Source organism: Anthonomus grandis, chromosome 4 (genome assembly GCF_022605725.1).
Source record: "Anthonomus grandis grandis chromosome 4, icAntGran1.3, whole genome shotgun sequence".
Lineage (NCBI taxonomy): Eukaryota > Metazoa > Arthropoda > Insecta > Coleoptera > Curculionidae > Anthonomus > Anthonomus grandis.
In genome coordinates this window covers 1-135025 of record NC_065549.1, presented here as the reverse complement: position 1 = coordinate 135025, position 135025 = coordinate 1, and the positions used below count along the sequence as shown (strand labels likewise).

At 34.3% G+C, this 135025-nt stretch overlaps 3 protein-coding genes and 4 long non-coding RNA genes across 14 annotated transcripts; 3 read left to right on the top strand and 4 right to left on the bottom strand.

The window, feature by feature from the left end:
- Positions 1–30701: 30701 nt before the first annotated feature.
- On the bottom strand, positions 30702–78325 carry LOC126735333 (nephrin). Of its 2 annotated transcripts, none has more exons than XM_050439286.1 (15): positions 78046–78325; positions 64173–64305; positions 57464–57678; positions 55568–55684; positions 55294–55500; positions 52880–53031; positions 51982–52126; positions 48415–48542; positions 42716–42875; positions 38410–38703; positions 36306–36476; positions 35468–35662; positions 35251–35412; positions 35037–35195; positions 30702–31052 (listed from the first exon to the last, which is right to left on the bottom strand). In XM_050439286.1, exons 1-15 carry the CDS (start codon positions 78149–78151, stop codon positions 30997–30999), a joined length of 2400 nt encoding a protein of 799 aa, XP_050295243.1. In that variant the 5' UTR covers positions 78152–78325; the 3' UTR covers positions 30702–30996. The 2 variants fall into 2 exon arrangements, with proteins under 2 accessions (XP_050295243.1, XP_050295244.1); XM_050439287.1 differs by having other exon boundaries at positions 57545–57678.
- On the top strand, positions 73924–74493 carry LOC126735334 (uncharacterized). Its single transcript, XR_007660377.1, has 2 exons — positions 73924–74079; positions 74250–74493. It is a non-coding gene; the product is annotated as an uncharacterized LOC126735334 (long non-coding RNA).
- A 22733-nt stretch (positions 78326–101058) lies between the features above and the next one.
- Positions 101059–102832, top strand: LOC126735421 (uncharacterized). The gene is made up of 3 exons (XR_007660397.1): positions 101059–101386; positions 101857–102093; positions 102476–102832. It is a non-coding gene; the product is annotated as an uncharacterized LOC126735421 (long non-coding RNA).
- A 2111-nt stretch (positions 102833–104943) lies between these two features.
- On the top strand, positions 104944–108057 carry LOC126735023 (uncharacterized). Of its 5 annotated transcripts, none has more exons than XR_007660255.1 (3): positions 104944–105137; positions 106600–106671; positions 107976–108057. It is a non-coding gene; the product is annotated as an uncharacterized LOC126735023 (long non-coding RNA). The 5 variants fall into 5 exon arrangements; XR_007660256.1 differs by lacking the exon at positions 107976–108057 and adding an exon at positions 107838–107919; XR_007660257.1 differs by lacking the exon at positions 107976–108057 and adding an exon at positions 107700–107781.
- On the bottom strand, positions 106751–111665 carry LOC126735024 (uncharacterized). 3 transcript variants are annotated; one of them, XR_007660262.1, is made up of 4 exons: positions 111582–111665; positions 108406–108480; positions 107303–107377; positions 106751–106825 (listed from the first exon to the last, which is right to left on the bottom strand). It is a non-coding gene; the product is annotated as an uncharacterized LOC126735024 (long non-coding RNA). The 3 variants fall into 3 exon arrangements; XR_007660261.1 differs by lacking the exon at positions 111582–111665 and adding an exon at positions 109787–109870; XR_007660260.1 differs by lacking the exon at positions 111582–111665 and having other exon boundaries at positions 108406–108489.
- Positions 111666–113795: 2130 nt separating this feature from the next.
- On the bottom strand, positions 113796–116627 carry LOC126735137 (uncharacterized). The gene is made up of 4 exons (XM_050439069.1): positions 116568–116627; positions 114510–114737; positions 114349–114450; positions 113796–114285 (listed from the first exon to the last, which is right to left on the bottom strand). Exons 1-4 carry the CDS (start codon positions 116625–116627, stop codon positions 113956–113958), a joined length of 720 nt encoding a protein of 239 aa, XP_050295026.1. The 3' UTR covers positions 113796–113955.
- A 2846-nt stretch (positions 116628–119473) lies between these two features.
- LOC126735136 (uncharacterized) lies at positions 119474–127022 on the bottom strand. Its single transcript, XM_050439068.1, has 4 exons — positions 126905–127022; positions 120446–120603; positions 120196–120386; positions 119474–120115 (listed from the first exon to the last, which is right to left on the bottom strand). Exons 2-4 carry the CDS (start codon positions 120480–120482, stop codon positions 119474–119476), a joined length of 870 nt encoding a protein of 289 aa, XP_050295025.1. The 5' UTR covers positions 120483–120603; positions 126905–127022.
- Between the last annotated feature and the right edge of the window lie 8003 nt (positions 127023–135025).

Here is a 135025-nt window from a genome sequence, read left to right as displayed (position 1 = left end):
TTTTTGGTGAAAAAATTCGATACGGGGGGGTATACCCGAAAAATGAAAAAACCCAAACTTTGAAGGTCGATATCTCGGCTCCTAAAAGAGCTATCGGGAAAATTCCAACGGTTTTGTCTTAGTTTCGTCATTTTGAATCCAACGAGACCATCCGCAAGATCGTAGCTTTAACGATAGCCGAGATATGGCATTTTTGATGCCCATTTTTGGCCTCAAAAACGGACGTCGAAAACGACTTTTTCCGGATTTTCAAAGTGCTCTCATTCCCTTAGTTCTGCTCGGATTCTGTTATAACCCGGTGTTTTCGTAATCTAGGTGACCCATTTAAGACGCTGGTATACTTAGTTTGATTTCGAAAAAAATCAATTTTTGGTGAAAAAATTAGATACGGGGGGGTATACCCGAAAAATGAAAAAACCCAAACTTTGAAGGTCGATATCTCGGCTCCTATAAGAGCTATCGGGAAAATTCCAACGGTTTTATCTGAGTTTCGTCATTTTGAATCCAACGAGACCATCCGCAAGATCGTAGCTTATACGATAGCCGAGATATGGCATTTTTGATGCCCATTTTTGGCCTTAAAAACGGACGTCGAAAACGACTTTTTCCGAATTTTCAAAGTGCTCTCATTCCCTTAGTTCTGCTCGGATTCGGTTATAACCCGGTGTTTTCGTAATCTAGGTGACCCAAATAAGACGCTGGTATACTTAGTTTGATTTCGAAAAAAATCAATTTTTGGTGAAAAAATTTGATACGGGGGGGTATACCCGAAAAATGAAAAAACTCAAACTTTGAAGGTCGATATCTCGGCTCCTATAAGAGCTATCGGGAAAATTCCAACGGTTTTATCTGAGTTTCGTCATTTTGAATCCAACGAGACCATCCGCAAGATCGTAGCTTTTACGATAGCCGAGATATGGCATTTTTGATGCCCATTTTTGGCCTCAAAAACGGACGTCGAAAACGACTTTTTCCGGATTGTCAAAGTGCTCTCATTCCCTTAGTTCTGCTCGGATTCGGTTATAACCCGGTGTTTTCGTAATCTAGGTGACCCAAATAAGACGCTGGTATACTTAGTTTGATTTCGAAAAAAATCAATTTTTGGTGAAAAAATTTGATACGGGGGGGTATACCCGAAAAATGAAAAAACTCAAACTTTGAAGGTCGATATCTCGGCTCCTATAAGAGCTATCGGGAAAATTCCAACGGTTTTATCTGAGTTTCGTCATTTTGAATCCAACGAGACCATCCGCAAGATCGTAGCTTATACGATAGCCGAGATATGGCATTTTTGATGCCCATTTTTGGCCTTAAAAACGGACGTCGAAAACGACTTTTTCCGAATTTTCAAAGTGCTCTCATTCCCTTAGTTCTGCTCGGATTCGGTTATAACCCGGTGTTTTCGTAATCTAGGTGACCCAAATAAGACGCTGGTATACTTAGTTTGATTTCGAAAAAAATCAATTTTTGGTGAAAAAATTCGATACGGGGGGGTATACCCGAAAAATGAAAAAACTCAAACTTTGAAGGTCGATATCTCGGCTCCTATAAGAGCTATCGGGAAAATTCCAACGGTTTTATCTGAGTTTCGTCATTTTGAATCCAACGAGACCATCCGCAAGATCGTAGCTTTTACGATAGCCGAGATATGGCATTTTTGATGCCCATTTTTGGCCTCAAAAACGGACGTCGAAAACGACTTTTTCCGGATTTTCAAAGTGCTCTCATTCCCTTAGTTCTGCTCGGATTCGGTTATAACCCGGTGTTTTCGTAATCTAGGTGACCCAAATAAGACGCTGGTATACTTAGTTTGATTTCGAAAAAAATCAATTTTTGGTGAAAAAATTTGATACGGGGGGGTATACCCGAAAAATGAAAAAACTCAAACTTTGAAGGTCGATATCTCGGCTCCTATAAGAGCTATCGGGAAAATTCCAACGGTTTTATCTGAGTTTCGTCATTTTGAATCCAACGAGACCATCCGCAAGATCGTAGCTTATACGATAGCCGAGATATGGCATTTTTGATGCCCATTTTTGGCCTTAAAAACGGACGTCGAAAACGACTTTTTCCGAATTTTCAAAGTGCTCTCATTCCCTTAGTTCTGCTCGGATTCGGTTATAACCCGGTGTTTTCGTAATCTAGGTGACCCAAATAAGACGCTGGTATACTTAGTTTGATTTCGAAAAAAATCAATTTTTGGTGAAAAAATTCGATACGGGGGGGTATACCCGAAAAATGAAAAAACTCAAACTTTGAAGGTCGATATCTCGGCTCCTATAAGAGCTATCGGGAAAACTCCAACGGTTTTATCTTAGTTTCGTCATTTTGAATCCAACGAGACCATCCGCAAGATCGTAGCTTTTACGATAGCCGAGATATGGCATTTTTGATGCCCATTTTTGGCCTCAAAAACGGACGTCGAAAACGACTTTTTCCGGATTTTCAAAGTGCTCTCATTCCCTTAGTTCTGCTCGGATTCTGTTATAACCCGGTGTTTTCGTAATCTAGGTGACCCATTTAAGACGCTGGTATACTTAGTTTGATTTCGAAAAAAATCAATTTTTGGTGAAAAAATTCGATACGGGGGGGTATACCCGAAAAATGAAAAAACCCAAATTTTGAAGGTCGATATCTCGGCTCCTATAAGAGCTATCGGGAAAATTCCAACGGTTTTATCTGAGTTTCGTCATTTTGAATCCAACGAGACCATCCGCAAGATCGTAGCTTTTACGATAGCCGAGATATGGCATTTTTGATGCCCATTTTTGGCCTCAAAAACGGACGTCGAAAACGACTTTTTCCGGATTTTCAAAGTGCTCTCATTCCCTTAGTTCTGCTCGGATTCGGTTATAACCCGGTGTTTTCGTAATCTAGGTGACCCAAATAAGACGCTGGTATACTTAGTTTGATTTCGAAAAAAATCAATTTTTGGTGAAAAAATTTGATACGGGGGGGTATACCCGAAAAATGAAAAAACTCAAACTTTGAAGGTCGATATCTCGGCTCCTATAAGAGCTATCGGGAAAATTCCAACGGTTTTATCTGAGTTTCGTCATTTTGAATCCAACGAGACCATCCGCAAGATCGTAGCTTTTACGATAGCCGAGATATGGCATTTTTGATGCCCATTTTTGGCCTCAAAAACGGACGTCGAAAACGACTTTTTCTGGATTTTCAAAGTGCTCTCATTCCCTTAGTTCTGCTCGGATTCTGTTATAACCCGGTGTTTTCGTAATCTAGGTGACCCAATTAAGACGCTGGTATACTTAGTTTGATTTCGAAAAAAATCAATTTTTGGTGAAAAAATTAGATACGGGGGGGTATACCCGAAAAATGAAAAAACCCAAACTTTGAAGGTCGATATCTCGGCTCCTATAAGAGCTATCGGGAAAATTCCAACGGTTTTATCTGAGTTTCGTCATTTTGAATCCAACGAGACCATCCGCAAGATCGTAGCTTATACGATAGCCGAGATATGGCATTTTTGATGCCCATTTTTGGCCTTAAAAACGGACGTCGAAAACGACTTTTTCCGAATTTTCAAAGTGCTCTCATTCCCTTAGTTCTGCTCGGATTCGGTTATAACCCGGTGTTTTCGTAATCTAGGTGACCCAAATAAGACGCTGGTATACTTAGTTTGATTTCGAAAAAAATCAATTTTTGGTGAAAAAATTTGATACGGGGGGGTATACCCGAAAAATGAAAAAACTCAAACTTTGAAGGTCGATATCTCGGCTCCTATAAGAGCTATCGGGAAAATTCCAACGGTTTTATCTGAGTTTCGTCATTTTGAATCCAACGAGACCATCCGCAAGATCGTAGCTTTTACGATAGCCGAGATATGGCATTTTTGATGCCCATTTTTGGCCTCAAAAACGGACGTCGAAAACGACTTTTTCCGGATTGTCAAAGTGCTCTCATTCCCTTAGTTCTGCTCGGATTCGGTTATAACCCGGTGTTTTCGTAATCTAGGTGACCCAAATAAGACGCTGGTATACTTAGTTTGATTTCGAAAAAAATCAATTTTTGGTGAAAAAATTTGATACGGGGGGGTATACCCGAAAAATGAAAAAACTCAAACTTTGAAGGTCGATATCTCGGCTCCTATAAGAGCTATCGGGAAAATTCCAACGGTTTTATCTGAGTTTCGTCATTTTGAATCCAACGAGACCATCCGCAAGATCGTAGCTTATACGATAGCCGAGATATGGCATTTTTGATGCCCATTTTTGGCCTTAAAAACGGACGTCGAAAACGACTTTTTCCGAATTTTCAAAGTGCTCTCATTCCCTTAGTTTTGCTCGGATTCTGTTATAACCCGGTGTTTTCGTAATCTAGGTGACCCAAATAAGACGCTGGTATACTTAGTTTGATTTCGAAAAAAATTAATTTTTGGTGAAAAAATTCGATACGGGGGGGTATACCCGAAAAATGAAAAAACCCAAACTTTGAAGGTCGATATCTCGGCTCCTAAAAGAGCTGTCGGGAAAATTCCAACGGTTTTGTCTTAGTTTCGTCATTTTGAATCCAACGAGACCATCCGCAAGATCGTAGCTTTTACGATAGCCGAGATATGGCATTTTTGATGCCCATTTTTGGCCTCAAAAACGGACGTCGAAAACGACTTTTTCCGGATTTTCAAAGTGCTCTCATTCCCTTAGTTCTGCTCGGATTCTGTTATAACCCGGTGTTTTCGTAATCTAGGTGACCCAAATAAGACGCTGGTATACTTAGTTTGATTTCGAAAAAAATTAATTTTTGGTGAAAAAATTCGATACGGGGGGGGTATACCCGAAAAATGAAAAAACTCAAACTTTGAAGGTCGATATCTCGGCTCCTAAAAGAGCTATCGGGAAAATTCCAACGGTTTTGTCTTAGTTTCGTCATTTTGAATCCAACGAGACCATCCGCAAGATCGTAGCTTTTACGATAGCCGAGATATGGCATTTTTGATGCCCATTTTTGGCCTCAAAAACGGACGTCGAAAACGACTTTTTCCGGATTTTCAAAGTGCTCTCATTCCCTTAGTTCTGCTCGGATTCTGTTATAACCCGGTGTTTTCGTAATCTAGGTGACCCAAATAAGACGCTGGTATACTTAGTTTGATTTCGAAAAAAATTAATTTTTGGTGAAAAAATTCGATACGGGGGGGTATACCCGAAAAATGAAAAAACTCAAACTTTGAAGGTCGATATCTCGGCTCCTAAAAGAGCTATCGGGAAAATTCCAACGGTTTTGTCTTAGTTTCGTCATTTTGAATCCAACGAGACCATCCGCAAGATCGTAGCTTTTACGATAGCCGAGATATGGCATTTTTGATACCCATTTTTGGCCTCAAAAACGGACGTCGAAAACGACTTTTTCCGGATTTTCAAAGTGCTCTCATTCCCTTAGTTTTGCTCGGATTCTGTTATAACCCGGTGTTTTCGTAATCTAGGTGACCCAAATAAGACGCTGGTATACTTAGTTTGATTTCGAAAAAAATCAATTTTTGGTGAAAAAATTCGATACGGGGGGGGTATACCCGAAAAATGAAAAAACTCAAACTTTGAAGGCCGATATCTCGGCTCCTATAAGAGCTATCGGGAAAACTCCAACGGTTTTATCTTAGTTTCGTCATTTTGAATCCAACGAGACCATCCGCAAGATCGTAGCTTTTACGATAGCCGAGATATGGCATTTTTGATGCCCATTTTTGGCCTCAAAAACGGACGTCGAAAACGACTTTTTCCGGATTTTCAAAGTGCTCTCATTCCCTTAGTTCTGCTCGGATTCGGTTATAACCCGGTGTTTTCGTAATCTAGGTGACCCAAATAAGACGCTGGTATACTTAGTTTGATTTCGAAAAAAATCAATTTTTGGTGAAAAAATTCGATACGGGGGGGTATACCCGAAAAATGAAAAAACTCAAACTTTGAAGGTCGATATCTCGGCTCCTATAAGAGCTATCGGGAAAATTCCAACGGTTTTATCTGAGTTTCGTCATTTTGAATCCAACGAGACCATCCGCAAGATCGTAGCTTTTACGATAGCCGAGATATGGCATTTTTGATGCCCATTTTTGGCCTCAAAAACGGACGTCGAAAACGACTTTTTCCGGATTTTCAAAGTGCTCTCATTCCCTTAGTTCTGCTCGGATTCGGTTATAACCCGGTGTTTTCGTAATCTAGGTGACCCAAATAAGACGCTGGTATACTTAGTTTGATTTCGAAAAAAATCAATTTTTGGTGAAAAAATTCGATACGGGGGGGTATACCCGAAAAATGAAAAAACCCAAATTTTGAAGGTCGATATCTCGGCTCCTATAAGAGCTATCGGGAAAATTCCAAAGGTTTTGTCTTAGTTTCGTCATTTTGAATCCAACGAGACCATCCGCAAGATCGTAGCTTTTACGATAGCCGAGATATGGCATTTTTGATACCCATTTTTGGCCTCAAAAACGGACGTCGAAAACGACTTTTTCCGGATTTTCAAAGTGCTCTCATTCCCTTAGTTTTGCTCGGATTCTGTTATAACCCGGTGTTTTCGTAATCTAGGTGACCCAAATAAGACGCTGGTATACTTAGTTTGATTTCGAAAAAAATCAATTTTTGGTGAAAAAATTCGATACGGGGGGGTATACCCGAAAAATGAAAAAACTCAAACTTTGAAGGTCGATATCTCGGCTCCTATAAGAGCTATCGGGAAAATTCCAACGGTTTTATCTGAGTTTCGTCATTTTGAATCCAACGAGACCATCCGCAAGATCGTAGCTTATACGATAGCCGAGATATGGCATTTTTGATGCCCATTTTTGGCCTCAAAAACGGACGTCGAAAACGACTTTTTCCGGATTTTCAAAGTGCTCTCATTCCCTTAGTTCTGCTCGGATTCGGTTATAACCCGGTGTTTTCGTAATCTAGGTGACCCAAATAAGACGCTGGTATACTTAGTTTGATTTCGAAAAAAATCAATTTTTGGTGAAAAAATTCGATACGGGGGGGTATACCCGAAAAATGAAAAAACTCAAACTTTGAAGGCCGATATCTCGGCTCCTATAAGAGCTATCGGGAAAACTCCAACGGTTTTATCTTAGTTTCGTCATTTTGAATCCAACGAGACCATCCGCAAGATCGTAGCTTTTACGATAGCCGAGATATGGCATTTTTGATGCCCATTTTTGGCCTCAAAAACGGACGTCGAAAACGACTTTTTCCGGATTTTCAAAGTGCTCTCATTCCCTTAGTTCTGCTCGGATTCTGTTATAACCCGGTGTTTTCGTAATCTAGGTGACCCATTTAAGACGCTGGTATACTTAGTTTGATTTCGAAAAAAATCAATTTTTGGTGAAAAAATTCGATACGGGGGGGTATACCCGAAAAATGAATAAACTCAAACTTTGAAGGTCGATATCTCGGCTCCTATAAGAGCTATCGGGAAAATTCCAACGGTTTTATCTTAGTTTCGTCATTTTGAATCCAACGAGGCCATCCGCAAGATCGTAGCTTTTACGATAGCCGAGATATGACATTTTTGATGCCCATTTTTGGCCTCAAAAACGGACGTCGAAAACGACTTTTTCCGGATTTTCAAAGTGCTCTCATTCCCTTAGTTCTGCTCGGATTTGGTTATAACCCGGTGTTTTCGTAATCTAGGTGACCCAAATAAGACGCTGGTATACTTAGTTTGATTTCGAAAAAAATCAATTTTTGGTGAAAAAATTCGATACGGGGGGGTATACCCGAAAAATGAATAAACTCAAACTTTGAAGGTCGATATCTCGGCTCCTATAAGAGCTATCGGGAAAATTCCAACGGTTTTATCTTAGTTTCGTCATTTTGAATCCAACGAGGCCATCCGCAAGATTGTAGCTTTTACGATAGCCGAGATATGGCATTTTTGATGCCCATTTTTGGCCTCAAAAACGGACGTCGAAAACGACTTTTTCCGGATTTTCAAAGTGCTCTCATTCCCTTAGTTCTGCTCGGATTCGGTTATAACCCGGTGTTTTCGTAATCTAGGTGACCCAAATAAGACGCTGGTATACTTAGTTTGATTTCGAAAAAAATCAATTTTTGGTGAAAAAATTCGATACGGGGGGGTATACCCGAAAAATAAAAAAACTCAAACTTTGAAGGTCGATATCTCGGCTCCTAAAAGAGCTATCGGGAAAATTCCAACGGTTTTGTCTTAGTTTCGTCATTTTGAATCCAACAAGACCATCCGCAAGATCGTAGCTTTTACGATAGCCGAGATATGGCATTTTTGATGCCCATTTTTGGCCTCAAAAACGGACGTCGAAAACGACTTTTTCCGGATTTTCAAAGTGCTCTCATTCCCTTAGTTCTGCTCGGATTCTATTATAACCCGGTGTTTTCGTAATCTAGGTGACCCAAATAAGACGCTGGTATACTTAGTTTGATTTCGAAAAAAATTAATTTTTGGTGAAAAAATTCGATACGGGGGGGTATACCCGAAAAATAAAAAAACTCAAACTTTGAAGGTCGATATCTCGGCTCCTAAAAGAGCTATCGGGAAAATTCCAACGGTTTTGTCTTAGTTTCGTCATTTTGAATCCAACGAGACCATCCGCAAGATCGTAGCTTTTACGATAGCCGAGATATGGCATTTTTGATGCCCATTTTTGGCCTCAAAAACGGACGTCGAAAACGACTTTTTCCGGATTTTCAAAGTGCTCTCATTCCCTTAGTTCTGCTCGGATTCGGTTATAACCCGGTGTTTTCGTAATCTAGGTGACCCAAATAAGACGCTGGTATACTTAGTTTGATTTCGAAAAAAATCAATTTTTGGTGAAAAAATTCGATACGGGGGGGTATACCCGAAAAATGAAAAAACTCAAACTTTGAAGGTCGATATCTCGGCTCCTATAAGAGCTATCGGGAAAATTCCAACGGTTTTATCTGAGTTTCGTCATTTTGAATCCAACGAGACCATCCGCAAGATCGTAGCTTTTACGATAGCCGAGATATGGCATTTTTGATGCCCATTTTTGGCCTCAAAAACGGACGTCGAAAACGACTTTTTCCGGATTTTCAAAGTGCTCTCATTCCCTTAGTTCTGCTCGGATTCTGTTATAACCCGGTGTTTTCGTAATCTAGGTGACCCAAATAAGACGCTGGTATACTTAGTTTGATTTCGAAAAAAATTAATTTTTGGTGAAAAAATTCGATACGGGGGGGTATACCCGAAAAATAAAAAAACTCAAACTTTGAAGGTCGATATCTCGGCTCCTAAAAGAGCTATCGGGAAAATTCCAACGGTTTTGTCTTAGTTTCGTCATTTTGAATCCAACGAGACCATCCGCAAGATCGTAGCTTTTACGATAGCCGAGATATGGCATTTTTGATGCCCATTTTTGGCCTCAAAAACGGACGTCGAAAACGACTTTTTCCGGATTTTCAAAGTGCTCTCATTCCCTTAGTTCTGCTCGGATTCGGTTATAACCCGGTGTTTTCGTAATCTAGGTGACCCAAATAAGACGCTGGTATACTTAGTTTGATTTCGAAAAAAATCAATTTTTGGTGAAAAAATTCGTTACGGGGGGGTATACCCGAAAAATGAAAAAACTCAAACTTTGAAGGTCGATATCTCGGCTCCTATAAGAGCTATCGGGAAAATTCCAACGGTTTTATCTGAGTTTCGTCATTTTGAATCCAACGAGACCATCCGCAAGATCGTAGCTTTTACGATAGCCGAGATATGGCATTTTTGATGCCCATTTTTGGCCTCAAAAACGGACGTCGAAAACGACTTTTTCCGGATTTTCAAAGTGCTCTCATTCCCTTAGTTCTGCTCGGATTCTGTTATAACCCGGTGTTTTCGTAATCTAGGTGACCCAATTAAGACGCTGGTATACTTAGTTTGATTTCGAAAAAAATCAATTTTTGGTGAAAAAATTCGATACGGGGGGGTATACCCGAAAAATGAAAAAACCCAAACTTTGAAGGCCGATATCTCGGCTCCTATAAGAGCTATCGGGAAAACTCCAACGGTTTTATCTTAGTTTCGTCATTTTGAATCCAACGAGACCATCCGCAAGATCGTAGCTTTTACGATAGCCGAGATATGGGATTTTTGATGCCCATTTTTGGCCTCAAAAACGGACGTCGAAAACGACTTTTTCCGGATTTTCAAAGTGCTCTCATTCCCTTAGTTCTGCTCGGATTCTGTTATAACCCGGTGTTTTCGTAATCTAGGTGACCCAATTAAGACGCTGGTATACTTAGTTTGATTTCGAAAAAAATCAATTTTTGGTGAAAAAATTCGATACGTGGGGGTATACCCGAAAAATGAAAAAACCCAAACTTTGAAGGTCGATATCTCGGCTCCTAAAAGAGCTATCGGGAAAATTCCAACGGTCTTGTCTTAGTTTCGTCATTTTGAATCCAACGAGACCATCCGCAAGATCGTAGCTTTTACGATAGCCGAGATATGGCATTTTTGATGCCCATTTTTGGCCTCAAAAACGGACGTCGAAAACGACTTTTTCCGGATTTTCAAAGTGCTCTCATTCCCTTAGTTCTGCTCGGATTCTGTTATAACCCGGTGTTTTCGTAATCTAGGTGACCCAATTAAGACGCTGGTATACTTAGTTTGATTTCGAAAAAAATCAATTTTTGGTGAAAAAATTCGATACGGGGGGGTATACCCGAAAAATGAAAAAACCCAAACTTTGAAGGTCGATATCTCGGCTCCTAAAAGAGCTATCGGGAAAATTCCAACGGTTTTGTCTTAGTTTCGTCATTTTGAATCCAACAAAACCATCCGCAAGATCATAGCTTTAACGATAGCCGAAATATGGCATTTTTGATGCCCATTTTTGGCCTCAAAAACGGACGTCGAAAACGACTTTTTCCGGATTTTCAAAGTGCTCTCATTCACTTAGTTCTGCTCGGATTCTGTTATAACCCGGTGTTTTCGTAATCTAGGTGACCCAAATAAGACGCTGGTATACTTAGTTTGATTTCGAAAAAAATCAATTTTTGGTGAAAAAATTCGATACGGGGGGGTATACCCGAAAAATAAAAAAACCCAAACTTTGAAGGTTGATATCTCAGCTCCTATAAGAGCTATCGGGAAAATTCCAACGGTTTTGTCTTAGTTTCGTCATTTTGAATCCAACGAGACCATCCGCAAGATCGTAGCTTTTGCGATAGCCGAGATATGGCATTTTTGATGCCCATTTTTGGCCTCAAAAACGGACGTCGAAAACGACTTTTTCCGGATTTTCAAAGTGCTCTCATTCCCTTAGTTCTGCTCGGATTCGGTTATAACCCGGTGTTTTCGTAATCTAGGTGACCCAAATAAGACGCTGGTATACTTAGTTTGATTTCGAAAAAAATCAATTTTTGGTGAAAAAATTCGATACGGGGGGGTATACCCGAAAAATAAAAAAACCCAAACTTTGAAGGTTGATATCTCAGCTCCTATAAGAGCTATCGGGAAAATTCCAACGGTTTTGTCTTAGTTTCGTTTTTTTGAATCCAACGAGACCATCCGCAAGATCGTAGCTTTTACGATAGCCGAGATATGGCATTTTTGATGCCCATTTTTGGCCTCAAAAACGGACGTCGAAAACGACTTTTTCCGGATTTTCAAAGTGCTCTCATTCCCTTAGTTCTGCTCGGATTCTGTTATAACCCGGTGTTTTCGTAATCTAGGTGAACCAAATAAGACGCTGGTATACTTAGTTTGATTTCGAAAAAAATCAATTTTTGGTGAAAAAATTCGATACGGGGGGGTATACCCGAAAAATAAAAAAACCCAAACTTTGAAGGTTGATATCTCAGCTCCTATAAGAGCTATCGGGAAAATTCCAACGGTTTTGTCTTAGTTTCGTTTTTTTGAATCCAACGAGACCATCCGCAAGATCGTAGCTTTTACGATAGCCGAGATATGGCATTTTTGATGCCCATTTTTGGCCTCAAAAACGGACGTCGAAAACGACTTTTTCCGGATTTTCAAAGTGCTCTCATTCCCTTAGTTCTGCTCGGATTCTGTTATAACCCGGTGTTTTCGTAATCTAGGTGAACCAAATAAGACGCTGGTATACTTAGTTTGATTTCGAAAAAAATCAATTTTTGGTGAAAAAATTCGATACGGGGGGGTATACCCGAAAAATGAAAAAACCCAAACTTTGAAGGTCGATATCTCGGCTCCTAAAAGAGCTATCGGGAAAATTCCAACGGTTTTGTCTTAGTTTCGTTATTTTGAATCCAACGAGACCACCCGCAAGATCGTAGCTTTTGCGATAGCCGAGATATGACATTTTTGATGCCCATTTTTGGCCTCAAAAACGGACGTCGAAAACGACTTTTTCCGGATTTTCAAAGTGCTCTCATTCCCTTAGTTCTGCTCGGATTCTGTTATAACCCGGTGTTTTCGTAATCTAGGTGAACCAAATAAGACGCTGGTATACTTAGTTTGATTTCGAAAAAAATTAATTTTTGGTGAAAAAATTCGATACGGGGGGGTATACCAGAAAAATGAAAAAACTCAAACTTTGAAGGTCGATATCTCGGCTCCTATAAGAGCTATCGGGAAAATTCCACCGGTTTTGTCTTAGTTTCGTTATTTTGAATCCAACGAGACCATCCGCAAGATCGTAGCTTTTACGATAGCCGAGATATGGCATTTTTGATGCCCATTTTTGGCCTCAAAAACGGACGTCGAAAACGACTTTTTCCGGATTTTTAAAGTGCTCTCATTCCCTTAGTTCTGCTCGGATTCTGTTATAACCCGGTGTTTTCGTAATCTAGGTGAACCAAATAAGACGCTGGTATACTTAGTTTGATTTCGAAAAAAATTAATTTTTGGTGAAAAAATTCGATACGGGGGGGTATACCAGAAAAATGAAAAAACTCAAACTTTGAAGGTCGATATCTCGGCTCCTATAAGAGCTATCGGGAAAATTCCAACGGTTTTGTCTTAGTTTTGTCATTTTGAATCCAACGAGACTATCCGCAAGATCGTAGCTTTTACGATAGCCGAGATATGGCATTTTTGATGCCCATTTTTGGCCTCAGAAACGGACGTCGAAAACGACTTTTTTCGGATTTTCAAAGTGCTCTCATTCCCTTAGTTTTGCTCGCATTCTGTTATAACCCGGTGTCTTCGTAATCTAGGTGACCCAAATAAGACGCTGGTATACTTAGTTTGATTTCGAAAAAAATCAATTTTTGTTGAAAAATTTCGATACGGGGGGGCTATTCGTTATTTTCTAAGGTTGCTTTTAACATGTCAAAATATTGTTCAATCACAAATGGATAATTGGCTTTTTTTCTGGCAAACTCTAGTTCTTGTGGTTTTTTTAAAGGTAGCCTGTGCCTTTTTTAAAGGATAAGAACCATTCCTCGCCTGGTATTCTATCTTTATATTGCGTTTTTATATTATTTTTCGTGACATACTTTCTCACCAATTCTAAGATTTCCTTTCTGCTGAGCCCCTAACCCCACTTCTCCATGATTTTTTAGCCATTCACTAAATTTTCTTCATCAGCCGCAGGTATTGCAGTGGGTCTCCCTTTGGACGTGCTTTTTGATCCTCGGGTTCCTCGTAGGTGTTTTTAAAGAAAGAGAATGGAATTTAATACCTCTGGGCAGCACCACAAATACTGATACGATTTTCTTGGATGTTTCTGATCGCATCTTTTAAAAGTTCAGCACTGTAAGAAGGGTTTTGTTTCTTTTTTTTATGCACTCTCACCATTTTGAAGGAACTCACTAGGAACTGTATAAACTAGTCTTAGATTGGTCCTATTTTAAAGATTTCCACACTGTCTTTCCAATTAATTAAAGTCTTTGGTAAGTATTTACACTATTTCTTCGATATTAGTTTTAGCCTGTAACAATAGAGAAAATGATAGGGTATAGCCTAAAAACTCAAGAAGGAGGAGGCTGGTGTAAATGTATTCAGTGATTACACTTACCCCATATGCGTATTTCGGTGGGGTAAATGTAATCGCTGGCATACATTTTTTGTTAAGTATCAATCAAAAATCAAATCTGATAGCAAAATCAACATTCTTGTCAAAAATTATCTAAGGGAGCAAAATATTACAACTAAATACTAATATTAGCAGTATTAATAGGGAATTAAAATTCCTAAAAGGCACTCACAAAATTATTATAAATGTCAAAGTACAAAAAAGAAAAAGGGAAATCTTTGAAACTGGAACTAAGAGGTTAATAAAAAGTAATATGGGTATAAAAAGGCTCATATTTTCGAATTTCGAAAAAAATATGTTTCAAAATTCATAAAAATTTGAAATTAAGGCCACTTTACAAGGAAATTATAAAGCTTATGAAAAAAATTGTTAAAAGTCACCTAAATAAAGCCGCAAGTTAATTGCTCTCTTAATTAATTAAAAAAAAAAAACATTGTTTTAAACAGACTAAAAATTGCACCAAAAGCATAACTTAATTGGACGAGATCATATTTTTTCTTATTTATGCAACTTGGACGAACAGATTTTTTAAAAATTTATAAAAATAAAAATCACGTCCAATTTACATGAAAATTACGTGAATTATAACCGCATCCTTTATAAATAAAATGTTAAAAAAGCTGCAAGTCAATTGGTTCAAATCATTTTGAACTTTCTTGAAGAATTTTCGCACAAATGTGCGTGTGCAAAATATTTTATAAAAAACTTAAATCAAGTCTAGTTTACAAGGATAAATATAGCTTGTAAAAAATATGTTTAAAATCAATTAAAGAAAGCCAAAAGTTAATTGGTCTAATTTATTTTAAAAAATATTTGTTTTTAAGCATATTAAGAAATACGCCAATAGCATAACTTAATTGGACACGATGATATTTTTTTAATAAATGTATTATTAACCAAAAAAAAACTTTAAAAATTCCAAACTAATCATAATTCCAATTAATATAAAAATTGTCTGAATTTATGTAAATAAAATGAAAAAAAAACTATTTATGGTTGTTTCTAATATTTTCTCTATGAGTGTTTGTCTTGGCACAAATTTTTTAGTATTCGAGATGTTATTGGTATTGACAATCTAATGCGCAAAATTTGGGAGATGCACGCTTCTCCAGTTTTAAGATTAGATTCAACAATTATGTGAGTAGAATAGTCATATTTTCTGATTTCACACATTAGGCATGGGTTCTGTACCCTTTGTATTTTTATACTCCTATTTCTAAGTAGAATACTATTTTCTAAGTAGAATATTTGGAAATATATTTTAGAAATTCCATGGGCGTAGTGCTTCGCTGTTGGACGACATCCGACGTGCTCGTACACTTCCCTCTTTACGACAGAAGTCCGACGTCGAAATTATCATAAACTGGCTGCTTTACCTGCTATATGCCGGTTAAACAAACAAATATGCAAATTGAAGCTCTAGCTCGCGTAACGTCTTTGAGTTTCCTTCAAGTCGTCCCTGGATACGCCAGAAATTGTTATTATACTGTATTTAATGATTTTAGTATGTATGTCAAAAATAAACACATTATTTAATTTGTACATAATAAAAAAAAAACGTGTCCAAAGCATTAAAAAAAATATACTAAGTTTTGTGCTTACTCGGGCAACTTTTTTTGTTTCAATAGAAATTCTCGTAAATATTCGAACGATAGCAAAAGTGTGTGCTTACCAGAGAAAGAAGGCCCCAAGGATTGTGAAAAAGTCTAATTTTTATTCGCCGAGAAAAGTGGCTGTTCAATTGAATACAGAAAAGCTTTTTAGTTACGGCAGCCCCTTTTGTCGGCTATAAAAAATTGGTTCAATTTGTTTGGTGAATGCCGGCACTTTCTTCCAACAAAAGCACCACGGATAATACGGTAGTATTTATTTAAGCATTTAATTAAGCGAATTCCTAGACCAAGCCGATCATTTTTCAATGTCGTAAGTTGATTATGGTAGAAACGTTTATATAAAACAGCGAAATTTAATTATTATTTTGTTCGTTTGTTTGTCGTTTTTATTACTATATTAGATTAGTATTCGATTCTAATACGCAAGGTTGACAAACTTTTTATTGAAATTGAATAAATGTTACTTATTGATTAAAAAGTTACATCTCTTTAAAAAAGTCGCCTTCCATCCCTCCTTTATTTTAAAATTTAGTAAATTTAATAAATAACAATATTTTATAAAACATAATATTCCCATTTACCTATTAATGAGAAACGTATCAATGGATTATCGTCGACCGCTTAATTAGGGGACTTTAGAGATCGCGATCTTCTTTACCCGCTCGACATTATCATTGTCGGTGTTGCGGTGATTGATCACATTTTGTCACTTTATCGTGGATTATTACGCGGTAATTTGCGGGAATATTAATGGATGCCTCGTACACCCTCAAATTCGGCAACTTGCCGAAGTATTTGGTCATAAACTGACATCCGGATGTAATTAATATGGTTGTACCAGGAAAATTGTCATCAGAGAATAATGGCGCGGGCCCGTCTCAGCTATCTATCACTGTATATTTTAATTAAATAACCGTAAATAATACGATAAGGGGGTTGTATATTAATCGCATTATATTATTATTATAGATATCCAATTAACTTGAAAACCACGTGAGTTATAACCCAATCTCTTGTAAATCAAATAAAACAAGCTCCTACTAAATTGGTTTAGTAGTTTGTAAAAAAAATGTGGGTATTAGTATAATCAGTGCCAAAATTAAATATTTTATTAAAAACTGAAATCAAGTCCAGTTTACAAGGAATTTATATGGCCTGTAAAAAAATCTGTCTAAAGTTAACTAAATAATGCCACAAGTTAAGTGGTCTAATAAGTTTTAAAATATAAAACATTATATTAACATTGAACAGACTAAAAATTATACCTAAAGCATAACTTAATTAGATACGACGATCATTTTTTAATAAATGCATTATTAACCAAAAAAAACATAAAAAAAATTCATAAAAAATCCAAAACAAGTCCAATTTACATGAAAATTGCGTAAGTTATTAGCCGAATATTTCATCAATCAAATAAAAAAATGCATGTCAATTAGTTCAGTAGTTGGTAAGAAATACATTTTTTTTACATGAGTACCTGGGCAAAAATTAAATATTTTAATAAAAACTGATGTCAAGTCCAATTTACAAGAAAATTATAAGACTTGTAAAAAAAAATGAGCTCTGGAGCTCATCAATTACGCAAGGCTATGTAACATTATGTAAGGCATTAGTAAATAGACGATGATTTTTTGATGACTCTTTTTATATAAGTATAGTAATGGTAAACTCTACTTTTGGGTTGAACATGCTCCAGTAGAATCTTAATTCCTACCGTCAGTGATTCAGGCATTAAAAGGTCTCCAAAAAGCCATTATGGCTCATATCTCTCTTAGTCTTGATTAGTGAATCAGTTTTGCAGAATCACTCTTTATTTATCAATAAATGCATGTCAAGTGTATTATAAGATTTAAAAGAAATTTTAATGTTCAGTATATAGGAAAGGAAATAGGACATATAAAAGAGAGAGAAACGTATGCGTTATTTATTAAATTATTGATTAAAGAGTTATTATTTACTTTAAGATATGTAAGTAGAACCTTAGTTCAAAACTTATGTTTTGAGATTATATTGTCAACAACGTTTGAGTTATAACCATTATTAATTGCTAATTGTAATCTTGGTTTCTTCGTTATACTTTGCAAAATATTAGCTTATAATTTTCAAGTTAAGGTATGTGTCTTTTAATAATAAACGATATTGCAGGTCGCCAGATTTAGTGGTATCAATGGCCTTAGACTCTTAAAAATTATATCATGCCTGCAAAACATAAAAAAAATTATTGCCAAAAATCTAGAAATCTCGAACAAGAATTCCTAGAAGATAATAAATGACTGGACACCTAAAAGATGCTTTTAAAACCATGGATTAAAAATGTTTTTAACTGCCATTTTTAATTTCGAAGATAATAAATGGCAGCATGGTAAATAGCAATCAAATTTAACCTAAATTAAACACAATTAAAATCGCAGTCAATGACTTTATTAACATTGAAAGAAACATACTAAACAAAATAGCCTACAATATTAGAAATATTGCAGTAATAACCCCATTTTCCCATAAATATATCCGAAATATTTCTGGCATAGACAATGTTAGAATTTACAATATGTAAATAGGTAGTAAAAAAGTGTGTATATATGTACAAAATTTATAAAAGTGTTTCTAAAATATCTTGTAGTAGTGCCTTAATAAAAGAGCATTTGCTACATATAATTTATTAATAAGCTTATCCTATTTATTCTCTTGATATGAATTTTTATTATATTACTTCAGAAATTTGCCTATATTTAGTTATAAGATTACGAAATATTTAAGACTTTCACAATTTTCAATTCAAATGGAGGTCTAAGTTAGAGTAAAACTTTGTTATTCAGGCCACCAATGCAGGGCTTTGATTTTTAAAATAAGACATCTTGTATGCGTTATTAAGAAGAATATTTGCATACTTTTTGACATTGAATATTTTGAAAAAAATATCTAGGACGTTTTAATTTAACAATAGAATTGAACCAAAAAATGTAGTTCGATAAGAACATCCCGAGATGTTCTACTAATAAATTTCATAATATTGTTTTCTATGAGAGCACTAGTAGGCACTTACATATATCCTTTTAGAAATGTATTAATACAGTTGTAACTTATTTGTTTTGATTTTGACTCAGTTAAATATTTATTAGGATTAAATGAAATGAAATATACTAACTTCCAAAATTAAACTCTTCAACAGTGTAAATTATTTCGCAAATTTGCAAAACAAACGATGCAAAAACTTGATTAAAAAGTGTAATTTCACCGTTATGCGTTAATATAATATAAAAATTAATTAGAGGGTAATGAACGATTTTTTTTAAATTGAAAAACTAGCATAGCGAACGGAATTATCGGAAACAAACAGCGTGGGGGGCATCAACAAGTATAGTCGCTTCGCTCCTATACTTTTGGTCCGTGGGGACCAGTTTGGAACCTTTAGGTCTTGTTTGTGAAGAGCCATATAGAATTTCTTAAAAAAATCAAAAAATATCAGGTGTACTTAAGTCTGGTCAGTCAGGGGGCCAAAGTTTATATGCCAAGGAAAAAGAGGACCAGTTGTTGGGGTATCATGCTTCAAAGAACCATAATGTGTTATATAGTCGCGTTGTATGTCAATATAATGTGTTATATGTGAAATATCTGTCAACGTATATTTATTGCATCCTAAATAAATTCTAAATACCAAATTTCAACCAAATCGGATCAATAGCAAAAGAGTTACGATGTCTCGTGACCTAGACCTCAAATGTCAATTATCTGTCCAAATTTATTAATTGCATCCTAAATAAACCCCAAATACCAAATTTCATCCCAATCGGATCAATAGCAAAAAAGTTGTTAATTACATACAAAAATTTCATGCGAATCCTTTGAACATGCCAAGTCCCTGCTCTGTTCCCGGATGTAAATCTAATTACAAAAGTAGTTTAAAAGCAGAGGAGGCAAGTCGTTCTGTTTTTGGCTTCCCCAAAGATGAACAACTTAAAATTAAATGGCTAAAAGCCATACGTAGAGATAATTGGGCTCCTACTCAATATTATGTGGTTTGTGCTAAGCATTTTGACCGGAATTATATTATCCGTGAAGATGATTAACTTTTACTTGATGGCACACTCACTAAGATTAGGGTTAAAGCAAGATTAGTTTGCTCAGCAGTGCCTCAAATTTTTCCAAATTTACCTGCATATTTAACACAAAAAGTGCCACTTCCTAGAGAAAGTCCAAACGAAAGAAATAGTGAACAACAAAAAAGTAATGAACTTTCCAATGAAGCCTTTGGGCAACTTGATTTCATAACAAATTTTCAAGATCTTATGAGTAAGTATTCCCAAAAAATTCTAATAACTGACTTGTGAAATTTAAGAACTTTTAGGGATACAAAACTATATTTCTATACTTTAAACTTGAACGATGCTTGTATAAATATCATTGATCAAATATCAATAGATAGCGACCTACATGTTAAAGTCTTTTTAAAAAACAATGAGTTGTCCCAAAATGACCTAAAACGGATTTTACTTTTCGAATTGAAATTAAGTAGATGGTCTCTAAAAACTTTACTTATTTTAGTCTCAAATAACGTTACTTATTTTAAAGTAAAAACGTTATTGCCCATCAACTATAGTAATGTCTTTTATGTTATATATTATATCCACTTGCGCATATGAATTGCTTCGAGTTTATTTTAATCTACCCACCAAGAGGTACCTACAGAATCTTTCTTTTAGCTTTGAAGTGTCACCAAATTCTGACTTAAATAAAACTAACGACACTACTACTTATTTAAACATTGTATCCACTTCTTTAGCATCGACTGAGAAAGTTGTTAATTTATTAATTGATTAAATTTATATAACTCAAAGACTAGACTATAGGGGAAAAAGTATAATAATGCATTTATATAATTATTAACGCCGTCTATACATATTTGAAACAATAAATCAACGACATAAATAAAATATTCTCATTTGTAAAATAAGCGTAAACGGAACCGAATCTCCCACTTGGTGCGACGTTGGCACTGTTATTACGCCGCTTGAGTTTTGGCGTGTGAAACGGGCATTATATTGATTGAATAACAGGGAGCACGGACTATATATTGTGGTTGCTGTCAACCGACATATGCTGCGTTCTCGACTTGGTTGTTCATTTTCATTTTTCAGTTTTATGTAAATAAATATGTATACTCAGCTTTTATTGTGGAAATATATATGAAAAAAAGATTGACTTTGCTAAATAAGACTGATAAAAATCTCATAATTTCATTCAAGTTTACATATATCTTGCCTGTGTGAACTTTTGTGTACCTAGAATGATTACACAGTGTGATTTGTTTTCATCCTGGTCAACAATTCAAGGGCTGTGGGACCCATTAGTTGTAAACTAGGAGGAATTGCATGTTTTAACTGCTGATTAGTATACCACACAACCAGGAATAAATAAGCTAATTGAAGTATGTTAGGATTCCGCAGAGTTCATGAAATGTGTTTGATGGGGCTCAGACCATGTACTTAAGGACATCCATCAAGAAATCATTGAGATTCTACGATATTGATGAAATTGGGAAACCAGGAAGAACTGCCTGTCTTTACTGTTGATTAGACTACACAGCCAGAAATAAATAAACTACATAAAGTATGTTAGGATTCCCCAGAGATCATGAAATGTGTTTGATGGAGTAGGTGCAGTCATATGAGGAAGGAAATAAAAATTAGAAGTAAACAGGAATATAACAACTGAACTGTGACACAAACTGTAGACAATCAACTTTTTTGTTGTGGAACGGAGCAATATTTCAATGAAGTTTCACTTAATACTGGATTTTTTCACCAGAAGTTGGATGCATTTATAATTTATATACTTAATGTTATTTGAATGAAATATACATATGTAATTATATATACTTTATTTGTTTCAAATCTTGAATAGGCAAAAAGGCACGAGAATCTTTCAATTGGAGCTAAAAACCCTATTGTTGGGTAGAAAATAAAACTTATTTCATGTTTATATTCCATAACCTGTTTATTGTTTTATCAACTTTTGTCATACAGTTATTTACTTTTAATAATTAAAGAGAAAAATGATCTATAATAAAGGTTGAGTTTTATTCAAGATTCCATTCCTTATGGCGTAAACCAAATTTGCTCTATATTACTTGGCAGTCATTAGCATACAGTTATTATCCATTTTATACTTATCTTTAATTTTCATCAAAATGTCTATAATAAATAGTTTACATTTTAAAACATACAATTAAAATTTACACTTTTTAGGCAAACAATGTTTACTCTCATATAAAGCAGATATTATTGAGACAGTTTTCTAAGAGCTACTGTTTATAAGTGGCGATCAGTTTAAATTTGTACACTTAATCCAAAATATTTCATAGATAGTATTTATAATACATCTTTTATAATTAAGCAAAAGAATAAGGCAGTTCTTAAGTGTGTAAGAATATTCAGGTATAAATACTGTCTATGAAATATTTTGCATTAAGTGTACAAATTTAAACTGATCGCCACTTATAAACAGTAGCTCTTAGAAAACTGTCTCAATAATATCTGTTAAATCAATGTTTTTAATTTATTTAGAAAGTCTTTTAAGATATGTACTTAGGCCATTAAAAAGTTACAATGTCTTGAAGAACAGAATCTGGCTGTCAAATTGGTATGCTAGCTGAAAAAGAGGACCACAAAAATCCGAGGACTAACCCTTGAAGCACACTTACAATTATCTTTTAGTTTCTCATAATGCTCTCGGTCAAATAAATATGTTAAATCATTTATAATATTTTTGTTACATTAGCTATTTTACAATTTATACTTACCCTTAGAATACTTACCCAATTCTCTTAAATATTCCAAGTTTATGTGTTTCGATGAGTTCACTCATCATTATCAGACTCTAACCCCACATAGCTGTAATGTTTACATGAAAACCCAGTAAGTTTATAGGTTTTTCTGCCCTTCTAACCCAACCCAACCCGCTATATTATTTCAATCTTTAAGGTAGGAAAAATAAATGGTGAACACAGTTAAATAATTAAGTAAAATCATCTTTATTTCATGAACTTATGTAAGTACATATCACTTTATGTGAGAGAAAAGAGACATTTTACAAAAACAGCTGTTCTTACACCTAATTTAAACATAAACATAATTTGTTAATGCCATATACACAAAGGTGCTCACATATGTCGCAGAGAAAAATCTGTACACTTCTTAATATTATTATTAATCAAAGGATTTAAAGCCTAAAACTTTTAGATTATAATTACATATATGAGAAATCATCATTTAGAAATTCTTGTATTGAGAAAAAACATTTTTTCAATAGATATTGTTTTATAGTAAATTTATATTGCAGTAAAAAACTTGGTAGGTAACAGTTTAATGGTAGCAGGGAGAGCATTATAGAGTTTGGGAGCAAAGAAGGAAACCCAACACTTAACCTTGTGTATCCTATAAAAATTTGTATATATATGTTCTCTATTTCTCGTAAAATGAAAATTGTACAATTTTGTGCGTGGAGTAATCACTAATATGATGTTTAATATGTACTAAACTATATGATATATAAATACTTCTCTGTAAGGAAACTATCTTTGGTATCTAAATAATATAGAATATAGAACAACAACAATAAGATAAAAAAAAGTCTCTCCAGTTTTGGACTGGCTTTTTCTGCTTCTTTTCACCACCATCTTCCACCTTATCATCAACTCAACACTTGAAACATCTAGCTGCCAGAATCTGCATTCCTCCCCTTCGATAGTGCCACAACTGGATGCTATCTACTGCTTCGATTATGCTCTTAGATGTTTTAAAGCCTGCCATCTCGCTGACCTGAGCATTCAGACTAAGTGGCCTGCTGCCAGTCATGAGCAAAACCATTAAGATAACCTTGCATGGACGCTAATTGTTAGACCATACAGATATCTATTTGTTATTCATATTTGACTAGGGACACATAATTGTAGTTGAATTTCCTTATTGTTTTAAGGTTACACACCTCTTGTGTGAAAACTGATTATATGCTTATATGCAAGGTGTAATATAACATTTACAGCGTTTAGTTAAGCGGAAATTTGCCAATCATTCACATTTTGGGCCTTATTCTAACTAATAAGTTCAATATTTTCTGCTTTTTGGTCTTGTTATTTATTTACATAATACATGTAGAGGTTAGGTTGTCATTGCATTAAAGGTTACATTACATTAAGGCCTACCTTTAACGCTTGCGTTTTCTTCACAATTCAAATAATAACAATGATCCACAGTCCACAGTTAGATTTTGTGTTAAAATAAATAAATAGTAATTAAACTTCCACTCCCGCACCCAAAATGCCATGTATGAGTCCTTCCGTCGCATGAAAACACGGTAAATTCTAAAACTTTACAACTTTGTCGAATGATCACAGCTAAAGGAAGGCGATTTGGTAAAAGATATGCACATAATCGGATTCTCCAGAGTCTCTAGAATTATTCCATACCGATTTCGGGAAATTCTGAGCTAATTTAAGTATTTTATAAATGAAAATAAGAAGCAAGACCGAGCCGATTCAATCACGTTGACGTCATGTCACTGATGTCATCAAAACTGCGGTAAAAGTCGGCATTAAAATCGCCCGTAGACGTCAAAATCGACCATTTTCAGACGATGTTTTAGGGTATAAAAAAAGGTTTTTACCTTATGATTTGTACATGGAAAAATAGTATAAAGCCTTAGGAACAGTTTAACATCAATTCTGGACCGATTCCAGGTGGTTTTAGTAGTCAAATTTCGATTATAAAAAGGGTCTTATTTTCGAACGGAAACGGTCGAAAAGCGCAGGTTTCATTGCCTGGGTGACGTGCTTGTTGGGTGCTAGACCACTTACTTATTGTACCCTGATAGCCCCGCACCGGGGGTGTTCAGCATTCCACTGACTGATTTTTGGCACTTTTTGTAGAAAATTGAATTTTCTTGGAAAATTGTTTTATTTGAAACAAAACGGTATTTAGTGGATTATAGCCAGATAAATTCCGCGTGTCTGAAGGCAAAAATAGTCTTCGTACGTTGCATAGGTATTCCAGTATTAAGCGTCAAAGTTAAAAAAAGGTGTAGAGCAAAAACTACTCTACGTAGATGACTGTAGAGTATATCAGAAAAAAGATCTTAAAAAGTATTATAAATGTTGAAAGTTTGAAATTTCCAAGTGCCACCCTTAAAAAGTTATTAAATAAAATGTAATTTTTTTTTTTCAATTTTTTGGACCTTCATGGGAAAATTTTTTTATTGCTCGCCCTGTATGGTTCACAAGAATTTCGGTTATATGGCATTTGAAAGATAAAAGATGAAGCTTTTTTTTGAAAATTTTTTTTTTCCCGAAATAAGTTTGGTTTGGCGGCAAATTCAAAAAAACTGAAAATGCCAGAACTCGTTAAAAAAATTTTTTTGAAAAAAAAGCTCTAAGTATGTTATTTCTCTTATAAAACTAAGTCTTTTCGCCGAAAAACTTTTTTTATAAAAGTTATGTTTTAGCCTCTGGACCAATTTGAATTTTTTTTTTACTCAATTTTGATCGCTTATAATAAATCACCCTGTATACGGATCTGGCTCAAAAAGTATACAGACATGAACCACCCAAGACCCCTTATGTCTTGAAAATTTCAGGTCGATTAAAGGCTTTAAATTTGAGTTATCGCGTCTGACTCGATTTTGACCGGCTTTTTTACCATTTTTTGACTTCAACTCGCAACCGCTCCCGTCGCGGGTGTCGGAAAAAAAAATTGTTTACATATCCATCATTCCCAATGTATTGAGAGGCCACATGCCAAATTTCATCGTTTCACTAGCCATACAGCCAAAGTTATGAATTTTTATATCCCAAAAAACACGGTCGCGCGAGCTCTAGGTGGCGTGCATAATATAGTCGCTGACGCTCCTATATAACAATGAGTACGTACGTACAGGCACATAATTCCAGCATTTAAATTTCTGGCCCGATTTGTGATGATGATTTACGAATGAGCGGGGCATAATTCGTCCGGATACGTCAAAATCAATGCGTATAATATGTTGGGCCACTCTTCACGTCCATTCTACCTTTTGTATTTGACAATAAACAGTTGCACGGAATTGTTAATTGGGCGCTAAAGCAATCAATCAGGTGGATCGACCAACGGTGATAATACAACGAATGCTCGCTCTACCATAAATGGGTTTTAGGGCCAAAAAAAAACCTTTTATTCGGTTGTAGTAATTTGGTTTTGTTCCAGAATAATTCTAGTTTGACGTTTACTAGAGATTTGAATATGTCTATCAACTTTTATATATATTATATTAATCAGAATAAAAATAATTAATATTTTGCAGGCGAACCAGCCGTTTCACAGTATAATACTGTAGTTTAAATTAAAATGGTGGAAACAAGGTGGTAAGGTTCACTAAATTATTGTTTTAATTTCTGTTTTATAAAAGTCGGCAACCGAATTTAACTTGTCGAACGGGAATGACAGAGTAAAAATTAAATTTATGCTTTTCCAGGTTCTAGAACTGACAGTAACATTCGAAAATGGAAATTCTTTACAAGTGCAACCATGGAAATACATTACATATGGAAACAATTGGCAGTGTTTATTACATGATTTTTATCCTCGATTTTACCTTAATTTGTAAATAGACGTACTTATTTATTTTCTTGTCATTTAAATGTAAATATTTCGGAAACAGTTGAGTTTTGAGGTAAGCTGTGTTATACGAAACTTGCTTGGAATTTCGCCTATATTTTATAAATGCAATAAAAATATAGCATTCTATTTAAAAAAATTGACGTCATATCTTTTTTTTTGTTTCACCCTGTATACAAAAATTTATGTGAAATAATGCGCAATGGATCCGAGCGTTTTCTCAAAAAATCATGTCTCGATTTTTTCTCGAATTTATGTGGAACTTTAGGCGGTAACTGTATAAAAACATCGTTATTTTTATTAAAAGTAGAATGATTAAGTACATAAAGTATCGAAACCTGCTATGCTATATTTATCAAGATTATGAATAGAAAATGTTTCAGAAAGAATCATAAAAGTTAAGTTAATTTATGTATATTGCTAGTTCCTCAAGTTTTTATGCATACATCACAGCGTTTAATATTAAGTTTGCTATCACCCTTAAATATATCGCCAACATGTCCTACTTCATTCAACACATCATTACTACATTTTAGAAAATTTGAAATTGTAATTGTAATTTAATAAAAAACAATACAAAAAATGAAATTAGTAATGCATAAGGTTACTCAACATGTTTTTAAATTGTATTTACAAATGTCCACCATGGAAAACGTAAAGTGGAGTTTAACAGAAAACGAACTTATAATTATTCCCCTTGTTTTTGTGTAATTTGCCTGGCAACAACTTTAAACAGAAGCGAAAAAGCATCAGACATCTCGTCCAGTTTTTGTGGTCTGAAGCAAGTAATTAAAAATATATTAAAACTGAACCTGCTTGGTGTGAACACATGAAATAAAAACAAAACGATTATTATCATTTTAAAATTCATACCGTAAAACTTTGTTAACGTTCCTCTGTATTCAAAATGTAATCAGACAAAACGAATAAACAATGTACTGTATTATTTGGTGATTTGAGATTGAACGAGTTCGAATTTAGGATTTTTCAACTACCCAAGAAATGACTCGGCTTTTTAGTAAAACTGTGATAAAAGAGTCATAAAATATGCGTCCAATTTTCGATTGTATAGGGCGATTTATGACCACATAAATAAAAAGTATGAATATTACGTAAATAACTTGATGCTACGTACCCTGGTAGATAAATAGGACGGGGTGGTACCTTTCCATGGCCGGCTAGATCACCAGACCTAACGTGCCTGGATTTTTATTTATGGGGTGAGTTAAAGAAATTATTTTTGCAACAAGACCTACGATGCGACAAAATATGATTGGCCGGATTAGGGATTGCATGCAGACTCTCTCATTTGCTGAGGTAGAGACTGCAGTTTTGTCTACCAAAGTGTCAAAATATTTTATTGTTGTATCTTTAATTTACTTTTCTATGGTATGGTATGGTGCCAAATTTTCAAAACTTTCCTATAGAATAACTATAAACTGTATGCAGTTTTCCCAAAATAGGCTAATTTGGTCAACTTTATTTAGTTAACACCCTGTATAAATAAACGTATAACGATCAATTCTATTTCTCGGATTTTCTAAAACGCTACTGAGTTTGTTTCTTTTTAAAAATACTTAGTTAATACGAGTTTATTCAGCTTGTCTAAGCAAATAGTAATTTATGGTTATTTTTATTACTTTTATTTTCGAATGGACACTATTTTGTTAATAAGTTTAGTTTAACAAGTGATATCGAAGTGCCGTTTTCACCAGTTTCTTTGGTTTTCTTCCCCGCTTTTAATGACGTAAAAAATATATATAATTGTATTTGAGTTTTTTGAAATAATCCGTCAGAAAGGGTTAGTCACAAGTCAACGCCCTTTAGCGGATTTTAGAAAAAGTAATTTTAATTTTTTTTTTATCTGTGTTACCTTCTACTGTGAATATATGGGCGAAAAATTACTGCCGAATTCAACATATTAGGTGAGTTGAATGTTCATTAGATAATCCTCACAATAAAAAAATGTATTAATGTGCAGGGGTTTTTGATTATTATTTTAGGCATCTCTCCCTAGCATTCGGGAGTGATGCCCTAACAGTAGGGATAGATGACCATATGTCTTAACGTGTTTTTTTTTGCAGTTTGACCTCGTTTCCAGTGTTTGCTGCGGAAAACTGCCAACGAACTATAAAAGGAAAAACTCAAATCGTGGAAATTATACTGAAGAAAATCTCAGACGGGCAATTAAAGATGTCAGAAATGGTTGTTCTGTCAATGGCGCTTCAAAAAAACTATGGAATTCCTAGAAAAACCCTTGAAAGGAAAATAAAAAATAATGTGTCCACAACGGGTAAAATGGGACCGGATAGCATGTTGGGTGAGGCAAATGAAAACAAATTGCTTCAACATATTAAAAAAGCGTAAAAATATGGTTTTCCAATGACGGTACCCGATGTACGAAAACTTGCGTACGATTTCGCGGAGAGTCTACAGATCAATCATAAGTTCAATAAAGAAAAGGAAACTGCCGGTTCTGATTGGTTTAGGTCTTTTTTAAGAAGACACCCTGATTTGTCCATTCGCAAGGCAGAAGGTGTATCCCTAGGTCGAGGTGAGGGCATGAACCGTTTAGATGTAGGAAATTATTTCAAACTTCTGCAAGAAATACTGGAAGAAAATAATCTTTTCGAGAAACCTCGGTGTATCTATAACGTTGATGAAATAGGCCTGCAATTTAATAATCGACCTGGCCATATTTTAGCCGAAAAAGGAGCAAAGGATGTTGTTACAGTAACATCGGGGGAAAAGGGTGAGACAATCTCGTGCATCGCATGCTGTAAAGCAGAGGGTGTTTTTCTGCCACCAATCTGCATACTTAAAGGCAAGAATTTGAAGAGTGAGTGGACCGATTCAATGCCGCCTGGCTTACATATTGTCATGTCTCAAAAATCAGCCTATGTTACTGCTAACATTTTTTTGGATTGGTTCAAAAACCACTTCTTACCTCGTAAAGGTGAAGAGGAGAAGACATTACTAATTAATATCAATATAAAGGATGATGCAGTGCCATCCTGTTGCCGTGCTGACACATCAGAAGCTCCTCGATGTACAACTCCAGTGAAAGGAGGAAGGAACAACTCTTCCAGATTTGACACCTGGAAAACTTCTTGATCAGATTAATCCCACACCCAAACTAGTTGTTTCTGCAAAAAAACGAGCAAAGAAGGTTGCTACCCTTTTAACCTCTCCTGAACATATTGCAACTGTAAGAGAGCGGTCCGCAAAAAAAAATAAAAAACTCAACGACCCCACAAAAAAGAAAATTCGAGGAAAGACGAATGTTCAAAAGAGAAAACGCTTGCACGCACCTTTACCTAGCTCTGATGATGAGAAGGACATAGAAATTCAGTACGAAGAGGAAAGCGATACCCTTTCCGAAGTGGATGATACGGAATGTGCGGGATGCGGAGAAAGCTACAACACCCGAAAAAAGGAAGATTGGTTGCAGTGCATAATATGCCAAAAGTAATTTCATGAAAATTGCTCTCATTATATAAATACTTGCCAAAATTGTGGTCAATCTGCGTTTCAAAAGAAGCAAAAACTTACTAATGACTATCTTTTTTATTAATCCTATGAATAATGTGTTAATTTCAGATTTTTTTTCCATTTTATTTTCTTTTTTAGACGGTGGCCATTTCTGTCTCACTGCATTGGCCAACTGTCCCCATCAAACAGGGAGAGATGGCCACATGTAGCTTTTTTTTATACTAATAATAATAAAAAAAATAAACATAAGACATATCCCTCACCAAAAATTCACAGGCGCCTACCATTGAAAATGATGGCCATCTCACCCGACTTTACCCTATGTGAATGTATGTAGTATTATTTGTTTTGTTTATAACTTATTCCTTTTTTTTTTCTATGATTATCTTTTTACATTTTCCTAAGTGAAGGATACAATTTTAATGTATTAATTTCGCAAAAAAATAGTTCATTGATTTCTAGTTAGTTGCAACTTTAATTTTTTTTTATCACAATGAAATAAAATAGAAATCTTTACCCGACCGAGTACTTAAAACGAATGCGTTATGTTAAATTTATTATTGTCGGTATAAAAGGGTTTGCCAGAAGTAGCTTAAAGTCTTCTCGACGTAAACAATATTTCCCGGTTAAAATGACCGTATACGACGTACATAGAGACGACACAATTAAAATAATATATCTAAACAAAGCCTGCACCAAATTACACTCTAATTTGCATACGGTTTTAATTTTGTTTCGTTTCATACAAACAAATTAAAACCGGAGCCGTTTAGCGAACCCCCGTACGCCATGAAGAGTGTGTTTGTTTTCATTTAAATTTCGTTTCGATATTATATTATTAGCAAACGTATGGTATTATTATAATTATTATTTGTTTTTACTTTACTAGGGGTGTAATTAACTTTTTTAGTTATTTCATTAAAAATGCCTTTTTAATCTGAATACAATTTTATTTATGAAAATTTCCTGAGCTGAGGGTCATACAAAAAAATGAAAACTACATTAAAAAAATACTTATACTATTGTCAGCGTTATCAATAATTTGTACTGTGGGTCTTTTTTTATTATTTTACTAGAAGGAAAAAACGTTTTTAATTTGAATAAATAATCGCTAATAATACCTATATACAACACGTAGTTAAATAAAGAAAGTAGAGTAATTACGATACTGCTGTAGTTAAAAATAAAGGTTTACAAAGTCGTAACTTTAAAAGTATTTACAAATATAATACATATTCAAATAAGTACAGATCCATTTAAAGCCCTTATATAAAAATCCGTCTCCTCCCCATTTTCTTCAGTAGTCGGAATTATGGGGCGAAAAAATGGTCGGAGACAAAATCAAATCGGGACCTGAAACAGACGAAAGCACATAATAATAATCCACTTTGCCTCAAGGGTTTTTTATTTGCCATAAAAAAATTATATCTAATAATGCGGGATTTGGGTTTTTTCCCCTGAGTAAGGACTGGTTTTATTTGGTGATTTTGGATGCCATAATTTCAAATGTACTGAGGATCTTTAAACAATAATAATTACAAACACATTCGTCAAAATATTGATCATGTTTGTACATTCACAAAATTAACTATATTTTAACCAATTGTATACAAATCGATGAAGGATGTGAGTTCTTTAAAAAAAATCTTGCGATAATAAAATTTTAGTTGAAAAATTACATTTTCTAGGCTTAGATTAAGTCCATAAATAATTATTTTCATTTATTAGTTATTCATAATTACTGGTAATTAAAAAAAACAGTTATTGCTCTGCAAGACCAAAGAAATTTCAACAACATTTTGTGGTGTGTGTATGTGTAAATAAGATTCCTAAAAAATAATGTTGTCACATAATTGGGTTTTTTAGAAATCGCAATCAAAAAAAATCTTAAATTATAAACTACATTAGAAAATAGAATCCAGTAAAACAACTGTTAAAAGAGATTCTGTAAGAAAAAAAAAATTTTAAATAATATTTTTTTTACAAAAAAATTTTACCAAAAGCCCATAACTTTTATTTCATTGAAAAGTCTATGTGGTTAGACCTACACATGTGGTTCCAAATGGATTGGGGAAATTGGCTTATCCAATTGGGAAAGTTCTGTTGCATGGCCACCAAGATCACCCGATCACTATCCTTTTGATTTTTATTTATGGCGGTACATGAAAGAATCTTTCATGTACCGCCATCAAGAGAAGATTCATTAGAGCGTAGTAATTCATAGTATTTTATATAATTTAACTCTTTTATCATAACTGTCTTAAAAATTAGCTCCAAATTAGGTATGTAGTAGATTATTCCTTTCATATTTTAATAAAGTTTTTTTTTATTAAACTGGTTCCATGGTGTGATCACATAATTAGTACGTATATTCACCAGACCAGTATGTTTTAAGCAATAGTATACAGACCGACAAAGAACATAAGTTCTAGAACAAATCTTACGATAATTATTATTAAAAAGCTGTTTATAATTTTTTACTATTTTTTTAATAAAAACCATAACACGATGTTTTCCTTACATAATTTTCTTATAATATTCGTAGGCAAAATGGCGCATACTGTAGGCCTTAGGTAAAATTGTAACCGAAATCCATTATCCAGAACAATGTAATTCTGGCATGCACACGAAACAGAACACACGCTTTTATAAGTCTATCTCCAGTATTCGGTGCCGCTTATGGCTTTAAATCCCTCGAATTTAACTTAAACAACTTCCAGTCTGATACAATAGAGCACGTTTATCTCTTAGTGTTGCTTGTCTGGTTATTATTGCACGCCTTGATTGTTGTAAATATTATTTAGCTTAGACAAATATAAATATAAAAAGAGGAGTAGTATTTAGGAGTAGAATAGTCTTGACTCTTCTCTATGCTCTGTCAAAATTTTTTGCAACAATCAAAGGCGCTTACAAACACCATTTACAAATGCAAACACGGGAATCCCTAAGCGCTCATTGACTTGCATTTCCGCTTATTAAACATGCAAAATACACGTCGCTAATTTCTCTGTCCTCCCCTCTTTATATTTTATGTATGGTAACCTGGTAGCTGTTTAGTGTAGCTGCGACACGCTGTCGTCAGCAACCGAATATTCTAATTGTAACGGATCGTTTCTAATTTGTATGCCAGTCTTCGCTCGCGTTTAGCTGAGCAAATAAGCAGCGGTAACAAGGGGTGAAGGGGAACGGCATATAAAGGGAAAATAATGTTGCTCTTCTTGTTGCTCTTATAATCTAAAAGAGGCGCGTGCAGTATTTTTATACTAGTTTTTTTAGTCCTAGGATGAGCGAATTTATACGTAAAAATGATAAAAAATTTTGTAGTTGAAATTTGACCGTTTAGCATCCAGCCCTGCTTGATCAAAAAATAAAATTTAACTAATTTTTATTTTTTTTTTAAATCAAGCATGACTTGATGGGAGCATTTTTTAAATTTTATGAGTAGATAAAGTAGTATTTTTAGGCAAGATATAAAAAATGTTTTTTCAAAATTATGCCCGAATACCGAATTTCGTAATCAGAGGCCTACTTTGATTTTTCCTGTCCTTTTAGGCATTTAATCTTCTTGCACAAAAAGAAGAAGAAAAAGAAAAAATAAAAAGAATAAGAAGGATAAAAATAATTAAAAAAAATAAGAATAATAAGAAGAAGACGAGAAGAACCGTTGACTCAACTATCTGTAAAAAATCAATAATTACTTTCACGCATTTGATTCTTGCAGATAAAGAAGAAGAAGAAGAAAAAAAAAAGTTGACTCAATTGCCTTTAAGAAATGAATAATTTCTTCCCAACATTTGACGCCCTTGAAAAATCATTGAACTCAACTGCATGCAAGTAATCAATAATATCTTCCGGGCTTTTGATCATCTTGGAGAAGAAAAAGAAGATGGAGAATGGAGAAATGGTCTTCTAACTCTCAAGCTCTAAAAATAATATGGTACTTTTCTGTTTAGCTACAAGTTTAGTTAAATCAAATTCAATGAATAAAGCCTCCAAAATATATGGATTTTTATCCCAAAAAATCCTTTACAAAAATGAATCTTTTGTCTTAGAATCTTCAGTTATGTCACATATAGTTTGCTCCAAAATGCTAACTTCATTACTGCAACCGCTTTATTTATTAGCAGATTGTCCAACATAGCAGGTCAAAAAAATTACGATCTCTTATCAATTAAAATCTGTTACGATTACTCACTGATGAATAGGAAAACCTCACATAAAGTTGAAATGTGGTAGTGCAGGTCCAAATAAAGTATTTTATTTGATGTTGGCTCGAAAGTTTAAAATGTAATTTTCTTAATGTATGCATAATGCAACTGTCCTTTTTTTCGTATTTGTAAGGGATACATTGAGTTTTACATTAGGGTCTCCCTGTTGTTTTTTATTTTAAAAAATATTGTGTTCAAACATAACGCTTTATAAACGTTAATATAAATCAAATTAAATCAATACTTTCATCAATTTTCTCTTATCCAATTATATTTGACACATAATCATCCCTTATGCAGTAAAATATCCGAGTGTTCTGATGTGAGAGACTGAAACAACCCCCGATACGTCTTAGTCACCCCCCGGCGTGGCCCAGAAATAAATTTGCACTGCCTTGCCGCGTCACTCCCATTCTTCTTCTTGTCGTATATCTTAAGAATATAATAAAGATATGACGGACCGGAACGCACAGTGGGATTAGATAAGAAATTGAGAAAAAAAATCAAAATAAAAAGGAAATAGCGTCGTAATAATACGTCAATTTATTTATAGTGTAAAATCTGCAAATTTAGTAGGAGTAGTTTCTTCAGTTCAGTAAAGTTCAGTTTGAAGCCAAACCAGACGAAGTAGAAATTCTTGATGTAGTATTTAAGCTGCATGTTTGATCTTCTAAAATCTAAAAAGATTCAAACAACACACAAGTAAACAATTAAAAATGTAGGATTCTCTGGATGTTGTTCGATATTTCAATTCTTCCAGACGATCATTTCGCCCCACTGTGTCGATTCTCATGTACTTTTCAACCAACGTATGTGTGTGTGTGTGTTTGTGAAAACTGTTCTTTTGCTGTTTACACTTAAATCTAAATTTTGGCGATGATGCATTATTTGTCACGCTGGGGGAGAGAGGGAGTAAAGGGAAAATACGAATAATGGCTTGTTTCTCCGTCGTATAAATCTACATTTTTTTTTCTTTCGTGCCTTGAGGGCGACAATAGAGTTGATTTTGCGGAATTAGTTTTCCAAGAAAAAAATTCGAGAGGGTATTTTGTATCTTGATGAATGAGGGTGCATGTTTTTGTGTTTGTTATGTTGTGGTTTATCGTGTAAATGTGATATGGTTCTTTACCCTCAATCAGCCTAGATATTCTTTCTTCACATTCGCCGTACATACTGGCTCTGTAGAGAGCGCTTCTCCTATGAAATCCATCTCCAAAGCCGGCTTCCGAGAGCTCTAGTTCACTTGGAGGTTTGCTACTCCTCTCTCGCCTTCTTACTAAAGGAGCACCTGAAATGTCGGTGTTAACCTAATAATTACATGAAATTACATTTTATAGACCCACGAGATTTTTTTTTGCAGGCTATAATAGTTGCAGCAATGACTATGGAAAAAATTAGTAAGACAGCTAAAGCTAAGGCCCCAGCAATTATTAATGTCATCTGTGGATTTTCCGTTGTTGATTTATTGGTGTTTGGAATGTCTTGAAATTTATAAGTTTGGGTACCTAGAAAAGGAATTGCTCAGTATTGTTTTCCAGGATAAATTCTAATTCATCTCACCATCATCTAAAATATTGTCGTTCAGATACGATCCAGATTTCACCTGAATAATAGGTAAAACTATGGGAGGATCACTGCGTCCCCTAGCGTTCTCGGCATAAACTACCACTTGATATTCTCTGTTTGGCTTCAAATTTAACAACTTAAAAACTGGCCTCTCGCCTAAAACACGAAAGGTCGGAGGTTCTACAGCACCTGCAATATAAAAACCACCATTCTGTTGAAATAAGCAATAATATATATTTAAGATTTAATATTAACGATGAGTTAAGTATCGATTTCTGCACTTATTCCTACTTATGACACATATTTTGGTTTTGCTAGGTTAAATTTGACGAGAATCTCAAGACGTTCAACAGGCACTCGGAGGGAAAGCTAAGAGCTGTCCCCACAACTTGGTACACTTGACAGTTTAGCAATGGGTGCCTGGTGCTAAATTATCCTAATGTCTATTATATTTCAATTTCAAAAAAATTATGTCAAGACAAATGTTGGATGGCAACAGCCAACTGTATGTATTATAACAATATTCTCTATTTAAACTTATGTGCAGTGCCCATTGTAGGTACATAAGTACTAAACGGAATTTTATATCTCATTAGGGAACTGTTTGATGACTGTTGATCGTGTTGATAGTTAATAGTTAATGTCTATGCTATGCACTATCTATACAAGTTTGTCTGTGGGAGCCTTAAGCGTTGAACGTCCTGAGAATCTAGGGTTCATGATTTTGTAAACCCTTAGTTTTTAGAGAATTCTGTCTTCTCGGTTCGGCGTCTAATAAAACCGTATATTCAATTCAATAGCCGAGTTGTTTTATTCAACAATTTCTCCTTACCTTGATCGTTTAAAGTTGATTGGATGCCCGAAGGTAAAGGACTTGAAATGTCATTGACTTCTAGAATAAAATTTTGGTGAAGCCCACCGTCGTTGCCGGCAATACAAGAAACTTCTATAATGCTCTGACTCGAATTTCTTATTAGACAACCTCTTGGAGGTTCTGGAGGTTCTAAAATAAAATAGAAATAACGGAATTAATATCGAAAGGAGCTCCTCCACGTCACATAAGTGGCCGCTTGCTTAAATTCGTCAAGTTTGTTTCTTATTAAACGATTCTACGTAATCACGAGTTGCGACGACCGAACTTCAGAGAGAAAACTTAAGACAAACTATCACAGCAATTTCGTGGAGAATCTAATAACTCCCCGGCGAACTTTACGAGGTAAATTAGGTTGTAATATAGTTTTGTTCTCTCGCATTTTTCGCAGATGTAGGGCCAGTTCTTTTGACTTTAAAGAGAACACGCTCGAAAGCAACTTGGCGAATACAGGTCGTAATAAGTTTTTTAGTAAATCTAAGATAATTATTGGCTATGTATATTAAAGCCTCGTCATTCTACAAAAAAATGTATTTGCGGTCCCTCCGATTCATATACATACATACGCTTTCGAAAGTAAAATAGCCGAAAACCGCACAACGAGAATAGCTACATTTTAAATTATATAGAGACTCTCTCTTTGATAATAAAGCAAACTTTATATATGCCTTTAAAATTTGATAATATTACTGGCTGAAATTTCATTTCCATATTTGCATCTCGGCGCTCATCGCTTGCCTTATGAATATTTAAACTCTTTAACTAGTTAGTTGTAAACTTTGTGTGTCAGGTTTTAAAAATTTAATTAAAGATTGTCGATTGCTTTAAAATAAGAAGAGAAGTTTATTTTTCAAAGAAATAAATAACAGTTTCTTGAATGCACCAATATGTATGTAATATACTAAAGAGAAAATATAATGTTTCTCTCAATTTTAAATTGTATTACACAAAACTCATCATGCATAAAACAAGAACGTGAATTCTCTCCGTTTCGAGTACCATATTATTACGACGATCTTATTAAATTTACGAAACTCGCAATTTTAATAATGTAATTAAACAAAGCCAAGCTCTGTCTGAAAGTTTAACTAAGAGTTAATACACGCCATAATATGCAAGAAACTGCATTATATTTGTACTAGCGGCAAGTCGGGAACTTTATTAATCGAAAATGCATCAGTGACGTAAATGGTAAACGCGTTAATAAAGTTGCTCTTTTATTTTGTATAAGAGAGAGACACAAAAATTACTGTTTAATAAAATTAATTGCAATAGGAGAAAAAAGCTAAAAAGGCAAAAAGAAGAACAATAGACAGTTCGGGTAAATAATGGCGAGATCTAACGGTCAGCAAGCGAGATGGTCTAAGTGAAAATTCCTGTAAGGAGAGAGCGTTGGTAAAAGCGTTCCAGTTTAAGTGCCAATAATACGCCTAAATCTCTGCAAATTTATTTTTAAGGACTAGATCGAGGTTCCACTGTATCGGACAATAAATTGAAAGCTATTGGTAAGATCATAAAGTAAAATCTACATTATTTTGAATAATTGCGTATCTACATCTTTTGAGGTAAGAAAACAGTAACGTAACGGAAAAGACATAAATAACCATTTATTCTTCTTTTCTGCCGTTATGAACCACTTTTCCATTGTTTACTTCCATCGGGATAGTAGTGTTTTGGCTTTCACAATTTTCTTTACTCTTTTAATAATATGGACCTTAATAAAAATTAATCTTCGAATTTTGAAATGCGAAACCTGATGGTATTTCCCCCAGTTTTTTTGAAGAATATTGCAAGTTTAATTGCTGCACCTTTAAGTTAGATCTGCAATTGTTATTTAAATTGTGGAGAGTTTCCCACATAGTCGACAAATGCCCTGATTCTCGATACCCAAAGAGTCAAGATGTCACTGATCATCAAACAATTATTAGCAAACTTTTTATAGTAGGAAAAGTTTTGGAAAAGTTGAGTTATGAATATTTTTTTAATTTGTCAAAAATAAAACAAGTTTGTAACATCAAGATTTTTATCTTTTTTTATTATTAAAAATATTTATTTTTTACTTTACCTGCCGGTACTATATGAAAATAACAAGGCTCCTCCTGTTTCCCCACATCATTTTCAGCAAAACACTGCAACGATTTAATATCTTCGTTCTCCAAAAAGAATTGCAAAATCGACACGTTGCCTTTATTTTGCATCTTAGACGTTGTCACAGGAAATACTCCTTTAGAGGTATTATAGGTCCAAAAGAATCGGTTTACAGGTGGCACGGAATCCACTATGCATTGAGCCATAATAGTTTCGGAAGGAATGTGCCCTATACGGACATTCTCGTAACCTTTTTTACAATGCGGCGAATCTGAAATAATAACAAAGGCAAAGTAAACAAGTTTGTTATTTTAGCAGCAAGCAAGTTAAATCGACGATATGCTTGCACCAGTGACAGTTCTAATCGAGATACAGATGTATACCATGCTTCTCCTTCATTAAGGAATTTCAATAGAAATAACTTCCTACGTTGACATGTTGTCGTATGAAAGGGTATTGTCTAAGATTATTGCTTATGCGAGGTGCCTGATTTACAAGAAAATAGTATATTTATTTTAATTTGAAAGGAATGTTTGTTCCTATGTATCATCCCCCTAATCCTCCCCTCGCACTCTCCCCCATTATCACACACTTAAACAAACAGTGCTCGTTTACCTAAAAGCCGCAAAAATCGATGGTAGGGCGCCGCAGGGCCTTAAATCGTCCGTACCGTAGGTTAGAATAACGGCCAATTAATATCAGTAAATTGCCTCTGTGAAATTAATAGGGCCCCTAATTGGGCCCTCGCGTGTCTCCTCTACTACGCCGCTGCTTATAACGAGTGGACACGGCACCAAAAGATTTTCGATTGATCGGTCACTTTGCCGTTTTATCATCATCAAGTTCTTGTTTCATGATTTATATAGTATTCAAGTGAAAATCCTACTCATCAAAATAAAATATAAATTACTTGAGTAATTAAACATACTTCACATTCGAGATATTCTTGCATGTGTGCGCTACTGCTATCATTTACGCAGAGGTCGAATAACAATCAAAGAAAAATCAAATACTATTCGCATTAATTTAAACTTCTAAACTTTCCGTCTAACGAAGGGTTCAACTCCTTAGGGTTGATTTTAATTAGATGTGAGATATCTTTGTTACAATTACTGCGTAAGGGGGAGGTCGAAACTAAACTCCCTCGAAACGGTAATATAATTTAGTTCTTGAGAGAGGAGCAACGAATTACTACTATACATACATTAGGGGTAGAACATTCAAAGAATAACATGGAGATAATGGATGAAAACTTACGTTTTAGATATATGCATACAGTGCATCCCAAAAGTTATGTCTAAATTCATTAAAAATTCAGGAGTGTGTTCGAAAAAAAAACGCTCGGACCCGTCGATTTTTATTTCAAATTGCGCATTTTTGTACGTGAAGTTTGTATATACAGGGTTGCTCAAAAGTACAACACGACCATCAACTTAATTTTTTTAAACGAAAGCACCTTTTTTTTAATTCATTATTTTTGAATTTCGCGTGGAATTCTTGCATAATATCCTATACCTAAAGTTAACAGTTATCGAACAAAAAACGATTCATGTAACAAATAAAAAAAGAACAAAAACTAAGTTAAATGCTCAAAATGGTTGCCATTCACGGCTTGACAATATCCAAGGCGATCAATAAAGTCTCGTTGAACATTTTCAATCATTTCCGGAGTTATGGCGCGCACTTCTTTGTGAATTCTCTCTTTCAAGCCGTCTAGATTATTTGGCCTATTAACATATACCTTCGACTTGAGGTATCACAAAAAAAAGTCCATTGGTGTTAGGTCAGGCGACCTAGCAGGCCATTCGATGGGTCCTATCCACCGATTGGGAGAGATTTCATCCAAAAATGTACGCACAGTGAGTACGCCATCTTGCTGGAAAATTAGTTCTTCGTCAGGATAGTCTGGGTCCAATGGATTTGGTAATAATGCTAGTAATGCTAGAACTGATTCAAATGGGTGTTTTCAAAATCGAGATACACTTGTCCCGTTAAAGTCTGTTTAAAGAAAAAGGGACCTACGCACTATTTCACACCACACATTTAGTTTTTGAGGGTACTGGGTGTTTACCTCCATCATCCAATGCGAATTTTCTGTAGCCCAATATCGATAATTTTGCCTGTTCACAGTACCATTCAAACAGAATGTGGCTTCATCGGAAAAAATAATATTTGTTACTGAATTATTATTTCGATTGCACATGTTTTGTAAGCGTTCACAAAACTCAATTCGCCTATCGAAATCGTCATCAAATAACTCTTGCACAGGAATAACTTTGTAGGGGTGATATATTTGTGCTTTTTAACTATTCGGTGAACTATAGATTTCGCCATGTGTAAATTTGCCCCAATCTGCGACAGAGGAGTGCAAGGATTTTCTTCCAACTAGCAGACTTATCTAAAGGAATAACAAAGAGGGTTTATTATGAAATAATTAAATTGCAAAGATCCCTCTTATAATTTAATTTAATTATTTTATTCGGCGTTTTATTTTTTAACGAATTCATAGTTCTTTTAAGATCACTAGCCAAAAAGGAATTCAAACAGAAATAATGTTTGGTATTTGTATTAAGAAGACAGTTGCCCGATGAATTTTTAAATTTCCAGCTAATTTAGAACCCATAAAGCTCCAAAAAACGATCAAATTCCTCAGAAATTAAAATGTCGATATCTATTGGAGATCGATATTTCGACTTATATGGAAAAACGGTTTAATCTTAATTTCTTTCTTGTGAATCCAGCGAGACCATTCGCAAAGTCGTAATTTGATAGTAGCCGATATCTCGCATATTTGGGCTCAAAACCGATGTCAAAAACTTACTAATTTTCTTAGTTCTATCTGCATCTCGTTATAACCCGGTATTTTCGTAATGTAGCTGCTGGGAACAAGCCGTTGGTATAGTTAGTTCAATTTCGAAAAAAAAATCAATTTTCGGTTAAAAAAATCGATACAAAACACTTTTCTTTAATTATCTGAAAGTTTGTTATCTTTTTAGTTTGTCTGCTTCCAAACATTTTTAGTGAAGTATAACGTTGTGTTTTTAAATAGATTTTCCTTTTTTATCACCTTACACGAGTTGGCAAATCTCTCCGTAAGAAATCAAGACCAAAAAAAAAAAAAAAAAAGAACAAGCGCAGATTTTCCTCTCACATAAATAAGTAAAATTTATATCAGAGTTTGGTGCGTGACGTGCCCAAACGTGCAGATGACACCGCCTCTTCAACGTGCCCGTCTCGTAAAAATTATTTATTATTTTTTATACGAGATACGTTTCTGCCCCTTCCCCGGGGGTAATAATTTCATCTTGCAAATTTTTGAGTCTAAAAAGAACATGCGAGGAAAAATATGGAGCACAGGAAAATGTATCAATTCGGGTTTTGTTGATTAAAAAACCGTTGCTTCAATTCGAACTGTATATAAATACCCATTTTCTGCTCTATATTTTTTTCAATTAAGCATCAGTAGTTTTATCGATATTTATACATTTAGCAGCGAGTCCAAAAAGGGAAGCTTTAAATTAATTAAACGGTGCCCGTAGCGCGAATATCTTTTGAAGTCGGTTGAATATCAAACTGAAAACTGAAGCCGACGCTGCGGACGCTTTAACGTTCTGTTTTTCCTCACTTTTCTTTGAAGTGCATAGAAATTAAACCGAGGGTGTAGCTATACACAGTAGTTACCCGTTTGCAACAGGAACATTTTCTTTACGTTTGGAGGCGTCCAAATTGAAACTATCGATGTTTCAATTTGGACGATGTTTGGATATTCGATGTTTTTTGCAACAGTTTCATTCGTTTTTGTTTTGAAGTAATTTAAAAATTAATTGAAACTGACCAAGTATTGACTTATTTATGTTAATATTTATTGCGCAGCATTTAAAACCTAAATTATAATACGTGCGTTAGATAAAACACATTGCATAGTTGCAGTCAACAAACGGATCCGCTATTTCCATTTCCAATTATATTAGACTGTGTTTCAAGGAAATTGAACAATCGGGACGCGCAACTATGCAGAACATCGAGAGCCATTTTGTTAAACCGCACGTTGTAATTTACTTCAGTCAGATTGTACAGATTGTTCTGCCTGTTTTATTATTATTATTATTATTATTATTATTAAGAGAGTTTCTTGGTATAGGTAATGCATATGAAGAATCTCCTTAATTGCATATAAATAAAAAATATCAATTTTAATACGAAATTAATAATAAACACGTCTATAAGAATCCTTATTAAAGTAAATCATAGTCAGTATACGAAGAAAAAAATAAATCACTTACATTGAATAATCAAATCGAAGGGAGCACTATAAGTCTCCCCTTCTGAGTTTCTCGCTGAACAAGCATATTGGCCAGCAGATTTTTGTTTTATGTTTTTTATGACGAGGCTCTCTTGGTTTGGCAATATTCCACCGGACTCGTTGTATGCGACCAGATGATTCTGCAAATAATAAAAGAATTCGATAAGAGCGCTATAAGCAGAAATATAGGGTGCAAAATTTACACCGATAATATAAAAAATGAACATTCATTGATTTATTTACAAAATAAAAAGTAAACAATAACGGAAATTTGTTTTTAATAAAGTGTTTCGTTTTAAGCATTATTAAATTTAAAATACATGGAAAAAATGTACGTTTCGATGATCACCGTTTTTTTTTCGCGAATGTTTTATTACCGACAGTAACTGAAACAGTTATGAATATTTATCCGGTTGTACTTTTTTATGCTGCGAGTGCCGGATATTTAAAAAAAAAAAACGCTGCCCTTTGCAGAATTTTCCAATTGTTACAACACAATTTTCCTACCATAAATTTTCTTTATTGAGGGGGATAAAAAAATATAAAAAGGCGCCCGTAAATGTTTTTTATATTTTCATTGTTTTATTATTTTCATTCTAAGTTAATCCTGAGAATGCCAATAAAGTTTGTCAAAACGTCGATAAAAAATACGCACATCATATATTATTCTCGTTAAATACATTTTTATTGATTGAAAGGTACATTTATCAGCCGTATATGGTCAAGGTATATTTATTAAGCTGTAGATTATCCGTATTTCATATACGAGTCTATTTACAATAGGGAGAAAATTTCGGCATTCAAAAAATTGACACGGGATTTACATATCTACTTTTTTAAACTTGATTACTACAACTCAAATGTTTGATGAAATGCATCTGAAAAATCACTGTTTTTCGTCCATATTATTCAATCTAATAGCACTGCTTTTATACTAAATATTTATATACCAAATTATATGAAATTAAAATAAAGAGTTTTATTAAATTAAATATTGAATATATATTTTCTGCAAAAACATTGATTTTCCTTATTTTTTTTCTAATTTTATATAGAAACAATAACCTGTGGCAGCATTTTTATTAATAATAATTAACAATCGTGTTTATTTAAATTATGCACTTGAAAACCGTCAAAAAGGCATCCGTGTAGAAATATAGTTTTCCATAATTCGAGACCGTTAAAATCCCATTCGTAAAAATTTAAGTAATGAGTAAAGCCTGAAACTTTCGTTTGCCATAAAATATAATAAAACTAACTAGAGAAGTAGCGGCAGCACCCGAGGCCAGAAGATTAAAACTTCGGGTAAGGCCGGCCGCTTTTCTAAGCTCATTGCGGGCTTTTTAAAATTAAAATTTCTTTGTCTCGGGGTAAAAAAGGGAATTCCTATATGTGTACCCTTTTGTTCATTGTATTGTACGTTGTAAATTTTACAGAAATAATACGGCACCACCGTGGTCGCATAAAATTTAATATAGAGCTCCGGTAATAACGATAATGGTCCGCCTACGAGCGCCCGCCTTTAGAACTTTAAAGAATAATAAATGCATTTTTTTTTAATAGTAAAAGCGACTAATGTTCTATTTTGTTACTCGGTTTAAATGCACCCACCCATTTTATAGTTGCATAAAATAGTATAACTATATAGTTTAAAGTTTTCAGATTTAATGAATTTAATCTAATAATTTGGTTGTGCTGAATCAGAAAATAATATCAATTTTGCAATATCAAGTCAAGCCTTCAAAATATTGCGAAAAAATCATTTTTCATTTCAGCATGTTTTTTCGGCAATATTTTAGAAAATTTTGCATTTAACAACGCATTGAATTGAGTCTTTACCTACTCAGCAAACCATAAAAAAAGGGTTTTAGAGTATTTTGATTTAACCTGCAATGAATGCTGTTAAAAGTTATCAAGAATTTGTTTCAATAGTTTTGACTACAAAAACCTAAGATATTCATTTGAAAATAAAAAACAAAGTCTTTTGTTACTTACTCTTGGAAAAAAATTCCATTATTTATTATTCAATTTATTAGTACATTTTAAGTAATATTCGGAACTTTGTGCAAACATTAATTTTTGTATACCAATCTTTTATATATTAACATAAAAAAATATATTTATTAATAAACCGAAAACTGATAAATGGTGGATCAATAAAGTCGAGGACAACTACATATTGCTATTGCTATCTCTTGTACATTCCTCGTCTTCGAAGTGTATATAAACAAAAGACAAAATAAATTAACCTGAAGCGAATGATAAAAGTAGAAGAACAAAGTTAATTAAGCGTCGGCAACTCTCGATATTCTCGAGCTCATTACTTTCGTGTTTGAACTGGGAAATTGCTTTTTTAAAACAAATGCGCGTCGGGCGCCACGATATCGCGAACTTTAAATATGGAACTAAAATAATGAAATTTTTGAGACCCTAAAGTGACAACGAAATATCATATTTATTCATTATCTTTCTCTTCACTTAATTTTTTGCATGTCAATATAAGCTCAAGGCATATAAAGAAAGAATGAAAAAACGAGTGTGTATCTGTAATAATAGTGCATTTCGATTATAAGAGAACCATTCCATATTAACCATTCCAAATTAATTTTGAGAAAAAAGAAAATAGCTGTTTTAAATTTAGACCGATGAATTCGCAAGTATTAAAATGCATATCAAAATTAACTGACTCGCGTTGAATATGGGAGTTAATGTTAAATTAATTTATACATATTCTTTCTAAAAAAATATATATCTTTCAATTCTGAAATCACTATCGTACATTAAGTTGATGTAATTATCTAGTTTTAATGATCCTATATTAAGATGCATAAAAAAAATTATATCAATATACAATTAAGTTTAATTTTAATAAAAAGAAAATTAAAGAATATTAAATATAAATTCGGAAATAAAAACTTAAAGAAACAAAAAAAAAAGATAACAATATAATATTTAACAGAGGTTCAAAGAGATCAAGCCAAAACATTATTTAATCATACTGAAATGATGAAGATTTTTATGAAATTTGAAGAAAAAATCAAAAGACCAGAGAAAGCATGGATTAATTGATCAATCATTTTTGAGTTTTTATTACTTAACGAATACCTTCCTATATTGAGACCATTAGAAATTATTAAAGACTGTACGGGCTTTTTTAAAAAGATTTAATTTTCTCACCATGAATACAACATGATTTTAAATTTAAAAAAAATTATTTATCTGTTGAAAGCATAATAATAATATTATTTAAGCGTGGTCAGTAGCTCGGATATTTCATTTTCCGGCGGCGGGGCATAAAAGACGCATCACTCTCCCCGAAAAGCTAAACAGGCCGAGAGAAGGAAGATAACGGCGGTCGGTTAGCCCCATTTTCATGGTTTTCTTATGGGAAATTTCGTAATTTTTCTATTTTCACCGGCTACGAGATAAGGCGCGCATAATATCTTCTTGGAAAATATTACGACCGACGCGGCCGGCAGGTTATGTATGATTTGCAACCGTTTTCCTTCTTGTTTGTTTTATTTTTGCCACGTCTCTATTTATTGTGAAGTTTTATCTTTTATTATAACTTTCATTTCTCGAAGTCTATACGTATATTTTCAAATCGTGTTATGTATAAAATTATATGAAATAAATTTGAAAATTCTTGTTCTACGTGTGTTTGTTTATATAATAGTAACATATTAAGTAAGCTGCTCTTCCCTATGCTTTTTTATATACATTGGGTGCTAGACCTCTGGTCGACCAGAGATTGAATATAATCGGCTAATTTTCATTTTTTTTCGTAGCAAATATCGTGAAATATTTTAAATGATATAATAATATTTAGAAAACGGTAATATTTAAAAAAAAATCAACTCTTAGTGGATTATACTCAGATAAATTCTGAGTGTCTGAGTGAAAAAATTATTTTCGTAGGTGGCTCAGGTATGCTAGCAGAAAACATCAATTTAAAAAAAAATAATTTTTATTCGAAAAATTTCACACAAAGACTATTATAACTCAGAAAATAGACTAAATACAAATTTAAAAATGTGCATACATATTACTTGAATAATTTTATTAGACACTTATTTAAGCGTTTTCTGAAAAATATAGAGGATGTTGAAAAAAACATGTTTAATTATTAAATTTTTTACAAAAAATTACACGAAAAACCCATAACTTAAAAACCAGACCAAATTGTAGAAATTTAAAAATGTACACAGATATTCTCTAAATAATTTAATTAGAGACCCATTTCAGCGTTGTATAAAAAATATACAGAGTGTTGAGAAAAAAAATAATTTTTAAAATAAATATTTTTTTAATATAAGTAGACCTATGACGTGATTCTGATGAGGTACTCTAAAGCCCTGGAAAAGATTTTTTTATTATATTTTAATTGTTTCAAATCTATGGAAAAATAAGTATTTAGTTTCAGTTCCGGGAAGACATTTAAAATGGCTCGTAATGACTGAAAGCATTAAAATTGTTTAAGCATAGCTACATGGTCTCATAAAAAGCGTAACCCAACAAATAGATGCCGTATTTATAAGTTCTTGACTTTGAGCTTAATTTTCTCCTTGTTATATCTATCTAAGTCTCTTTGAAAATCATGGATGAATATTTTGAAATAGTAGAACATTGTAATAAAATACGTAGTTACGGAATAATCTTAGAATATCACTCGAATATAAAGATAAACATTTTTTTCAACATTTGTTATCACGCCCTAAAGTGGTAGAAAGTCTTACGATATTGTCGAAGAGAGTGTACTGAGAAAAATTAACAAAATCACCTCACACAAATAGCATAAATAAAATACAAGAAGAATGTTGATTCATTGGCATTCGAAGCGGTTTTATTTCTATTCGCTCAATAAGTTCCGGTCGCTTTTTATTCGAGGCAACATTTATTCGGTTCCTCTCTCGATTTATCAAACAGACGGAAAAGGGGAAGGAGGAGGAGGAGGACGATTTGTGTTTCTTCTCCCGGCACTCAGGTTCACTATTTATCTTTGTCCTTTTGTTTTGTTACTCCTCCAATCAAATCAATTGAGTTAAATTTTTGAGTATTAAATAGAAAATGCGTTAAAAAATATTTATTAATATTTCTAGTTTATACGTAGTGAAAATGTTTCAGATCCAGAAACATTTTCACGATGATAAGACATGAACCACCTTTTTTTTTAAATCATTCATATATTTTACATTTGCCTCTTAAAATAAAAGTGATAATATGATCAATATTTAACAAAAGTGAATTTTCAAAATATGTTTGAAAAAGAAATATCTATGTATTCTCGTCGAAAATAACAACCGGGTAACGCGTTGATATTTATTTTGCTTTAGTCAAATTAATATGCATATGTTCACAAAATAAATTTAAATTGTGAACATTTCAGTTAACGTTATAGTATCCACGTCAGTTAGAGCGTGGAAATTGTATTTTCGCCCATAAAATAAATATTTTAAATATCTGTGCGAATTTCTAAATTAAAATAAAATCGAAAAAAAAACAAGGTAAGAAAAAAAGGATCGGTTCGTCATTTAAATTAAATGGCGAGGTGCTCCCAAAATAATTTTTTTTTTTCGATCAGTTTTATTAGCGATTGTGTTTTTTAGTCCTTAATTAAGTTGCAAGTCGAATGTTTTTTTTTTAATTATTGTTAAAAAAAATATTTAAATGAGCACTTACGTTATGGTACCAATAATAAATTTGCGCTGCTGGACTGGCTGACGTGTTACATATTAGCGTAACATCGCTACCCTCTGAAATTGGTAGTTTTAGTCCTCTATCAACAGTTACTGATGCCTTTGGTGGATCTGCAAAGAACATAAAATTAAGATAGTAATCGTTCAAAACATTAAGAAATTCAAAAATGTTACAAAGTATATATCAAAATTATTCCACAACTTCGAAATATTTATGTATACAACGTTACATAAAAAATAAGACTGCTTGTTTTTATCATGTTTCTTATTTCTATTGCTTAATGGTCTATACAGTGCATTTTGACTTAAGCTTTGCAAATTTCTGATGCCGATTTAACTATTGAAATCACATAATAAAATGATTTTGGTAAAAACGCTCTAAAACGTTCTGATTTTCTGCAACATTAGCAATTTCGAAGGCGTCAAATGACTCTACCGATGTAACGTAATCCTCGGTAAATAATGAAAGAACTTTGCTGATCCATCCCTGGCGGTTTAAAATCGGATATACATGTATAAGTGATTTGTAGCAGGACCGTACGGTAAACCCTAATCTGTTTCGTAGAAGGGGGCCAGCGGATAACAACCCCCGGAGGGCTTTTAAGGGACACAACATCGACGACGACCTTTTGTTTTGAGCCGGTAAAGAGGTAAAAGGGTCCCCACGAAAGGTCACTAATTTGTCGACTCACGTGTCTTTTATACGATTACAGATTTTCTATTAGGCTTAGTCCCTGTAAGGTCCAGTGAAAAAAAAATACTACAAAATTTTTTTACGTTGTACCTTTTAAGATCATTAATATCAACTTACTTTTTCGAGTAGCTTTTTAAAATTTAACTTAGTTTTGATTGGCCCATAAATAGAATCGGCTCCACCTCGTAAGGATGAGGGTTACGCGTCCACCATTTTGTAGTTAAAGGAGAACAAACAAGCGACTGCGGCTGAATACTAAGCGAACGTCCAATTTGTGATTTTCGGTTTATAGAAAGAAAAAGCGACCACCGTAAATTATTCCAGACACGCGGTCCTACTTGTTTTGCTACCGTTGGATCGGATCAAGGTCGGGGTATATACTGTTCATACGTAATAATGTATAATTATAATGTTCATGATTATCTAAAAATCATTATTGCAAAAACTCAGTACGCAAAAACTATATTTGAGGGGTATAATAAATTAACCACATTTCAAAAATAAACACAATATAATTTAAATTTCTCCCAACGTTGCATATTATTGTATTGGAGTTTAATTTCGAGTTTGTTGTTTTTTTTGTTCAAAAGCTGCTGGAATTACGTATAAATCTCGCTAAACTTTACGCAATATTAATGTTATGAAAATATTAATTAATTAATTTAATATAGTGAACAAAGAAAATTAATGTTTTGCATTTATTATTGTTTGTATTGCCTCTAATATGAAAAACAGTGGTGCTGGCTATTTAATTTCGAAATTGTTTATACACGAAATACTTTTTTCATTTCTATAAATATATTCAAAATAATTTAGCGTACAAAAAAGTAAAAAATTGTTCTGACTGATAGTGGACTATTTATATATTCTGGCTTAAAATTAAATATTATTCTTTTTTTTTTGTCTTTCAGGCTTTAGAGGTATTTTATGTTTGTTTATTAGGCGATTGCAATAATTTTTTATGGCTTCCAGATATTTGAATAAAAGTTATTCCATGCATTTGAAATCTTATTTCTATGCCCAAATACCTGGAATTATGAAGATAGTTCAAGAGTCTGGAAACATAAAAAATTGAATGTACATTTTTTAAAAGTGCATTTTCCAGATCCTTTCAACTTTCCTTGGAAAACCACAATTTCTTGCCTGAAAAAAGTTAATTAAATTAAACTGGCAACTATTTGGATGAAAAAATGAATTAACGCAATTTGGAGTCATTTTTCATTTTATTCCAGGACCTTGGGATATATATGAACCATTTTAATTATTATTTTAGGCTTATCTTTTAGGATTTTGAGGTTTCTTCTAAATTTATTCAGAGGATTTGGGGCACTTGTTAAATATTTTCTAAGCCAATAAGCTTATACGTAATTTTTCCAAAAAGTAATCAGAAACGAGTTATTATTATTTTTCATATACGTTAATGCATTTCTTATTTTTTTTTACATTTTTTTGTTTATGCTATTTTATTATTACCCTATATAATATATAGATATACTTTTCATATACGTATATATGTTACATACGTATATGAAAAGTATATCGTATACTACACAAGTGATATCTGAGTTATTTTATCACATATGAAGGTGTAGTAATTGAGTTCAAAAACTAGGTATGTAAATCCCGTGTAATGCCGAAATTTCTTCCTTTTGTAAACAGAATCGTATATGATATGCGTATATTCTACAGTGTTCTTTCTGTATCTTGTATTTTTGAATTTAGATTTCTAAAAGTTGCTTAGAACAAAAAAAATAAAATTTCTTCAACCCTTATTGATTTATCTGAGCAAAATGAAATTTTCACTAATTTGCGATAAAAAATGACACAACTACTGCAATTATCATAGCGATACGCCTTGCTTGAGTTTTCATTCGAAAACCTTAAGGTTATGTGAGAAAAGTATAGATACTAAAACTATAGATTTTTTATCACTTATAATTTTCTTAAACAGCATTTTTTCCGTTTTTCATTAACCTGTTGCAATGTTTCAATGTTTTTGCAGACAATATATATGCAAAATTTATTTTACTAACACTATTAATTTAAATTTGATATAATTTTATATATAAATATTTAGTATAAAAACAGAGTTATTAGATTGAACGATATGGGCGAAAAACGATGATTTTTCAGAAGAATTTCATAAAATATTTGAGGTGTAGTAATCGAGTGTGAGTTTAAAAACTAGATAATATGTAAAGCTTGTGTCAATTTTGTTAAGTTGAATAAATATATGATTAAGGATAATATATGATGAGTTGCTTAGAGCATTACAGAAATTAGGAGTGAACCCATGAATTTTTTAAATATATTACCTCTAATTTTTTTACGGGAAAAAATCTCGAAAAACCTTCAATTCAAAAAGGGCAGTTTTTTCGAAAAGCTTAAAAAATTATATTATTTTTATTATTGTAATCGATACCTCTCTTAAATTATAATTAAAAGTATATTATATATTTGTTCCAAAAAGTAACAAGAAAGAAGTTATTGGCACTGTTTGATTTTTAGCCAAAACTGGCAGGAAAATTAAAATAAAAAATCAATTTTTTGTTTACTAATGATGGAGGAGTGATATCTACAAACCATAATAATAATTTCAATGACATGAAATAAATTCAGGTAACATTATGCCAGTGTCAAAACTATTTCAATAATTAATTTTACGATTTTAATACAAAAATATGGTGTATAACTTTTAGTAAATAACAAAAGTTTTTTTGTTTGTTCGTCAGTTTGTATTTTTATTTAATTCGCGATTTCAGTAGTTAAGTAGGCATCAGAAATGAGCAAAGCACTGTAGAGAACATTAAGCAATAGCATTAGTTTTCCCATGATATTTATTATTTCAAAACTTACATGCGACGCTTAACCTTCGGCGATCCAAAGCAGTTCCCCCAGGAAATCGGGGATTATCTGCTCGACAGTCGAGCGTTTTTCCGTTGTCTTCGGGCGACAGGGTCAGGGTCAAAATACTCCCCGTAAAAGCCGAAGTCTCTTCTTCCTTAATATTAATTTAGTTTAAAATTTCGATCTAATTTTAAGTTAAATTTTATTGTACTTATATTTTATCACGTCATTATATTTAATTTCCTCCTAATATCTGTAATGTAATAACTAGAAATGTATATTACATAATATAAACCACATTAATTTTAAACTCCTGTGGAAAATTTCAAACTAAATTATATACATCGCTTTTCATTGCTATATTTAATCTGGAGAGTCAGAGAAAAACTTTAAATGAGATTAAAGCAAAAAAAAAAAGCTTAATAAAAGTTGGATACAAAATTTTTAATCAGATTTTAAATAAAGTTCATTGGAATATAAAATTCCATGCGATAGAATTTTGTTTTTATTTAAAAATATTGTAATCATTATAAACACACTCTCTTTATTATACACAACTCCATTAAAGTTGATACAATTAGCCAAAAATCTTAGAATCCATCGGACGGAATAATTTTATTAGTTACAGGAGCAACTGGAACTAGAAGAGTAAAGTAAAAGTTGCCCGTCAGCCAATTTGGCCTTAAGAGAATTTACTGTTACTTTGTTCGGAGTGAAAAATTAGCAACGCAGGGCCGGACCAAACATTAATGCACTCATTATTAACTTTTTGCCAAACTTTACCCGTGTTTCTTAACTTTTAAGAGGTTTCTGTCTTTTTTTTCTATCAATTCAATTATTGTTGTTACATTAAAAGTTATTTCTTTTATAAACATAACTTTCTATACAATGTTTCTTGGTTACTTACCGTTACAACGGCATTTCTAAATGGTTTGTCATTTAACAACCAAGTCAGTTTGGCCGGAGGATATGATCCGGAAGTTTCACAACGGATGCTTTGAGGTTTTCCACTGGACAGTAGAGTATTCGGAGTCACTATTTTAACTTTATTTGGTTTTACTGAAATTGAAAAAAGTTTAAAAGACACATTTGAAAGTTGTTCATAATTGATGCAAGAAATAATAAAATGTTGTCACATGACACACATAAAATAAAAACACAAAATCAAAGTCACAAACAAAGCGGTATAGTAAATTAATTACACGTGTTTCGTCTTACATCAGGACATCATTAGTTCTAAAAGTATTATAGAAAGTCGCAAACGTAAGCCTAATCAAATATAAGTAAATAAGTCTTCTTTTATATTTGTTTTTTAAATATACTATTTTTTTTTTAACAGTATTTTTAATAATTTGAGTTTTTGGGCAGATTTAACCTTAAAGTAGTGTATTTTTATTGGGATCATAAAAATTATAGGGACATGTTTTAGAAATAAGTAAGTAAAAATTGTTCCTACTATTATTAGAGTGTAAGTTGTATTTATTATAAAGCTTAAAAAATTAAATATTAAGGCCAAGTATGTTGTTAGTTTATGCTAAATTTTTTTCATTGCGTAGAGGGTTCTTTTTTAGTCTTTTAAAATGTTTGCTGTTGTTTTGCTTCTCGGTCTTTGTTTTTGTACTTCATGCTCGTCTACTTCTTCTCTTTTTTCACACTTGTTTGTTCTTATTAAATTATTTTGTTCTGTGTCCGTATCGATCTAATCTAAATGGGCAAACATATGTGGAAAAGAACATTAAACAGGCGAACATATAAAGATTGATGCCAGTACAAAAACAAAGATCGTCAAAATAGGAATTATTGATTTATGAACTACTTAAACGATTCTTTTAGTCTTTTAAGTAATTTATAAACAAAATCCATGCAATAAAAGTCACGATATTAGAATCATCATTCCAGGAGTGCCTGTTAGAGACAAACGACTTTGTCCCTTCTAGACAAGAATATATTGGGTTCTAGTTGTTAACATTTAGAAATTATTGATTGATGAACCATTCGAACGACTTTTTTAGTGTTTTTTTAAAGAAATGACTAAAATGCATGCACTAAAAGTCACGATATTAGAGATTACGATACTATATGTATACGAAATTACTCATTAACGATGTTTGATCTTCAAGAAGACCACCCAGTTTAAAGTAAAACATTTCAAAAATTAGTAAAAATATTCTCATGCAAAAGAAAGCATAATATTTAGAAAAATGTTCTTTACAAATAATCTTTAGACATAAGACATCTAAGAAATAGTTTAGGAATTATCGGCACTTTTAAGTGGTAGTGGTCAAGAACGATGTTTGCTTTTTAAAGGGAACCAATCACTTTAAATTATAATATCTTAAAACCTAATAAGATTATTTTCATAAAACAAAAAGCATATTATTCAGAAGATTGTTATTTACAAATATTTTTTATGGTGTAATCTGGTCCAAGAAATATTTTTGAAATTATCAGCACTTTTATCTCAATGTGACCAAGATCGATATTTGCCGTTCAAAGTAACCATTTACAAATTCAATATCTCCAAGACTATTGAGAATATTTTTATAAAACAAAAAGCATGATGTTTAGTAGAATTTTTTTAATATTTTTATCTAGTCCAAGAAATAGCTTAAGATTTATTGGCACTTTTACATGTTTTGCATGTTTTCTTATTTTTCTAATTAATTCAAGCTAAATCACTGCTAGTGGAATTAATATTCATTATTTTTAGCCTATAGCCATACATTAATTATGTAGGCAGACAATTTCCACCATCAGATGGTACATTTCCTACAAGACAAAATATTCAATTTCATAGATTTCGTTGAAGCAGTTTAAACTGCAAAGAAATTGCAGCAGCCGATTTTTATAATTGAAATTCTATATTTCCCTTATTAACTCATAACTTATTACTCTCGAAATTATATTAACTGAAGCTGTATTCAAATTTGGGTATGTTCTTTATATTCAATATATCCACAGTCCACAAAGGTATTAAAAAATCCAAATAAGTAAATGTTGGTAATGTTTCAAATGCAGGCAAAAACAAAAACAAGACATATATTAGACAAATAATTCTAGTTTGCCTAAATAAATCACCGGCGGCGATATTCGTTGGTGCAGAAGGGAAACTTAACTTGCCATAATGCAGCAGGCTTTGTAGTGCCTCAATTAACGACTTTCCAAGTTTCATTCTCGACCCTCGAAAAGTTCTTTGCCGCTTTGCGGTTCTACACAATAATTAAATTTTGGCTTTCGTGGTCCACTTGTACCCCCAAGCATGCCCTCTCTTTATTTCCTTGATTTATTCGATTTTAACGAGAGTTATTTAAAAATACTTACGAAATATATTGAGTGGCACCCGTCTGATGATTTCGCCGGCAGTTTGGGAGGCAGACGCCCTACACTCCAACTTGCCGCCCTTAAATTGCCTCGGCAGTGACGTAATCAAGAGCTGATTAACCGTCGTTTGAGAGCCACGATTCGAGTCCACCACGCTGTCCAGAATTGTGTCGTTAAACCACCAAGTTAACGTTGGCTTTGGGTAACCTACAAATTATTTATTATTCACAAAAACCGAACAGGCATGAATGGATGAGGAGTGCTCGATGCTCACCTCCGTTGACCTGACACGAAAGAAAGAGCTCGTGCCCTTCGAGAAAAGGGCCGGCGGTCGCGTTTGCTTTTATTTCACGTCCTTCGGTGTCAAAAATGCGGGGCTCGCTCGGCTGCTCTGCAAAGATACCAAAAAAGGTCCAGAGTAAATATTTTTTTTTCTTTCTCGGGGTGTAGCCGCTCTTATAAAAATTGCTCATTAGAAAGTATAATGGAGGTCCATGCGGTCGCTTCTTTACGCTCATACGCGTATTTCGTTCACCCCGGCACCTTTAATGTGCTTGTCGTTTCTGAGAAAGTAAATAAGCAGATCTTCTGTGCATCATTAATGCAAGTTCTTTATTATGTCACAGCATCGAAATTTTGACTTTCTTTCAATTTTCTTAATAGCGATTTTAAAAAAGAGTTTACCCAGAGATAGGAAAAGTTAGAAAAGACCTTTTTACTTTAAATCCAGTAAATTGATTTCTCACACAAAGTCAAACCACTAGTAACAGTGTGTGTAATACAGGGTATCCCCGGTCAGCGAGTTTAAAATGCTAGAGTATAATATACAGGAACCACAAAGAAGTAGTTTGAGATAGGATACCGATGGTCGAAATTGGGTCGTTTCCAACATACAAATTGTTGGCATTTTTCAAGAAAATCGACTTTTAGCGACTTTTTAAGTATTTAATGATAAGTTTTGCAGCTGCTTTTTAAGTATTTGCATGTGATTTAACTTCTCCAAGGATGGACTTGCAGCACATGTGTGTTAAATTTTATGTGTGGTGTTGAATCAGGTGATCTTGCTGGCCAAGGGACTGGACCATATCTACCAATCCATCTGTTGTTGTTGGTCTGATCTAGGAAAGCTGTTAAAGGCCGAAGAGTGAAATGCGCTGGACAGCTGTCGTGCTAGAACCAAACTTCTCTCCGCAACTGAAGGGCCACTTAAAATCTTTTTTTTTATGTAAAGGAAAACGTAAAATGCTCTATAATCTCACAGCTACGTTACGCGCTTAACAGTTACGTTATTTGTAAAGAACAGATTTAAGTTCAGTATCGATAGGTACTGTGGAGCATTAAATAACATTTTAAGAATAGCTAGTCTATCATTAAATATAGTTGATTTTATTAAGGTAGTATTACTATTTTTCTACAAAAATTAATTTATTTTATAATTTTTTTAATCAATATAAAAATTCTCCAACTAAAATAGCTCTAACTCCCAAACTTATCGGCAGATAAGCGATTAATTAAGCGATCGGCCTTAAGTTTATCCTCAGAAGGCACACTATTTTGTTGAAAAAAAATTATTAAACTATTATTAGTCGTTCCGAAATTATGATCAAAAATTTCCGTCAACAAAACAAATAAAAATCATAAAATTACAATTTGGTTTTAAAACCTACAACTTTGGTGGCTCTTGGATCTCATCGTATATGAAATTAATAAAAAATAAATTCTTTTTTTTGTGTTTTTTCTTTAAAAAAATATTCCAATTAGTTTATAGAAATGTTTACAAGAAAAGACAATACTTGGTAAAAAAAAAATTAGTTAAAAAAAAAGTCACAACCAAAAATAATAAAAATATTGCCAGTTGTTTTCAAGTTATGACCGAAAATGTCAAAATTCAAGTATCTTTCTTATGTTGAAAATTCATAGAATAATTCGAAAAAAAAAATTTTTTTCAAGAAAGTGGGTAAGTAGGTTCAAGTACCTCAATTTTTTTGAAAAATTTTTTATACCTTGCATTTTTAAAACGACGCATTTCCGACCATCGGTGCTCTATCTCATACTACTTCTCTATAGCTCTTGTATACAGTCTAGAATTTTTGACTAGTTGAACGGGTTTCACATTCTCTATACATATAATGATTTTCAAAGTCAACAAGAACCAAAATATTATTCTTACCCACTAAACTTAAGTTGACCTGAAAATTCCTAGTGGGCGAATTGACAAAATCCACTCTACATCTATAGGCTCCCTGATCACCTTTTTTTACTCGTTGAATTCGAAGCTTCGCTTTAGAAGGTTCGTCTTTCGCCACGAAATAGGATCTTCTGCCTAAGTCATCACTCATGGCCAAATGGGAGCCTTTAGATAAAGGGACATCTCTGGCATCTAAGCTGAAACAAAAAGATAAGATTAAATATTTTTTTGATAGATTTATTTAAAACCTCCAATTCCTAATGGCTATTGGATCTATAATATTATATTTTCTACCAATCTTTACGATCTAGTTCAGTTTTATTTTTTTTCCCAATTAGTTAATTCTAAAAGACATCACCGAAATAAACAGTTTCTTAAGAAGGGAGATCTTTTAGTTAGTTCAGCTAATTTATCATGTTTTTACTAAACAAATTCGGTGGCTACAATATCGGACATTTCCACTAGGAATTTCCGCTCCCATCAGCGTGGAACATTAACCTTCTTTTTGTCCGACGATGTCCGGGACATTTTCGGGGCGTGTGACGTTGCCCTCTCCACAATTTCTCCTTTTCTGACCGTTTTGAATTCCCGTCGCTGCTTTTTGCCTACTAATCGATTTTGAAACATCCTATGAAAAAAGTCATCCTTGTTTAGTATTATTGGTATCATAAAACTTGAAACCGATTATTATATTTAAATTGGGAGGCGATTCCGGTTTAAAAATATAGTTCACAAAGAAGCGGAATATAATCGGAAAGTTCGCCATCCAGAACGATTTACGGCAGCCAACAAACCCTTGTATGGATTTTTATTTTTACCCGAAAGAAGAAAATCGATCGGACCACTACTTCCACCACCACCGGAAGTAAGTTGTAGGGAATAGTTAGCGAGCATAAATCAAAAACGGATTCGCTGAGAGCGGTACTTTTATTTTCCGAACAAATTTGCAGGATATGCTGCTCCCTTCTCTGCTCTCTTCTCTCTCCGAAGGCTATTTTCCCAGCTCTGATAAACTGCCTTCCTCCTTAATGCATTATAATTTACTACGTGTTTGTGTATGTCTATGTATGCAAAAAAGTTGCCTTTGGTCCGGATAAACTGATGCTGATTAAGCGAAACGAAGGAAACAATAAATTTTCTTTAAGGTAATTTATTGCCCCTTCTATTAAATCGAGACTTTTTATTATGTTAAGTGAAAGTTCGGTATTTATTTAATAATAAAACCAGAAAAAAATCTTATTCAGAAAAATGTTAAATATAAAATTATATAATAGAATAGTTGGTAGTAATTAAATTCATTAATTTATATAAAATAAACTTTATAAACAACGATACATTTATTGCAGCCTATATATAGAAAAACGACGAGAATATTATATGGTAGTTGAAAATTTTATAAATTGTTTAATGTCTCTATTTTGTTATTTAAATATTTTCGTATCTGCGGGCCGTTGAATTTATTTAAATATTCTTTTGTTTATCGATGCATGGTCAGGTTAAATAAATATATATACGTTTTATAAATTATAATTCACTCTGTTTTGTGATTATTTTATTAATTTCGATTGTTTTGTTTTGTTTTATAATTGAAATACTTTCCTAAAAAAAGAAGTTTTTTCAGTCAAAAGTGAAAAGAATTAAAATTAAAAAAAGATTATTTTTAAAAATTTGGAAGCGAATACCTTAAATAGATGCTGTAACAATTGCTTCGATAATTACGAACACGTCCATTTCGCAGGATCGTTTCTAATAAAACGATTGATTTTTCTGTCAAAATGCACGTTTATGGGAAATTTTATAGCTTGTTGCGAAAAATTACTTTATAAGACAGACGTATTCAGGAGTTTTCATTTTTCTGGCTACTTTTGAGATTCCAGTTTCACAATCTAATGAAAAAAAACAGGCAAAAAATAATACTATATTCAAATTAAAGAACCCTAAAAATAACGCACAACATCTGTTTCTCAACCGGTAAAATAACCTATTAACATTTGAACCAGGACCATAAAACAACAACAAATTATAATTAGCAAAAATGGCAATTTCGAAACAATTGTGGGGTAATTGTTCCAGGTGCTGTTTTATTCAAAATACCACACCAGCAAGTAATATAACCTTTTCTAAATCAGTCGGCTACGGGTCAGTTTTTTACTCTTCGTTATTTTTACAGAATGTACGCCCCATAAAGGGCACCAGTGCACTTTTAATATCATCCCGGGTTAAAGCAGTAAATTTTTGTCGGACCGCAGGCCTGTCTGAGGCCACATCCGCCATTTCCTATATGGGGATTATATACAGTTTTTTTTCAGGCTTATTATTGCGATAATCGAGGGTTTTTGTGGTTAAGTTAAAACAGTGGATACCTATATAACAGATATTTTTGCTAGGAATCGACCATCGATTATAGATATGTTTTATAATTTAATTCTTCCTGAAATTAGAAATATAAAATGACCTAAAATATTCAGTAATAAAATTAGGGTTATTTAATACAGGGTGATTTTCAACCTATGCGCATAAACTTAGGAAATGATAGCTGATGAGTAATAATGAAAAAAAAAATAGCAAAATATTTTTAGTTTTGGAGATATCCATATTTTTTTAAATAAAAAACGTGTATCTTTAACGTGCCTAATTTAAACTAATTTAAAGCAACTGTTCGAAGTTGTTTCCATTATTTTCGATACAGACTTGAGCTCGTCGAATCCATGAAGACGTACATGTACGGGCCAAACCAGGCTGTAGGTGAATTGCGTCACTGGCATCGTTTATGCGATGTCGTAGCTCTTGCTCAGTATCAATTTCGTTTACATACACCATTATTTTCATATGACCCCACAAATAAAAGTCTAATGGATTAAGGTCAGGCGAGCGAGGGAGCCACCCAACTGGACCATCACGGCCTATCCATCGTCCGGGAAACACACGATCTAAATGTTGTCTGGTCGTGAAAAATGTGGTGGAGCACCATCATGAAGAAACCACATGTTCTGCCTAACGTTGAGATTCAAATTTTCAAGGAGCACTGGTAAATTATTGCGCAAAAATTCTAAATACCGAGCACCGGTCAAACGATTTTCCAGAATAAAAGGTCCGATGAGCATCCCGTTCAGAATTCCAGCCCATACATTTACAGAAAAACGTTGTTGAAAGTATTTTCTCCGTGTAATATGCGGATTTTTCAAAGTCCAGTAATGAGTGTTATGAAAGTTCAAAATTCCATTGCGCGTAAAATTTGCCTCATCCGTAACTAAAATGTTCATGGTACGGATTGGGCTTAACTGCTGGTGATGTAACAACCACTCATAAAGTGTACTCGAAGCGGCAAATCTCTTGGAAGTAGGGCTTGTACCCTCTGCACATGAAACGAGTACAGCAACTCGTGCCTTAAAATTTGCCAACTTGTAGATTGCGATCTTCCAAATCGCGCTGCAATTGTCCTAGTGCTAATTCCAGGTTGTTCTTCGATAACTTGTAAAATATCCTCCTCTAAATTTAGAATGTGCCTAGGTCTAATAGCTCCTCCATCTTGTCCAGGCCGCGGGCGCAAATTGCCAGTTTCTCTACCCCGCTGAATAAAACGTAAGGAAGCCCCACGTCTCGGGTGATATGTTCGGGGAAATCTTTGGGCATACAGATCAGCTGCTGCCACTGCATTTTGCTGCGTTTCTCCGTAAACCAAAATCATGTCGACAAGTTCTTCGTTTGTAAAAATGTGCGCCATTACATTTGACGCTTTTATTTTGTTCGTGTGAAAATAACGATCGAAAACGATCACAGCCACCAACAAACTAAGTTACAGTAGAGTCTCGATAACGTGAACGTCCCATAACGTGATTTAACTAACTTAACAACCAAAACGCCTTTTTAAAAAATATTATTTTATTTGAAAATTAATTAATACAAAATTACATGCTAATTGTCTTAGCGACTTCAATTGACTAACTCGATAATAAACAATGAAACAGTTTTGTTGTAATCAAATGCAGGGTCAGCAGCTAGTAGCTTCCATGGTGGTATAAGGTGGCTCGTCACATAACTCGTGAACATCCCTAAACGTGAACAGCCTAATTGGTATTCAGCTTATTCTGAAACGTGAACGCCAAAAATATTTATATCGTTTTACCGTTTTACTCGTAGGCATTAAGCGGCATTTCCCTTTGTCGGCAACTTTAGTACTAACTTAGTGCTTTTGCATATCGCCGCCAAATTGTATATCTTATTTATACATGTTTGGAAGAGATATGAAATTTGCGTCTTACTCAGTATTTGTTCGCCAATCAATCCGAAACAAGCATGATGTCTACAAAGAAAGTAAATTATTTAACTCTGGAAAAAAAGCCCAACTCTTGTCGGATGTTAGTAGAGGTTGCGGAGTTACCTTTTTAGCAAAAAAGTATGGAATAGCCAAATCCACGGTGTGTGTAATTAAGAAGAAAAAACATCAAATTACTAACAGTTGACTTGACTTTTTTTGGACCAGGTAAACGAAAATCTCTTAGACCTTCTGAATATCCATTAATGGGAAGAGCTTTGTATAAGTGGTTTTTGCGACAACGAGAGAGGAATGCACCAATAAGTGGTTTAATTTTAAAAGAGAAAGCCAAATATTTTCAAAAATTCAAGTTTTTCAAGCAAAAATACGAGCTCGGAGTGGTTGCAAAAGTTCAAGAAATATTTGGCATACGCTTCCTAACTATAACCAAGTGTACAACGCCGATGAAACCGGCTTGTACTGAAAGCTTTTACCCGGAAAGACTTACGTATCTAATTACGTATATAATTGACTCCTTTGGTAATAGGGAAAGCTAAAAAACCACGAAGTTTTAAGAACTCTTACATTCCTGTACACTACAAAAACTCACAATCTGCATGGATGACAGCCGGAATTTTTAAGGAATGGTTCAAAGAAATTTTTGTTCCTGAGGTAAATTTACTGCCATAGCTATACATTTCAAAATTAAAAGTTTCTTTTAATTTTAGGTGAGAAAGTTTTTTAAGAAACAAGGTCTTCCAGAGAAAGCACTTCTTTTATTGGATAATGCCCCCAGTCATCCCCCAGTAGAGGAACTTTTATCTGATGATGGACTAATTCAAGTTATGTATATGCCTCCCAATGTGACACTCTTAATTCAACCTATGGACCAAAACGTTATTAGGTTGACTAAACTGCATTGTCGCTCCATGTTTTTGGCAATGGTTGTAGCTAATAAATCTAAGGGCATGAATGTCATTATCAAACAATACAACCTCAGGGATGTTATTTTAAACTTATCACGAGCATGGAATAAATTAGAACCAGCAACCATTAAAAAGTGTTGGAAAAATATTTTCGAAAGCCAAAGCAATGATGATCGTGAAGACACAATGCCTGAAATAAGAAAACAAAAGCCTGAATAGCATTATAGAGACTAACCTCAATTTATTAGAAGAAATTGATTCAGGGCAAGACTTCGAACGTGGAGATATCGAAGAATGGAATAAAGATGACTTCGTTGAACATGATGAGAATTGTACTGCAGTGTCTAATGATTCAGGAATCGAACAGGATCAATATCCAGAGGTTTCTCAGGCTATGGATAGAGTCACTTACGTTGAGGCAGTTCGTATATTTAATGGGCGGAGCAAAACAATGCCGACTTCGAGGATATTCAGCCTTTACACAAATTACGTTAATGTGCAACTATTCTTTCAAACAAAGTTAGATAACTTTTTTCTAAAAACAACTGATTAAATACAAATAATGTACATTGTACTTACTTACATATACATACCTGTATAATAAATATTTTTTTTTTTATACCATGTAAAAAACATATTCATATACATTTTCAACTATGTATTACTAACTGTATAACATGTTTTTATTTAATTTTTCAATAAAATATATATTCAAAGTACATATGTATATGTGTTAGTTTATCATGCGATTAACTTTATCCAGTAACATGAACTCCTCGAAAACATGAACACAGTCATCCCTAATTAGTTCACGTTATCGAGACTCTATTGTACTGCTAAAGATTCCAAACAACAAATTCCAAACATTATGACTTGTTTACTATCAGTTATTAATAAACAAATTAAGTTCGTCTGATACACGTTCTGTTGGCATTTGTTTAACTTTATTTCGGAAACCAAAAATATTTTACCACATTTTTTTCTCATTATTACTCATTATTGATCTTCATCTGCCATTTCCCAAGTTTATGCGCATAGGTTGAAAATCACCCTGTATAGGGACTATGTATTTAATAATTGTCATAAATTTAGTATCCTAAGGTAACATAAGCGGACTGTTCATATGGGAATACCTTATTATCCAATTTTATTCGTAATCATTATTTCATGCTGTTCTGGATGAGTTTCTGTCACGAGTAAGTCCAGGATCATCTTGAAATTTAATTTTAGTAATTTTGTAGGGAATAATTAATTTTCTATTTGTCCATGATGAGCCCTATAAATATTATGACTTATTGACGTTTTAACATTAAGAAAAAAATCAATTATTAAATTTATAATTTTTTTAATTATGTATTTTATGTTAGGAAAAACTTTTGACGAGCTTGTTTATTTATCTTCTTTATCTCACAAGTGTTTAATTCTACATAATTTAAGTAATGGTAATATAAATTTTATTTTTATAAGCGCACAAGTATTTAGTTACTGTGTGTGGAAATATCTTTCTTACCTGTACAAAGGCATCCCAATGGTATCCTTAAACCAGAAAATCATGGTTACGTTATCGTCCGGCAGAGCAGGAGTGGCATCACAAGGCAGTTCAGCATCTCTACCTTCTACGGCCCATACGATTTTAGCAGGTACTAAAACAGAAATTTTCAAAATGTATTTCTTTCGATCATTAAGCTATGAGAGTACGGGAAACAAAATTAGTAAAGCGCAGTTGGCTTCAGCCGGTGCCAAAATTAAATTCGTTTATTGTTACGCCTAATTCTCTAAAGAGCTTTCGTTTATATCCGCCTCATTTGGGTATATTAATTATGCATAAAACGAACAAAATGAGTCAGGTTTATTTGGAAATGATTCAGAAGTAAAATTGTTATAAATTCTTATTAAAGTGGCTTAATTCCTTAATTGCTTGTATTTGCAAAAGTTTAAATTTATACATTGCTGTAAACTGATAAATAGATGCAAACGATAATTTTCGTTTTTTCTAGACATAGAAAATTAAAACAATACAACGATTTTTTATGAGTAGCCATGATCATTTTCCGAAAAAAATAAAAAAGGAAAACAACGAACGCAAGCAAATCGGCAATGTGGCAGAAGCGAGGGACAATTTAAAAATAATTAGTTAAAGTGTCGCGTCTCCTCTTTGTTTTGTGAGGACGAGAGCTTTTAATCATATCACAAGTTTTTGTCATCCCCATCTGACGAAAAAACAAATCGCTTTAAAATTATTGTTTAGAGTTTCCGCTGCTTAACCGTCAACGTATTTTCAGAGATTAAGTGACAGTTTCAAACAGTTTTTTTTTTAATTCCACCACAGAGAGACAGCTTGGCTATTGTTTATTTATATATTTCCAAGCGGAAATTGATCATTTAAATGGCTTTATTAAAAGATTTTTATGTATGCAATATTTTCTTAAATAATTAAATACATAATGACTTTTATTTAAAACAAAAATCTACATATTCAATAAATGTTACCATACAAAAACTCATTACTGTTTTAATGCAGTTTAAGAAATTGATAAATGAATTATCGAAGAAAGAAAAATATTTTTTTAAAGAAATTCATAGGGAAAAAAAATATAAATAAAATAATAAAATTTTTAAAAAATCAAAAAAAAATCGCTGCAAATTGAGGATCTTTACAAAAAAACTAATTTTTGACATCAATTTTTTTTATTGAAAAAAGTCCTATAAGGAAATGTTTTAAATGAAAGTTCTGTGGATTGAAAGAGGGTATATTTATATGAAAGAAAATTAACTTGATCTATAATAGAAGTCTAATATAACTTTAATATATTTTTTTATAAAATTTAATCCCAGTTTTAATATTTTGTAGGACCTCCTTTTCTTTTTATAATATGAGTGAGCCTCCTTTTCATCGAGTGGACCGTCAGCTTTTACGTATAGGAAGGCTCAAAACTATTCCATTCTTGCAGCAAAACACGTTTAAGCTCTTCCTTACTGGAAATATGGTGTTTCCTTATTCGTTTTCGTAGCTCACTCCAAAGATTTTCGATCCGGTTGACATCTGGAGATTGAGAAGGTGTATTTAAAGTATGAGGGACATTAAACGCAATCCACTGCTTGATTATATAGGCCCACACTAGTACACTACCACCACCATGTATCACAGTCTTATGCAGATTTTATGCATCTAGTTCACAATTGGGCTTCCTCCACACAGTCACTTTCCCATCTGAATGAAAAATGTTGAATTTACTTTCATCAGAGAATATTACTTTGTCCCAAAATATATTATCTTGATGAAAGTGTGCATTCGCAAATTCAAGACGCTTTTTTTGGTTAACCTTATTAATAAATGGTTTATTCCGAGCTACTCTGGCACTATATCCAGCCCTATCAAGAACTCTTCGTACTGTTTTTGACCTCACGTTAATGCTATCTTCTTCTGTCAATATAGCCGCAATTTCAGAAGCGCTAGTTCGAGGATTTTGCTTAATTTTATTCACAATTTTTCTTTCTTGCCTCTCCGTCAACTTTGGCGGACGTCCAGTTCTAGGCTTATTTTTAAAATTTTCTGCAGTTTCAAACCTTTTTAAGACACTACGCACAGTAAATCGACTTTTCTTCACAATTTGGACAATCCCTGAATACGATTTGCCCTCTTTTCGCTAATGTACAATTATTTTTCGCTCGGAAAAATTGACGAGTAAAAGCTTACTTCATACATGCATCTATAATTAATCAACGACCTCTAAATAACATATTAGGCATATTTTGTTTTAAAAAGTTTCATTATCTTCTGACCAGTACTTTAGTAATTTGTTGACGGTCCCTTGTTTCTTAGCTCGATGTTGTCTTTAGAACATGTACATACAAGCGAGCGGATGACATCAGTGTCGTGTGCCATTTTGGCAGCGTGCCAAATGTTAGGGAGATTTTAGCCTTTAATAATAATACACGACAATACAAAAATAGCGGCGTGGGCGATACGCGACTCTCCGCGTATGAGAACGTAACAAAGATTTTCGAAAGGTGATTCCGATGAGCAACAACTCAAACATTCCGCTACCGTTTTTCAGCTTTTCAAGTCCGCTCTATATGTAGGATTTCCTGTCAGAACGGATGACAATATTTAGTTTCTTTCTTATTATAGCTTTCCTAGAATTTAAATAACTCCTTACTTATCAATAATCGGCACTCTTATACAGGATGTTACTTAAAGGTATGTCATAATTTAAAAGGGACAATTCTGGACCGATTTTAAGTCAAAAAGTTCATATAAACATGGGTCCTAAAATGTTTAGTTTTTAAGATACAGGGTGTTAAAGTTTAATTTTTTTTTCGTTTTTAATAAATTTTTCAAATACGGTTTAAAATATTGAACTGAATTTTGGCACAGGATATTATGGCATAAAAAACATTTTTTAGATGTTCACCTACTTTTTTTTATTTTTTAGCAACCAGTGGCGTAGCTATGATGAATTTTTAATACAATTTTACACAAAAAAATACTACGCCATTGACTTACGAAAAAAATTATGATTTTATCTTAATTATCAGTCATTTATAAACAAAAAATTCCTCCATGACTTTTGCCGTAAATCTTACCGATGCAATCGTTAATTAAAAAAACATTTTTTATGCAATCAATCAATCAATCAATCAATGCTTTATTGTCAAGAAATTGTTACAATTTGTAGACAAAGCTGTAAAACAAAAAAGACACAAAAATACAAACCAATACTTGGTTTTGGGTGACTCCAAAGAAAAAAATCGAGAGGGGTGAGATCTGGTGATCTTGGCGGCCACTCAATAGGCCCTTTTCTACCAATCCACTTCAACTACTCTTTCAATTTATATTTTTTAAAAGGGGTGTCTTTGGAGGCTAGAGAGATGGTAATACACTCTTCAAAAAATATTAATAACTTTGGCTCCTTCTTATTAACGGCTTTAAGTATTTTGTAATACCTTTTACGGTTTGCGTAATTGCAAATTTTGTCATTTTTTAATTTTTCTTTCTGAAAACATGCTCAGATCCATGTTTAATGATTTTATGAGAAGAATCTAGTTTGATTTTCAAGCATCTATTTTTCTTAGCTGTAGAGATATGAGTATTTTCTTTTTAAGATATCGAATTTTTGAGAAAAAAAAAATGCTCAACTTCCAAGGCAAATTTCTTCATTATCAAAGTATTTTCTAGAAAATATTTGAAATACGTATCCAATGATTTTATGAAAAGAATCCATAGTCCAATTTTCAAATCTATATCCCTCTTAATTGCAGAAATATGAGTATTCTGATACTAAGATATCGAATTTTCCAGAAAATAAAATGCTCAGCTTCCAAGCTAAATTTACTCATTTTCAAAGTTTCCTCTAGAAAAAAGTTGAAATACGTCTCCAATGATTTTATAAAAAGAATCTACAGTCCAATTTTCAAGCCTCTACCTATTTTGGTTGCAGAGATATGAGTATTTTGTTCCTAAAGTATCGAATTTTTTAGAAAAAAAAATATTCAGCTTTTAAGGCAAATTTAGAAATTTAATATTTTTTATTTAGCAACAAAAGGGAAATGTGATAGCCTTTAATAAAATATTAAAATTGATCAACAAAAAAACAAAAATTAATAACTTTGGATCCACCGTATTACTAAAGAAATGGTATTAAGTATTGTTTTTATCCTTTTGAAATTGTCCACCTGTATAATCATTCATAATATTATCTTTCTTTTAACTTTAATCTGCATGCGGCAAAATATGAATTATAACTAATACAACACTTGGTAAAAATAGGTTCCATTGCTCTTGTATTCATACGAAATAACATTCAAATCGAAACGACAAATTTTACCGGCATTTTTGCACTTTTGATTACACATTTTTTAATAAATAATGCAAATCCCCATTCGGCGGTCTGGTTTCTGCGTAATTTTAATTTTGCTTTTGTCTGAAAAAATGCTTTTATCAACGTAATGAATCTATTTGTTGCTTTAGAGTTTAGACTATAATTTATAAATTCTTTTGTTTTTCATAAGGAATCGAAAGATTTATTAACCTATAACATGAGACAATTAAAATGTTATTAAAGACCAAAGTAAAGTTCTCGATTAAAGGTTTCTTATTTTGCATCATCACGTTTCTCTTGATTAATTTAACAGCTCTAGGTTTTGAATACCAACCATGAATCTTATCTGAAGCCGCAAAGTTGATCCTTGAAGTTGGTACTTTCATGGTTTACGTGGCAACTTTACAATTAAGGATCCAATTAATTATAACCGACCGAGTTTCCACTTTGGGTCGGCGCTGTGTCCTGAATAATATTTGCTGTTATAATAATATAAAAAATTAGTGCACTAAGTGAAGTAAAACTACTTTTGTTCCATTCATATGTCTATTTACGCACAATTTCCGTACGTAATTTCTTCATAATAATTGATGATCCTAAAGCACCACTTTCATATTCAGAGTCTGTATCACTTTCTGACATAATTTCTTATTACTCACTCGAAAATTCACAAATTATGAACTTTAAAATGAATTTTACACTCATGGGACCTTCAAAAAGTGTCCACTCAACGGAGGTGTCCGTCCAAAGGAAAAAGGCCACACAGAAGCAAAATTAAACAGCATGTTATTTTTTTAAACAAGTTTAATATTAATTATTTAATGACAATAAGTATATAATTAGGTTTACAAAATAATTATAATTATGCAAAAAAAAATAAACTTAAAAAACAAACCGAAAATAAACTAAACTAGTACATGCATACATATAAAGATTTTTGTAAGAAATAATATGTAAATATTTTGGAACACATATACAAATTAAGATCATTGTTAATTTTTAAAATATTCTAATAAAGACGTTTGTCAATTTTTTTTGTTGAGCAAAGTATCTTGGAAATGAAGATCAAACTTAGATAGTAAATCTAGAGCAGATAGGTCACCCTTAGCCTGAGTGAAGCGTTTTAATTGTTGCGTCATATTAAAAGCCTGTTGATAGGTAGTCAATTCCTCTTCTTCCTCAACGTGTTCCTCTTCTGACTCATCGGATGATACCACTACTTCCTCTTGATTCGAAACCTCCAGAGGAAGGTCATCAATTTGCTCCAATGTTAAATCATTGTCTACATTAAAAAATTCGTTGATATCATCAGAAGAAATTTCTTCTTCTTTTCAATTGTTGAGCGTGTGAGATAAAAATTTCTAAATTGATTTTTGCTATAAGTGACGTAATACCCAATATAATAAATAACTAATTATGAATTCGTCACAACAATACAGATTTTACTTTTATTCCTAGACTGTTAATTTCATATTTAATCTAGCATTTATATGTCCAGAACAAAAATACGTTGTCTCCTTTATATCTATCTATATGCTAAGCTAATGGTGCTTTACAATATAAATTATCTGATTTAGTTTCAGCAATTTCCCGATAATAAACACAAAGGTTCGGCCGCAACTGGATATAGTTGAAATTAAATCTATAGACGCTACACAAGGGCAATTATAGTGTAGGGAAAACGGACCCTTCAAACTGTTTATTAATTTCAGTGTTGTGCGGTTAGTTGATAAGCAAGTTGTGGGAAAGGTACCTACGGTCTAAAGATTGAAATTTAGTAAGAGTTTCCCACATATTAATACATACAATTTAGTACTCTTAATTGAGGGGGTCAGAAGCCAAGGGATCCAAGTAACAAATTAAGAGTTTTGAGAATGTTTGAAGTTTAAAGTTTTAGGTCATTAAAAAATATTTGGTGATATTTTTTATTTCTGTTTTTATTAAATATTGTAATTTGAATGTTTCAAAATGCATTTCATAAATTCTAGATATCATTTTTTGGTTTGTTACTTTTTTGCAAGTAAAAACTTATAGGCCAGTCACTTATACTTCTATGCCTTAAAAATAAAATACATAACAATTTACCAAAATAAAGAAATGTTTATTCTAATGGAGAAATTAACATGAACTCAATATAAAGAAAAACATATTAATCATCATCGGATCCAAAATTTCTGTAAGTGTCTGTATCCCCTTCTTGGGTGACATTAATTTGTTGTTGTTGAAGCCTTGAGGTTTTTCCTTTATATAACAGATCCTTGTAAACTTTATGATGGACAGGCGGAACAAAAGGTAGTAGCTGCAAGTGATTCTGATACTTGGCCAGTTTGATTTTTGGTGGGGTAACATGCAAATTTGGCAATGCTACAGTGGTTGGCTGATTCCTTGGGCGTCCAGTAGTATTTTTTTGTTTTAGGTCCATTATATTAAATGCGATTTCTTGGTTGTATGTAGACTTCTTTATAAAACATCTTGTAAGGTTCGGCTTTTTCAAAATGCAACCATTGCATCTTACTAAGGCCTACTATGTTTGGTTTCATGTAGCTATCCATTGGAGATATTGACTTAAAGTCCTAAGGCTGCATTTTAACCACAATAAATTTGCGACTAACGCCTCCCACAAAATGGATCCAATGATCAGGAGTAAATATGTTTGTAAGCTTCCTTTTTGATTTTTCTATAAGGGCAAAATCCTGGTCGCACTCCATGAACGAATAGCCCGAGACAAAAATTTGATGACCTACGCTTTTGATGTGGGTATGTTGCACAATATAGGTCCAGAATTTCACTATATTTTTATTTTTATTTGGTCCGCCGCAGTTGTCACTGAAAGCGTCTATATGGGTAATAGTTGGTGCCAGACATTCAATATATTTGATTAGACATGATAGAACCTCCTTTCGCTGCCATTCCCTCATGCCACATATACATGTTGCCAATACTAGTAGCTAGATCATGTATTCCAAGGTTGTATGTCTAAAGTTGACGTTAATAGTACACTTTACTACATGTAACAAATGGAGTAGGTAGAGTTTTTTGCAGGTCAAAACATATGGCACGACGAGTTTGGGGGGATTCTTTAGCTAAGGTAATGGCCTGATTCTTCAAGGATTTAACAGAAGACACTTTTCTTAAATGAATCTCGTGATCGCGGAGTAAGGCTCTCTATTCTTCAGAACCTGGATCTAAGGAATCCATTTTGATTTTTAAAATATCGCAGGTTGAGCAAGTGTCGGTGTAAGGCTGGTGAAAACTAAGGTTGAACTGAGTGTTAAAAATATTATGATATTTGCTAATTTTTACAGGATCTGTTCGTCGTTGTGAACAAAAGTCTTTATGCAAACTGTACATTTTTGAAATATTTAATTCTGGAGATAGATATTTACGGTTTGGGTTATCCTTTCTTGTATAATGGCTAATAAACTTAGGAAAGGAATTTATATGCTCTCTCACTAAATTGATAGTGTCCTCGCTTAGTTTATTTCCGGAGTATGACGACCTCTTTGATTTGTATGGGCGATTCCTGTTTCTTTATGTTTACTGACACCGTTATAGAACCTTTTCTGAGAAATATCTAACGTACACAAAAAAAACTGCTTACAAACGCGATAATTTTTCAACGTTATGATTGTGCTGACGTTTTTTTGAGAAACTGCGAAGTCGATTGGGTCGTTTAGGAATATGCTTAGAAAACCATAAAACAATGATTGACGTTTGCAAGTCCCAACCATTTTGTTTCTTTCCGAGATCCCAGAAATCTGAAAATATAGACATGCGCACTTCTTCGGTAAAATGTTCATTACATTTGTATCTATAAATGTGATCTGTGAACTACTTTGATTTGGGACGTAGTCCATGTCAACATCGGAATTATCACTAAACGGATCTAAAATTTTAAAAAAATAACGTCAAGGAAAACATCTTTCAACAAATTATATAGCACTTTGAGAACTTACCATTTTGGTCTTCATCAGAAGTAACCATTTTGATTTTAAAAAAACTTCCAAACAACTTAAAAACTGTAAAAACTTGCAAAACTTAACCTCTTCCACTTCGCGCGTAATCTACTAAATGACTGATGCTTGAGTGGCAAAGGGGTTCAAGCGCATTTAGTTTTCTATGCCAATTAACAATACGGACAACTGAATCTGCTGATTTTCTCAACAGTTCATAGAGCAGCACTAGTATTAAAACGCACTTAGTTCTCTTTGCCATGATATAAAATAATGTTTCACCATTCAGTTTTTATACTTAGATCAATTTCTGAAAAAATGTCACTTGAACCCCTTGGCTTCTGACTCCCTCAATTACATAACATTATAGTATATTAATAAATAAATTTCTTTCAAATGCGTAGTGGCCCTGCTTTGAAGTATTACGAATTTCGAGAACCTAATTATATATTTTCCAAATAACTGGGTGTAAGTAAGTACCTGATTTAATTTAAATTTCCTAATTCCTTAGTCTAAAATAATAAACTAATCTAAAATATGTCAATGTATTCTATTTTAAGGTTCCAGATTCAAAGCCAACATCCGTTAATGTGCCAAAAAAAAACTTTTCAACTTTTAGTTCATGTTTTTTCATTCCTTTAAAATGTTGGTTCAATTTCTGATTGAAATTAAGACGTACACTTCACTTTACACCGTAAAATTTTGTGTTTTTATTTAATTTATTTTTATATGTCTTTCAGCTGTTTCCAGTATGAAGGATTCAACTTAAAAAGTTAAAAATACAAAAAATTAAATCAAAAAAACAAAACTGACGTATAACCGAAGTGTATCGCTTAATAAAATATTCGAGGCGGATATTCTCGCTAAAGATCTGGCGCCATGGTAATTGCAGCTGTTAACTTGACGGTATTTTTAAACGGTCAGAAAGATGCCAAACATTTTTTCCATAACTGAGATATTTCGCAACCAGGTAATATATCTATTTTAATTTAATTCTAAACTAATTAGATAATAACTACGTTTCAGTGAAGTAATAAGTAAATTTGAAACACCTAACCTCATATTTCTAATTTCGAATTTTGAGGTTAAAGGGTAATTTTTTTAGCAAGCGAACAAAAATTACTCGTAGTATTTTTAGTATGACTATAAATTCGCAAAATAACAAGCGAGAATAAACGGCTATTTACAGAACTACATGCGTACTTTTATTTTATTTATAGAATCAAAGAATACAGCACATAAATGACCAGCGTATATTACTGGTGCAGTTTTTCAACTGCTAATAATTCTGGGCCATTTTACCAATGAGCCTTTACCACTTCTAAATTATAAAATTTATCATAAAAGCTAATTGACCAATAGAATGTTAATTAATTTGAATTTCTTCATGACTGTATATATTTATATATCACTTAAAAAGTTACAAAATTAATAGCAGTACTTATATTACCATTAAAAACGATAATAGGTATAAGGTTATGATAATAATAAATACTCAACCTCGCTCGGTAAAAAATAGTAAAGTATCGCATGGAATATAATAGCAAGTTTATAGTTAGTTTAAAACTAAACATGAATGATAAAGTTGTTATTTTTATGGCAACATTATTAACATTTTGTACCTGTGGGGCAAACACCATTGGTAAGAAATTGATGCAGTCAATCATAATATCGTAAGATGCTTTAAAGAAATTTTAAATTTTCATTTTGCATAGACTTATCAGATAATATTTCATGAGTTTTTAGCAATATCCTAAGTAAAATCACGGTATTAGGTGTCTGGATTTCATTTGATTTTTTTATATATATCAGAAAGAGCAAAAGGTACTGGGACCAGTGAACCTGAATCCACGTACACCTTGGAACCCATGACATCAGAAGGAACTACTTTAATGAATTATGCTAAGACTCCGTGCCAGGAATTGGTTCTAATTGAAGAACCAGTTATTGTAGAAGAATGGCCTGAACCTGAAATCGAATATCCTTTATCTGAAGACAGTGTTGTAATGGATGAACCAGTATATTATTCTTAATTAATATAATTCCTTTAATTGTTGATCGAGGACTTTTTTTGTTAAAATTTTATTAAATAATAGCGATACTTTAACATAAGATAAGGGTAAAAGCCGGATAGTCGCGTCGAGCGGATACAATCCCTGATTTTTAATACACTATATTAGGAGTACAAGTTGTGTTTGCACTTTACTACTTATAACTAATGAGTCAATCAATAAGTGATAAAAAAAAATTAATTATACAGGGTGTCCGGAAAAAGGAGGCCAATCCGCCGGCCACATAATATGGGGTGGACCAAAATAATGCGATTTTCGTTATGCCAGTTTTTAATTGGGCGCTCGGTATTCAATATACAAGGCGTCAAAATGAGAAATATAAAATTGTTTTTTTTTTAATAAGTCGAGTGTTTCATAAGATATTAAATTAAAATTTGGTGTGAGGCGGTTTTTTGGAACGGGAAATTGAAATCCGTTCACGGATTAGCTATACCTTGTAGAGGGCCCTCCACACATCTTTAATAAAATTACTATTATAATAAAAATCATAGAATAATCACCCTAAATTATTTGTCTACGTGACCTGCATTTGTTTGTATACACATACGAGCTCTCCTTATATATAAAAATCTAAGGCTTTGAAAAATATTTGGTTTCAATCTGAAATACTATCCAGCTGCAATGATTCTTTCCCTTCAATTATCATCAAGTCTTTCATACATCTCCAGACTGAAAAATCCAAAGGTATAAGGTCGGGCGAACAGAGTGGAACAGGAGCATCTCGACCCCTACCAATCCAGTGATTAGGAAATACTTGATGTAAATGGTTCCTAACATTTATAGCAAAATGAGCCGGAGCGCCATCGAGTTGAAACCAAAGATTTTGTCTTAAATTTAGAGGCAAATCATCAAGCAAATCGAGCAGTTTTTCTTGTAGAAACAACAGAAATAAATCACCAGTCAAATTACCTGGTAAAATGACAGGTCCTATAAGAAAGTTATCCAGAACACCTGCCCATTTGATGATGTGTCTCAACTATCAGCGAAGAACAAAAAAAACTACATCTTACATAAGATGTCGAATTTTTCAGAAAAAAAATGCTTAAATCCCAATGCAAATTTCTTCATTTTTAATTTTTTTTTTTATGAAAAAATGCTTAAATATGTCTAATTTTTAAGTTTCCCCGTGACATGAGACACATATTGAATAAGTTTCAGCCAGTTCTTAATTTAAAAAAAAAGGCTTTTTCGAAAAATTGAGCAAATATTCAGCTTTTATTCTATATTCGAAAATTTACATATAGCAATAAAGAAAGTAAGATAAAAATCGTATTCGACATATATGTGACGTAAATATTAGAACCGCGGCTATTGTATAATGACTTAAATATGCAAGACCTGCGTTGTTTTATTTTTAGTCCCGCTAGAGGTTATTGTTTTCTATTCGTGTGTTTATTTTTGAACGTACATTTTTAAACATTTTTAAACTGAAATAGACGTTTTTTCAAAAGATTAAAATTATTTCGTATAAATAAGCTTAACTGATTTTAAGAGAATAGGTTTCTCGGGATTCATTTTTCTTTCTAATCGAAATTTTCACTAGATCATTCTCTCCTTGGGCATCTTAGCTAATATTTGAAGCCATTGTTCACATATTAAATTCGCGGAAGTAGGAGCTGCAGGAAATTTATGACAACCAGAAATTTGACAAGGACGCGTGTCAAACAAACAAACAAACACGTAACTAGAATTACCATCAGGTCGGTAATCTTTAACGGCTCGTTGGCCCCCGGAGGATTTTCCACCCTGTCACACCTCGATGCTTGACGAAGGAATTGCCGCTTAATTTACATTTTAGGGAATTAGGAAGGCTCCCCGGAATCGCTTGATTACCGTTTGTGGTCTATGTACAATTTAAAATACTAAATTTAATTGAATTTATGTTAATGCTAAAGTCATAAAATTTCTTTAGAAATTAAATTTATCCAGTCATGAACTGCGTTTTTATAGAATCCTATACAGCACACTGGATATGGTTAAGTTGTACCTCTAATATAAACTTCATGATATACAGGGTGTCCATTTAATATCGCGGTGCTCGATTGCGGAATACAAAATAAAATGGACTCCCTGTATATATTATAAATCTAATATCTATAAAAAAAAAGTTATTATTAAACTTGCAAATTGTAACATTCTTTTTATACAAGATTCTCATATATTTCAACACCTTTTCCAAATATAAACGAACATCGCTTATTTACTCATCGATGAAAAAAGGCGCCGAAACCAACATTCAAACAAACAGTCCTCTCTTTACGTTTACGAGCGGAGAGAAAGCGTGGAGCAATAAATCAATTATTTCTGCGTAATGTTTAATTTTCCAGAGTAATCAACCAAATGATTCCAGAACAATAAACTGGATCGGTCGCTCTTACAGTGTATGGAATAGCGGGAAAAGAGCGAAAAGGGGTTTTCTTTTCATGTTTATACTGATGTTAAAAATCCTTTACCTTTGATCATCTAGGTGAATCAGTAAATGTAATCGATAAATCAACCATGAGCTACAGATATTGCTATGGATTACTTAAGTATAATAAATATGCATTTAATTTACATGCTCCGAAAAGAAGACTTAAAGATTGTGATTATAAAACATACATACTCGAAGGCATTATACTACATTTTGTACTTTTAATTAAGTAAGTTGTAAGAAAACACTATTTTAATGCATTAAAAATAATTAATTTTAATGGAATTGATAATACACAATAGCCTCACTTTGACACATCGTTTATGACGATAAGATAAATAATCTTGCTATGTCTGGCAACATTAAACTTGTTTAAAATTGGGTCGTGTTAAGAAATAATTAAATATTTATGTTAAAATATTTTAAAAATTGTTTCCCATACTGCGAGAATCAGCTGGTTGTTAATAGTGTTAATTTTTCTGGTAAATTTTGCAATTTATACATATAATACATACAGTGGAAGTTTGTAATTTGGATTAAATTTAGTAGTTCATATACTTGTTTTTTCTCAAAAAAATTCTCGGACCCTTCGATTTGCATTTTTAGTTATGCTCATGCTATTTTTTTTAAGTAACGTTATACAGTGTGTTCCAAAAATAAGGTATGACGTGATCGACAATTTTTTTAAATAGTAAATTTTTATTGCGTATTTTTAAAGAATGTATCAAATTACACATAGTTGCAAAATTTCAAGTATATCTGATTAACCTGAAACTCAATGACAAAAAATGTTTACATTGCAAATAGAACAATAAATAAGAAGCCGTAGCTTCCTTTTAATTAAATGAAGCCCCTTAAAAATCACTTTGAAGTATTCAGTATTATTTTGGCCAAAAACAAACTGTAAGTAGGTTTGAAAAAACTACAATAACATTGCATAATAGGTATAAATATAAATAAAAATATCTTTGCTGAACACTGGACCTACAAAAATATCAACAAACTACGTTTCAAAAACACCAAAACGTAATATATCGTCGCGTCGGTTCGTTGGTATTTAAAATAATTTTATTTGAATTTTTACTTAATATAGTTGTAATATTAGATTAAATATAAATCTTACAGCTTTTTTGAAACTCTTTACTATCCAGACCAGTGACAACTACCCCAAATTTCACCATTATTACTAAAAACAGTATCACTACACACCAAACACATTTCATGCCCATTTTAAATCAATGAATTTTGACTTTTCTATAAAAATATTTTAATGCCATGACAATGTCAACTTGGTCCGTTTTAATCATATTTTTTCTCCGATTTAGCGCTGCTGCGCGAAAACTATAATAATTATTTTTATTTCAATCGTCGCGGTTGCTGTATCGCGCACTCGCTACTAAAACATTCGATGATCGCTTTCTCTCGTTCCTCCGTATCGCCTCCTACTCTTTCGTTTGTTTCTTGGATATTTTCGGAATGATTTTTTTTTCGTTTACTTTTCTGGGAAACGGTTCCAGAGATGCTCTTGGTCGCGGCCGTAATAAAACCGAGTCCAGATGTCGCCCAAAAGGAGCAAGATTTTAACTTCAATTTTTTAATTAATATTGCCTTGGAGAATATTTACATTTAAGAAAAAGTTATTTCACAATAAGTTCAAGTAGGAAGAATGTTACAACGAGGACTAAGGCATAAGGCCGTTTCAATGATTTCATGAGAATCTATAAGCTCAAATAGTTAATAGAGCATGTAAAAAGATAAAGTAAAGCAACCTTAACAATAGAGCAAGCAATTATACACAGGATTATTCACGATATATGACACGGAATATTTTCGCAAAAATTATAGGATTAAAAAAAAACTGTCAATATCAGAGTCGTTCTAGAAGCATCTTTTAACATTTCTCTCATGACATACAATTTTTCCAAATTCAAACAAGATTTTGAGAAACAACATATTTTTTTGAAAATCTTTATCTTTTTTCTGATTATACAATACAATGTCCATAACTCAAAATACAGTTTTGAAAATGTATAGACATATATCCTGGACAATTTGGATGGATATCTATTTCAACGTTTTTTCATATTCGTACAAGATATTCAGAAAAAAATAATTTTTTTGAATAATATTAATAATAATAATTTATTTTTTCAACGATATGTAATTTTTTCTAACCCTGTGTAAAACTCCAAAGAAGAGATCCGGCCAAACCGAGTTAAGGTGACATCAAACTTTATTGACAACTGACTGTTTGGTATGTCAAAAATAGAAACCATTCGTGCATGCTTAAATCCAAACCAAATTTTCATGATAAAGTTCGAAATCAAATTCCATTCGATCTCCTCTCTCGTTAATCCTAAAATTTAAGAGCATCAAAACTATTTAAGCATTTTCTTATATTCAAATTGATTTCAATGATCATGAAAACATAGTAATAATTATGAAGAGAGGATGGGGTAATATGGTCAGGTCATATCGGCGAGTTGCGGCTTTATTTAACGCAGAATATTGTTTACCGTTGCAACCAGGAATTTCACAAAAAACAGTAGGAAAAACTATTTCTCGTTTTGAGCAAACTGGTAGTATTAAAGATCGCCCCAAAAGTGGAAGGTCTAAGATAGCGACTGATGAACAAACCTTTTTAAATGTGGCATTATCATTCATTGAAACTCCTGGAACCTCCATCAGACAAGTATCTCGAGAAACTAATGTTTCTAGGACTTCTGTTCTAGAATGCAATAAATGTGCGTAATTATTTAGACGAAACATTTCCAGGACGAGTGATTGGACGCAGAGGAACTATTGAATGGCCTCCTCGTTCCCCTGACATGTCGCCACTAGATTATTTTTTATGGGGCTACGTCAAAAACAAAGTGTATGCTACAAAACCTGCAAACTTGGAGGATTTACGACAACGTTTTATTGACACGATGCAAAGGGCAGTTTCAGCATTTTATGATCGCATGGGGCATTGTCAACTAAAAAGAACAAAGAACCTTCACCGGCTGCACAGCAGACTGTCTTGCTAAACTGGGATTTTTCTGCGACCTAACTACTGTATATCTGAACGTAAAATTTCCCGCTCTATCGATTGCCGGTGTCAAAAATAGGGGTTCCTATTTAAAAAAAAAAGTTGACCATCAAATAATCTTCAAGGTCAAGTTCAAGGCCAAATTGAAGGTCACAATTACATCCCTTGTTCAACACACCTTATACATACGTGAAATTTCTCGCTTCTTTCAAATCTGGTAACAAAAATAAGGATTTCCATTTGAAGAAATAAAGTCGACCTTAAAATGACCTTTAAAATGAGGTTCAACGTCAAATCCAAGGTCACCGTTGGGTTCCTCGTTAAGACTTACCTAGGGTATGAGCTTTATTTGTTTTCTTTTACTACTGAACTCGCGAGATTTTTAAGATGTCATTATTTGACCTCTATTTGACCTCTCGGGATTACTTCAACCTCATACCTCAATACACACCCGGACGTAAAATTTTCCGCTCTTTCAGAATCCGATGTCAAAAATAAGGGTTCCCATTTAAAAAAATCGCGTTGACCTTCAAATAAGCTTGAAGGTCAAGTTTAAGGTCCCAATCAGATGCACCGATTGATTCCCCAAAACTTTTGTATTTAAAGATTTTCTCTAGCGCCCATATTTCCCAAGATTTTTAGGTGTGTCCATACTTTTGGGACACCCTGTATATGATAAGAGGCCGTTGAGTAGTTTCCTTCTTGTCTAACCTGCATACAAATAAATATTTATAAATAATTTCAAATAAATTCAAAAATTTTTTCGCACACATATTATTCAGCAGCTCAACGAAAGTTAACGAAATTCATTTATTATTCATTCCTCTTTAGAAAAGAAAAGTTAGACAACCTTTGTACATTATGGCTTATATAATTTACGAGCATATATTTTAACGGTCCAAATATAAAAGGAGGACGCTCTCGAAGTTTTTCCGTTTTCTGTTAATTTTATTCCGGGAGAATTCCGAATTTCTAAAATATGAGTCGAGCGAAAAGTTCTAGACAATGAACCGAAATTTGTCAAGGATGAATCGACCCGGAAGATATTTTAAAAATTAATTTAGCTTGTCATGGCATATTTAGTCATATCAACTAACAAGAGACAATTCGTAGGAGAATAATTTCTGGATAATTTTATTTTAATAAAAAACTCCTAGATTGCAGGTAATTTGATACTAAGTTAAAAGTTTTCAAGTCGATAGCGCTTTGATTTTTTTTCTTCCTGTCCAGGTTAGTAATGGCTTATAAGAATATTTAATATTAGCCGTAAAATCTAGAAGTGAAGTAAAAATAAAAGAATTATTTTTCCAGCTTTGTTATATACAGCCAATGAAACATTTTGCGGAAGTTTGGACCGGTAAAGGCGGCGTTTACACTTTATTGAAAAAGAGCGGAATCGTTTCAGATTTACAGTTTCCTTTTCACCTAAATCGCCGCGAACTTGACAGCCGAAATCGGAAAACTTTTTAAAGGATCACTCATTTGTCATTAATATCTATCTCGGTATATCCATGTTTGTGTATGTGTGTGTGTGTGGGTACGTTTAGCGGACTTTAAAATAAATTCGTGGATTTAGTATAGCAATTTCCCAAATGGCTTCGAATGGATAAAGGTGTATTTTCAGATAAAATTACTATTTGTTTTATTGATGCGGTATAAAGAGGTAAAAGCGTATTGAAGAATCGATGACAAATAGACTTAAAAAATTTTTTTCTTAATTTAAGAGTCTATGCTTTCTCACTTTAAAGGTATTTTCTTCTAATGAAAACATTTCTTTACATCAGAATATGTATTTGAAACTTTGAACATGGCTCAAGTACTCCTTTTTTTATAGAAAGATAATTAAACTATTATTTGACAATTAGATTCCAGATTATCATTTTGAGAGATAATTTTACTTTGTTTTCCTCAAAATAAGATTTTTGCATATTTGACTTGAAATTTCGTCAATTTGATCCCTGGCATTTTTGTCCAAAGAATTAGGCTAGACATCCTGAAAAATCAAATATATAAAAGAACCTTTTCCTTGTTTTAAGGAATTATTTATAGGTGTGTATTAAAGACATTTTAAAACGCATAAATTAATTTAGGTTTTATGTACAAGAGAGCCATCAACAACCTAGTATCCTTGATTACAAATATATTTAAATAATTATCTATCTTAATATACAAACAAAATGTATAATCTAAATGTATATGTATAGTACACAACCCGCTATTTCTGGAAGAGATTCTCTCGTTCTAACTTTATATTCGCTCGGTTGGAACGCTCGTGTCACTTAAAATACTTCAGAACCAAAATAGATAAAACAGCTGACGATCTGAAAACAACATAAAAACGCGCTGATTTGTTTTCTTTTCTTTTTCCAAACTGGTCACATTATTTTTTGTGTTTCTTCTTGAAAACGGTGATGGCTAAGTGGTCTACGCTTATTTCAGTGGGTCAAATCTATTGCCACTGTAGTTAATTCTCTATAGCTCTAATTTAAAAAGAATTAAATAATACATTTTCTGTAACTTACCAACAATTTAAATGTTTCTTAGAAAAACAATAATGATTGACGCAATCTAAAATTAAAATTTTCAAAACGAGAATTAATCATTTAAAATTACGGCTATACACCATAGATTTTCCTTTTACATTTATTACAAGTCATATTATATACAAGGATTTTCTTAAGTATTGTATGTATAAAGTTTTATGATTTATCAATTATTAAAAAAAATAAAGTCATGGCAGTTACATTGCATTCTTTTATTTATTTCAGTTAATATAATGCTACAGCTATCACCCCTTCATATTTTGAGCAAAACTAATTGATTATTGCGTGTAGGAAGCCTAGAAATACAACCTTCATTCACTTTCAAGTCAAGTGGATACGAAAAACTGTGTTCGTGACGGTCATCAATTTACAAAGAAAGTTAACTTAGTTTACTACTGTAATAGTCATTAGAAAACAGGAACTTTAAAACGATTAGAATTACGGTTATTCTTATCTGGCCCTTTTTGATAACCTACATGAGCAAAATGTTAAATTTTCTAACTGTGTACGATAAATAAAAAAAATCTTAATGTGACGGATGTCAAAATATTTAAAGGCTTCTCTTAATCTCATATGATGTAGATTAAAATCTGTTGGTTTTTTTATGGTTATGGGAATCGTAACTTGATACACCAACTTCTTAATAATATAAAGAAGCGCCTCCCATGTTGCTGTTTTTCATCAGTGTCGAAATATGCATGTGGTTGTGATTAATTATTTAAGGCTAAAAAATTAATTGCTTTTTGACAAAATCAAAGATTATAATATATTTATACACAGAATAAAGTCTAAATTTTATATTGATATTAGATGTTAAGTAATATATAACATACGGGTGGTCTTTTGATTATATGCAATAAAAAATAATCCTATTTTAGAAATACAAAAATTTTATGTCCATAAAAGTACCGATCCATGAGCCCATCGTATTATTATACGTTTATAAAAATAATATATGTTTATAATAAAATAATATATGCATATTATTATATGTACGTATCATTAAAATACATACGTACATATAACTATGGATTAAAAATAATTTTAATAAATCACTTTTAAATTTCCAAGTGACTTTTTTTAACAATCTGATCCGACCTGAAACTTCCCCTTGAAAACTCCCGGGTTCGCAATATCGTGGTGCCGTGCCGTATCTCCTTAAAGAATCAAATCTCAACGCTAACCTTTGGCACTTCAATTATTTTATAATAAATAAGTTCATCGGCATGTGCCTAAAGATGGCGCTTCCTATTAATTTATTGCCCTCATAAACATTAATAAATCAAATAATGCGATATTGGGTCTTAAATATATTATACTCGTGTATACAGGTCTAGCTGGCTATGTACCGGTCATAGGCAATTTAATATTAATACCATAATTTAACATTTTACTTATAAATGAAAGTATCAGTGGTGGGAGGTCGTACAGATATAATCAGAAGTCGTAAGTTCTCCTCCACAAACCTGAAGGCAGAACCGAAACACTGTGTCATGTGTGTGCGTTAGTGCTTTGCTTTGGTTTAGTCACACGCTACCAAAGAAGAAGTGCAATTCGATGCCAATTGCCATCTTAACCCGAGAAAAATTCTATGTCGAAAAGGCCTATGTCACATACACTATTTATTTTCCCATTTTTTTGCCGCAAAGCGATATTTATTTTTAGACATATTTGGCAATTTATCAAAGTACTGCCATTCCCCAATTTCTGCTCGTAGACCCCCATAACCCGGTATTTTCGAGATTATTAGGATGCCAACAAGACTGAGGTTGGGTTGGTTGGGTACCCGTAAAATGAAAAAACCCAAACTTTGAAGACCAATATCTCGCCTTCTATGGGAACTATCTTGAAAATTCCAACGGTTTTGTCTTAGTTTCGTCCTCCTGAATCCAAGGAGACCATCCTCAAGAGCGTAGCTTCTATGATAGCCCAGACATGGCATTTTTGATGCCCATTTTTGGCCTCAAAAACGGACGACGAAAACGACTTTTTCAGGATTTTCAAAGTGCTCTCATTCTCTTAGTTCTGCTCGGATCCTGTTATAATCCGGTGTTTTCGTAATCTAGGCGACCCAAATAAGACGCTGGTACACTTAGTTTGATTTCGAAAAAAATCAATTTTTGGTGAAAAAATTCGATAGGGGGGGTATACCCGAAAAATGAAAAATTCCAAACTTTGAAGGTCGATATCTCGGCTTCTATGGGAGCTATCGGGAAAATTCCAACGGTTTTGTCTTAGTTTCGTCATTCTGAATCCAACGAGACCATCCGCAAGGTCGTAGCTTTTACGATAGCCGAGATATGGCATCAAGTTCTCGTTGATCAGAACGAGATGGGTTGGGTTGGGTTGGGTTGGGTTGGGTTGGGTTGGGTTGGGTTGGGTTGGGTTGGGTTGGGTTGGGTTGGGTTGGGTTGGGTTGGGTTGGGTTGGGTTGGGTTGGGTTGGGTTGGGTTGGGTTGGGTTGGGTTGGGTTGGGTTGGGTTGGGTTGGGTTGGGTTGGGTTGGGTTGGGTTGGGTTGGGTTGGGTTGGGTTGGGTTGGGTTGGGTTGGGTTGGGTTGGGTTGGGTTGGGTTGGGTTGGGTTGGGTTGGGTTGGGTTGGGTTGGGTTGGGTTGGGTTGGGTTGGGTTGGGTTGGGTTGGGTTGGGTTGGGTTGGGTTGGGTTGGGTTGGGTTGGGTTGGGTTGGGTTGGGTTGGGTTGGGTTGGGTTGGGTTGGGTTGGGTTGGGTTGGGTTGGGTTGGGTTGGGTTGGGTTGGGTTGGGTTGGGTTGGGTTGGGTTGGGTTGGGTTGGGTTGGGTTGGGTTGGGTTGGGTTGGGTTGGGTTGGGTTGGGTTGGGTTGGGTTGGGTTGGGTTGGGTTGGGTTGGGTTGGGTTGGGTTGGGTTGGGTTGGGTTGGGTTGGGTTGGGTTGGGTTGGGTTGGGTTGGGTTGGGTTGGGTTGGGTTGGGTTGGGTTGGGTTGGGTTGGGTTGGGTTGGGTTGGGTTGGGTTGGGTTGGGTTGGGTTGGGTTGGGTTGGGTTGGGTTGGGTTGGGTTGGGTTGGGTTGGGTTGGGTTGGGTTGGGTTGGGTTGGGTTGGGTTGGGTTGGGTTGGGTTGGGTTGGGTTGGGTTGGGTTGGGTTGGGTTGGGTTGGGTTGGGTTGGGTTGGGTTGGGTTGGGTTGGGTTGGGTTGGGTTGGGTTGGGTTGGGTTGGGTTGGGTTGGGTTGGGTTGGGTTGGGTTGGGTTGGGTTGGGTTGGGTTGGGTTGGGTTGGGTTGGGTTGGGTTGGGTTGGGTTGGGTTGGGTTGGGTTGGGTTGGGTTGGGTTGGGTTGGGTTGGGTTGGGTTGGGTTGGGTTGGGTTGGGTTGGGTTGGGTTGGGTTGGGTTGGGTTGGGTTGGGTTGGGTTGGGTTGGGTTGGGTTGGGTTGGGTTGGGTTGGGTTGGGTTGGGTTGGGTTGGGTTGGGTTGGGTTGGGTTGGGTTGGGTTGGGTTGGGTTGGGTTGGGTTGGGTTGGGTTGGGTTGGGTTGGGTTGGGTTGGGTTGGGTTGGGTTGGGTTGGGTTGGGTTGGGTTGGGTTGGGTTGGGTTGGGTTGGGTTGGGTTGGGTTGGGTTGGGTTGGGTTGGGTTGGGTTGGGTTGGGTTGGGTTGGGTTGGGTTGGGTTGGGTTGGGTTGGGTTGGGTTGGGTTGGGTTGGGTTGGGTTGGGTTGGGTTGGGTTGGGTTGGGTTGGGTTGGGTTGGGTTGGGTTGGGTTGGGTTGGGTTGGGTTGGGTTGGGTTGGGTTGGGTTGGGTTGGGTTGGGTTGGGTTGGGTTGGGTTGGGTTGGGTTGGGTTGGGTTGGGTTGGGTTGGGTTGGGTTGGGTTGGGTTGGGTTGGGTTGGGTTGGGTTGGGTTGGGTTGGGTTGGGTTGGGTTGGGTTGGGTTGGGTTGGGTTGGGTTGGGTTGGGTTGGGTTGGGTTGGGTTGGGTTGGGTTGGGTTGGGTTGGGTTGGGTTGGGTTGGGTTGGGTTGGGTTGGGTTGGGTTGGGTTGGGTTGGGTTGGGTTGGGTTGGGTTGGGTTGGGTTGGGTTGGGTTGGGTTGGGTTGGGTTGGGTTGGGTTGGGTTGGGTTGGGTTGGGTTGGGTTGGGTTGGGTTGGGTTGGGTTGGGTTGGGTTGGGTTGGGTTGGGTTGGGTTGGGTTGGGTTGGGTTGGGTTGGGTTGGGTTGGGTTGGGTTGGGTTGGGTTGGGTTGGGTTGGGTTGGGTTGGGTTGGGTTGGGTTGGGTTGGGTTGGGTTGGGTTGGGTTGGGTTGGGTTGGGTTGGGTTGGGTTGGGTTGGGTTGGGTTGGGTTGGGTTGGGTTGGGTTGGGTTGGGTTGGGTTGGGTTGGGTTGGGTTGGGTTGGGTTGGGTTGGGTTGGGTTGGGTTGGGTTGGGTTGGGTTGGGTTGGGTTGGGTTGGGTTGGGTTGGGTTGGGTTGGGTTGGGTTGGGTTGGGTTCCCCCTCGTGGAGCCGCTGGACCTTGTCGTTGGTGGAGGGGGCCCAGACAGCTGTCTAGCTTCGAGCAGAAGATGCGTGGAGCTGGACGTCTGTTTGCTAAGGACGGCTCAGGCGCTACGAAGCGCCTCCTAAAAAATGTTATCCTTAATTCTTGCCTACTTACCCCTTTAAACGCTATCCTTATCCCACGGTTTCGCTGCCTGGCAACAACCACTTCTCCCCTCCGACGCTATTAGGTAACGAGGGCTAGGAGGCTCCTTTTCTTCCCACTTCCTCACCTAAAAAAAAAAAAAAAAAAAAAAAAAAAAAAAAAAAAAAAAAAAAAAAAGTGATGATGGTATGGAAATTGACCCGGAGCGACTACGGACACATAAATGAGACGGATACTCATTAAAACCAAATTTCATGAAATGTCGGAATCTAGAAACTTGATACCCCAGGAGGGTACGGCGAAAGGCCGAGAATCCCTCCCTACTACGGTAGGCTGCCCCACGGATTCTGGGGGGGGCAAAATTCCGCGAAGTAGTGAGACAGCTATAAACCAAATGCCTCTAGTGGCACAAACTTCAAACACGGGACGTTCTGGAGCCTCATGGGAGGACCAAGACATCTCCATTAGAAGAAACTCCCTTCCACGAAGTCCTCCATTGAGGATGCTACATGGTGGAATAAAAGAACAATCTCGAGGTCGAACAGTTTCAGAATCAGGTAACGATCAGAAGAAAAGAAAGTCCCAGGACACATCGCTTAGTGAAGATAGTAACCCGAACACCAAGAAAGCAAACAAAGATGTATCTGAAAAAATAAACCATAATGTGGAAGCTGTATTTCTTCATGAAGCAAAAATTACCTTAAATATGAAAGAGCTAAGCAAAAAACTTAAAGATTTAGTCCTATTCTGTAATGCAAATCAAAATACCCACAGAAAAATCAAGGAAATGGTAAAAATAGTAGACGCAGCAGTTGAACAAGTCCTTATCGAATACAGAGGCGAAGAAATTGCGAATCAAAAAATAAGGGAAGAAGAAAGACAGCGTATTTCAGAACTTGAAGACAAAGTAAGAAGTCTGGAATCAGAAAAAAACGAGGTAACGACTAAACAAGTTAAAGAAAAATCCGACACGAAGAATGAAAATCTATGCGTTAAATGCAAAAAAGAAATGGATTCTACAATACATTCTCTGAAAGATATATGCTATGAACAATTTGAAGATGTTAAAAAATTAATACATAAGCCCTGGAGTGGAAATGCCTACGGAAAAACTAAACTAGAAGAGAGTAATAAGATTATTGGGCGTCCCGATCATACAGTCATCTTTGCTACTGATGAAGTGACTCCTGATGGTAAAATCACCCAAAAAAGGAAAGGGCAACTAGAGGAAAGCTTTATTGACCGTTTTCCTGAAATTATGGAAGATGAAAAGACAGAACACGATTTTGGGTATGCCATAAGTATAGAAGAAACATATCGCCTACGATCCAGACGAAACGAAAAAGAGACAGAAAAAGTCAGAAGCGTAACCATATTGATAAGAAGAGCAAATACAACTGAAATAGAAAAAAACGTCTTTATGATGCTAAAAGAAATGAGATCATTATCCAAGGAGTTGAGTATAAAACAAATAACAGTAATTGCACCAACATATCTGGATGTAAATGTTTTCAGAAAAATTACGGAGTGCGTACTAAGTAATACAGACATAAATGTCAAGATAATGTGTGAACGGGGTATGATGCAACAGCTACAAAGAACAAAGGAGGTGCAATAATAATAGAGAGCAATGAAAGCAGAACCTACGAAGCAATGTTACGCACTCTGAAGGAAAATGTAGATTACAATATAGCAGCTCAAATTAAACAAGTCAAAAAGACAACTAACGGAAACCTTCTTCTCCAAACCAAAGAAATAGGCGTGCCAGAAAATCTAAAAAATCAAATCAAATCTGTGTTCTCACGTAAATACACTGATATGGAAAATAAAATAAGAACTTCCGGAGAAACCAATAAAAAAACGGTATTTATTCGAGGTATCGATGAAACAACAACTAGAGAAGAGGTAGAAAATGAACTTATAGGACAAGGACTTTTACAAAAAAACGACAATTCTAAGATAGTTTTGCATGAAAACCGCTACGGTGGTCAATCTGCAGTACTTACAATAGACGAGGATACGGCTGAACAACTAATCGAACGATACAAAATTAGGATAGGTTTTAATGAGTGTCGAATCCAAGAAAGAGTAAACATAAATAGATGCTTTAAATGTTGGCAATTTGGACACGCATCTCGTACATGTACAAACACGGAAATTAATATGCAGGATAAATGTTTTAGATGTGGAAAAGCAGGACACCGTAAATCAGAGTGTCAGAGTCAGACTACGTTCTGCCCTAGCTGCCAAACTGAAGGACACCAATCGGGCACAGCTAACTGCAAACTGTTTAGAGAAGCAATCATAAAAGAAAGGCGTGTCAGAAGAATGAGCTCGGTAGTGTCATAAGAACCACCTGAAACAAATGGATACCTTACATAACTCTATAATGTTACAAATTCTCCAAATCAATGTCCAGCGGAAAGCAGAAGCTCAGAACTTAGCGCAGTACACTGCTGCCAAAAACAAGTGCGATATATTGTGCATTCAGGAACCTAACTTTAAGATCAGTAGTCTACCCAGCACAAAAATGTACGTGTCGGCAGAACCCCAAAGAAACGCGGCCATTTACTGCCACAAGCCTAGCCAAAACTCGCTAAAAATATTCGCCTATGAAATGTCTAGCAATTATGTATACATCGAAACAAAAAACCTTGCCATCTACTCATTTTACGTATCACCAAACTGTTCTGTAACTGAATTCGAAGAAAGCATAAATGAGCTCTTTGTCCATGTTAAGCATGTTATCGACTCACGAAAATTACCGGTCATCATCACCGGAGATTTCAATGCGAAAAACGAGGTGTGGGGAGGAAGTGCCAACGACCGACGGGGAGAAATTGTATACACAGCGGCAACGTCATTGGGACTTGTATTTCTAAATGACGGACTTCACCCAACGCTTGTCCGATATAACGGGACCTCATATATAGATCTCTCTATTGTCTCTGAAGCTATTTTAAACCTGGATGTCAAATGGACTGTTTTAAATGACGTAGAGAGCCTCAGCGACCATAAGTACATACAAATCCAAGTACTATCAAAACATATCAAACCCTGTAGATACATAAATAGACTGGATCTTAAACTTTTTCAAGAAAATCTTACGAGACTGGCAGTCCTAAATTCGGGCATAAACGACATAGAGAAGGGTGTGAACGATATAATTAAAGCACATAAAGAATCATGTCGCAAAATAAGGGCAGACAGTAATTATAACTTACCTTATTGGTGGAACGACGAGATACAAAACCAAATTAAAACCACGAAAACTCAACGCAGAATCCTACTGAGAGAGATAAGAAATGATGCACGTCGACAAGAATTACAAAATCTATATAAAGAAGCCAGGAAAAAAGCTTGCAAAATGATAAGATCTTCCAAACGGAAAAAATGGCGAGAGCTATGCAACTCCCTGGATCAGGACATCTACGGCGACGCGTGGAAAATAATAAAATCCCAATTAAAGAACACGGGACCCACAGTGGCCTTAAGACCAATCGAGAAAGAGCAAGTGTTCAAAAAACTCTTCATTACTACACCGCATGCTCCAATCCTAAAAGTGCAAGTCTCACAACCTGCACTGGACATAACAGAAGATGAACTAATTGATGCAGTTGGTAAAATAAAATCAAGAAAATCTCCAGGCCCAGATGGTATGCTACCGGAACATGCCAAACAGGTGGTACTACAAAATATAGACTTTTTCCGAAAACTGTTCTCAGACTGTCTAAAAAAAGGCATCTTCCCAACCCAATGGAAAAAGGCAAAATTAATCTTGATAGAAAAACCAAAAAAGCCAGAAAACAATGAAAAAAGTTATAGACCCATCTGTCTGCTGGACGTTCTTGGAAAGCTACTAGAGAGAATTATAAATGCAAAACTAATAGAAGATATCAAAAGAACTAAGGAATTAAACAAAAACCAATACGGCTTTCGCCAAGGCAGGTCTACAGTAGATGCAGCCAAAAAAATTATAGATACCATAAAAGCTCATAAGGAAGATATCATTGCCGTCATATGTGTCGATGTAGCAAATGCTTTTAACACCGCCAGCTGGCCGAAAATCGTATCCAAGCTTATACATAGAGGAATAAAACCAAACCTAATCAAAATCATTAGCTCATATCTTGAGAACAGAACAGTACAACTGGACAGGAGAATTAGCTCATATCTTGAGAACAGAACAGTACAACTGGACAGGAGAACATCATACACGGTCACAGCGGGGGTGCCCCAGGGCTCTGTCCTTGGGCCCACGCTGTGGAATCTGCTGTATGACGATATTATGGACCTGTGTGTAGACTCTAGTGGCATCGAACTGATCTGTTATGCAGACGATCTAGTAATTCTAGTCCGGGTCAAATCCGCGCTGGAAGTGATGCTGCAGGGGAACACGGCTCTTCATGCGGTTCAAACATGGATGAAGATAAATGAACTCCAACTTGCCCCGGAAAAAACATCCGCCGTTGTCTTTAAGAGAAGCTACGTATTACGCCGAGAAATATTTTTCAATATAGGATCGTACATAGTCACGCCAACGAAAACTCTGAAATACCTAGGTATTACGCTCGACTATAACCTGTTTTTCTCTGACCATGTCAAAAACGTAATAGCAAAAGCAAACAAAGTCTTCGGTGTTTTGCAAGCAGTTTTCCCAAATATAGGAGGCCCTCGAAGTGCCAAAAGAAAAGTCCTTGCAATGTCGCTGCAATCCATCATACTCTATGCCGCACCTATTTGGAACGAAGCTTTAAAGCTCAAAATAAACAAAAAACGTTTGCTAAGTTGCCAGCGAAAAATTGCAGTACGGTGCATCTGTGCTTATCACACTGTGTCAACCGAAGCCGCCTTGGTCATTGCAGGTCTTATCCCGATAACTCTGATGGTAGAAGAGCGAGCAAGGATATACGAACGCATTAAAAAACAGGATGAAAACCTAACAGTGCAACAAATCACGGACGACGAGAGAAAAAGAACTATCGAACAGTGGCAACATGTTTGGCTTTCGGATGAAGAACGAGATACTGCACAGTGGACAAGGAAACTCATAGGTGATATTAGACCATGGCTTTCCAGAAATTTCGGGGAAATTACTTACGAAATAGCGCAATGCCTGTCAGGTCACGGATGTTTTAGATCCTACTTGTACAGATTTAAACGTAATCTAAGCCCAAGATGTGTGTATGGAGATACGGAAGAGGATACGGCTGGTCACACCCTTTTCGAATGCGTCAGATTCTCAGCCATGAGGGAGGAAACAAATCTCGCGATAGGGGAAATTATAAATGAAAATAATCTAGTTACCCTAATGCTTCGGGACAAAAGAACTTGGAACTCAGTAACACAAATGATGACAAAGATAATAAAACTGAAAGAGGAAGAAGAACGACTACACGATCCATAATTGGATGGCTCCACATTTTTTGAAGTTTATTCCTATCGGAACCGTGCCAAAAAATGTGGGAGGAGACCAAAAAGGGGTGATGTTTAGTGGGTATTAGGGATCTCAGAACACCGGAGACCCTCGAGCCCCACAGTACCTGGGCCACTTTGCCCCAGCGTCTACGTAAATGGGTTGGGTTGGGTTGGGTTGGGTTGGGTTGGGTTGGGTTGGGTTGGGTTGGGTTGGGTTGGGTTGGGTTGGGTTGGGTTGGGTTGGGTTGGGTTGGGTTGGGTTGGGTTGGGTTGGGTTGGGTTGGGTTGGGTTGGGTTGGGTTGGGTTGGGTTGGGTTGGGTTGGGTTGGGTTGGGTTGGGTTGGGTTGGGTTGGGTTGGGTTGGGTTGGGTTGGGTTGGGTTGGGTTGGGTTGGGTTGGGTTGGGTTGGGTTGGGTTGGGTTGGGTTGGGTTGGGTTGGGTTGGGTTGGGTTGGGTTGGGTTGGGTTGGGTTGGGTTGGGTTGGGTTGGGTTGGGTTGGGTTGGGTTGGGTTGGGTTGGGTTGGGTTGGGTTGGGTTGGGTTGGGTTGGGTTGGGTTGGGTTGGGTTGGGTTGGGTTGGGTTGGGTTGGGTTGGGTTGGGTTGGGTTGGGTTGGGTTGGGTTGGGTTGGGTTGGGTTGGGTTGGGTTGGGTTGGGTTGGGTTGGGTTGGGTTGGGTTGGGTTGGGTTGGGTTGGGTTGGGTTGGGTTGGGTTGGGTTGGGTTGGGTTGGGTTGGGTTGGGTTGGGTTGGGTTGGGTTGGGTTGGGTTGGGTTGGGTTGGGTTGGGTTGGGTTGGGTTGGGTTGGGTTGGGTTGGGTTGGGTTGGGTTGGGTTGGGTTGGGTTGGGTTGGGTTGGGTTGGGTTGGGTTGGGTTGGGTTGGGTTGGGTTGGGTTGGGTTGGGTTGGGTTGGGTTGGGTTGGGTTGGGTTGGGTTGGGTTGGGTTGGGTTGGGTTGGGTTGGGTTGGGTTGGGTTGGGTTGGGTTGGGTTGGGTTGGGTTGGGTTGGGTTGGGTTGGGTTGGGTTGGGTTGGGTTGGGTTGGGTTGGGTTGGGTTGGGTTGGGTTGGGTTGGGTTGGGTTGGGTTGGGTTGGGTTGGGTTGGGTTGGGTTGGGTTGGGTTGGGTTGGGTTGGGTTGGGTTGGGTTGGGTTGGGTTGGGTTGGGTTGGGTTGGGTTGGGTTGGGTTGGGTTGGGTTGGGTTGGGTTGGGTTGGGTTGGGTTGGGTTGGGTTGGGTTGGGTTGGGTTGGGTTGGGTTGGGTTGGGTTGGGTTGGGTTGGGTTGGGTTGGGTTGGGTTGGGTTGGGTTGGGTTGGGTTGGGTTGGGTTGGGTTGGGTTGGGTTGGGTTGGGTTGGGTTGGGTTGGGTTGGGTTGGGTTGGGTTGGGTTGGGTTGGGTTGGGTTGGGTTGGGTTGGGTTGGGTTGGGTTGGGTTGGGTTGGGTTGGGTTGGGTTGGGTTGGGTTGGGTTGGGTTGGGTTGGGTTGGGTTGGGTTGGGTTGGGTTGGGTTGGGTTGGGTTGGGTTGGGTTGGGTTGGGTTGGGTTGGGTTGGGTTGGGTTGGGTTGGGTTGGGTTGGGTTGGGTTGGGTTGGGTTGGGTTGGGTTGGGTTGGGTTGGGTTGGGTTGGGTTGGGTTGGGTTGGGTTGGGTTGGGTTGGGTTGGGTTGGGTTGGGTTGGGTTGGGTTGGGTTGGGTTGGGTTGGGTTGGGTTGGGTTGGGTTGGGTTGGGTTGGGTTGGGTTGGGTTGGGTTGGGTTGGGTTGGGTTGGGTTGGGTTGGGTTGGGTTGGGTTGGGTTGGGTTGGGTTGGGTTGGGTTGGGTTGGGTTGGGTTGGGTTGGGTTGGGTTGGGTTGGGTTGGGTTGGGTTGGGTTGGGTTGGGTTGGGTTGGGTTGGGTTGGGTTGGGTTGGGTTGGGTTGGGTTGGGTTGGGTTGGGTTGGGTTGGGTTGGGTTGGGTTGGGTTGGGTTGGGTTGGGTTGGGTTGGGTTGGGTTGGGTTGGGTTATTCAGTACTCCCATCCAACGATTTTGATTTAAAGAAAAACACCTATTTCTATTGACCCCCTGAGTACATTAGAGAAATTAACCCGAAATGAATCGAGCCGTTTTCGAGATAAACTTGGGGTGGGTTGGTTTTTAAATTTTTCATATAAATGTTATTTTATGGACTAAACTATTGATCTGGGAAAAAAGTTGTATTAGACTTTTTTGTTTGCTTTTATGAGCCCTTATATTATCCATAAAAAAAAAATTAAAAATTTTTAAATTTTACAAGTTGTATGGTATTAATTGTTTTTTCTTCATAAGTTTAGAAGAGGTCCATGATATTCATTGATTTTGATTTAAAGAAAAACACCTTTTTTTTTTGATCCCCCGAATAATTTAAAAGTTATTTCGTGAAAATCGGTTGAGCCGTTCTCGAGATAAACTTGGGGTGGGTTGTGTTTTTTCAAAAAATTTTCTAAGTCCGCACTTTTCTGATGTAAATAATTTTTTTTAGGCTAAACTATTCATCTGGGAAAAAAGTGTTATAAGACTTTTTTGATTGTTTTTATGGGTTTTTATTATATCTGTAAAAAAAATTTGGAAAATTAATAGGATTTGCAAACTGTATGTTATTGTGTTGGCTTTTTTCTTTTTTTCTTAATAAGTACTAAAGAAGCCCATGATATTCATCGATTTTGATTTAAAGAAAAACACCTTTTTTTTTTGATCCCTCGAATAATTTAAAACTTATTTCGTGAAAATCGGTTGAGCCGTTCTCGAGATAAACTTGGGGTGGGTTGTGTTTTTTCAAAAAATTTTCTAAGTCCGCACTTTTCTGATATAAATATTTTTTTTCACGCTAAACTATTCATCTGGGAAAAAAGTGTTATAAGACTTTTTTGTTTGTTTTTATGAGTTTTTATAATATCTATCAAAAAAAAATTAAAATTAATAGTTTTGAAATTTTTTTAAAAATTTGCTAAGTCCGCACTTTTCTGATGTAAATAATTTTTTTTAGGCTAAACTATTCATCTGGGAAAAATGTGTTATAAGACTTTTTTGATTGTTTTTATGGGTTTTTATAATATCTGTAAAAAAAATTTGGAAAATTAATAGGATTTGCAAACTGTATGTTATTGTGTTGGCTTTTTTCTTTTTTTCTTAATAAGTACTAAAGAAGCCCATGATATTCATCGATTTTGATTTAAAGAAAAACACCTTTTTTTTTTGATCCCTCGAATAATTTAAAACTTATTTCGTGAAAATCGGTTGAGCCGTTCTCGAGATAAACTTGGGGTGGGTTGTGTTTTTTCAAAAAATTTTCTAAGTCCGCACTTTTCTGAAATAAATATTTTTTTTCACGCTAAACTATTCATCTGGGAAAAAAGTGTTATAAGACTTTTTTGTTTGTTTTTATGAGTTTTTATAATATCTATCAAAAAAAAATTAAAATTAATAGTTTTGAAAATTTTTTAAAAATTTGCTAAGTTCGCATTTTTCTGATATAAATAATTTTTTTTAGGTTGAACTATTCCTCTGGGAAAAATGTGTTATAAGACTTTTTTGTTTGTTTTAATGAGTTTTTATAATATCTGTAAAAAAAATTTGGAAAATTAATAGAATTTGCAAACTGTATGTTTTGTGTTGGCTTTTTTCTTTTTTCCTTAATAAGTACTAAAGAAGCCCATGATATTCATCGATTTTGATTTAAAGAAAAACACCTTTTTTTTTTGATCCCTCGAATAATTTAAAACTTATTTCGTGAAAATCGGTCGAGCCATTCTCGAGATAAACTTGGGGTGGGTTGTGTTTTTTCAAAAAATTTTCTAAGTCCGCGCTTTTCTGATATAAATTTTTTTTTTCACGCTAAACTATTCATCTGGGAAAAAAGTGTGATGAGACTTTTTTGTTTGTTTTTATTAGTTTTTATAATATCTATTTTAAGAAAATTTTCCAAGGCCGCACTTTTTTGATGTAAATAATTTTTTTTAGGCTAAACTATTCATCTGGGAAAAAAGTGTTATAAGACTTTTTTGTTTGTTTTTATGAGTTTTTATAATATCTTTAAGTAAAATTTGGAAAGTTAATTAAATTTGCAAACTGTATGTTATTGTGTTGGCTTTTTTCTTTTTTTTCTTAATAAGTACTAAAGAAGCCCATGATATTCATTGATTTTGATTTTAAGAAAAACACCTTTTTTTTTTGATCCCCCGAGTAATTTAAAAGTTATTTCGTGAAAATCGGTCAAGCCGTTCTCGAGATAAACTTGGGGTGGGTTGGTGTTTTTTCAAAAAATTTTAAAAAAGTCCGCGCTTTTCTGTTATAAATATTTTTTTTTACGCTATACTATTTATCTGGGAAAAATGTGTTATAAGACTTTTTTGTTTGTTTTTATAATATCTATCAAAAAAAAAATTAAAATTAATAGTTTTGAAAATTTTTAAGAAAATTAGCTAAGTTCGCACTTTTCTGACATAAATAATTTTTTTTAGGCTAAATTCTTCATGTGTTAAAAAAATGGTATGTCTTTTTTGTATATTTTATAATATCTTTAAAAACATTTTGGCAATTTGATAGATTTGAAAAGTTGGTTGGTATAGGAATGGCTTCATTTTTTTTTCGTCACAAGTACAAAAACGCCTATAAGCTAAATGATTTTTATAAAATATAGAAAAACACCTATTGATCTTCTATTGATCCCTCGAGTATTTTGAAAAATTATTTTGTCAAATTCTGTTGAGTCGTTGTCGGGATAAAGTTGGGGTGATTTTACCTGTTAAAGAAGTGGTATGTGACTTTTTTTTGTTTCTAAGTGATTTTACTATATCCGTAAAGAATATAAAATAAAAATTAATTTTTATAAAGCAGTTAATTTATTTTTTATTTTGCTAGACGTGTATAATATTTTTGTTTCTTAAGATGCTTCAGTTTCTTTTTTGTCGGTGGTTTCCTTAAACTTTTGTTATATCACCGTAGGTGTCTCTCCAAGAACTGTTGAATTTATTTGATATGTTGGGTTCAATAATTAGTAATACGTTTTCTATTAGGCAATTATTATTAATTTTATGCCTGTTGTTTAAAAATTATAAGCCGAGCTTATGAATAATTATTTCGAGTAGAATGTGAACAGAAACTTTTTTTCCTTATTTGCTTTTGTAAATCATAGGATGGATATAGTGACTGTCAAATTCATTACAATTTACTTTTTGTGGTTTTTTTAATTTAGCTTTTTGAGGTATTTTGAGCTCTAATAATAACAGCCAGAAATATACATCGGTTAAATATTTCGACCAGAAATCTTTGAATTTTTTTAAACAGCTAGTTTTACGCGCTTTAAAAATCTTGGAACATTGAAAGGCCCTTTCTAATGTTCTAAGTTTAAAACAGTAGCCGATAATTTTGCCAGGCCAAAAATTAAATATGATCAAAATGAAGTCACGAAAGTTATTAAATGTCCACCAAAACTTTTGTCATAAACAGATATAATATTACTTTAATTAGTGTTTGAAAGTAACTAGTATATCTACTTTTTGAAAAGAACACATGTATTAAAAATAAATAAAATATATTAACTCTAAATAAGAGAAAAAAATGTTTATTTGAAAATCAAAGACGTTCACCTTATCACCAGAAAAAATAAAAAAGTCGCAAGATCTTGTGATATTTTATCAGACCTGGCAACACTGCAGTGCGATTTTTAGAAACCGTAAATATAGACATGTTTTATATAATAATGATTAAATAAACTTGATATTTGATTTCGTTTACGTCTGTCCTATACGCCGCCGGTAAAGAACTAATTAAATTTTTAATTTGCAGATAGTAGGGCTATGTTGCAATTTTTTAAAGCTTTTGCTCCAGATATGGCTGCCGACTACGCCGCCTATACATATACTTATAAACTCTTAACCGGGGACGTAGACCTGCTCATTTGCCGCTTTTCCGACGTCTAATCCGCTCTCGTGATTGGTCACTTTAGCATCTTAGAAAAATACTTAAAAAAAAAACCTCACATCAGAATGAGTTGAAAATTGGTCAGTGTTTCTTATTTGATTCCGCTCAGATTCACAATTTTGTTTGGCGATCCGTTATAATTTACCTTTTTATGATTTGCTATTATTGATTTCCCTCGTCAGCTGTTCAGTAGATCTTAGGGTAACTTCGTAGGGTCAAATAATAATCCCCATGAATAGGTGTGTAATTTATTGTGTGTTTAATTATTTTGTTCTACGGCTTTAAATAATATCAAAAAAAAGCGAATGAAAAAAGGATATAAAAAAGAGAAACTTTTTTAGTTCAATTGTGTTAAATAAAAATAGTAAAAAATATATTACTTTTATTAAATAAAATTGTTATTGCTTTTGTACTGACTTCTGTCACCAAAAATAAGCTTAACATAAGATGAGCAAAGACAAATAAATGTGCTCCTTTTACGAATGGAAAACACCAAAATATTCCTAATTTTAGAAAGCAATCGCAATTTAATCATATCTGTCCTGATTCCACCCTGTATAGAACATATAAACCTTTATTCCAATATTCAAATATTTTTCTTATTGATTACTAATCCTGTGTTCACTGAGGTGAGACATAGGTATAGAAACTAAGAGACCTGAGTACCCGGAATGGATCAGAATTAATGTTTTTCTTACAACTTGTGTTTTTTTAAGAGTTTTTTTTTAATTTTATCTGTCCTTAAATTAAGTTTTTATTAATATTATAGTTCCAAGATATGTTGTTAGTATTATAAGAGACCAACAAATATATACTATGTACTCGTAAGTGATATATGTTTATACTAAAAAGTTGTTTTAATTTTCAAAGAGTTTATTTTATTTTGTAGATGGATGGATGTTTCTTTTGATAATACTCTGCTATAGAATTTTAAATAATTTTAAAATCTGTTTAATTTTTCTTTAGGAAACAGAACAAGTATATATTAAATAAGGATAATTCATCCTCTATTGAATTTATGTGTTAATAAAATGAGGATATTATTAACCTAATAAAAATGCATTTATATATTTTATGACGAGAAAATAGCACAAAAATTTTGACAACCTTTTCTAATCTGTTTAAAATTAGGGTACTTTAATGCTAACAAAATAGTTTTAAACATTTTTAAATTAATTCTAATTTATAAAATGTTTGTTATAATAAATTATTGTATATCATTTGAAGTAATTTTTTTCAGAAAAAATAAATATTAAATATATTGAAGAAAAACGTTGTTTTATTTCCATTTGTTTAATTGGTGATATGCCGTACACTATTGTTAGTACATGTCGTAGATTATTGCAGTAAATCAACTCATTTAGATATGTGAAATAAAGCCGAAAGGTTTAATTTTTGTTCAAATCAATATCTGATGCTAACACCCAATCAAAAAGGCCCTTTTCTCTAAGAGTAACCTTTTTGAATAGGCGTTTGCTTTAAATATTACGATTAAATGATAAGATTGTCAGATTAAATGGAATTTGATTTCCCGCTTTAATTTGGCCACGCCTTTCACCATTTTGATTCGTCCAATTAGGCATGTCAAACTATCAAGTTGGTTGCAACAGTCTCTGTTGCGCAAGCAAGAGGACGCTAGCTGATTTGTCAGAAGAATTTCTATCAGTCACAGAAAATCCCCTTTAGAAATAAAAGTGAATGGTTGTTTTAAGTTGTCCGTTCGATCGAAAGATGGCGCGGCACGTCATCGATTTGCCGTACATTACAGGAGCTGTTTTATTTCAATTATTCTCCGATAGGTAGAGGCACTGTATTTTTTATTATAGGTTTTCCCGATTTGCTTTCGGTTAGTTTTGTTAATGTAAAAAAAAATGTGAGTAATTTTTTTTATTGGATTATTAAAACTTCCTAAGGTATCGTAGGTGTGGTCATTCAAAAGCATTTTTATTCAATATTATATTTAGAAAAAACAACAAGATTGATTTTAGACATAAAATAAAATACGTTCAGTACTACAAAACAATGATAATTAAAGAATACGACTACATCCATGTATATTTATGTTACATATTATACAGATTCTGAAAGATGCTACCCCGTCACACCTCATAACACAACACAAGAAAAAAAGTACACCACTGGAGCACCCAAGATTCTTGGATTTATAAATAGGTAGCTAATTTCTATTTTGTGAAGAGCACTAAGTCTCCTTTGACAGGCACTTGACATTAAATATTAATGTGAATAACAAGAACAAGATTCTACAGCGAAAATATTGAAATCGAATGACGTAAACATGGCGGTATCAATGGCACCCAAAACCCACAGTACACAGAGGAAAATAGTAGGGACACGCAAATCTAACTGTCAAAAAACAATTGTTCCAATTCACAGCCGCAGGATGGCGCTGTTATGACTAAAATATTACAAAATTCTGTATTGCATTAGTTACGTAATGGCGCCACAAGATGCCGTAACATGCAGCTAAATCTTATTTTAGGGATTCCTAGTCGCGATTTTAATATTTTGATATTCCGATTTTCTGATAGTTTTATGTTTTATTGCGGTTGTTTTAATCAGTTTGTTTTGTATATTATAGTGTATTATAGTGCTACTTCTATAATAGGTAGTGCTAGCTGTGCTAGTGACCCTATAGTGCCCTGTACTATTTATAATTTGACTATTATTATTGGCAAGAGATGGGATGGAGGAGGAGGACCACTGTTTTCAGAATAACCCTCCCAAAAGGATAAAACAAAGACCATGTTGTGTTCAGGAATGTACAGATTTCTCTAGTAAGCGGCATCGGTTTCCGAAAAACAATCGCAGGCTCCTAAGGGCTTGGATAAAAGCTGTAAGACCAAAACATTCTCCAGAGAAGATTGTGTGCCAGGCACAGTTGGAGGTCTTAGAATTAATGCAGTCCCTACTATTAATCTACCAGGTAAAGTATTATAGTAAATTTGTATACTTTTAGTAATAATATTATCCGGAGTATTGTCCCATTCTGGGTTCCATTATATCATAAAATATACATAATAATTTCCTACATAAGATTGTTTTTATTCTTTCTGCTTTCTTCTGCCTTATGATAGTTACATCACCCTTGACAAATAGGCTCTCAAATAGGATGCCCTGTAATCCCTGTATATTTTATTATTGGGATTCACAGTACCACAGAATGGTTGAAAAAAGTGTGAATCATTTATAGTAAATAAATTTTATCATTTTAAGAGCATTTACTATAAAATATTTCTTAAACAAAATTGACAGGCACCTACCGTGCAAATAAATGCATGTATAGTTATGGCATGTATGTTATAGGTATAGAATTTTTTATGTTTTCCCCCACTGATGATGGGATAATGCGGGATGCACCTACCAACTGCAATATATTTTTTTTTAACATTTTAGTGGATCAGGACATCGAAGTAAGGGATGATTTGTTTGAAAATACAGTAATGTCAATTGATTGTGACAGTTCATCTATGGGAATAGATCTTATAACACTACCAGATCCCATACTTAGCCAAAATTTCCCTTTAACAAATATCAGTCAACAAGAGAATAGGCCCATGTCTGCTTCCTTTAATTATTTAGGAAATACTTCTGCCTGCATGCCTGTTCAGAGTTCAAATCCAGTTATAGCAGGTAAGTGGTGTCCTCTTATTTTGTTCAAATTTTCTATGAAAAAATTTCTATGTAAATGTGTATGTTATTTTGAAATCTGTTTATAAATAACTCCAGGAAAAATTATAATTATTATTTCAAAGAAAATATTGTTATTTTTTTGCATATTTCTGAATCTTGCAGGATATTTTTTTTACTGGCATATATTTGATCATGTAATGTGCAACTTTGCCCTAATTTAACTGATTTTCTTTGTTTTATAATAACCAAGATTGCAATGGTCACTCTGTCCGTGTATACATACATGCATAATATTTTTTTTGTAGATCCTTTAAGGATTCTTAAATTTCTCGAGGAAATATTTAATTTTTAATTTTATCCACCAATTTTAATTTATTTATAGAGGTCCCTCTCAAGGTCCCCCTGGAAGGTTGTATGGGCAATAAGATGGATCTAAGTGACTTATCATTGGGTCACAAATATTTCAAAATAATAGAAAATCATCCCAACAGAAAATTATCCAGTACTCGTGGTAAAATGAAAATTTCAGGAGAGCACTTTTGGTGCTTACACTATGAGACTTAACGAATGTAGACTAAATGTAGAAAATACATGGACATCCCACCTTTTTTCTTTGTACTTTTCATATTTCATTACATTACAATTACATTTTATCTTGAATATCCCATAATTTTAAGTACGACTAATTATAATTTCATGATAATAAACAGTTTGTAAATAAAATATGGGTATAACTTTAGATTTTTATATATTCTTGTATAAAAAATATTAAATAGTTACAATTAAAAAAGCTAAATATTTAGCTTTTTCACTTTTCAGTATAGTAATCTTAAAAAATATTTTTACAAAGAATAGAACTGTTAAAGTGCCTTAAAGATTAAACCAAGAATTTTGACCCATAAATTGGTGCATTTCTTCAGAGAGTAAATTTTGTTTCGTTTCAAACTATTTAAGAAAATCACAATACACCTATAATACATATGGTATGCCAAGTAGGATTTGTGATGTCGCAAATGTTTAAATTGTCATTGAAATACAAGGAGAGATTATTATTTTTATTATTATTATAATTACAATCATTTTGTTCACCAAATATTATATTAATTAGAGATAAATTGATGAAATAATGGCAAATTTAAAAATATGACATCACGAATCGTACCTAGCATACGGTGTGTAGGTGTATCGTCAAAAAATAAAAGTAATAAAAAATTGTAAGTAATGGTGGAGGCGCCGGTAAAAGATATACATTAGTTTAATTAACGGCCGTTCGATGGCGCTCGGAAAAGTTTTAATGATTCAATACGTGCGTGTCCCTACTATTTTCCTCTGTGTACTGTGCCAAAACCACAGAAGACTTACTAAACTTCTTTGTTTCCTGTAACCAGAACAGCAAGCCAATCTTCAGAATACCTATTTAAAAAAAAATTCAAAGTGTCTCTATCTATCGGAACATAAATGAAACAAAACAGCTTTTGCAACATATCGCAAAATTTAGTTCCGCGCCATCTTTCGATCGAGCGGACAACCTCAAAACAACCCGACACGCTCTTTTTATTTAACTTTCTTTTTTAAAGAGGGATTTTCTGTGCGACTCCGACAGAGACAAATCAGATCAGCTGATCAGCAAGGTCACAAAAGAAAGAAGACGTTCTGTGCACCGGTAAGTGGTGTGTGTTGTATACCACCCGACGCGGCTATTTTGCCCTATTTGTTTTTAAAAGCATTAACTCGAGGCTGGGGTTATTTGTAACCAATATATTTTTTTAAATAATTTACTTATTAGCAAATGGTTGTGATAATATATATAAGTGTTTCACATAAGAATGTTCATATTGTTTAGGTTTAATTTTCAATAGTAATATTTATTACTGTAAAACTAATCATATCTGACTGATAAGAATTCTCGTTTAGTTTTTATTTTTAGCTTAGTACATAATTTGTGGTACATAATGTTTATTTGTTCCTCTATATTATTTAATGTATATTACGTTATTATATAGAATAATGAAAATAAAAGAAAAGTCGAAGAATTTCTTTGTAAACAACATCTTTTGTTTTGCCTTCTTGTGCCAGAATTATTAAGTTTTTTAGTGAACTTGTTCTAGCAGGCTACATAGAATTGTTCATGCGTAAAGCAATTCTGTGAGTCTGGCCCTGCGACTTGTAATAAACAAACCAAAAAATTCTTTAAAGAAAGATGAGAAGCTTCCTTTCCTTCTGTGTGCCGCCTTGTCGTGAACGCGGCCTCAGGATGAAATGTGTACCTTGCCGTCATAAAAAATACTATAATCAAAATATTTTTTTTTAAATATTTTTTAATATATTAAAAAAAAGTAGGCCAAGGAAAACGAACTGGAAAGAAAATTTATTAATATATATTTTAATTTATTTTATAACTGAAGATAGGTACAGAAAATTAAATTAGTTTTATCTTTTTTTTTGTAAGTATATTGTCGCGTGAATTTTGAGTAACCATTAGTTAGGTTTATTAATATAATAAATTTTAAATGATTAACATTTATTAATCCTTTGTATAAAATAAATAACAAAAGCGATTATAGCATATAACTAATAATACAAAAGCAGTTTTCTTCTGTGACTTGTACGTTTTGGAAATAGGTTCCCGCTTTTGTCACGAGATGACTTTGTAACCACTTTAGCAACAGTCTCAGACAGGAAACGATCATGCTATTTCCTTTTCTTTTGCTTTACATATGTTTTGTCTCAATTTATAATACCCATTCAACTTTGTTGCCGTTATTTTTCCTAATGCGTACTTTTTACCTAAATATAAAATCCTTGGGTAATGTCTTATTTTGATTATGTTTGGCATCATTGTTTATGATGAGTGGGGATTTTATCCTGATATTTGTAACCTAACCTAAAAGCGTTGATTAAATATTTGTGCCATATATACCAAAATATCTTGGAGTATCTATATTTTGAAGGAACATGTAGTTTTTCTTACGATGTTCTTTAAAAACCTGTGTCCTACTATGTGTACATTAACTAAAATACTTAGAACCTCCGAAGATCATGAGGTAAAGATTTTTTATTGTCGATTTTCTGTGGAAACTTTACTTCATAGAAAATTGTTGCCAGTTATAAATTTCTGATCAACCTTGAATACACTCAAGTGGATGGTGTCCACAGAATAAGAATCTCATAACAAATTCATGCTAGATTTATATGTATTCATATAGATAAGCATATGTACAGGGTCTCTCCCCATATTAGTATATTGACTCTCCTTCTACAGGGATTAGGTGAAAAATAAAAAAATTAATTTTTATAATCTTTTGGGTTTTGAATCTGGTGTAAAATTTTTTTTAAAAATCTTTAAAAAATATCAATTTTTGACACATTGCTAGTTTTTTGTTATGGGAATTCATCTATACAATGGTATGAATGTACCTAAATGATTTTGCAAGGTTAATAATTTTAAGAGTTTTACTGTAACATTATAACTGGCTGATTTTTATGGAAAAGTTGCTGATCAGAGATGAACAGAAATGGTGCTAATAGAATAATAGTGATAAATATAGCTAAGAATCTCAATTGGTTTGGTAGAGACAAATAAATTGGGTTTTCAGGATGGATTTATAACTAAACTTTTGAAAAGTCACATAATAAGCAAATACATGGTGTATTATATTAAAATTAAGCATTTAATATTTTATTCTAGTTAAAAAAAAATATTTATTTTGGATGCATCTTAAGAGAAACCGCTCATAATTAATAGTCGAATTTTTACAAATATATTTAATATAAAGAATTATTCAGAGGTTTTTTATCATGTATACTAAATACTGTAAAATAAAATAGAAACTGAAGCAGAAAAAGATTCATTATTTATAATATAAATTAATTATTATTTATATTATTTATTGAAGTTGGGTATAATAGTTAAAATCATGAAGGTTTTCTGCAGATAACACAAATTTAAGCTAAATTCTTTGTAAATATGGAAATATAGTATGTACTGAAATTAAACACTATTTGTGAATTCTAAGCTAGCTATTGTACTAAGGAAATGGAAATATGAAAGTAATTGTAAAGATGTAAAATATCATGAAATAAAAAAAAACAAATATAAATAAATAAAATACTTACAGATCACCTTTCACTTAATCAACACATGGTGGTTCCTTGTCTCTTCATTTCCCCTTAAAACCTGTGTGGTAGTCAGTTGAACCTCTCCATGCTGTTAAGCAATAGATTATTATGCTCTTTTTTTTTTTTTTTTTTTTTTTTTTTTAAGAGGTTTAGGAAAATCTGCGTGCAGACCCCCCAGGCATTGGTGTTCTGGTGCCCGGGGGAGTGTGGGGATGAGAAGGCCAATCTTGGCTTGTTCCCGACCCACTAAAAACCCTTTCCTCTTTACACAAAACAGTCTGTTATTTTATGTTTAATTGTAAACTCCTATCGGACGGCTGTAAAACGGTTATCTATAACAATGGACATTAACTTTATTTATTTATGCTAAATAATTTTAATTTTTAGGAAAACAATTAATCTTACCACTAGTTAAGAACCTACCCATAGACAGTGAAGAAGCAATCAGTTTTATGACAAGTAAAGTGGGTTGACACTGAAAATATACAAATTTTAATAAAAAACGGTTTTTTGCTTGGTAGGACAACAGTCAACTCACCACAAGTTAAGACGGACACTCCCCATGGACGGACGAAGAAGCAATCAGGTTTATGACAAGTAAAGTGGGTTGACACTGAAAATATACAAATTTTATTAAAAAACGGTTTTTTGCTTGATAGGACAACAGTCAACTCACCACAAGTTAAGACGGACACTCCCCATGGACGGACGAAGAAGCAATCAGGTTTATGACAAGTAAGGTGGGTTGACACTGAAAATATACAAATTTTATTAAAAAACGGTTTTTTGCTTGGTAGGACAACAGTCAACTCACCACAAGTTAAGACGGACACTCCCCATGGACGGACGAAGAAGCAATCAGGTTTATGACAAGTAAGGTGGGTTGACACTGAAAATATACAAATTTTATTAAAAAACGGTTTTTTGCTTGATAGGACAACAGTCAACTCACCACAAGTTAAGACGGACACTCCCCATGGACGGACGAAGAAGCAATCAGGTTTATGACAAGTAAGGTGGGTTGACACTGAAAATATACAAATTTTATTAAAAAACGGTTTTTTGCTTGGTAGGACAACAGTCAACTCACCACAAGTTAAGACGGACACTCCCCATGGACGGACGAAGAAGCAATCAGGTTTATGACAAGTAAAGTGGGTTGACACTGAAAATATACAAATTTTATTAAAAAACGGTTTTTTGCTTGATAGGACAACAGTCAACTCACCACAAGTTAAGACGGACACTCCCCATGGACGGACGAAGAAGCAATCAGGTTTATGACAAGTAAGGTGGGTTGACACTGAAAATATACAAATTTTATTAAAAAACGGTTTTTTGCTTGGTAGGACAACAGTCAACTCACCACAAGTTAAGACGGACACTCCCCATGGACGGACGAAGAAGCAATCAGGTTTATGACAAGTAAGGTGGGTTGACACTGAAAATATACAAATTTTATTAAAAAACGGTTTTTTGCTTGGTAGGACAACAGTCAACTCACCACAAGTTAAGACGGACACTCCCCATGGACGGACGAAGAAGCAATCAGGTTTATGACAAGTAAGGTGGGTTGACACTGAAAATATACAAATTTTATTAAAAAACGGTTTTTTGCTTGGTAGGACAACAGTCAACTCACCACAAGTTAAGACGGACACTCCCCATGGACGGACGAAGAAGCAATCAGGTTTATGACAAGTAAGGTGGGTTGACACTGAAAATATACAAATTTTATTAAAAAACGGTTTTTTGCTTGGTAGGACAACAGTCAACTCACCACAAGTTAAGACGGACACTCCCCATGGACGGACGAAGAAGCAATCAGGTTTATGACAAGTAAGGTGGGTTGACACTGAAAATATACAAATTTTATTAAAAAACGGTTTTTTGCTTGGTAGGACAACAGTCAACTCACCACAAGTTAAGACGGACACTCCCCATGGACGGACGAAGAAGCAATCAGGTTTATGACAAGAAAGTGGGTTGACACTGAAAATATACAAATTTTATTAAAAAACGGTTTTTTGCTTGATAGGACAACAGTCAACTCACCACAAGTTAAGACGGACACTCCCCATGGACGGACGAAGAAGCAATCAGGTTTATGACAAGTAAGGTGGGTTGACACTGAAAATATACAAATTTTATTAAAAAACGGTTTTTTGCTTGGTAGGACAACAGTCAACTCACCACAAGTTAAGACGGACACTCCCCATGGACGGACGAAGAAGCAATCAGGTTTATGACAAGTAAAGTGGGTTGACACTGAAAATATACAAATTTTATTAAAAAACGGTTTTTTGCTTGATAGGACAACAGTCAACTCACCACAAGTTAAGACGGACACTCCCCATGGACGGACGAAGAAGCAATCAGGTTTATGACAAGTAAGGTGGGTTGACACTGAAAATATACAAATTTTATTAAAAAACGGTTTTTTGCTTGGTAGGACAACAGTCAACTCACCACAAGTTAAGACGGACACTCCCCATGGACGGACGAAGAAGCAATCAGGTTTATGACAAGTAAGGTGGGTTGACACTGAAAATATACAAATTTTATTAAAAAACGGTTTTTTGCTTGGTAGGACAACAGTCAACTCACCACAAGTTAAGACGGACACTCCCCATGGACGGACGAAGAAGCAATCAGGTTTATGACAAGTAAGGTGGGTTGACACTGAAAATATACAAATTTTATTAAAAAACGGTTTTTTGCTTGGTAGGACAACAGTCAACTCACCACAAGTTAAGACGGACACTCCCCATGGACGGACGAAGAAGCAATCAGGTTTATGACAAGTAAGGTGGGTTGACACTGAAAATATACAAATTTTATTAAAAAACGGTTTTTTGCTTGGTAGGACAACAGTCAACTCACCACAAGTTAAGACGGACACTCCCCATGGACGGACGAAGAAGCAATCAGGTTTATGACAAGTAAGGTGGGTTGACACTGAAAATATACAAATTTTATTAAAAAACGGTTTTTTGCTTGGTAGGACAACAGTCAACTCACCACAAGTTAAGACGGACACTCCCCATGGACGGACGAAGAAGCAATCAGGTTTATGACAAGTAAGGTGGGTTGACACTGAAAATATACAAATTTTATTAAAAAACGGTTTTTTGCTTGATAGGACAACAGTCAACTCACCACAAGTTAAGACGGACACTCCCCATGGACGGACGAAGAAGCAATCAGGTTTATGACAAGTAAGGTGGGTTGACACTGAAAATATACAAATTTTATTAAAAAACGGTTTTTTGCTTGGTAGGACAACAGTCAACTCACCACAAGTTAAGACGGACACTCCCCATGGACGGACGAAGAAGCAATCAGGTTTATGACAAGTAAGGTGGGTTGACACTGAAAATATACAAATTTTATTAAAAAACGGTTTTTTGCTTGGTAGGACAACAGTCAACTCACCACAAGTTAAGACGGACACTCCCCATGGACGGACGAAGAAGCAATCAGGTTTATGACAAGTAAGGTGGGTTGACACTGAAAATATACAAATTTTATTAAAAAACGGTTTTTTTGCTTGGTAGGACAACAGTCAACTCACCACAAGTTAAGACGGACACTCCCCATGGACGGACGAAGAAGCAATCAGGTTTATGACAAGTAAAGTGGGTTGACACTGAAAATATACAAATTTTATTAAAAAACGGTTTTTTGCTTGATAGGACAACAGTCAACTCACCACAAGTTAAGACGGACACTCCCCATGGACGGACGAAGAAGCAATCAGGTTTATGACAAGTAAGGTGGGTTGACACTGAAAATATACAAATTTTATTAAAAAACGGTTTTTTGCTTGGTAGGACAACAGTCAACTCACCACAAGTTAAGACGGACACTCCCCATGGACGGACGAAGAAGCAATCAGGTTTATGACAAGTAAGGTGGGTTGACACTGAAAATATACAAATTTTATTAAAAAACGGTTTTTTGCTTGGTAGGACAACAGTCAACTCACCACAAGTTAAGACGGACACTCCCCATGGACGGACGAAGAAGCAATCAGGTTTATGACAAGTAAGGTGGGTTGACACTGAAAATATACAAATTTTATTAAAAAACGGTTTTTTGCTTGGTAGGACAACAGTCAACTCACCACAAGTTAAGACGGACACTCCCCATGGACGGACGAAGAAGCAATCAGGTTTATGACAAGTAAGGTGGGTTGACACTGAAAATATACAAATTTTATTAAAAAACGGTTTTTTGCTTGGTAGGACAACAGTCAACTCACCACAAGTTAAGACGGACACTCCCCATGGACGGACGAAGAAGCAATCAGGTTTATGACAAGTAAGGTGGGTTGACACTGAAAATATACAAATTTTATTAAAAAACGGTTTTTTGCTTGGTAGGACAACAGTCAACTCACCACAAGTTAAGACGGACACTCCCCATGGACGGACGAAGAAGCAATCAGGTTTATGACAAGTAAGGTGGGTTGACACTGAAAATATACAAATTTTATTAAAAAACGGTTTTTTGCTTGGTAGGACAACAGTCAACTCACCACAAGTTAAGACGGACACTCCCCATGGACGGACGAAGAAGCAATCAGGTTTATGACAAGTAAGGTGGGTTGACACTGAAAATATACAAATTTTATTAAAAAACGGTTTTTTGCTTGGTAGGACAACAGTCAACTCACCACAAGTTAAGACGGACACTCCCCATGGACGGACGAAGAAGCAATCAGGTTTATGACAAGTAAGGTGGGTTGACACTGAAAATATACAAATTTTATTAAAAAAACGGTTTTTTGCTTGGTAGGACAACAGTCAACTCACCACAAGTTAAGACGGACACTCCCCATGGACGGACGAAGAAGCAATCAGGTTTATGACAAGTAAGGTGGGTTGACACTGAAAATATACAAATTTTATTAAAAAACGGTTTTTTGCTTGGTAGGACAACAGTCAACTCACCACAAGTTAAGACGGACACTCCCCATGGACGGACGAAGAAGCAATCAGGTTTATGACAAGTAAGGTGGGTTGACACTGAAAATATACAAATTTTATTAAAAAAACGGTTTTTTGCTTGGTAGGACAACAGTCAACTCACCACAAGTTAAGACGGACACTCCCCATGGACGGACGAAGAAGCAATCAGGTTTATGACAAGAAAGTGGGTTGACACTGAAAATATACAAATTTTATTAAAAAACGGTTTTTTGCTTGATAGGACAACAGTCAACTCACCACAAGTTAAGACGGACACTCCCCATGGACGGACGAAGAAGCAATCAGGTTTATGACAAGTAAGGTGGGTTGACACTGAAAATATACAAATTTTATTAAAAAACGGTTTTTTGCTTGGTAGGACAACAGTCAACTCACCACAAGTTAAGACGGACACTCCCCATGGACGGACGAAGAAGCAATCAGGTTTATGACAAGTAAAGTGGGTTGACACTGAAAATATACAAATTTTATTAAAAAACGGTTTTTTGCTTGATAGGACAACAGTCAACTCACCACAAGTTAAGACGGACACTCCCCATGGACGGACGAAGAAGCAATCAGGTTTATGACAAGTAAGGTGGGTTGACACTGAAAATATACAAATTTTATTAAAAAACGGTTTTTTGCTTGGTAGGACAACAGTCAACTCACCACAAGTTAAGACGGACACTCCCCATGGACGGACGAAGAAGCAATCAGGTTTATGACAAGTAAGGTGGGTTGACACTGAAAATATACAAATTTTATTAAAAAACGGTTTTTTGCTTGGTAGGACAACAGTCAACTCACCACAAGTTAAGACGGACACTCCCCATGGACGGACGAAGAAGCAATCAGGTTTATGACAAGTAAGGTGGGTTGACACTGAAAATATACAAATTTTATTAAAAAACGGTTTTTTGCTTGGTAGGACAACAGTCAACTCACCACAAGTTAAGACGGACACTCCCCATGGACGGACGAAGAAGCAATCAGGTTTATGACAAGTAAGGTGGGTTGACACTGAAAATATACAAATTTTATTAAAAAACGGTTTTTTGCTTGGTAGGACAACAGTCAACTCACCACAAGTTAAGACGGACACTCCCCATGGACGGACGAAGAAGCAATCAGGTTTATGACAAGTAAGGTGGGTTGACACTGAAAATATACAAATTTTATTAAAAAACGGTTTTTTGCTTGGTAGGACAACAGTCAACTCACCACAAGTTAAGACGGACACTCCCCATGGACGGACGAAGAAGCAATCAGGTTTATGACAAGTAAGGTGGGTTGACACTGAAAATATACAAATTTTATTAAAAAACGGTTTTTTGCTTGGTAGGACAACAGTCAACTCACCACAAGTTAAGACGGACACTCCCCATGGACGGACGAAGAAGCAATCAGGTTTATGACAAGTAAGGTGGGTTGACACTGAAAATATACAAATTTTATTAAAAAACGGTTTTTTGCTTGGTAGGACAACAGTCAACTCACCACAAGTTAAGACGGACACTCCCCATGGACGGACGAAGAAGCAATCAGGTTTATGACAAGTAAGGTGGGTTGACACTGAAAATATACAAATTTTATTAAAAAACGGTTTTTTGCTTGGTAGGACAACAGTCAACTCACCACAAGTTAAGACGGACACTCCCCATGGACGGACGAAGAAGCAATCAGGTTTATGACAAGTAAGGTGGGTTGACACTGAAAATATACAAATTTTATTAAAAAACGGTTTTTTGCTTGGTAGGACAACAGTCAACTCACCACAAGTTAAGACGGACACTCCCCATGGACGGACGAAGAAGCAATCAGGTTTATGACAAGTAAGGTGGGTTGACACTGAAAATATACAAATTTTATTAAAAAACGGTTTTTTGCTTGGTAGGACAACAGTCAACTCACCACAAGTTAAGACGGACACTCCCCATGGACGGACGAAGAAGCAATCAGGTTTATGACAAGTAAGGTGGGTTGACACTGAAAATATACAAATTTTATTAAAAAACGGTTTTTTGCTTGGTAGGACAACAGTCAACTCACCACAAGTTAAGACGGACACTCCCCATGGACGGACGAAGAAGCAATCAGGTTTATGACAAGTAAGGTGGGTTGACACTGAAAATATACAAATTTTATTAAAAAACGGTTTTTTGCTTGGTAGGACAACAGTCAACTCACCACAAGTTAAGACGGACACTCCCCATGGACGGACGAAGAAGCAATCAGGTTTATGACAAGAAAGTGGGTTGACACTGAAAATATACAAATTTTATTAAAAAACGGTTTTTTGCTTGGTAGGACAACAGTCAACTCACCACAAGTTAAGACGGACACTCCCCATGGACGGACGAAGAAGCAATCAGGTTTATGACAAGTAAGGTGGGTTGACACTGAAAATATACAAATTTTATTAAAAAACGGTTTTTTGCTTGGTAGGACAACAGTCAACTCACCACAAGTTAAGACGGACACTCCCCATGGACGGACGAAGAAGCAATCAGGTTTATGACAAGTAAGGTGGGTTGACACTGAAAAGATACAAATTTTAATAAAAAACGGTTTTTTGCTTGATAGGACAACAATTTAACTTACCACAAGTTAAGAAGCACAGTAGCACACTGTCCATAGAAAATTTCATTCAAAGGCTATTAAATATGTCCGGATAATCAATTCAAAGAAAATAGATTATCGTTGCCGTCAATTATACCTAAATCTAATTGTACTTTAATGGTAAGTACAAAAGAAAATAGGGAATAATCTATGTTCTTATGAATATATCAGCATCTTTCGCTGTTATATTATATGAGGTGATGAATGCCATTTTATTTTGATTGCACTGCTTCATAAGAGATTCGACTTTATTTCTGTAGGCTTTGATGCTCCTTGTCATGCCCATTTTTTGCCAAGCATATTTAATATAGTAACAGTTGTTATGTTGTTTTGCATAGACAACGTTAGATATTAAGTTGCTTATGTCCTTGTCTGTCCAAAAATCTAGTGTTTTATTCTTCTGTTCCTTTTTTGCGTCTTCTTTTCTTTGTTGAAGAAATATTGGAAAATATTTCTTTATTTCTGGTTGTGTCGTCACCTTTATGTATAAAATGGTAAAAATTAATTATGAAAACAAAGGATTTGAATAATTAAAATATACCTGATTATCTGCACTAATGCTCGTAGATGGCACCGGAGATGTAACGGCTAGGACGACTTCCCTTGACGCCCCTTCACCTTCATCATGATTTTGTATTTCAGTCTATTTACAAATAATTTTGGAAATCGTTTTAAAAAATGTATTTATTTGATTTGCTTTACCTCATTTTGACGAACACCAGTAGTGACGATGATGGCGTTTTGATTTTGCACTTGAGCAGATTGAGTAGAAGCGGAAGTAGATGGATGCGTATTAGGATTGCCACTAATACTACATCCTTCTATTTCTTTTTTCAACTCTAACAGGCGCTTCTCCTGCTCATCGAGTTCCTGTTTTTTCTGCTCAAGTTTAGTACGCTCATCCTTGATCCGTCGCTCCGCGAGTGTCAACTGAATTTGCTTCTTTAGTAAATGAATTTCTTTTTTTTCATGATTTTTCTCAAGATTAAGCAAGCTTCTTGCTTTGCCCGAAAGTGTTGCTGGCGTCCTTTCGTGGCTAATTTTTTTTATGCCCTCGCTACTTAAAATGTTCGCCCATCTATCGAATGACTTTGTTTTCTCATCTAGGAGAAACAATGGCCACCTTCTCACATACTCTTTTATGAACTTTTTAAGGTAAGTTCTCTCTGCACCATTTTCATTCTGCAAAAGAGTGGAAGCTGTTTGACTCACAAACAGGGCCATCAGCATATCAATAGGTTTTGTTAATGACTCTTCTACTTGTTGGGGAGTGAACAGAGTAGAAGGTTCTTCTCCGTCCTGCTGATAAGGCCTATTGAAGAATGTCAGGGGATTGAACTCTTTTCTTTGCAGTCCCACCACCAATTCCTTCCTGACACGATAGTGGCGAACTACAGCAACATTGATTAAAAGTACTTTTACTATAATAACTGCAGAGGGTTGAGTGTCAAAGTCATCATAAATGGTGGGTATTTGAATTGGTCCGTTTCCGTTATTTTGTCTCGATGATAACTCTCTGCAGTTTTTGAAAAGTAGCTGATAATAAATTGGCCCCTGTTCATAGTGTATGTGCTTCATACGATTAAAAATAAAGGAGCCTTCCTTAAATAAATTATCGTCTAAGGTAAAGTTTGGATTGGTGTACAAACATTTCACTTTGTCAAGTGTTTTCGATGTGTCCAGGCTATTCACTAGTCTATCAGCATATCTCTGCCGGTTGCCGTCGAAGAAAGCGATTGCTTTCTGTTCCGCGAGATATGTATGGCTGACCAGTGTTCGAAGTGGTATTAAATGAACAGAGTTCATCATTGCTTCCAGAAAATGCATTTCCGGTCCAATTACCTGATTGATATATTCTTTGAAATTTTGTATCAACACGAATGCATTTTCTTTAACTAATTTATCAAGGATTATCGGCAGATAATTCGCCGATCGTCTTGGTGGTGTTTGCGTAGCGTCATAAAACTGGTCGAAGAATCGATTGCGATCCAGTTGCTCCTTCGTCCAGAACTCCTGTACCACTTCTAGCCTTATATCGATCTGTTCATAGAGGTTTTGGTATAGGTCGAACAATTCTGTAAAGAATCTCTCCGTCGGTTGTCTTTGCGACTGGATATTCCACCTATTTCCAGTCGCAAATCCGTTCGTCAAAACATATAACAATAACAGTTTGTACACCTTACTGCTGAACTTATGTATCACTGTCGCATAAGATTGCATATATTTAATTGATCCTTTGTAAATAGGATCAAGGTCACGTCCAAATAAATAACCGTGTTTCTTCAGGAAATAAGGTCTATTTGCACACATTTTTTTGCCAATTGCCGTCTGTGCCCTCTCTATATTTAATAATATGCCAGTGTCCGTCGGGCTGTTGAAAGTTATTCCAATGTGCATTTGGACGAGCAAAATGTGTGTGTTGGAAGCAATGAGACCTTGTATTTGTGTGCATATGTCATCGAATTGCTGGTCCTTTAGTCCATGTTTGCAATAATAAAAAAATATGTATTCTACGAATGTGTGTCTGTTTCGTAGATTACATAGCCGTCGTTCAAACAATGGAATGAACTGCTCATAGTTCTCTCGAAACACGGTATTTGTAATTGCAGAGTGTGGTTGTCTGCCATGAACATAATGCTTCGAAGACTGACTCTTCTTCGGTAGCTCGTTCAAGGCAGCCTTTGCTTCTTCTACCAAACTTTTACCATAGTGGGTGCTTCTTAATTCATCCCTTTCGCGAGAGTTTGTTGCTCTTCTTACCAGAAAGACCGCGTAGATCGTTTCTGATCCGTAGTTGGCGAATCTCACTTCGTACAACATTTTGTCCTTTGTGTCTACTTTCATTGCATGTAGTTTGCATAGTAGCGAGGGCAGTGCTTTTTGATTTTCAAAAATTTGGTATCTTTGACCGTCCAATATGTTAATAGATGACGGTAAGTTCAGTCCTCTCAAAGAAGAGGCCGCTACGAAATAGCTATCAATATCGAAGCGGCCTTTTAAATAAGCGTCCGGACAAGGACCGAACTTAATGCTATCTCGTTCTCTTCTTCCCGGTGGAATGATAGTCGTCAAACGGAGTCTTGAATTTCCATCATCACTATCAGCCGTCGATGTATTCTTCCTTTTAGCCGCGGTTTTCTATAAGGCAATAAAAAACAATAATTATTCACTGTGTTCTGAGTATCCATCTACTATTAACACCGAAATAGTATAGAATATGTAATTATTTTATGAATTTAAAAGATTATTAAGAAAGCTGCGGGTATTTGCCTTCACCAGAATTCCATTTTACAATTTATTTAACAATGTTTTCCAAATCATAAGTATAATCATTTGACAGATTTTTATAATTTCAATAGCAATTTAAAAAAATCCTATTTATAGGCATAATAGTGGTCAACAATTTGTTTTAATAAAAATATAAAATTTGAGACCACAAAAGTTCACGGAATCAATAAAAATAATAGTGATTTATTCTATTTGTGTTTTAATTATGATTTATTTTCGTAGGTTTCCTCCTTGTATCAGCAACAGCAGTCATCTGGCAGCTGGTGGATTGGGTGGGTGGATGCAATGTCAGGGACCTTTTGGACAATGAGGCTACAGGTGAATAAGGTCATTCAGCTTCAAATTTGATATTGGATCAAATTTATATATCATTCTTGTGTTTTGCAGCAAATTGGTTTTAATGTAAATGGATTGCAATGTACTAGTATGAAATTAAGCTATCCTATACCAGACATTGTTTGCCTGTAGTTAGCTAATCTTATTTAAAATATAAATTAAGAAATAGTAATCAATTTATTGTATTTGGCTGTAGAATGGACAGTTTTCTGATTTTGGGGTTGCTAGGCTGTATTAAAGGGAAGTTATTTGGGAAAATACAATCTTGCGAATCTCAAAATGATAGGATTAATTAAATGTTAATATATGTATAATTTTTAACATGTTTATATAAGTGTAATATATAAGTTTGAAACCAAATGCAGTAGTGTTTTAGTAATACACACAATTATTATTATACCTATTACCAGAAATTTTCCTATGTCCTTAGCAGAAAAATTAAATGTAGGTCAATTAGAGTCGACGCATTATAAAAAGGCTAACGGTAAGTACTGAATGGGTTAATCCAGTTGTTAAATATTGTCAGTATTTATAAATCTTGGGGTGCTTTGAGAATATGTGTAGACCAATAACACCTAAATAATTAAATAACTAGACAAATTTTTCAGTTGTCTGTGGGTTGGTTTCAACAATATGTTTTTTGAAAAATTATTCTTAATGATGAATAAATCATAAACTTCTACTAGTAATTGTTAAAAAACCTCTTCACTTATGTCCGTCCAGATTGAGATTGTAAATGTAATTATAAAGAATAATGCAATTAAAAAATTAATTAATTTAACCTTACATTTTTAATTTATTTAAAAATTAATTTAGCCTTGTTTATAAACCTGGAAAAAAATTGATTATTGCTCATACTCTTTCTTGAGCTTTTGGCATTAAATTTTATTGATAATATAGATTTTGAAGTTGATGCTGAGATTTATACAGCGTATTGGCAAAGGTTTTTATTTAGAAGTGAAATTTTAGAAAAATTTCATTATTCTCGTTTCTCTATCAACAATTTTTTAATGATTCTCTAAATTTGTTGAGGTTGTACAATTAAATAATGACTTAACATCTCAACTATAATTCAAGTTAAAATAGTTATTTTCTTCCAACTGTTTCACAAATTTAAAATTCAGGATGTTTAAAAGCTTTAACAAGAGCTGGGAGTTTTATCACGTTTTCTCTTTTTTTCTCAGTCAAATGCAAAGAGCGCAGTGCTTATGTTCAAAATATATTTAAAAAAATGTTATCTGGAGAAAAAAGATCCTTATCTGGCGTTATTAGACTTTAGGAATATGCCCTTAGATTGTAAAAACATACCAGCCAATGCATGTATGAATATAAATTTGAGAAATGGAGTTCTTGAAGTGAAGCATAATAAAGTTTATTCATTTATAGAAAAAAACAAATTTAAATTTAAAAAAATATGAAAGAACTAGCACGATTTAAAAACAATGCTTCAGTTAAAATTTAATTTAAACAAAGAACACGATGGAAAAATCGTGAAAAAAAAATAGAATTGTAAGAAAATTTATATCATCAGAGCTTATTTAGTTCAACTTAAAAATGTTGCGGTCTATAAAGGAAATAGGAAATTTATTAAAGAATTTAATCCCAAGTTAATATTTTTCGAACTAAAACATACTTGGAAGTGTAGATCTTAGTCCAGATAATAATGGTTCACATTCCCAGATCCGTCAACAGCCATTAAATGACTCAGTTGAAATAATTTCAATAAATTAAGAAAAAAAAAATTGTGAGATTTAAAGAAAAGGTAGAAGTAGATTCTAGTTTTAATTATATGATAATTAGTTTTTAATTTAGTTTTAATCATATAAAAATTTAAAACGATCAAAAATAAAGCAAATAAAATGCGAAAGAAAATACAAAAAAGGTGATCTTCAATGGCTTCATTGAATCTAATTTAGAGTATTTTTTAACGTATTGGGGAAATGTTAGAATAAAATTTGTTAAATAAAATACAAACAGTATAATAATAAATCAGTTTATTTGATTATTTTCTGATATCAGAATTACCAGTTGCAAAAATTTATTTACCACGGGCAATTCTGATAACAGCGATCATCGTGTTCACTCCACCCGTTCCGGCCCGTCTTGGGCCCCTTATATTGCCCCCTTTTTTTATTGCCGCCGTTCTTCCTTTGATACTCCCCATTTTTTTTCTCTCTCTCATCTTTAACATTGTTTTTTTCCCCGCCCTTGCTCTTTAGGTCCCGACCACTTGGACCCGCCTCTTTTTCTGGAAGAAGTTGTTTATTCCTGTGGAACCGCGCATTCAAAGTGTTGGCTCGTAATTCTGGACCTTTTCTTAAATTGATATTTTGAGTTGAATTAGAGGGAGCATCTAATGGTTTGACGACATTTATGCCCCTCTGATGGTTCTGTTGGTTCAGATGATTCCTGTGAACCGGTTGGTCGGGTAAGGTTTCGTGAGACTCGTGAGAACCCTGGAAAAAGGCCATTGCATGATCTCCGAGGTGTACTTTGTAGTAATTATAAATTTCAGCTGAGAAGGAGAATTTGTTGATGATAATTTCTATGGCTAAAAGAAGCCACAGTTTTGACTCTTTTGTATTATAAGTCTGGTCTGTGGTTAGGATCAGTCTTATTTTGCCTCTTATTTCGGTAACCCGGTCTGGGCATTCTTGCCTAAGAGTGTTGCCATTTAAGTATAACTGAAAAAGAATTTGCCACGATAATATACTCTACCCTGTTTACATGCATAACATTTAAACAGAAGGAACATTTTTATTACTTGCGTAGTAAATAGTTTGAGGTCCATACAATCCCCAGAATCAAGTAGCATGTCCAAATAAGACAACAGTGGGGTAGACATAATTGTAAAATGTTGCCCGTTGGCCATCCTGGCTTTGTTGAAAAACTCCCCCATCAGATGCACACTGTTCCTAAATAAATTTGGGCTGGAGGATTGTAATTGGGCGCAAGCTGAAAAACCATTACAATCATGCAAATGAACTTTCATTAAAAGATGTTCATATATATACTTTCAAAACTGTGTTGTAATTTTTGGATAAACATCATCCTAATATTTTGGTTGTGAATTTCTTGGGATAAAAATGTTCTGCAGGCGATTAGTTGTACTAATTTACTTCCTGTTTCTGGATCTGCCAAGCTGGCTTCGTAAATTGAATCAAAACTCGCTCTGAAAATAACAACATATTGGCTAAAAGCCTCTCGAGAGTTGACTTTTTCAATTTTACTAGATCTTAGACCTGCCTTAACACGTTAAGTTGCCACATTATTAAACAAAAAAATGGCTTCTGTGCCCAAATTTTTTTCTTTCTTATTTGGTTTTTCTGTTAAGTCGGATACATGTGGCCACAATAAGTAATTTGGTTCTTACAGCTGCATGTATTCAACGTGGATATATAGTTTTCAAGTTCCAAAAAAATAACTGCTACTGCAGCAGAAAGCGTCACAGAACTAGTGGTACTCAAGTGGAGGGATATCTTATAATAAGAGGGATGTCTTGGTACTCAGTACTAAGCACACTGATGAATTAATAACGGTGAAGCAAAGGGAAGGGAAAGTACAAAAATCTGAAATTGTGAAATCATATAATAAATGCAAATATTTCTTTGATTTATCAGATCAGATGAAAGCATATTCATCATCACTAAGAAAAGATATCAAGTGGTAACATAAGCTCGAGTAGTAACGATCGTAGTTAAATAGATAGTCAACCTTTTTTGTTTAAAATTATTTGAATAAATTTAATTTTTTTAAAAAGTTAGTATTTATATATAATTCTATCACTGGCGCAGTCGTTCGTGTAGGTGTCACAGGGGTTCCTGGTTTTGCAAAAACATTGCCGAAGCCCAGAAAATCGTCAGTATTAACTGTTTGCTGAAACAGTAACCAAGGCAAGAAGACCACAGTTGCGAAGACAAAAATCGTAAGTGAGTTTTCCTTTCTGTTCCCATAATTTTTATATTTTACCTTATACAATTGTTGTGTGTATTTAAAAAAAAAATACTAAAAGTGCGAAATAATTCGTTTACACTAGTTAAATTTTTAAATTACATTTCATTATTTTTCATCTTAATTTTAGTAAAGTTAATGTCACATTCTGAAATTGACGTTAACACTCTTATAGAAAATCTTTCAAATATTACGTTAAATCCTTTAAATTTAAATATGTGTACTCTTACAGCAGCTAAAGAGATTAACCTCAAAATATTTACAGGCATCAATAGCGAACTTTTAGAGTTTTTTATTTCAAGCGTAGATAAGTTTTATAATAGATATTATATAGGCACCACCGATGAATCTCTTAAAAAATTTGTTTTTGCTGCAATTTCCTATAAAATTACCGAAGAAGCAAGCGATTTCTTACTTTGTAAACCAGATTTGGCTACCTGTCCCAATATAAAAGACGGTTTAAGACAACGCTTTGGTGATCGAATAAATAGACAAGTTCTTGCTCAACAGCTTAATTTTCTGACTCGATTTTTGACTTTATCGAAAGAATAAAACTTTTAAAATCTCGTATTTCTTTAAAAATTGCTGCCGATACTACCTTTATTCAAGTCACTAAAGACGCCTTATTAGAACAAACGGCCGTTACAGTTTTAATCTCCAAGTGAACTTCGAACTATTTTAATGTTGCACAACCCTAAAAACATTGATGATGCAGGTGCACAAGACATGTTTAAAATCATTCCCTAATTGAACAACAAATTAATGCTCGTTCGTTTATTCCACGACAAGAAAATTTTAATATTTACAAAAATAGAATACATCGCCAAATAAATAACCATCAAAACCTTACTCATATGTATTATATGCCTTCACAAATCCAACAACCTTTAATTAATCATTTACCAGCTTTAAATCATATTTTAAATAACAGTATTCAACCCCAGTCTCCAAAAAAGGCAAGTGCAATTCCTAAACAACAATTTCCGAGCCAACCTGTAAATATTCAACCTCGACCAATACGTCAACATTTTCCCGCTAATGCATAAGTCTTTGGGAAACCAAAAAAAATGTATTTTCTAGAGAAAATTCCTACAAACCAACAAATCCCCCAACTCCAATGTCTACAACTAGTAGAATACCATCTGGAATAAGTAAAAATGGCTCTAATGTTCATATGCGCATTGGGTCATTTCCCCAAAATCGAAATCCATTTGACTTATCCTATATTGCGGATAACAAAGCCCACTATCAACAAGAATATGAACATTTTGCCCAAGAATCAGAATATGAAAATTGCTTCGAATCTCCTGAATACAGTGAAGAAATAGAATATATCCAAGATTACGAAAGTTGAAAACAACAAGATACACAAGAAGAAAATTTTCCCTACAGCCCTCCAGACGAAAATCCGTCCTAAATATAAACAGTTTCCAAGTAGATTCAATTACATTCAATTACAAAACCCTCCAGCTAAACTTCTTATCGATACACATCCCTAATCAGACCATCTATAGAAGAAGAATATTTTCCGCATTTAATTTTTCCGTGTAAACACACCCTTGTGACTTGCACTGGTGTAGAATTCGAAAGTGATGTATGGAAAAATTGAGTAGAGCACGTAATTAAAACACCAAAGAAAAATTAATATACGGTTTTACCATCCACACTAGAAAACAATAATTCGACGATGACCTTTTCAGACATTCAGAAGAGGGTCTTTTAAAATATTTAATATTGCTAAAAATGTTATAATTATTGAATTTATATGGTCATGCCTAAGCAAAACATTCTTCACCAGTGGACCGGCTAATTCTAAGAACCAATAAATAAGAGTCTGTTTGTAGATATCATATTACAGTGATATCCCGTTGACCCTTTTGAATAGGGATGGTGGGTAATTTTTTAGGCAGTCGAGAAAAGACCGTGAAAGTAACTTAAAGTTAAGATTCTGTTTTGTACCAATTTAAATAAATATAATTTTAATCAACTGTAAGATCCAGGAACCCATTATATTTGTTTATGTTACGATATCGTTTTTGTTGATGTTTCAGTTTTAAGATTTGGGCGTTTGGCTGTTGTGTTTAAACAGAGTGGATTAGAGTCTTACGAGTTTAACTATACGAATAAGTACATTTAATAATTTGATAATTATTTTATGTCATTATATTAGTTTGTTTTAAGAAGTATCTGTGGTCATATCACCCAAGAACCATTATCAATACATCAATCTTTCCGACTCCGACGATTAAGAGACCGCCACAGTAATTATTTTCTTTATCCCAATGCGGATAATGTAAACACTCTCGGCTGAGGGTCCAGCGTATTTAATATTCAGCACTTCTTTTATTTTTGTATAATACAGTGATTTCTTTGTTTTACAGTTTTTGTAAAATGATCTATAAAAAAAGTATAATGGCAGTTCCCTTCTAATCTTTGTTAGAAACAGTCGTTTTAAAAATATATTTCGTGTTTTATTGAAAGGGGTGTCTTATTTAAATAATAGCACCTCGACCTACGACGGTCTACATATCGCGGTTTATTTTGTTTACACAACCTACCGGGTGCTTTTCTTTCATAAATATTTATGTAAGTGCTTTCTAATAATATAATAGGTGATTTTTTAAGCCACACCTTTTTAAATTACGCTTCTTATCTGGAAAATTATCTCTATCTTAAAAATGCCTGATTACCTATTTGGATTCCAAATTTAAAATATTGTATAACGTTAAAACTATAACTCTTGTAAGCTTTATAACAATTCATTTTAATAGAATCAATTCTAAATCTGTTAAACCAAAAACAGATCGATCTAAAACTCATCAAAATTTGATCAGATTAAAGCATTCAAAGTTAATTTTGATTGACTCTATTACAAAAAATACCTGAATTGAAAATATTAAAAAAAAATTTATTAGAAAAAGTAGAAAAAGTAGTTGTAAAAAAAGTGATTTATACATAAATTTATTATCTAGTCGCTTTATTACAACGGCACTCTGACGGCCACAGAATTCAATATATTTTACTATGTGATGTGTCATGTGACGCCGTGGTCGGTGTTTTCAGCCAGCTGCAAATATCCGACAAAGAAAAGACCGCCTTTGAGTTCTATTTGACGCTTGCCGACAAACGCTTGCGGACGGACACAAACGGTAAAAACCGTTGGGTCGGTCTAGAAGAGGGGAGTTTCGAAAAAACACTTGCCTGTCTGTGTGTTGCGTTTTTCTATATATCCCCGTTTAGTTTATATTTGTCTTGCCTTAATAGCATTAAGATGTATATTTTATGTAAGCTGAACTAGATTTATATGTTGTAGAATTTAAAAAAAGTTTAATTTAAAGTGTGCCTATGGAAGTTTTGATTCTACCAGTGCCATTCTATCGATCCGGATTTTGATTGAACCATTAATAAAACACACCTGATTGGATTTCACAGCAATTTTGATTTGCATTTTGGATTAAAAACAGTGCCGTATATGGAATTTCTTAGGACTTTAATTTGATGGATTTATGGAAGCAGAAAGAAGCCAAGATTAATTCGGTGAGGTTTTTCCAATTTGCCCTTATTATATTTTTGATTCCTATTAAACTAGTCTTTATTTGTTGAATTTTTATGTCGATTTAGTCTGCACAAGATTTTAAAAAAAAATTAGATAAATAATAATAAAAGACTTTGATTTAGGATTGTTAATTAGCAATCATTTGATTTGATTTAATATAGATTTTGGGTCAAGATTGATTATCAATGATTTTGGGATTGGCGAATTCTAATTGATTATGCTCGGATTCATTTAGATTATAGGTAAAATTTTTATTTGAGTTGTAAAATTTACCTTGAACGTTACATAAGGTATCACAGATTTACACCTAATTGAAAAAAATATAAAAAAGTTGATTTTTAAAATGATTTATCGATTTTAGATTATTATTATTTAATTATTAGATTGCTCCTTCAAATGATTAATTTTTCATTAAGAAAGTAGTTTGATTTGATTACTTTGATTAAATTGCGATTTATTAAACGCTAAAATTAGGAGTGATTAAAGTACTATATTTTAATAATTATTTGGTTATCCTTTGGAGTCCTTACAAAAGAATTTCAGTGATTCAATTTAATTATAGTTGATTTTTGGTATTTTATTTGTGGTGATTTAGTAAAAATGACTCCACCAAAAGGTAAAAATTAATCAAAAGCCGGTAATGCCTTGAATTCTGATATTTCTGCCCTTGTTTCGGATTTAGAAAAGCTTTCTAGGAAAAGAAGTATTATTGAACAAGGGGTGCATAGATTTATAGATACAGTTCGAGATGTACCACTTAATGATTTAACAAAGAAACAGATTTTAGAGGTTGTATTGAACCTATATAAAGCTGAACAGATTTTTCATGATTTTGAAAATGTTCAATTAAATATTGAAATGAATTGTACCTTAGCTAATTTAAACAGCGAATATGAATTTAGGGAAAATAGTGAGAGTAGAAAAAGTGGATACCTTGTCGATGAAAGGTATATCATCTGGCAAGTTAATTTTAAAAGAGAGTGAAAGGAATTCTAATAGTGGTATGGTTGGTGATATTCAACATAGATTTATGAATCATCAAGGTGTTGAGGTAAAATTAGATATTGATAAAATTAAATTAAAGGAGATTTATATTCCTATTTTTAATTCAGACTTCCTCAAATGGTGACAATTCAAAGATACTTTTGAGGCTTTAGTTCATAATAATAATAGGTTGACTATTATTATTAAATATCAACATTTAAGAGATAATCTCACAGGTGAAGCTAGATGTATTATAGAGTTTAGAATTATCAGTGGAAAATTATAAGATAGCTTGGCAAACACTGTGTGATAGATTATGATAACTCTAGATTATTGGTAAATAACCATATAAACTACTGTACTGTACTAAGGAATGTGCTAAGAGCCTTAGAGATATTATTGGTAGGGTGAAAAAAATTTAAGATCCTTTAAGGTTTTGAGCTTGCCCACCGAACATTAGGATGCTATTATAATTTTTTTGATTTCTGGGAAATTAGACAAAGTTATGATTGCAAAGTAGGAAATGCATTTTTTGATTTTTTGGGAAAAAAGCAAACTTTTTGGATATTTTGAATATGAATCGCAAGTTTGTTTCTTAATGACAGACAACAAGCAAAGATTAGTTAAGAGTTGGTGGAAAATTAAAGAAATCTTTTTTAAGTTTTGATGCAAAACATTTGCTATTGTTAGATAAAAGGTATGTTTTGAGTAAAATGATTTTAGGACATGAGTTATTATTATTACATCATGCAGGTCTGCAGCTCTTCTTAGCTAGTGTTAGACAAGAGTATTGGATTACATCAGGAATGTCTGTAGCCAAATCAAGAATTTAAGGGTTGTATGAAATATTTTAAATTTAAGCCAAAATTGTGTCCAAACCAAAAGCCATGTTAGATACTTATGGCCCCTAACGTGTTAATTAGCAGCACAATATATTAACAGCATATTGAATAACAATCAAATGAACTGTTACAACACTTACTCTACTGCAGGTCCATTTTGGCAGTCCTGATACCAACTCTCTAAAATTTTTTTTATTTTTCTGTTAAGAAGAATCCCATCATCGGCAATATCTATTTCCTTAATTTTATTAATTAGGGTATTAAATAAGTTGGTCTCCGCATCTTGAAAAATTTCTTCATCTGAGTTATAATCTATTTCACCTTCCATTTTTAATTTTTTATATAATTGTAACAAACGTTTTAAATTTGAAAGTATTGTTTTATACAATATGTTTCAAAATCTTATTTGAAGGGCGTGCCTTGAAACTTTTAACGGTTTTTTGTTTGACAGCTGTCTTTATCTCGTGGTTAGTCAAGCAACTGTCTTAATAGGGAAAATCAACTAATTTTTTTCAAAAGTAGATATATGTGAATATTGAATAAATATTTTATGAAAATAATAAATAGGTGATTAAAAAAAAATAAATATATATCTCCTCTATAGTTCAATAGCGCGTTTAAGCATTAATATGAATACTGGTGTTGCCAAGTCTAAGGAATTTATTTTTTACCTATTGAGGATATAGATAATCCTGGTCCTGGGCTAATATTAAATATACCTGGCTCTTTTATTAAAATACGAAAATGACTAAAAGCAATTGGGCCAAATCAGAAAACATTGTGGCTTAAAGTCTGGGAAATTTAAATTGTTATTGCGCCATTAATAAACAGGGTTCTTAAAAAAAAAAAAATTCCTATGTTTTATTTGGGTGATCAATATCTAAAGCAATGCAATTTAAGGTAGGTATTGTGGAATGGTGTGAACAGACACTACAAAATTGTTTGAATTTTAAAGGGAAAATAACTTATTAAAAATTCGCGTTACAACATAGCTTATTAAAAGTACCTACGTAGATAGATACTTTGACGCGTAATTTATATACATAATCACATTTTACCAATAGAATTAAACTAATAAAAATTAAGTAGCATTATAATATGACCGGGCTCACCTTCATCGTATCCGCCATTATCACTCAAATGAATAAAAACCAGAAAGTTAAGCAAAAAAAACACACGGGGAAATTTTGCTTTCCGCGCACTTCTCGTCTTGTTTTTTCGGAAATATTTTATGTTTTATCGTCAAGAGTCACTAGAGTTCCTGTAGTTAATACCACACGAATATTGTAAACTATATTTAATAATATAACAATATAAAAAATATTATACAAAATCAGTGTTACAAAATCAGATTTTGAGGCACTAATAACTGAATCTGTAACGGTTTTTTTTCAATTGTTTTAAGGGTTGCTATGCGTTACCGCACACCGCCTACTTCACTGTTTCAGGTGTTAAATATTAAAAGTTATTTTGATAATTTATTATAGCCTTACAAATAGTGGTAAAAATATCGTATTTGATTTATTAAAGGGCTTGATTATTTGTCAATATAAAACAGAAAACCGCATTAACATAACTTTTTTCATTTTTTTTTAATTTTAATTTAAAGCAGCAGTTGACGAACAATTTTCGAAAATTGCATTGTTTCATACTCCTCCCGTTTGATTGGCTGCAATCGAACAGCTGATTATTGAGGATGTTTGTTTGTATTACGAATTTAGCAATATATCATTTGGTCAATTTCGCTTTGTGTGTTTTCTATATAAAATCGTGACGTCACACGAATATTGACAAATTGGATCTATTTATTACATTTGGAAATTTTTATATTTGAAGATTAATTTTTTATTAACATGTAGTAGGTAGTTATTTTTAAAATTTTGAATGTCCGCCCAACTGTCTGGTGTATGACAGATGACATGACGTAAAACAGATAATGTAGGAGTCATCATGTTTTGTTTATGAAATTATTGATGATATTTTAATTTTAAAGTTTTGTAGACATAAATGAAGATGTCTGATGATTAGAATAACATTTGTAGATCTTTCACTAATAGAAGAATTTAATTTCAACGCATCAGAATTCGAAAATTTTGTAGAAGGCTGCTTAAAGCATCCAGATAAATAAATACTTGTGAAGCGCAATCTGCAGAAAATTATGCCAGTGCAGTATTACCTGCCCAATTTATGTCCAGGATAAACACGTTTTTACAGCAAAATAGTAAAATGTTAAAAATGCTTCAGCAGCACCAACAACAACCGCCACCTACATCTCAATCCTCAATCTAGAGAAAAAGATATTAGAAATACTAAATATAATGCCTGAATTGTTTCAAAACATAGAAGCGAAATCTTGGCTGCACCAACTGGAGTCAACTACAACTTTACACTGTTGGTCGGAAGCCTTCATTTTGCAAACTGGATGTAACACCATTAGTCGAGCTGCTAAATATGGTTTTTGAGAAGGAGTCAGGAAATTATAAACAGAAAGCCATTTAAGGTACCTTTTGGAAAGACATTTATTTTAACAAAAATACTATTGACTTATGGAAGAGAATGCAGGAAAAAGCCTAGGATCCTAACTAGAATATAATCATATATTTTCACTCGAAGGCAACTATTTGTCTTTGGTTTGTCATTCGAGGAGACTAAAAAGCGAGTAGCTAGAGGGTTATATTCCAAGAAACTGAGCAAGTTTATGATATCTAGAGTGCATATTGTTGATGACATGATCTCTTATGAATGAATTGTTAGTGGTAGGAAAACATGTATTACTTACATGCAGATCAACCGAGCTAAATAGGAAGGATGGGAATCTTAAAATGCCACCAATTGCATGTTTCGACACTATGCTTCTCATTGAAAGAAAGCTGCCAAAGTCAAAGGTTCTGCTATGGGTATAGCTTTACTAGTCATAAATATGATGACTGCCTGAAGAAGAAGAAATTTAAAGTAAATCCAGCTTTGGTTGCTGAAGATTACTAGTCGAACAGCAGATACATCTTCCCACATGCGTCATTAAAGATTGTATGATTTTAGGTGGTATTTTAGATTCTAGTAGAGTTATTTTATTTGGCCACTCTTCATACCTTTTAATTTTAATTTAGAAAAAATTATTGATGAAGATTTTGTAAGTGTAGATGATACTAAGTTTACTATTTTGGTATCAGTAACTTTTTGTGTTACTTTATCTAATAATATTGAGTTTCATTTAATGTTTATTGTCCTGCCTGTTGATGCTATTCCTGTAAAATGTTTGCTTGGTGGTGATTTAATGTCTTAGGAAACTGTATCTTTTACTTTTAAAAATAGATATGTTATTGTTCAAATGTGTTCTCTTCACTCTTTAGAGTAAAAAATTTCCAAGGAATTTTGCATATAGATTATGTTGATCAAGAGTTAAATTAGATTGTGATGCCTTAATCTGATTTTTCTATACTTTCTATAGTCAGAGGTTAATAATTATGTCTGGGAAAAATATATTCATATAACATATATTCATGGTATATTATGTTTATGTAACTTGATTATTTATTTAAAAAACAATTAAATATTGAATTCATTAATAACTTATTTTATGAACTGAATTTGAATATTAACCCTCTTTGGACTGAGTAAACCCTGTAAGACCCTCTTGGATCCTAAAAGTGTATTCTATCATATTGCTATTTAGCAGTGATCAATTAAGTACACTTTTTTCATAACACCTTCAAGTCAATATGAGTTCCTAAAAATATCATATTTTGGTCCTAAGAATTCTCCTTCTACCTTTAGGTGACATGTTCCTATCGTTTTTAAAGAACTTTTAAATCATATTGTTTAAGATAAATCAACTTTGAGATAATTGCTGACTTAAAAAATAATAATAATAACAAGTTTTTATATTTTTATAATTATATTCTTCTATTTTATCAGATACTAGCTGAATGCCCGCAGCGTTGTTGGCGTGGAATTTGAAAATAAAAGAAAAGTTCTACTGAAGAACTTCTTTGTAAACAACATTTTTTGTTTTGCCTTCTTCTACCAGAATTATTAAGGCTTTTAGTGAACGTGTACTAGAACAGGCTATATAGAATTATCCTTGCGTAAAGCAATCCTGTCTCAAATCAATCCCTGCTATCTTTGAGTCTGGCCCTGCGACTTGTAATAAACAAACCAAAAAATTCTTCGAAGAAAGAGATGAAAGGCGTCCTTTCGTTCCATGAGGCGCGTTTTATTTCGTGAACGCGGTCTCAGGATAAAATGTGTACCTTGCCATGATAAAAAATATCTAAATATTTTTTTTTATTCATTCTCAATATCATAACGTATTTACAACGTAAATTAAAAGAAAAAAAAACTTTTTTTTTAACCTTTCCTCTTTCTGTACAACATAAAAAATATGGTACGTATACGTAATATGTATGTAACATAAAAATAATAATAAGAAATACCAGTGGTGTTTTTTCTTCGTTTTTTAAAATAAGAAATCGTTTTTGAAATCCATTATTTTTTAAATAATTGTATATTTTAACCCCGTTTACCTTAATACACCCCTGGCATAAACAACATTTAAATAACAATAATACCTAGCTATACTGTTAAGAAAATTCGCTACTTTAAATAATATTAAAGTTAAATACATTTTTTGACCGTACGAAAACTCCTTCTTGCGAAAAGAGCCAGACGGTTTTCCGAGTATCTTCTTCCCGGCTTGAAAAATAATATTTTGTAAGTATTTGGTAATTTAGTTAAGTTTGGTTGTCGATTACTATTCGTTACGATGACATAAGTTTAAGACCGTGGCCGTCGTGGATTGTAACGATATTTTATATCGGCAGAATTTACCATTTTATGTGTTTTAATACCGTGAAAAATGTTGTTTTGGGTTGGGGTTGGGTTGGGTTGGGTTGGGTTGGGTTGGGTTGGGTTGGGTTGGGTTGGGTTGGGTTGGGTTGGGTTGGGTTGGGTTGGGTTGGGTTGGGTTGGGTTGGGTTGGGTTGGGTTGGGTTGGGTTGGGTTGGGTTGGGTTGGGTTGGGTTGGGTTGGGTTGGGTTGGGTTGGGTTGGGTTGGGTTGGGTTGGGTTGGGTTGGGTTGGGTTGGGTTGGGTTGGGTTGGGTTGGGTTGGGTTGGGTTGGGTTGGGTTGGGTTGGGTTGGGTTGGGTTGGGTTGGGTTGGGTTGGGTTGGGTTGGGTTGGGTTGGGTTGGGTTGGGTTGGGTTGGGTTGGGTTGGGTTGGGTTGGGTTGGGTTGGGTTGGGTTGGGTTGGGTTGGGTTGGGTTGGGTTGGGTTGGGTTGGGTTGGGTTGGGTTGGGTTGGGTTGGGTTGGGTTGGGTTGGGTTGGGTTGGGTTGGGTTGGGTTGGGTTGGGTTGGGTTGGGTTGGGTTGGGTTGGGTTGGGTTGGGTTGGGTTGGGTTGGGTTGGGTTGGGTTGGGTTGGGTTGGGTTGGGTTGGGTTGGGTTGGGTTGGGTTGGGTTGGGTTGGGTTGGGTTGGTGCTTAAATGGGATGGTTATGCGTAACTCAGAGCTCTTAGAGTCTCATAGCCTCTGCCATCCAACTCCTACTCACACCTCCAAGCCTGGCGAGCACCGGGAAACCAGATGGGATCATCCAAGACCACGTAACCAACCCTGGTGGCGGACCCCATCTGGGCAGACGTGAGAGGGGGAACGGGGAGACGGGAAAAAAAAAAAAAAACAAAAATGGATAGTTCTAGAGAAAATAATAAGTTTACGGTGCAGGGGGGGGATACCCCAGTACCGGTCGAGAACGTGGGTGTTAGGACAGGCCCCGCTCGACCGTCAGCCTTCGACTGTTCGGCTTCAGAGGTAGGGAACCAGGCCTCGAAGCAGATTTTTGCGACTGGAACAAAACAAGAGTCACGCACAGGAGCTCTGGCAAACGAAGAAAAGGAGATATTTAGGAGAAGAGACTCTATAGAGAGATCTCCACCTCTGTCACGTAGAGGCTCAGCCTCGTCAGTCCTATCGGAAGGACGAAACACGGGAGAAACCGAAAAGTTCTTTGAGAAGATACAGGAGAAAAGGAAACTCAGTGATGTATCATTTGGCGAACAAACTGGCATATCTAAGAGGGAATGCAGCGCATCTAAGTGTAAGACAAGTAAACTGCGCGAAAAGGTGGACGAAATTGCCCGAAAAGTGGCGGAGTTAGTTCAATTTGGAGTATCAAATCAAAACGTACACAAAACAGTAAAAAACTACGCATCCGACCTAAGACATATGATAGAGAAGATGCGAATCGATGTAAAAAAACTTGAAGTAGAAGAAAGCAGAAAAGAGATACAACAAACAAAACAACTAGAAGAACTCAGACATCAAACACAGGAAAAAGACTCAGAAATTAACACACTAAGGAAAAAAGCAGAACGGCTTGAAAACCAAAACGAAAAACTCACAAAGGAACTAAAAATGTATAAACATGCAGAGATGGAGAAAGAAGCAGAGGAAGAAGTACTTTCATTAGAGGGTATGAACCTGGACGATTTTGAAATCTGCAAGGAAATCACTAAACGAAAATGGTCCCCAACTATCTATCAGGCAACGGAGCTAACCGAAAAATCCACAATCGGACGAAGACCAGATCACCTTTTCCTCTTTTGTAGTAAAGATTTCCCACTGGCCGAAGAAAAACAAAAACTGATTCTTGAGGCTGCTAACAGATTCCCGGAGTTCTGGGAAGAAGAACCAATCGAATGTGAAGGAGGAGCCTACCTTACCCTTGAAGAAACTGTAAAATATAGAACAGGAGGCGACGGAAAAAATAAGACAAAAACAGTTACGGCACTTTACACTGATAACAAACAGGAAGAACAAAAAATCTTCGAATTACTAAAGCAACTACGAGAAATAACGATGGAATTAAAAGTAGTAGATATCACAATTCTTTCACCAACAGAAATAGACCCAAGAACTTTTAGAAAACTGGCTGAATGTGTCCTTAGAAACAGCGTGGAAAAAATTAGAATATTGTGCACCATGAGCTCTATACCAAAGATAACAGGTGAACGACAGAAAGGGGAAGCTCTAATCATAGAGCCAAAACAAGGAAAATCCTATGCAGATATGCTACAGATTCTGCGAGCAAAGGCAACCGAAAATATCGAGGGTGCTATTAAGCAGGTACGGAGAACCGCGAATGGAAACCTGCTCTTAAAATTAAGAGACAATGTTCGGATAAAAGAAACCAAACAAGAAGTGGCAAAAATCCTAGGAGACGTGAAGGTTCGGGCTACTGGCAAAGGGCAAACCAAAACCTTTTTTATCCGCGATTTGGACATGATCTCCACAGTCGAGGAAATTAGAGAGGTTTTAAAAAAACAAGGAATACCCGATGTCCAGAACAATATTAATATATCCATGTATGAGAACTCTTATGGCAGGAAATCTGCCGTACTCAGTGTGGAAGAACCAGAAGCCGAAGTACTTCAACAAAAAACACATATCCGGATCGGGCTTACTGACTGTCGCGTTCAGGAAAGAATAACAATTGAGAAATGCTATAGATGTTGGCAATATGGACATGAAGCAAAAAGCTGCACGGAAAGAGAAAATAATATGGAGAATAGATGTTTCCGCTGCGGAGCCACAGGACATAGAAAAGCAGAATGTGTCGAGGAAAAAGAGTATTGCCCTTCTTGCAACGACTTCGGGCATAAATCCGGAACATCCAAATGTACGAGTTTCAAAAAGGCTCTTAGCCTTGAAAGGAAAAAAGGAGCCGCTGCTAACTTCCAAAACCGGGAAAAAGGGAGCAGTGTGTTTCTCCTTAATTAAAACCCTACTGGAACATTAAAATGCCCTCCCAAAACATAAAAATCTTACAAACAAATGTAAACAGGAGATCTGCATCCGAAAACTTGATACAGGCCCTCGCACAAAAACTGGATTGTGACGTCTTATGCATACAGGAGCCAAACAAAAAGATGGCACAATCTGGAAATAGAAGAGTCTTTCTGTCCGATGGAAGAGAAATAAATTGTGCTATTAAATGCAATGCAAAACCGCAACTAAGTATCCCTACATTCTCATATGCAAAAACCGAGAACTTTGTCTATACTGAAATGGCTTCTATAGATCTATACTCTGTCTATATCCCGCCCAGCTACTCTCTACAAATGTTTCAAATTGCCCTAGACGAACTATTCATCCACGTACAACAGCATCTCAACAAGAAAAGACCACTGGTGATATGCGGGGACTTCAACGCTAAGAACAGAATATGGGGGGGTCAATCCACTGACCGCAGAGGGGAAATTTTG

What these genes read in the sequence shown, in the direction of transcription:
- LOC126735333 (XM_050439286.1), bottom strand. Translation starts at nt 78,151, where the DNA reads ATGGGCATGAAATGTGTTTGGTGTGTAGTGATACTGTTTTTAGTAATA. An exon ending in ATTGGGATGCCTTTGTACAG is followed by an intron (nt 57,679 to 64,172) that starts GTAAGAAAGATA and finishes TTTTTGTTTCAG; the next exon opens with CTTAGATGCCAGAGATGTCC. An exon ending in TTTATTATTGGTACCATAAC is followed by an intron (nt 42,876 to 48,414) that starts GTAAGTGCTCAT and finishes TATTATTTGCAG; the next exon opens with AATCATCTGGTCGCATACAA.
- LOC126735137 (XM_050439069.1), bottom strand. Translation starts at nt 116,627, where the DNA reads ATGTTGTACGAAGTGAGATTCGCCAACTACGGATCAGAAACGATCTAC. An exon ending in CTGGTGTTCGTCAAAATGAG is followed by an intron (nt 114,451 to 114,509) that starts GTAAAGCAAATC and finishes ATTTGTAAATAG; the next exon opens with ACTGAAATACAAAATCATGA. An exon ending in GCATTAGTGCAGATAATCAG is followed by an intron (nt 114,286 to 114,348) that starts GTATATTTTAAT and finishes TTATACATAAAG; the next exon opens with GTGACGACACAACCAGAAAT.
- LOC126735136 (XM_050439068.1), bottom strand. Translation starts at nt 120,482, where the DNA reads ATGATGTTTATCCAAAAATTACAACACAGTTTTGAAA. An exon ending in ATTACAACACAGTTTTGAAA is followed by an intron (nt 120,387 to 120,445) that starts GTATATATATGA and finishes ATGGTTTTTCAG; the next exon opens with CTTGCGCCCAATTACAATCC. An exon ending in TCAAACTATTTACTACGCAA is followed by an intron (nt 120,116 to 120,195) that starts GTAATAAAAATG and finishes ATTCTTTTTCAG; the next exon opens with TTATACTTAAATGGCAACAC.